General features: G+C 42.5%; 2 protein-coding genes across 2 annotated transcripts; one reads left to right on the top strand and one right to left on the bottom strand.

The window, feature by feature from the left end:
* Window positions 1-5,076: 5,076 nt before the first annotated feature.
* Window positions 5,077-19,337, top strand: LOC115469088 (anterior gradient protein 2-A-like). The gene is given in 10 exon segments (XM_030201382.1): window positions 5,077-5,178; window positions 6,432-6,545; window positions 6,547-6,571; window positions 6,924-6,987; window positions 7,198-7,250; window positions 8,739-8,812; window positions 9,987-10,050; window positions 15,372-15,415; window positions 15,417-15,456; window positions 19,045-19,337. Coding segments are annotated over 9 exon segments (516 nt in total). The 5' UTR covers window positions 5,077-5,178; window positions 6,432-6,443; the 3' UTR covers window positions 19,095-19,337.
* A 21,794-nt stretch (window positions 19,338-41,131) lies between these two features.
* TSPAN13 (tetraspanin 13) lies at window positions 41,132-111,931 on the bottom strand. Its single transcript, XM_030201372.1, has 6 exons — window positions 111,713-111,931; window positions 73,478-73,645; window positions 55,251-55,331; window positions 48,859-48,963; window positions 46,810-46,914; window positions 41,132-42,670 (listed from the first exon to the last, which is right to left on the bottom strand). Exons 1-6 carry the CDS (start codon window positions 111,773-111,775, stop codon window positions 42,596-42,598), a joined length of 597 nt encoding a protein of 198 aa, XP_030057232.1. The 5' UTR covers window positions 111,776-111,931; the 3' UTR covers window positions 41,132-42,595.
* Window positions 111,932-144,179: the final 32,248 nt, after the last annotated feature.

The following is a 144,179-nucleotide window of genomic DNA, read 5'->3' as shown; positions in this document are numbered from 1 at the left end:
ATGTCTGCATCTGCATTTATATGTTACGAGAGCTGATTTTAAGAACCTATTTTCCAAAAGCACACCGGCACCTTTGTTGCCTTTATAAATAGCACTTGTAGACTTCTCATATAGGTATCCTGTCATAAATCATACACAGATATTTTTAGAAGAGAAATTATGGACTAAATTCTATATATGGTGCCTAAAACGTTGGTGCCAAAAAAAACCGCTCATTGCTAAAGTTACACACAGTTTATAGAATAGTGCTTATGACAGGGAACTGCAACTACATTTAGACACGGCCATCTAGGTGTGGATCCCGCCTTATTCTATAATTATGCATGTAACTGAAAGGAGCGCTAGTGTAGTGAATTTGGAATAATATAAGGACTTTATTTTGCTGCAGTTGAACATAGATAATACAGGAAACATGCATAGTGGCGTAGGGATGAGGGGAACATTTTTTTCAAAGCAGCTTACTGAATAACTAAGCAGTTACATGGGTGAATTCTTCAGGCTGCAATTTGCTTCAATCCAGTGGCGTAGCCAGAAGTCAATTTTTGGGTGGGCCAACAGGTTGGATGGGTGGGCACGAGACAGTGGTGTGCTGGTAAATGTTTAACAACAGGCTCTCTCCCCGGTCCACCTCTGTGCCCCCCCCCCCCCCCCCCCGTCCACCTGTGCACCTCCCCTCAAAATTGCAGCGCTGGCTATAGCTGGGGAGAGAGCTTGGGGGGTGGGGGAGGCAATGCATTACTCTCTCCAGGAAAAAAAACATTAAATGATCCCAGGTTCCAATCTAATTCATGTTTAATGTGGGATAAAATGCCATAAATAAGCAAATAAATATAAACTTTTAATGTGGAGTACCTGATTCTCAAAGTGGACATGTTCCAATCATTATAATGAAAATAAAATGATTTTTTTCTACCTTTGCTGTCTGGTGACTTTGTTTTTCTGATCATACTGGCCCAGTATCTGATTCTGCTGCTATCTGTCCTCTTTACTCCGTTTCCAGGGCTTCCTTTCCATTTATTTCTTTACTTTCCGCCTTTCTTCTTCATTTCTTGCTCTGGGTCCTCCGCAGACTTGACTGTCCAGTGGATCCAGCTTCTGCCTATTTTCTTCATCCATGTGCAATTTTCTCCTCTCTTCCTTTTCCCTCATCTCATCTCCTTCCTCACTCTTCCCTCCCCTCCATCCATGTCCAGCATTTCTTCTCTCTCCCTTCCCTCTCCTCCATCCATATCCAGCAGCCTCCTCTCTCCTGCCCTTTCCTCCATCCATCCATGTCCAGCAACCCTCCTCTGCCCCCTGCCCTCCCCTCCATCCACCCATGTCCAGCAACCTTCCTCTCTCCTCTTTCCTCCCCTCCATCCACCCATGTCCAGCAACTCTCCTCTCCCCTCCATCCATCCATACCCAGCAATTCTCCTCTCTCCCCTGCCCCCACCTCCATCCATCCATCCATCATCCCCAGCAATTCTCCTCTCTCCCCTGACTCCCACCTCAATCCATCCATCCCCAGAAATTCTCCTCTCTCCCTTTCCCCCACCTCCATCTATCCATCCATCATCCCTAGCAATTCTCCTCTCTCCCCTGCCCCCCACCTCCATCCATCCATCCCCAGCAATTCTCCTCTCTCCCCTGACTCCCACCTCCATCCATCTATCCCGTGACTCTCCTCTCTCCCCTCCCCTCCCACTCCCATCCATGTGTCCAGCGATTCTCCTTCACCCCCATGCATCCTTCCCTCCCATTCCACCTGCCCGCCCTCTCTCTGACGGCAGCGCTTCCCAGACGCTGCCTACCGCCGCCACGATCTACCTCCGCCCTCTGTCTCACTCTCAACAGCAGCGGTAGCGTCGCGATTCAAACACGCTGCCTCCTGCTTCTAACCCGGAAGCGTCTCCTCTGCATAGGAGACGCTTCTGGGTTAGAAGCAGGAGGTAGCGTGTTTGAATCACTACCGCTGCTGTTGAGAGTGAGACAGAGGGAGGAGGTAGATCGTGGCGGCGGTAGGCAGCGTCTGGGAAGCGCTGCCGTCAGAGAGGAGGAGGCAGATGCAGGATCAGCGCTGCCTGCTCCCTCCGCTCCGCTGCTGGGTGGGCCTGAACCCAAACTGGGTGGGCCTAGGCCCATCCAGGCCCACCCGTGGCTACGCCCCTGCTTCAATCTCAGCAGCTAAAAGTATACATGCCATGAAACTCTTCATATTCTTTGAGCAATGGTGAAAAGTGGAGGGGTGCAATGGAGTGAAGTGGAATGAGGTGAGGCGAGGTGATAGTGAGGGCAGGAGTGGCAAAGTCTGTGCAAGGATTTCATTTTATTTATTTATTTTTAAAATTCTAACCCACTTACAACCTAAGCGGCTACCATAAAAGCATACATATTAAAACAATACACAAACATCAGACAACAAAACACTGCCAAATACATTTTCCCTTAAGGTGCTGCCATAAACTTCATTAATACACTCCCTAGGTGTGCTCTACCATGCATATCTTTTCTCTTGCTGTAAAGCAGGCCCCATTAGCCCTGAATTTGCTACAAAATATAGTGGGCTTGCAAGTTCTCTAAGTAAGCTCTAAATTACCTGCAATATTGGCATGATTCATACAAAAAGTGGACTGCAGATGGCCTTGAGATGGCACACTGGTTGTTTTGATAGGTGCTGATCCATCACCTCTGTTGAAGGGAAATATAGTCATGACACTTTGCCTCTGAGGAATGGCACAAATTCAGTCATCTACAGTCATAGAAATGTCATAGTGGATTGAGGATGATATGGGAAGAAAAACTAGCCAAAATGGATTGAAGGAATTATGGTAATGTTGTAATAGGTTGAGGATGACATAATGCTGTATCTACCTCTCTACCCTCATCTCCCCCTACATTTCTACCCGTAACCTCCGCTCTCAAGACAAATCCCTCCTTTCAGTACCCTTCTCCACCACCGCCAACTCCAGGCTTCACCCTTTCTGCCTCGCCTCACCCCATGCTTGGAATAAACTCCCTGAGCCCATACGCCAGGCCCCCTCCCTGCCCATCTTCAAATCATTGCTCAAAGCCCACCTCTTCAATGTCGCCTTCGGCACCTAACCACTACACCCCTATTCAGGAAATCTAGACTGTCCCAACTTGACATTTTGTCCTTTAGATTGTAAGCTCCTTTGAGCAGGGACTGTCCTTCTTTGTTAAACTGTGCAGCGCTGCGTAACCCTAGTAGCGCTCTAGAAATGTTAAGTAGTAGTAGTTGTAATAGGTTGGGGATGACATAATGCTGTATCATTTTAGTGCAATAGAGATCATGATGAGGATGATGATGATGAAACAGAGATTATATACTGTCACAGAAGACTGGAGATAGTAAAGAGATAGTGCATTGCATCTAAGAATTGGACAGGAATCATTATTCCAGCAGATTGAAACAATACATTGTCACAATGGATTGGGTTAATATGGGAATCATACAAAATATTAGAAGTGAGAGTAATATTTTATAGTACCTAATTAAGGTCTGATACAAAGTTTCATTGAGTTGGGGCTGTAGTTGCTAAGCTGTATTACTGATTAGCGTGCATTAACACTGGTAACATTCTTTATTTTACCATGTCTCATTTTATGCAATGAAGTCTAGTTACAGTTAACAGAAGCAAATTTGTTAATGCACCTTAGTAGCTACATTACAGGAATGAAGCATGATCTATCTCATTAGAAGAGAATGACACATTCCTTCCACAGATTGAAGACAGCACATTATTCCAATAGATTAGGGGATACCCATTTCACCAATGTAACTTTTTTTGTAGTAGTAGTCGGGTGGGGGGGGGGGGGGGGTTGCTCATTTTCTTTTTTGCATTCATGTTTAAAAAAATAGTAGCAGATACTATATAACTTTCTAATGAACAAAAATTGCATCTGAGTTTTCTGCATTTGCCAACCACAAATGAGCCACAAATAAAAGCCACATTCTTTAGATCAATATTTTAGTAGATTGTCAGGTGAAAAGTATGCCATAGGATATCTTATCAGGCATGACATCAGTGCAGTCAATTGAACGGCTACCAGAGATGAACCAGATCACACCATTTTACAGGTTCTGAAATAAAAAATTAGGTTTTAAAAAATCTGAATTGGATATCAATAATGGTGTGTCATAAAGGAAATCTTATTCACTGAGATTCTAGAAATCTGATATTTTCTGAATATTTAGGGTCCTGATCACTAAGCAGCGCCTAAAAGTTCACTATCATTTTTGATACATGCTAAACGCTAAGTTGCCCATAGAAACATATGGGCAACTCTAGTATTTAGCGCACGATAAAAACACTAGCACACCTTAGTAAACAGGGCCCTTAATTTAAATTCCAAGATCGACTTGAAAACTGGACAGTTTGGAACACAGTACTATTCTGCTATTTGAGACATTTGCTATTCCAATTGTGGTATCCATGTTCTCTCACCTTGTAAGCAAGATGATAATTCAATAAAAGAGTGAAAGTCCAAAATACATATATTTTATCTTACAAAACAGGTACATTCAGAAACATACTCTGGACTTGGAAACATGGTTTAACAGAATAATAAAATCATGTGATTCTAATTTGCTTTATCTTGCTCTCTCAATTCAAATACAGGTAATTTTATAATTCACAACTCACCCTAAGGTAATAAACATGTAAAATTGAATAAAATACTAAACAGACTGAGGTGTCAATAATTAATATTTGTACAACTGTAGACCCAGGTTCTGAATCATCCACTTTCTTTTCACATAGCAATACAAGAAACTTGCCTTCTGCAAATCTTTCCTCCAATCACACAAAGACAAATCAGCCTTCAGGCAAATCAGAAGTGTGCATTTAAGCTTAGCTGTACTTGGATTTTTGCCATATTCCTTAAAAGTTTACTAAAATAAAAAAATAAAAGTAAAACACCCCCATCCTTTCTTTGCAATCTTGAGCGTATGATGCTTTTTGGGGGATAAAGGAAAGATGCTTTTTATTTCATGAATTTGCCTGTCAAATGTTAAGGAAGAAAAGGGGTTTGAGAGCAGCATTCAAATTTAGGACTGAGGGGTGGGGACAAGGTGTGCCAAGGTGTATAAATAGAGGACCTTTCAACATACTGATCACCATTCAAGCCTGAAACCCTTCCCTAGCTCTGGGATAAACAGTGCATTTGGGAGAAAAGGTAAGCCTAGTACTTCTCTCAGACATGCACCTGTTAAGAGGTGAAACTTTAAACCTGTGTCACTTTGACTTTTGCATACCTTCAATCTCCTTAGTTAAACCACTGAAGTTACCATATGATAGATTAGAGAAGAATGAGGAAAATGCAAAACTAAAGGGATGGCAAGAGTCATTTCTGATTTTCTGTTAATGATTTACTAGTTAACTAAAACCAACCAAGAAGCTCTTTTCTTAAGACCTTCTGAAAGTACTTAAGCTCCCTTTGGGAAATGATGCATGTTAGTGTTTGCTATGTATAAATTAACTTCTTATGTCCATGTGACACTAAGGCCCAGTTTGGTTATTGTGAAAGTCGTAATGCTGAATTTTGATTTGATTTTGATAGTTTCCTGGGGCACATTTTCTTTTAATTTCTAGTATTTTAACATAGACAAACTAAATTAGCTTCAACAAGAAACACCTCGTCTCCAAAGTTACCCAGGTATAGTTTTAAAAAATGTGTATAACATATTCTTCAGAAATGTTCATTAGTGAGCATTTTTGCGTATGTGTGGCACTAAGAAAAGCTGTGGAATTTTTGACCAAATACCCTAAGAGGTTCATTTTCAAAGTAAATATATTGACAAAGTTACATAGGTTACTAAGGGGCTCGTTTTTAAAGCACTTAGACTTACAAAGTTCCATAGATTGCTATGAAACTTTGTAAGTATATGCACTTTGAAAATTAGCACCTAAATGAATTATTTTACGGTATACTTTGTGATTAGTGAAATTCACAAATAATGTTACATGGGTAGATGATAGGCATGATTTATACACTCAGAAAAAAAACCCAATGATTCTCCTTCAATTTTTAGCAGCAGGGATGGAGAAGTAGTCTTGTGATAAGAAAAATGAGCTGAGAAACAGGGGAACTTAAGGTTCGAAATCTGTTTCTCCCACTGAGGTACATTCTCACCTTGGACAAGTCATTTCCCTGTCTGTAGTCTCAGGTACAAGTAGATTGTAAGCCCTCTGAGGACAGGGATGTACTTACTGTACCTTAATGTAACTCACCTTGAACTGAGGATGGAAAGGTGAGAAATCAAATCTATAAAGTGTGTACAATTTATAGACCAATTTTTGCTAGTTTTTCCATTTCAATGCTATTGCGATCAATTGTTTAAAAAGTGTTTATTAAAAGTAGCTGCCGGTAGCTCAAGGAGCACATCAGGTATAACAATTGGTGAGATGTTGTTTTTATGGCACTTTCAGCACTTGCGTATCATGGAGAAAGGGTATTTGTCAGTGTTTCTGCTGCTTGTGGCTGTCTCCCATAGCCTGGCCAAAGATCCTGTAGTCAAAGAGAGTGTTAAAAAGCATGTGACAAAAAAAACCTCAGACTCTTTCCAGAGGTAAGAGTTTTCAGAAGTATTTCATCCCTTCCCTCTGCCTTGCCCTTTTCACTCCCATCTCAGTTTCACATAATTCTCTTTCCTACTTACCTGACTGGTTCTTATAACCTCTGCCTGTAACCTTAAACATGTCCCTTCTGATTCTTCTGTTGATAAGGAATGTCTCTGTGTTTCTCTAATGTATAAATCCTGAAATATAAAAACCCCAGCAATATCCAGTGTATTGCTCAGCTTCCGCCTTGCAGGCTTCTTTTAAACGTCTGCCTGCAGAGCTGAAATATTATATGAAACACTGCACCTGTGGAGCACACCTTTCTTTACAAGGTAATTTCTCTTTGTCCTTTTCTTTCAGGGTGGGGTGACAGTCTTGAATGGGTTCAGACTTATGAGGAAGCCTTGTTCAAAAGCAAAAGCAGGTATTATTTACATAGTCATCTATTTCCTTCCTTGTACAGGTAGTGCCATCTAGTGTACTATTTAATTTATTTGAGACCAAGGTTCAGGAGCTCAAAGATGAAGCTAATCGGCAATCATTGGATTCAAGATGGCAGTCCTGTAGCAGGATCTTAGCATACTTACTGCTGATGTACTATTTTAAACATCATTTCTCTTTTTCCCCCTTCAAGTAATAAACCTCTGATGGTTATCAATCATCGTGAAGACTGCCCACATTCTCAAGGTAACCATATTTTAGTTACTTTTTTTTAATAATAAACAAGAATGGGTAGCATATTTCATTGTTTAAATCTTCAATACCATTTTACAGTAATTTATGGCAATTTAACAGGCAACAGGACTATAAGCTCTTAAATCCTTCGTCAAGGTCAATGCATATATCAAATTCAAGACTAGAATAATTTCTTCTTTCTCTTCTTATTCTAATAATAATATAAAGGGGGGGGGGGGAACTGTGTACTCAAGCCTAAAGGGTCCTTTTATAAAGCTACAGTAGAAAATGGCTTTAGCGTAGCCTACCGCAGGTGTTTCCCACGTACTAAGACCATTATTACTGCAGCCAGAAAATGGCCTATTTTCCATTTTCCAAATTAATGGCCAGATATTAACATCTCCACTGTTGATGACCACAAGTATATATACTGGTTCTTCTAATAATCCACAATGAATTTTTGATACCAGATCTAGTAGTATCTTAATAAGACAAATATCACCAGAACCTTAGCAGTATTACACAAGACCCATTAGTCTTTGTCATCGAGCTTTACACACATACTTCATCATCGGTTCTTAAAAGTGAAGTTTTCGTTCACTTTTTTTTTAATTTATACATACTCATCTCAAAAATATCCTTATGCTTTGTCGGCCACTACCAAATATTAATGCATGAGTTCTTATTGCCATCTATTTTGTAGGCGGCAAGGGCTCATGCGATAATCGCATGATAGTCAGCAATATAAGTAGGCCTTTTACAAGTGCGCACTAAAAATAAGCGTGCGCTGAATGCTAGAGACCCCCATATATTCCTAAGGGCATCATTAGCATTTAGCACATACTAATCATTAACATGCACATCGATCAGAAAGACAAAGAGTAGCTTCTTGTTCTTGGTCACAAGACAGATATAGGGCCATAGTTACTAATGTGCTCTATTGATAATTTACTTCTTACCGGTGTTACTAGTCTCACTGCATAAAATGGGACTGCAGTAAAATAACATGGATTAACAATAAAATAACATACATTAACTGTCATACACATTAATAAATATCACCCTTTGATGTACCTGGTGGGGTTTGATCATAGTTTTGTTTGTTTGGTTTTTTCATTATTGTTGCTGCTTATACTCAAAAGAAAGGAATTGGGTGGACTCAAGAACTGATATGTTTCAAAGTCTTTAGATAATTTTGATTCTGGGCCAATAAACAGCATCACAGCCTGACTACTTTTTTTTTTTTCATATGGCAAAGAATTAATCTGTAACTTTTAGGTTTAAGACATGGTGAAAAAACATTCAGCTGACTGACAAAGTGAATGTTAAGAATTTAAAAAAAAAAACCAATTTTATGAATTCCAAATGAATAGTCATTATTATAATGAAAACAGAACATATTTCACATGCAATGAAGTCACAATGATTTTCCATTCAGGTTTCTGTGGTCATAAACTGTGACAAACAGGACAGTAGGATTAATTGTGCGTTTCTTTGCAGCTCTGAAGAAAGCATTTTCTGGACACAAAGGCATTCAGAAGTTAGCAGAAATGTTTGTTCTTTTGAATGTTATTGTAAGTTTCATTACATTTTATTTGAAGTTAAATTTACTTGTGTCAATATTCAAAATCACAGATAGGGCTAGCATTAGGTGTTGCCTACATAATCATATTATTTTCAAAATTTCCCACCAATGAATGTAAACGTTTTCTCCCAGATTCTATAAAGGTCACCCAAATTTGGGCACAGATCTCAGATCGGCGTTGAAAATAATTAGTTAATAGGCTCCAATGATTTAATTATTGAAGTTAGCAAGCACTTAATTAGCACTAATTATGATGAGGATGCAGATCTGGCTAAGTGCTACTCTGTAACGATGGGTGCCTGAATTGGATCGTGTAACTCAAAAGGGAGCGTGGCTATGGAAAGACATGGGTGAGTCAGGGGCATTCATAAAAAATGTGCACAGCATTACAGAAAAGTAGGGATCTATGCCCAATTTGCATACCAGGATTTACACCAGGTTTTCAGCTTGCATAAGTCCTCACACCCAAAGTTGAGCGCCAAATTCAGAACTCAAGGGTCCTTTTACCAAACTACAATAAATAGGGCCCTTTTTGCTATGTGCTGTGGTCCTTTTTACCATAGTAGGTGAAAAGGCCAAAAAATGGCATGGCTATGCAGTAAGATTTCACGTACCGCATGGCCGTGCAGGGGGAGCACTTAATGCCACCTATTGAGGTGGTGTTAAGGGCTCCCATGCTAACCTGGCGGTAACCAAGTAGCATTTGGTGTTGTCCGATTACCGCTGGGTTATTGCTGCGCTGGAAAATAGCTGTTTTCTGTAGTGCAGCAAATGACACTAGCTGGGGCTGAAAGTAGCACCGGCACCTGTGTTTGGCTGGTGGTAGTTCCAGATTAGCGTGCAGTAACCTGCGTTGGGCTTACCGCCACTCTCTAAAAGGGCCCCTCAATGCTATTTACTCTTTCAATAAGACTAATTAAGAGTAAGAAATCAAAAAATTGTAATTACTTAAGTCATTACGTTTTCTCTCATGGCAAACTCAACTTAGGTCTAGATCCAAAAATTGCTTTAACATAGCCCATAATCATTTAAATAGAGCTTACATGTGGTCAGTCACAGTAACTGAACTGATTAAAATAATCCTAGATAAAGAATCCTGCTATTTCAAAGGTATTTTAACTATTCTACATTTTTAAAAATATGGTTCAATCCTCTTATTTCAGTATGATCCAACAGACAAGAACCTTTTACTCGATGGCCAGTATGTTCCTAAGATTGTCTTTGTGGGTAAGTGTTTTATATTTTCATGATAAGGAGAATAAGATTGTCTTTGTGGATAAGAGTTTTATATTTTCGTGATAAGGAGAAACATATGAAAAGAAACTGGGCAATGCAAGTAGCAATTTCTAGTAAATTTATTTTTAAAAAGAGAAATTTAGCCTTTACTGAAAAACAACGAGAGATATATGAGCGGGCAGGGTGATCTTGGAAGAGAATTGTTGTAAAATTTTATATAGGTGGTATTGATCCCCTTATAGAGTGAAATAAATGTTCATGAAGAGTTTTGAGTGGTGTTGGAGAGGGTACAATGAGAAGGGGTCTTTTCTGCACATCTGATAGACATGCCCCAAGAAAAGAACATACTGGGAAACTAATCAGAGACAGTGGAGAAGATGCTGGGAAGGAAAGAGAAATGGCCCATTGAGATTGCTTTACTGGAATTGTTCACAGGGAGTGTGGTGCATAAGATATGCAAGCCTATTACAATGTGTTTAGCAGCTGCAAGATGTGAGATAACTACCCACTGGAGGCAAAAAGATTCACCTACAGTAGAGGGGTGAATAGATAGACTTCGACAATTGCTACTGATGGAAAAGCTCACAACAATCTTGCATTAACGACAAGAGAAATTAGAGAAAATGTGGCTATCTGTGATAAAACTATAGGAGCTTATAAGAGGATTGCATAGGGGGGCAAGGGGAGTGTGTGTGGGATGGGACGATATTCCAGGATACCCTTTAGGAAAACATCAGGTCAGATGGCACTCTAGAGTCACTCCAAAAGAAGGGTGGTAGAGGAGGGGAGCAGGGGGTTTTAAGAAAATGCATAATATTGGAATTATTATAGTAGCTCTTCATATATGCAGTTGTTGCAAGGGTATAAGATAATGTATGGGGGAGACCATGTGGATGCTGGAGATAGGGATAGGTTGGGGGGGGCATAGGAATCGTGATTTGAACTGATGCAAACATCCTTTAGTTTTGGAATTGTTAGAAGTAAAGTTTATTGGTGCATGTTAAATAGATACAAATCTTTATGTTGAACCTCTCCTCCTCCCCCATTCTCTATTTCTGTGGATAACACTCTCATCCTTCCTGTCTCATCAGCTCGTAACCTTGGGGTCATCTTCGACTCCTCCCTCTCCTTCTCTGCACATATTCAACAGACTGCTAAAACCTGTCGTTTCTTTTTCTATAATATCAGCAAAATTCGCCCTTTCCTTTCTGAGCACACTACCAGAACCCTCATCCACGCTCTTATCACCTCTTGCTTAGACTATTGCAACTTGCTTCTCACAGGTCTCCCACTTAGCCATCTCTCTCCTCTTCAATCTGTTCAAAATTCTGCTGCACGACTAATATTCCGCCAGGGTCGTTATGCTCATATTAGCCCTCTCCTCAAGTCACTTCACTGGCTTCCTATCCATTTCCGCATACAGTTCAAACTCCTCTTATTGACCTATAAGTGCATTCACTCTGCAGCTCCTCAGTACCTCTCCACTCTCATCTCTCCCTACATTCCTCCCTGGGAACTCTGTTCACTGGGTAAAATCTCTCTTATCTGCACCCTTCTCCTCCACCGCTAACTCCAGACTCTGTTCCTTTTATCTTGCTGCACCATATGCCTGGAATAGACTTCCTGAGCCGGTATGTCAAGCTCCATCTCTGGCCGTCTTCAAATCTAAGCTAAAAGCCCACTTTTTTGATGCTGCTTTTAACTCCTAACCCTTATTCACTTGTTCAGAACCCTTATTTTATCATCCTCACCTTAATATTCCCTTATCTCTTGTTTGTCCTGTTTGTCTGTCCTAATTAGATTGTAAGCTCTGTCGAGCACGGACTGTCTTCATGTTCAAGTGTACAGCGCTGCGTACGTCTAGTAGCGCTATAGAAATGATAAGTAGTAGTAGTAGTAAAAAAGGGGAATTTACATTTGATACATCATTAATCCCTACTATTACCCATCTCTATTCTTGACAAGTAGTGAAATAAACCCAAGATAACACCTACAAATAAGAAAAGATAGTGTACATAGCCAGGCTTCTCCACCTGAATCCGTATGAGAACCTTCTTTTGGTTCACCGGTAGAACTGCTGCATTGACACCTATAACTGCAGGCTTTTGGCCCAGCAGAGATGGTTAATTTTAATTTCTGGAATTGTTAAAGTTATTTGAAAGTAATTATGGGGCCCTTTTATTAAAGTACGTTAGGCAGTTTAGTGCATTTAACCATCTCTCTAACCTCATGTGCACCTTTCTTTAAATTAGTCACCTTATTTTTTAATTCCTCTTACTCTCTTACCTATTTAAATGTTCCATCTTTGCTTATACCCTACACTGTCAATTAAAATGTTCTATTACGTATTGCATTGACTTTGTAAGTAGTGTACTATGCATTACTTTATATTGTTATTTGAATATTTTTACTGCTGTAATTGTCTGTTGCTCATGTTTGATTTATTCTTACTCTACACCGCCTTGAATGAATTCCTTCAAAAAGGCAGTAAATAAATCCTAATAAATAAGTAAATAAATAAATAAATAAATGTTAACCACTACTACACATACACCATCTCCTGTTCCTGTCCCTTTTTTGTTTGTTGTTTGTTTGTTTTATGTATTTTGTGATGAATATTTAGTATATAAAACAGAAAAAAAAATATGACTGCCAATCAAGTGAAATGTGATCCTTTCCTATCTTAACTCTGTAGTTTCTTTCACTAAGGGGCTCACTTTCAAAGCTCTTAGACTTACAAATTTTCATAGGTTACTATGCAACTTTGTAAGTCTAAGTACTATGAAAGTACACCTCTATATGTCCTAGATGTACACCGCTTTGCCCTGCTAGTCAGTTAAAGAAGTATATTAAGTCTCAAACAAATAAATACATACATTTGCATTATTTGAACAGTGAGCACATGCTAATTCACCTGTTAAAGCTTGGTGGAAATGCTGACGTCTAAATTACGTGTGGACCAGGTATATTCTATAGCCATGCACATAGATATTATAAACGCCCATGACCTGCCCATTCCACACATCTTAGATTTTACGTGCATCACATAGAAAACGCTTAGTCAGTTCTGCATGTAAATTCTAATTATTAGTTATCCTTCTTGATCTTTCCGCTGCTTTTGACACTGTTGATCACAGCATACTCCTCGATATCCTGTCCTCACTTGGATTCCAGGGCTCTGTCCTTTCCTGGTTCTCTTCCTACCTCTCCCTCCGCACCTTTAGTGTTCACTCTGGTGGATCCTCTTCTACTTCTATCCCTCTGCCTGTTGGCGTACCTCAGGGTTCTGTTCTTGGTCCCCTCCTCTTTTCTATTTACACTTCTTCCCTTGGTTCATTAATCTCATCCCATGGCTTTTCCTACCATCTCTATGCTGATGACTCCCAAATCTACCTTTCTACCCCTGATATCTCACCTTGCATCCAAACCAAAGTTTCAGCGTGCTTGTCTGACATTGCTGTCTGGATGTCTCAACGCCACCTGAAATTAAACATGACCAAAACCGAGCTTCTCATTTTCCCCCCCAAACCCACCTCCCCACTCCCCCCATTTTCTATTTCTGTTGATGGCTATCTCATTCTCCCTGTCTCCTCAGCTCATAACCTTGGGGTCATCTTTGACTCTTCTCTCTCCTTCTCTGATCATGTCCAGCAGATCGCCAAGACCTGTCGTTTCTTTCTTTACAACATCCGTAAGATCCACCCCTTTCTTTCCGAGCACTCTATCAAAACCCTCATCCACACGCTTGTCACCTCTCATTTGGACTACTGCAATCCGCTTCTTGCTGGCCTCCCACTTAGTCACCTCTCCCCTCTCCAATCGGTTCAAAAATCTGCTGCCCGTCTCGTCTTCCACCAGGGTCGCTTTACTCATACTACCCCTCTCCTCAAGTCGCTTCACTGGCTCCCTATCAGTTTTCGCATCCTGTTCAAACTTCTTCTATTAACCTATAAATGTACTCACTCTGCTGCTCCCCAGTATCTCTCCACACTCATCCTTCCCTACACCCCTTCCCATGCACTCCGCTCCATGGATAAATCCTTCTTATCTGTTCCCTTCTCCACTACTGCCAACTCCAGACTTCGCGCCTTCTGTCTCGCTGCACCCTACGCCTGGAATAAACTTCCTGAGCCCCTACGTCTTGCCCCATCCTTGGCCACCTTTAAATCTAGACTGAAAGCCCACCTCTTTAACATTGCTTTTGACTCGTAACCACTTGTAACCACTCGCCTCCACCTACCCTCCTCTCCTCCTTCCTGTACACATTAATTGATTTGATTGCTTTTTTTTTTGTCTATTAGATTGTAAGCTCTTTGAGCAGGGACTGTCTTTCTTCTATGTTTGTGCAGCGCTGCGTACGCCTTGCAGCGCTATAGAAATGCTAAATAGTAGTAGTAGTAGTAGACTTGTTAACTAATTAAGTTGCATGTGCAAATCCAGAATATGACGCTATATACAATCCCAGGGTTTATGTTCAGGGGTAGCAACTAGTCAGGATACGGGCAGAGAATAGATCTGGAGAAGCAACTGCAGCTGATATGCTGCACAGATTGCACGATAACCTACACTTGTGCAGTGAGAGGCTAAGGACATTCACGCTAATTGTGACCAGAGTACCATGCTAATGGACATTTTAACATGGGAACTGCAAAGGACATGCTGGAACGCCGCCAAATAGTTGTCATGTCATGTTAAATTTGCATTTACCACACTAATTTTTTGCATTAAGGCACAGTAACTGCAAAATCTAATGCCATTTAAGAGAAATGGAAATGGGACTTGATATACTGCCTTTCTGAGGTTTTTGCAACTACATTCAAAGTGGTTTACATATATTCAGGTACTTATTTTGTACCAGGGCAATGGAGGGTTAAGTGACTTGCCCAGAGTCACAAGGAGCTGCAGTGGGAATTGAACTCAGTTCCCCGGGATCAAAGTCCACTGCACTAACCACTAGGCTACTCCTCCACTCCAATTTAGTGAAAGGGCTCCTCCTATGAGTAATTAATATGCCAATCACAGTGGGTGTCTTATAACTCCTGGTTCCCATTGCTGTGGTTTGTCATCTCCTAGAGAAGAGCCTGCAAGGGATGCTGATTCATGCTTATTGTGTAATTATTTATCTGAAGTCTACCCTCAAGGCTCTGGACTCTCCCAGTAGAAAGAGTACATTTACCACAGTCTGGTTCCTTAGATAGATCTCTTCTTTACAGAGAAAATGAGGGTGGAGTTCATGGTTACTACATTAAATAAGCAAATACTTTGAAACATAGTATATTGACCAGCTCCTGTTTTTTGTTAAATCATCACAGATCCTTCCCTGGTAGTCAGAGCAGATCTTCCAGGGAAATATTCAAAACCACCTGTACACCTACGAGCCAGAAGATATGGATCTATGTAAGTATTGCAAATCCTCAATCTAGAAATATTATCGATGACTGGCTGAAAGCAGGTACAAGTGATTTACAAATAATTAATAGCAAAGCATGTTCTTCCTTCCAGGTGCCAAGAAAAAAGTGAGATTAATAAAACTTTATTTTCATGTGTCATCTCTCATATAGGACCAAATTGTATATATGGTGCCAAAAATAATTGTCGCTGAAAATAATGAGTGCTAAGTTCTATCCTATAAATGGTGCTCTGAGTTGGGCACTGTTCATAGCAGTGTTTTTCAACCAGTGTGCCACAGCTGCTCCCTAGGTGTGCCACGATGAACTGCTGCATGGGAATGGGGTTTCCGGGAATCCCCTGCAGGTCCGTGAGGTTTCCATGGGAGTGTATGAGCCTCTGTGACAAACTGCCTACCTACAGTCCTCCAAGACATCCAAGTACCACCTCCTCCTTTCAATAATTCAGCGTAGGCACACTTGCTCTCTGCCTGGGTCGATGCAGTAATTGGAAATAATTAATTGGGAAGAATATATACTCTGTAAATGGGTGTCTGCCACAGTCTAATGTAGTTCAGTAGCATAATTAAATGAAAGAACTACTTCTGAAGGTTACAGGTATGGGGGGGTGGGATGAAGGAGATTACTTGCAGGGATGGGTGGGGATGGAGTGGATCTTAGTGGAATGGGCAGGTATGGATTAAATTCTAGTGATGTGCCTTGACAATTTTTTGCGCTTTGTAAGTGTGCTGTGAGATGAAAAGGTTGAAGATCACTGGTTTATAGAATAGATACAAGTGCCGAGATCTATGCTTAACTTTTAGATGTGAGGATTTACACCAACTGAAACCTGGTGCAAATCCCCGCACCAAAATTAGGCATGGATCTGCCATATTCTCTAACACTGCATGCAGATTCTTGGAATGCACATGACCCACCCATGCTCCTCCCATAACTATGCCCCCTTTTTGAATCAGCACACAATAATTTACACACGCAGCTTTATAGAATAGCGCCTATAGCAAGATGTGCACATAAAATCTAATTTTTGCCAATTAGTGCCGATAATGGGGCACTACTAATCATTTATTGGCACTAATTGGTTCATTGCTCAATTTGCACACACAATTTTATGCATCATATATAGAATCCAGGGGATAGTGGTTACCTTGGCCGTCTAATCATACTGATGACCTGGTAAAACAATATCTGAAATGAGTGGCCAGTGTCAGATGTCAAACATAGCACATCAAACTAAAGCAGCCAACAGCGAATGAGTTGATTAATCAAATAAAACCCAATTCAAACTAGAAAAACTGCTTTAGAAAAAGTATTATAAATAGAACTTCATGTCAATGGAGCTCACAGTATCTTGCTACAACAGTGCCTTCCCCCCATGAGTCTATTTGATTTTTCAAGACTTATTACATCTAAAATGTGTACTTCTCTTTCATTATGTGTGAATCTCTTCATAAAAGCGGTTAATAAATCTCAATAAATAAGTGCAATGTTTTAGATTGAACAGAAGTCTTGAGAAATTGAATGGACAATGCACGGTGAGCCACATTGGCGTGAAGTCCTAAAGCATGGCAAATGCCAAGGCTCTTTTCACCATGTCCAAGTACTATGTAGCAAACACTGTTTCAGTCACAGGATTCCCTTGGCCAATTTTATGTAGCTAACACTCTGCCAAGTGAGTTGGTCCCGGAGGATTAAATGGGAGCCCTTTTACACATGTTCTTTACTAAATCTAGCATCTGATTATTTATCCAAATGGAAGGTAATGAGCTGTTTAGTGACTTACAACCTTATACACTAAACTATAGCACCTGATTCAATATTTGATGCAAAAAAAAAAAATTGTACCGAAAGTAGGCTGGTGTTATGGTGGTTTTTCTATGGATGCTGCCTTTTATTTTTATTGTACATTTTGGGCCAGATCTGCATTCCGGTGAAAGAACACCAGGAGAAGAAAGGAGGAGCATTGGCACAGATGGCTAATTTTGGGTGGGCATGAAGTTCTCACTACCCCTGCCCTCCCTTTGCTCCTCCCCCAAGACAAAATATAAACACCCAAGTTGGCGGGGATCCCCAAACCCCACCAACGAAAGCCTTCCTCAACAGCAGTCAAAATGTTTCCCACCTCAGCAGCCAGTGGCAGTATCTTCAAGCTGGTACTGCTGCAAACCCTAACCCCTTGCACATATGGGGGTGTAATGCCAACAGCAGTGGCAGCTCATGGATGCTAACCACCATCTGTCAAAATGGGAAAACATTTTGTCTGCTGTTGAGGAAGGCTTCAGCTGATGGGGCTTGAGGATCCCCATCAGTCACAGAAAATGTGCTTCAGTTTTGGGTGGGCCTGAGCCCAAAGTCGGTAGGCCCCTGTCCACCTGGGTCTAACCATGGCTATGCCACTGTCTTCTTTATACCACCACAAAGCCTGTATCCTGGTCCTGAGACTTTGGGCCAGCTAGCACCTGGGAAAGAGGAAAGGAGTGCATATTCTCGACAGTAGTGGTTCTTCATCCAGTCCCCATGATGTACCCAGCTAGTCAGTTGTCGGAATATCTACAATGAATATACAGGAGATACATTTGCATATAATGGAACCAGAGCATGTAAATCTCTTTCTTGCATATTCTGTGTGGATATCCTGAAAACTGATTGGCTGTGTGTCAAAAACTGGGTTGAGAATCATTGTCTCAGAGTAACAGTTTCTGCAGTAGCAGAGAAACCTCCACAGCCAAAATTTTCAAGGCGGCATTTAATATATCCCATAGTACTCCTGTGTTTGTCACAGCTTAATACATAGGTCCTAATAGGTTGATTACAGCAAGACTGGGTAAAGGTTTGAGGGAACTTATAACCCCTTCATTTTATGATTGGATGGACAAGATTAGGACAATGAGGGGCCCTTTTACTAAGCCGCGTAGGTGTATATGCATGTCCTACGTGCGTCAATTTTGAACTACTACCTGGCTACCATGAGGCCCAGGTGGCAATTTCATTTTTTATGCGTGTCCACTAAGCGCGCTGGAAAATATTTTTTATTTTCTGGAATGCAGCGCTAACCAGGCGGTAATTGGCATTGCACTCATGCCCACGATTACCACCCAGTTAACATGAGACCTTACCAGTAAATCAATGGATGGCGGTAAGGTCTCAGGCCCAAAATGGATGAGCACCAATTTTCATTTTGCCGCACATCCATTCTTGGCCAACAAAAAAAGAAGAGGCCTTTTTTGCAGGTGCGCTGAAAAATGGACCTGCGTGCATCCAATACACGCATCTGCACCAGTGCAGGCCATTTCTTGGTGCATCTTAGAAAAAGAGCCCCTGAACTCTTTAAAAAGTTCATTGTCCTAACCACCTTCAGTATAAACATTTCATGTGGTACACAGACTAAAGAGTTCTGTATGTAACCACACAAAAAGATTACTCAAATAAAGCATGTGATTACATGTTAAACTGTCACCAGCCATGCACAAAGCCTGTCAGTTATTAATTTCTTGCAAAGCTCTTATGAAATGTAATATTTAAGCTAACACAACTACAGAGCATCAGCTAGCTTCATTTACTGATGTTTCACTTCCAGTGCATGACAACATGAAGAAAGCCCTGAAATTGCTGAAGACTGAATTATAAGCAAAAGGATAGCCAAGATTTCTGACCTCACAATTCTTCTCCTCATTCATCAACTCTTTGATGACTTGTTTTGATTTGAAATTCATGTCATTGGTGCGCATGTATATGTAATATTATGATTTATATAACTATATTAACATTTTCAAACATGGTGGTTTAGAGTATGCAAGTTTTTTAAAGATATATTCTGTATGCTTCAGTGTAAGCAATGATTTTTTAAATAAATCCATTTTGGGGTATTTATATTTGGTGTAGCAGTTTATTTTGTTTTCTTTGCATAGCTAAAAAGGGGCCCTTTTACTAAGCCACGTAAGTGTCAACGCATGCCCAACCCATGCCAAAATGGAGTTACCAACTGGCTACCACGTGGCTCTTGCGGTAATTTCATTTTTGGTGCGCATGAGACTTCACCGCTAGGTCAATGGCTGGTGGTAAGGTCTCAGACTCAAAATGGATGCGTGCCAATTTTCATTTTGCCGCATGTCCATTTTTGGCAAAACATTTTAAAACGCATTTTTACAGGTGTGCTGAAAAATGATTCTGCGCGCACCCAAAACACGCATCTACGCTACCGCAGGCCATTTTTCAGCGCGTCTTTGTAAAAGGGCCCTTAAATCTATGCTTTTAAACATATCTTTCTATTCAAATGTCCTAGAGAGTATTGCTTATTATTTCAGAAGAGCATTAAACACAGCTGAACACTATATACTAAGGAAGGGCTTCCCAAACCTGACCTGGGGACCCCAAACCCCATCAGAATAACAATAAACACTGAAGAGTAGGAGGCTGGACAAAGAGGAAAATTATGGTAGAAATTCAAGACTGTCAAACTGTACTTATTAAAGATAAAGGTTTGGAAGCTGGAGTAGAAGGTGAGTTATAATTAGTGGTTTATCTCTTGATTGTATATGTTTTTCGGGATAGATAATTGAGCCTTGTTATAGCTTATGATGTATGGTCTTAGCTTATATGTACTTTGTGTGTTTTTGTGTGGTGGGTGAGGATGGGTCACTGTGGATCCTGTTTCTGTTGGTTGGTATATTCCCTCATACTATACTTTTAGAAAATTAGATTATGTTTCTACTGTGAGGCCTTCTTATAGTAATTTGATTTATTGTACTGATGTTCTTTCTAACCTGATACAGGTGGTCAATAATAATCTTATAATACTAAACATTCTTATCATTCACAACGTTTTAAAACCAGTCCGAGAAATTTGATTAGCATTAAGCGTTCAGTTTTATGCGCCAAATCCTTTACCCCTGTACTCTGCTGTTATATTAATGCCAGATCAGTGTGTAATAAGACAGATGCAATTAGAGATGGGATAGTAGACTCAACAGGGTTTTGTATTTATTAATGAAACCTGGAGGGGCATTTTCAATATGACATCTAAATCTGACTTTGAACGTTTTGCTGAAAATGTAAATGTACAAAAATCAAGTAGTGAAAATGACCATTTTCCAAGCACAAAAACGTCTATCTTTTTTCCTTGAAAATGACCATTTCCTAGATGTTGTTGTGCTTAGTGCATCTATCTTGTTGGAACATTAAAAAAAAAAGTCCAAATGAAAAATACACAAAATCAAGCCATTGGGATGTATGAGGAGCCAGCTTTCCTAGTAGACTGGCCACACAGACATCCCAGCAGAGCAGTGGGGAACCCTAGGGAGCACTACAGTGAACTTCACATAAAAGTGCTAGGTACAAATCTCACCGTTACCCCCATATATTGTATGGTGAGCCCTTCAAACCAATAAAAAACCTACTGTACCCAACTATACACCATTACAATACCCTTATGGCTGTAGGTATTACCTATATGTGGGTACAGTAGGTTTTTGTGGGGGGTTTTGGAGGGGACTGGCACTTTCCACCACAAGTGTAATAGAGAGGATTATGGGCCTAGGTCACCTTCTCTACAGTGCATGGCACCAACTACTAAGCTATTCCAGGAACCCGCTTACTGCTTGACTAGGGCTGGCCATAACATCTGAAGCTGTCATACAGGCTGGTATGTACTGTTTCATTTTGCAGGGTGGGAGAGGTTCAGTGACCACTGAAAGAGTAAGAGTGCCATTCCTTTATTCCTGCAGTGGTCATCTGGCCATTTAGGGCAATTTTTCTGGCTTATTCATTATTAAAAAAGGTCTAGACCAAAACTTCCAACTTATAGCCCTGGATGTTTTTGTTTTGTTCCATTATGGCAGAAAAAATTCCAAGTGTTAGGAACACCCATATCCCGCCCTTAACACACCCCTGACATGCCCCCTTGTGATTCGAATGCACTTCTGATGGACTTCATTGAAAAACATCTGAAAATTCTGAGAAAAACATCTAAATGTAGATTTATGCCACTTCTTAGCCATTTGTCTGTTTTGAAAATGAGCCCCCTGGTTACATATGGCTGAAGATCCTTTAATCAGAAGACTTTGTCAACCAGGTTACAAAATCTTGCATTTAGTAAGAGACGGTAAATGAGGTGGAGGTATTGCTGTTTTATATAAGGATTTTTTAAGGTTAAATTAATTGAGTCTTTTTCTTCTTCTGATTTGGAGATCTTAAGTAATGCCACACTGGGAAAAGACCAAGAGTCCATCGAGCCCAGCATCCTGTCCACGACAGCGGCCAATCCAGGCCAAGGGCACCTGGCAAGCTTCCCAAACGTACAAACATTCTATACATGTTATTCCCGGAATTGTGGATTTTTCCCCAAGTCCATTTAGTAGCGGTTTATGGACTTGTCCGTTAGGAAACCGTCTAACCCCTTTTTAAACTCTGCCAAGCTAACCACCTTTACCACGTTCTCCAGCAACGAATTCCAGAGTTTAATTACGCATTGGGTGAAAAAAAGTTTTCTCTGATTTGTTTAAATTTACTACACTGTAGTTTCATCGCATGCCCCCTAGTCCTAGTATTTTTGGAAAGCGTGAACAGACGCTTCACATCCACCTGTTCCACTCCACTCATTATTTTATATACCTCTATCATGTCTCCCCTCATCCGTCTCTTCTCCAAGCTGAAAAGCCGTAGCCTCCTTAGTCTTTCTTCATACGGAAGTCGTCCCATCCCCGCTATCATTTTAGTCGCCCTTCGCTGCACCTTTTCCAATTCCACCATATCTTTCTTGAGATGCGGCGACCGGAATTGAACACAATACTCAAGGTGCGGTCGCACCATGGAGCGATATAACAGCATTATAACATCCTCACACCTGTTTTCCATACCTTTCTTAATAATACCCAACATTCTATTCGCTTTCCGAGCCGCAGCAGCACACTGAGCAGAAGGTTTCAGTGTATTATCGACGACGACACCCAGATCTCTTTCTTGGTCCGTAACTCCTAACGTGGAACCTTGCATGACATAGCTATAATTCGGGTTCTTTTTTCCCACATGCATCACCTTGCTCTTGCTCACATTAAACGTCATCTTGGCTTGTGACATATCAAACAGGTCATTGATGGATCATATTAGTTGTATATTGTTTCATTGTCCTCCTGGAAATGACTAGATGGAAGCAAGAATTTTATGAGTTTTTAATTAGTAATGCATTAGATTTTAACCATGTGTTTCTGGTTGGAGATATTAATCTCCATTTAGAAGACTTGGGAGATTTACGAATTAGAGATTTGGTTGATTTTTTTAAATTCTATTAATCGTAATTTACCTGAACTTAATCTCATGATAAAGGCCATCACTTGGATTTAATGGCTCTCTCTAGACATTCTTCCTTAAATTGTATGATTGAGAATATTGCATGGCAAATCCATTATTTGGTCAAATCATTATGTATTGGACTTTGTTATCCAATGGAAGGATAAAGGATCTCCATCTATAAAACCCTATAAAACTAGAAAGAAGATTCCCATAGAATTGTTTTGGAGTAAAGTTGAGTAATGGGAGATGGAAAATGAATTGTTGATTTTGATGGAAAAGTAGAACAAAGTTAACAAATATATTAGATGATTCAGCTCTTCTGAAAACAAAGAGTAGTACAAAAAGGAAGGCTAATCCATGGTTTGATGAAACTTTTTTTTACAGCAGAAACACCTTTGCACATGACTGGAAAAAATCTAGATCAGTGGAGGCTAGAATATGCTGGAGAACTAAAATTATAAAATATAAATTACTTTTAAAAGAAAAAAGAAAAGTTATTTCTCTCAGGAAATAGGAACTGAAGTGATTGATTCATGGAAGTTGTTTAATGTAGTAAATATTTTTTTAAGATCCAACCTACAATTTCTACTATAGCAACTGCAAATGAGTTAGCTATATACTTTCAGTGAAAAGTTCAATAAAGTCTTCAGGAATTGATTAGGAAGTCTGTTTTTAAGGATTTGGATATTAATAATAACAAGGGAGTAATTACAGAGTCTAGGACACTTTTTATTTACCATCTATGCAAGACATTGATAGATTTTTTAATAAATTTCAGCATTTTATGCTCTGGATAGCTGTCCAATTTGATGAAAATGGCATCTCCTTCTTTTATGCCACTTTTAACAAATTGGATTTCATCTATGTTTATTCAAGGTTTTTTTTCCCTTCAAAGGGTGGGAATGTACTACTTACTCCAATTCCTAAAATAGGATTACATGATGCTGGTGGCATCTATACCATTATTCACCAAAATTATAGAAAGTATTGTCACTGATCAATTACAATCATACTTGGAAAAATTGAATATTTGCATTATACTTAGATTTTTCGTAGGAAATTTAGTACTGAAACGGTTGTGGGTACCTTATGGAAGGAAGATCGCTTCTGAGTAGAAGGTATAGGGCAGTCATATTGCAATTTGATTTGTCATATGCCTTTGGGATCATGATATTTTGGGGGACTTTTACTAAGGCATGCTCACATTTTAGCACGCGCTAAAAATAGGTGCGCGTTAAATGTTACAGATACCAATGCAGTCCTATGGGCATCTCTAACACACGCCTAATTTTAGCATGCGCTAAAAACATGAGCACGCCTTAGTAAAAGACCCCCTTTGTTCTCAATCCTCAGTTCATTTGAGGTCGTAGGCAATGTTTTGAACTAGTTTAAGGGCTTTTTGGTAAGTTGCTCATATAAAGTGAGGGGTGGAACTCAATTGGATTCTTGGAAGGTTGACTGTGGAGTCCCCCAGGGTCTCCCCTGTCCCCCTCTTTGTATAATATGTTACTAAGTTCATTGGGGTACAGTTTCAGTCAGGCTGGATATGTCTTTTTTTAATTAAAAAATGTATTATAAATTGACAAACAAAATAAAGAATAATAAATAGTAATACAACCTCACAACAATAACAAAATTATTTGGAGGGGCATAATCGAACGGAAACGCCTATCTCCATGGGCGTTTATCTTCGAGAACGGGTCCTTGAAGGGGAGGGCTGAACCGAATTTTTGAAAAAATTGACGTTTTTGAGCTGGGCGTTTGTTTTTTTTAGCAATAATGGAAACTAAAAACGCCCAGCTCAAAAACGTACTAATCCGAGCCATTTGGTCGTGGGAGGGGCCAGGATTGGTAGTACACTGGCCCCCCTGATATGCCAGGACACCAACTGGGCACCCTAGGTCAGTGCGGTGGACTTCGGAAAAAGCTCCCACGTGCATAGCTCCCTTACCAAACTCCCTCCCCCAAAACCCACTACCCACAAATGTACAACACTACGGGTGAAGGGGGCACCTACATGTGGGTACAGTGGGTTTTGGAGGCCTCCCATTTACCAGCACAAGTGTTACAGGTGGGGGGGGGGATGGGCCTGGGGCCACCTGGCTGAAGTGCACTGCGGTACCCACTAAAAGTGCTCCAGGGACCTGCGTACACACAGGCCTCTAGGACTGGTTGCTGCTATATAACATTGGCACACCAGTTGACACCTGAAGACTAATCTCTCCGAAAACGTCCTTTATTGGAATAACCGCCTTTACTCACAGTTAACTGCAGATCAGAGGTTGTGCCCCACTGGCAACGAGTCTCCCTGGTACTGAGATGAGCAGTAGGTCAGAGCTGGCAGAATGCTGTACAATGCCCTCTTTCAGCCACATTCAAGGGAAGAACTAAGTTGTCTAATGTGGCTAACACAGGAAAGGGAACTAAAACTGGCTTACAAAAATGGCCACTACCGCATGGACTACAACAGGAAACACAACAGGGCACACTCTGACCCAGTAGGCAGGGGGAAAAGCACCATGGGAGAAGAGCCTACCAACTACCAACATCGTGAGACTGTAACACAAGCTAATGAAATCATGGAGCCCAATACCCTACACCCACCACAATGCAATGCTGATGTGACCCTGTACTGCACTCGAGAGCCACATCTGACCCAGGGAAAGGCTGTGAGAGGATCGAACACATTCTGCTGTCATGAAGGTACGGCATTTGAGGCTGGCATACAGGCTAGAAAAAAAGTTTTTAAAGTGGGGTTTGTTTGGTGGGAGGGGGTTAGTGACCACTGGGGGAGTCCAGGGAGGTCATTCTCGATTCCCTCCAGTGGTCACCTGGGCAGTTGGAGCACTTTTTTGGGACATGTTCGTGAAAAAAAGGGTACAAAAAAGTGACCCAAAATCACGGTAAAAACACCTTTTTTTTTGATTATCAGCTAAAGACGCCCACCTCTCCTTGGCTGATAACCACTCCCCAGTTCCGCCTCCACCACACCTCCGACACCCCCCCCCCCCCGTCAACTTTATTCGTTTCCGCAACGGAGTGCAGTTGGAAATGCCCAAAATCAGCTTTCGATTATACCGATTTGGGCGCCTTTGCAAGACAAACGTCTATCTCCCGATTTAGGTCGCACTATAGGCGTTTTGCTCTTTCGAAAATAAGCTGGATAGTCTGCACCATGCAGACCACACTACAAATTAGTAGGAGTAACAACCAAACTAATACAAGTAATGTGCTATTACCAAGCATTAATACATTCTAGAACTGATGTTAATTAAATCAATATACCCACCAGCTGCAAAGAAAATTAAGAAGTAGACTCCACATTTTCTACCTTATCTTTAACAGGCATATTTGCTAAGAAAGATTCTAATTGTATGGGATCAAAAGAGCCATAATGATTATCGGATATGTCTTTAATGTATGCTGATATTACAGTTCTACTACCAATATTATTTCCAGTGGAGGTGGTATCTAGGGAGATTGCAGACTCTATTAATTTGCTTGAAGTATGGATTAGTTCATATTAAAGTTAAACAAAGATAAGACCAAGTTTTTGTTAATTGTGCAAACAACAGCTATCTGGAATGATAACATCTTAAAATTCAAATCCAGGCTAAAGGCCCACCTGTTTGATGTTGCTTTTGACTCCTAACTTTTCACTTGTTCGTAACCTTTATCTTGTCTTCCTCTCTTCAATAGTCCCTTATCCCGATCCAGCTTATAATCGAAAGACAAAAACGCCTATATTGCGACCTAAATCGGGAGATAGGCGTTTATCTCCCAAAAACGAATAATGCGGTATAATCGAAAGCCGAACTTGGACGTTTTCAACTGCACTCCATCGCGGAAGCATACAAAGTTGACGGGGGCGTGTCAAAGGCGTGGTGAAGGCGGGACTGGGGCGTGGTTATCACCCGAACAGAGATGGGCGCCTTTCGCCGATAATTGAAAAAAAGTATGCGTTTGTAGCTAGAATTTAGGGCACTTTTCCTGGACCCTGTTTTTTCACGAATAAGGCCCCAGAGGGAATCAGGGATGACCTCCCCTGACTCCCCCAGTGGTCACTAACCCCGTCCCACCACAAAAAATGATGTTTCACAACTTTTTATTTTCACCCTCAAATGTCATACCCACCTCCCTGGCAACAGTATGCAGGTCCCTGGAGCAGTTGTTAGGGGGTGCAGTGGACTTCAGGCAGGTGGACCCAGGCCCATCCCCCCTACCTGTTACAATTGTGCTGCTTAATGCTTAGTCGTCCAACCCCCCCAAACCCACTGTACCCACATGTAGGTGCCCCCCTTCACCCCTTAGGGCTATAGTAATGGTGTAGACTTGTGGGCAGTGGGTTTTGAGGGGGATTTGGGGGGCTCAACACACATGGGAAGGGTGCTATGCACCTGGGAGCTCTTTTACCTTTTTTTTTGTTTTTGTAAAAGTGCCCCCTAGGGTGCCCGGTTGGTGTCCTGGCATGTGAGGGGGACCAGTGCACTACGACTCCTGGCCCCTCCCACGAACAAATGCCTTGGATTTATTCGTTTTGAGCTGGGCGCTTTCATTTTCCATTATCACTGAAAAACAAAAACGCCCAGCTCACAAATTGTCGAATAAAACATGGACGTCTATTTTTTTCGAAAATACGGTTCGGTCCGCCCCTTCACGGACCCGTTCTCGGAGATAAACGCCCATGGAGATAGATATTTTCGTTCAATTATGCCCCTCTATGTGTCCTGTCTGTCTTACCCTTATCCCTTATTTGTCCTGTCTGTCTGTCCTGAATTAGTTTGTAAGCTCTCTTGAGAAGGGACTGTCTTCTTCACGTTCAATTGTGAAGCGCTGCGTATGACTGGTAGCACTATAGAAATGATTTGTAGTAGTAGTAGTAGTAGTAAAATTGAGTAACCCAAATTTTACCTTTGAAACCAGTCTGAAGATCTTAGGAGTTACTTTTTTTTCTAATACCTTATCCTCAGAGCTACAGATAACACTTTGGTGTAGAAAACCTTTTTAATTTTAAAGAAACCAAGAATTAGAGGGGTAGTAGAACATTCAGCTTTTAGATTTGCAGTTCAAAGTTTGATACTGGGGCAGTTGGGTTATTGCAATAGAATTTATTTGGGTTGTATAAAATTTCTGTTAAAGAAACTACTGTTAGTACAAAATACAGTTGCGAGAATGATATTTTCTGTACATAAAGGAGAGGGGGGTCACTCTGCTGTTAGTGAAATTGCATTGGTTGTCAGTGGAGGTCTGTACAGAGTTGAAGTTGTGCATAATGATTTTTAATATCTTATATGGGAACGCACCTTTTTACATGCTGGATTTCATTGTTTTTTTCTAACTTGCAGAGAGAAGAGGTATCAAGTGATTTTTTGTTTTTGCAATATCCAAGCCCAAAGGGTATTAGTTTCAAAATGATATTTTCACCTAACTTTCCATTCTCAGCAGCACATATATGGAATGCCTTACTAGTGGTGGTTAGAGCTACTACCAATGATCATTTATACAGAATACTTTTAACAACTTTTTTAATTTAGGAAATTGTTCTGTTAGTTCATTTTAGGGTCCTTTTATTAAAGTGTGTTGAAAATGGCCTGCGGTATTGTAGTCACTGTTTTGAGCGCACACAGATCCATTTTTCAGCGTGCCTGCAAAAAATGCCTTTTTTAAAATTTTTGCCGAAGATGGACGTGCGGCAAAAACAAAATTGGTGCCCATCCATTTTGGGTCTGAGACCTTACCGCCAGCCCTCAACCTAGCGGTAAAGTCTCACACGGGCCCTGCTGCAGATAACTTGAGCTAAGCTTTAGTAAAGGACCCCCTGTATTGCTACCTTAACCATCTGTCTATGTCTGCTGCATCTCTCTTCCATTTTTTTTTTGGTTTGCCTTGATTTATTTCCTCATTTTGACTGCCATTTTGTGGGCTAAAGTGTTAATTAGTTTGTATTCCAATTGCAGAGAAGTGTTTCCTTTATTTATTTATTTTTTATTTCCTGCTATTTTCTCATTCATTTAGGGGTCCTTTTCTAAGCTGCAGTAAAAAAGGGCAATTGAGGTAGCAGCAGGGCTTTTTTTTTGAGGGGGTACTGAGTACCGGCACCTTTTCCATTGTCTGCTACAATTGACCCACGGACCCCAAGTTTTAATGAAGGAGCACTGGCTCTACATCCCAATTCTGCCTTGTCATAGATTCTGTGACTGGTTGGAGGGGTCTGGTTATTGTGGGGTGGGTCCTTCAGTGGATTACCCCACCCCTGAAGGGTGGCCTGGCATTTGAGTACCAGCACCTTTTTTGCTAGACAAAATGCAGTGGGTGGCAGTAAGAGCTCCCGCAGTAACCAGTGATAACCAGGCAGTGCACGATGATGCCCGATTACTGCTGAGTTAGCGCTGCGCTATAAAAAAAATTTCTGGTGTGCCACAAATGGCGCACACTGGAGCCATAACTACAACCAGCGGCTGCATTGGACAGTGATAGTATGCAGTAAGCACATATTGGGTTTACTGCCGCTTTGTAAAAGACCCCCTTGGTGACTATATTGAAAGAGATAAATGTTGTACTGCGGGCTACCACTTTTTGATTAATTGGCCCCAAAGACAGATTATGGCGCTAATTTTCAAAAGAGAAAAACTTCTTAAATGCGGCAGATGGACATTTTTCTAGCAAAAACATCTAAGTTGCGATTTTTGGAACTCAGAATTGGGACGTGTTACTCCACAGTTTGTCTAAATAGCAAAAGGGGGAGGGGGGGTCTTAGGAGGCATATTTTGGGCAGGTTAAAAATCTGGGCTTTTTCAGCAGTAATGGAACAGGAAAAAAGATCCAGGACAGAAAAGAAGTACGTTTTTATTTAGACCTGTTTCAGTCATGACTAAGTCAGAAAAAGGTGCCCTGACTACTGAAGAGATTAAGGAATGACCCCCCTCCCACCCTCCAAAGATGCGACAGTGACATTAAATACCAGGCTCTATGACAGCTTCAGATATTATGGCCATTCCCAAGAAAGCAGCAAGCAAGTGGATGGAGTTGCCTAGTGGTCAGTGAGGTGGACCGTGAACAGCAAGACCCAGGTTCAATTCCCTCTGTAACTTTTTAATTTTAGTACAAATATGTGAGCACTCCTGGAAAATAGAAATACCTCCTGTATCTAAATAAATGGGTGGCCTATAAGCCTGAGGGTTATTATAGTGGGGGGACCTTTAGGTACAGTAGTTTTTCTCTGCTCCAGGAGGGCTCATCAAGTCACTTAACCCTCCATTGCCCCAGGTACAAATAAGTACCTAAGCCGCATTGAGCCTGCCATGAGTGGGAAAGCGCGGGGTACAAATAAAAATAAATAAATAAATAAATACCATATGAAGGGGTTTAGGTGGGATTGATACTTGGGTCCCTTTATGTAAAGTCCACTGCACTGACCACTAGGCTGCCCCTCTGCATTGCTATGATGTCTGGGTGGCCAGTTTATTAGGAATGCTGCCGGAAAGACCTCCAAAGGCTTCTTTTTTCTGTTTTTCCCTTGGACTTTTTTTTTTTTCAAAAATGGTACCTACAGAGTGTTGAGTATGAAAACATCTAGCTCAAAGCCATAATTGAACCAAAAATTTAATGTTTTTCTTATTTGATTATTGCTGTGAGTTAGATGGATTTTGAGATTTTTCTTAGCAAACTGTCTCAATTCGAACTTAGACATCACATCCAAAATGCCCCTCCACATATACAGAAAGTGTTATTTTTTTCCTCTCTCAATCAATAAGTTGTTGCTATGATTTTAGTATAATATGTTCCTTTTGTTAAAATGATGAGAAAGATAACTAGAAAGAAGAAAACATTTTACAATTTCTAATTTGAAAAGAGATCTCAACCTTTTCTGACTTCACATGTATCAATTCAACCTATATGCAATCACTGAAAAGATGGTTATCTTACCGTTTACTTAGAATGTCAATTTATTGCTTTTTTCGACAATACCGAAGCTGATGCTATTTAAAAAAAAAAACTGACACAAAACAGAATAAATGCAAAACACACAATTTGGTACCCTAGGTGATAGAAGCAAAGCTGGCAAGGTTGATACAAATTTATTATTTCAAACTGTCAGGCCATCAGAATGACTTGCTACCACTGGCCCCAGCTACTGCTTCACATTCACTGCAGTCTCCCATAGCTTCAGCAAGGAAAGACACATTGAGGAGCAGTAAAATATAAGAATGCCAACACAGAAATAAATGCAGCTTGTTGAAAGTCTCCAAATCCTCAATTAATGAAGGATTTGAACGCAAATGGCCTGAAAAGGACCAAAGCACCAACAATACAAGTCACTGATTGCACAATTAGTACGGCTCAGATCGCTGCTCAAATACTGTGGAAGTGATGTGGTATTTCAGCATTTTATATCTATTACACAAAGACTCCAGTATTTTTTTCATATCACAAAAACGTTTTATTGTATTGCAATGCCCACTAACGTCACCAGCACTGCTACCTAATGTTAAAACCTCACACATTCATTCCTCCACTCACCTTGCACCACCTGTATTTGAATACAAAACAACTGGTTTTACATTTTAAACTGCATACTTATGCTGTTTCTTATTTTACATATGTTTTACCATACTTATACATTATATCATGCACAAATGATCAGAACTCAGTCCTGCCAGCTAGATAGTCCCTGTGATTTCCTGTGCGGCGTCTGTGGCTCAGCCCTGAGGGAGTTTCAATCCGGCATGCAGCCATTTGATGTGTAGAAGAAATTTGATGGTGGTTCCTCCTGAGGAAGATTTGTGAAATGCGGTCCTGCATTGGGGAACCGGCACAATATGAAACAGATATGGTGGACTGTTGAGTTAGTCATCGAGCACATAGCACTTGATGCATACTGATGATTGGAGGTGGCGTATTTAATCAGCCAACGGAGGGTCAATAGACATACAGTGCTTTTCCATGAAGAGCAGTCATCCAGCGTTTACGTGAAAACACTTTTACAGCGTCCAAGCGGAAGGCGTGGCGTCTGTAGGAAAAGGACTATCTAGCTGGCAGGACTGAGTTCTGATCATTTGTGCATGATATAATGTTTTGTATTCAAATACAGGTGGTGCAAGGTGAGTGGAGGAATGAATTTGTGAGGTTTTAACATTAGGTAGCAGTGCTGGTGACGTTAGTGGGCATTGCAATACAATAAAACGTTTTTGTGATATGAAAAAAATACTGGAGTCTTTGTGTATTAGATATTAAAAGTGACTCTGGAATTAAAAGAATTATCCCCTAATTAGTAATTTTGATTTCAGCATTTTAGCCACATATGCAAGATGAGCCCAGGGTTACACCAGAGCATCTCCTAGCAGCTGAGGGAAGACTAAGCAGTTCACTGTTCATTGGCAAACAGTGAAGATGGGGAGATGATTAAAAATAACATCAGAGAAAGCATAGAAACAGCCTCTCTAGTTACCTCTTATTATTGACTCCTCATTCTGCCCTCTCCTACTTTCCAGCCCCTTAATACACCCTCAGCTATTCTCCATTTCAACTCCTTTTTTTGGAAGCTCGTTGTCCTATCCTTCCAACAAGGCCTGCCCGGCACAGATCCCAGTCCTCCATCTACAGTCTCTCTCACTAACCTAGAAACATATGAGAGATAATAATCGCAAATCACATGTCATCTATCCATTCCTGGTGCCTACCCAAACTCAAGTTGTACCTTTAAATTCCAAAAACAATGATTGTTCTGTGTTTATCCCAAATTTTCTTGAATTCGGTTACTGTTTTGCCTCCACCATCCTTATTCAGTTCTCTTAAGACTTGAAAACTAACAAAATCTTTGAAGCATAAACCTTGGCACACCAGCACACCCTGAAGCCTTTCTTTTTCTGATATTTTCTTTATTGCATAAACACATCAATGTACCCACAGTCAGAAGGGGTGCTTCATTGCACAGAGACTTCGTTATTCTGGGCTGAAACAATGCTTGGAGGTAGAAGTCTGAGGAAAAACAATTCTACTCCTGAGGTGGAAAACAGATGAACAGGCAGAGAGAGCTCAGAAATGGATGCCTGAAACATGCTATATCTTATTGACAAGATATATTTTACAAGGTAAAAAAACAAGTTCTCTTCAGGGAGCTTATGAGGCCAAGTGCTAACAGAAAACAAGATGGAGAAAGTTTTAAAGCTTGAACAAGGGAAAAAGCACAAAGAACAAGAGCAAAAAGACCAATGAGACAGAGCCATCAGGTAGCAAGGCAGTCAAGCTAGGCTGAGAAGGAGAAGAGGTTCAGGCAACATTATATCAGTGATAACAGTTTTTAAACAAAGACAAGTGTGTCTGCACTAGCTGTGAACTATATTACACATAATGCATTGCTCCTCTAACTTACAGACAAATCTGCAGTAACGCATTAAACACATTTCAGGAACCTACTATAACTAAAGCAAGGCTGTCAAAGGACAGAACAATCCTCACTACCTGTAAAACTTTTTCTAGCATATTTATGGCCTCTTGTTCTACAGTATTCTGCTTTGCTTTTTGTGCATTGTTATATATTTAAGGTATTTAAATTTCGTTCATATCACTCTCCACAATTCTACTTCTCCTTCAGGGCAGTGGTTCTCAACCAAGTCCTTAGGACACATCCAGCCAATTGGGTTCTCAGGATATACATAATAAATTTTCATGAGATAAATTTTAGCATAGAAGAGTGAAACTGGATGCAACTGTGTACTTGATATTTCAAATTGAACCTGTAAAAGAGAGGCTGACTAGCAACTGGAGTTTGCTACATGCTATGTTTGTTGCTCATGCACTAGGCTATAATATGTCCAGGGACCGCCACTGTGGTGTGGTGTGCTATATATATATATATATATATATATATATATATATATATAAGATTGTATACATTTTGATATGTTTCAAATTATGTTTAAACTTGGAAGCCTAGTATTTAAGATCTTATATGGTTTGATTCTCTTATATATGTTGTCTTTGATCTGTAGGTCTGTATCTACAAGAAATCATCGTGTACATTATTTTAAATTATCGTTCCCAAGTCCTATTGGGAATTATTTCAAACATTTCCTCATTAAGCAGCCAGATTCTGGTCAGCCTTACCAGACAATATCAAATCTTTATCTAGCTTTGTCTTTATAAAAAGGCTATTAAAACACAGCTGTTTCAGAAACATGTTTTACGATAAACTTGTATCTATTAGCTATTACATTACCTCCTAGATATCTGGATCTAGTGTTATGTTATCCGCTTAGAAATTTGGTATAAGCAAAATATAACTTGACTACTGTCAACAGCATTCAATCCACTGCCAGCATGAAGCAAGCAACTGGAAAATAAGTCAAATTTGAATACTACTGTTTGGGCACAAGCAGGTGGCTGCATTCAGAAAGGTTATGGCTGCTTGATGCATACTTATATGATCTACACATATAAATGTTGCTATTCACACTTGTACATACTTCTAAAATAAGGGCCTATGTCTAAGCACAGGCAGGCACACATCCCTTCTGGGCAACCTTTACCAAATATAAAGCTTCAGCAAGAAGTGTGCTGATGTACACGCATCAACATCAACACAGGTTAGATGGCTCTTCCAGCGCAATTACAGTTGCATCATTGCAGACCAGCAGAGGTCACTTGGAGTCTATTGCAGTGGTACAGCTTCTGATCAGTGCTCTGGCACAGAGGCAGTGCAGATATTATCTTTTTGCCTATCACGGTGTAGGCCTCTGAAATATCTTCTCACGTGTCACAACCTTTGCTCTTTCAAACTCAAGCGGTAAAGCCAACAACAACATTTGTAGTATTATTCCTCATAACAGGTGAGTCTTCCTCATAGTGTTGCTGCTTCTATTGGTGCAGCTACATTTAAATATATAAATTACAAAATATAAGTAACTTTTTTAAATATAATTTTATAAAAAAAAATAGTGAATCACATGTGCTGCGCATAAAAAAAATGTATTCAGATTTTTAAAGTACTGTGGTTGCCACAGTTGTTCATTTTTATTTCAATGCATTCAACTGAACATACACATAAGATAATTCTCTTATTGGACTAACTTAATACATTTCTTGACTAGCTTTCAGGTCCCAAACCCCAATTTTTTAAAAATAAACTCCATAATTAGTCACTTTACTAACACAAACGTGAAGATCAGTATTACATTGAACTTCTGAAACTTGGCATTTCCCTTGGGGAAATTCTTTCATAGGGCACTCATTGCTCAGCATCCCTTTGATCCTTAGAGCCTGAAGGTTAGCTATAGTTCTATGTAGTGTAAGCAATTAGCTGTTATTGAAAGACAAGTTCTCCACTGCCTGCTCCCTCCGTCATCCTGAATGTAAAGTGTTAGGCATCAGCATGCATTCCCTTTGCTCTCTCAAGCTTAAATGTCTCATGAAATGTAAGGAGGGTGGTACTGATGTCAACATTAGGCCAGAGCTTAATGACCACGTATTAATTCTTCCAATTGACCAGAAATCTTTCCACTCCCTTAAAAGGTGCCAAATTACTCCTAGCCTACCTGGTGGAAAACTGCTTAGTTTTATATTCTTTAAAGTTGATTATTATGCTCCTCCTAGAACTATGATGGATAAGCAGAATATAAATTTCTAATTAAGATATTGTTTTTCCATATGTGATTTCTTTGTGCTTTCTCTAAAATTCAAGGTGGGAATATGTAGTGCTAAAGTTTGATGCTCTTACACTTTGACATCACACTACTGATTCCTATGGAGCCAGGCTGAATAACGTGTTAAAAGAGATTATGGCAGTAGAATTGTGGGGAAGCAGTTTTAGTTCATTGCCCTTAAAATACGCTACTACAGTTCAAGCACAATCAGTGGGATTGTCTTACCTTTATTTCTACTTTTATTGAATTATGAAATCTACATTTCAGAATATATTCAAAAAGAAAATAGAAACCTCATGAAGGATTAATGAAAACCCAATGAGATCTAGAAGTCCACATCTAGTAGATGAAAACTATAAACAAAATGAAAATTAGTTGGAAGGCAAATTACTTCTCAATCTCTTACCATTTAAAAAAATATATGGTGTCCCAGCACTTTCTTCCAGCTCAATTAGAACTGCGGGTGATATGTGGTATCGCAATATTGAGCTCAGCTATACCGAAACTGACTCCCTGTTTTGTATCTCCTCTCAGTTTATTTGGTCTAGGGCTAGGCTTTGCAGCCATAATCCTCAGTAGCTGGGAAACAGCAGCTCCAACACATGAGAGAGCATGGGCCTGAGTGCAAACGTACATGTACTTTTTAACAAGGGTGACAAATTTGTGCGTGCAAGTTACAGAATAGTGCCAGGTTCTTAAGCTCTTAGGTGCAAACTGGCCTTAAGAATGAATAGCCCCTTAAGTAGCATTAAATCAGTACCAATTGACTCTAATTTGTAGTTAGATGTGTAAATGCCTTGGGTAGTATTCTATAAAAAATGTAGCACCTATATGAGGCTTTACATAAAAAGATACAAAAATGCACAAAAATAGAGCGAATGCTACATACCTGTAGAAGGTATTCTCCGAGGACAGCAGGCTGATTGTTCTCACTGATGGGTGACGTCCACGGCAGCCCCTCCAATCGGAAACTTCACTAGCAAAGTCCTTTGCTAGTCCTCGCGCGCACCGCGCATGCGCGGCCGTCTTCCCGCCCGAAACCGGCTCGAGCCGGCCAGTCCAGTATGTAGCAAGACAATACACTTCAAGGGAAGACAATTCCAACGGGGAGGCGGGCGGGTTTGTGAGAACAATCAGCCTGCTGTCCTCGGAGAATACCTTCTACAGGTATGTAGCATTCGCTTTCTCCGAGGACAAGCAGGCTGCTTGTTCTCACTGATGGGGGCGTCGAGAGGTAGACTCCCTGGCCCGCATCGGCGAAGCTCCCTCCGCCGACGTAGTCGGGGAGCCCTCCTGGGAGGTGGCCGCAGTCGGTACCGCACGCGGTACCGACGTCGGGGACCTCACCCCGGGCGATGGGCCAGCCGGCGCCTCGCTCGACGGTACCGGAGGCGCAAGCACCGCCGGTACCGGAGGGGTAGGGCGCAACAGCTCTCCCAGAATCTCTGGGAGAACGGCCCGGAGGCTCTCGTTCAGAGCGGCTGCAGAGAAAGGCAAAGAGGTCGATGCAGGCGTCGACGTCAGAACCTGTTCCGGGCGAGGAGGCTGTTCCGGGCTGTCCAGAGTGGAGCGCATCGACACCTCTTGAACAGAGGGTGAGCGGTCCTCTCGGTGCCGATGCCTGCTGGGTGCCGACTCCCTCGGCGACCCAGAGCTCTCGGTGCCGACGCGGGGAGGCGACCGGTGTCGATGCTTCTTCAATTTCTTCCGAAGCATGTCACCGGAGCTCCCCGGCACCGACGAGGAGGACGTAGAATCCAGCCGTCGCTTCCTCGGGGCCAAGGCCGAAGGAGGTCGGTCTCGGGGGGGCTGTACCGCAGGAGCCCTCAGGGTAGGAGGAGACCCACCCGAAGGCTCACCGCCACCAGCAGGGGAATGGACAGCCCTCACCTGCACTCCTGACGATGCACCACCGTCCGACGACATCAGCAGACGAGGTCCCGGTACCACCGACGTCGATGCAGCTATCCGATGTCTCGGCGCCGATGCAGAGGCCCGATGCCTCGATGCACTCGATGCAGGGGCGGCCGAGGAAGATGGTCTGGACGCTGACGACGTCGATGCACTCGAAGATCCCGGTGCCGATGCCGACGAAGAGCCCGAGAACAACACGTTCCACTGGGCTAGTCTCGCTACCTGAGTCCGCCTTTGAAGCAGGGAACACAGACTGCAGTTCTGAGGGCGGTGCTCGGCCCCCAGACACTGAAGACACGACGAGTGTCGATCAGTGAGCGAGATAACCCGGGCGCACTGGGTGCACTTCTTGAAGCCGCTGGAAGGCTTCGATGTCATGAGCGGAAAAATCGCGCCGGCGAAATCAAAGTCCGAAATGACAGAAAAAGAGCACCAAAAAATTTGTAAGGGAGAAAATCTCGACCGAGGCCGAAAAGAGGCCTACCCCGACGACGAAAGAAAACTTATCGGGGCAAAAGCTGGAAGTACGGGGAGGATTAACACGAAACCCGGGGGGGGGGGGGGTTTCCGGAGCACTTCCCGACACTTGAAAGACTTTTCCGAAGAAAAAACACGTCAAAATAAATTTGGACGCGCGAGGTCGACTTTCCGGGGCTCGACACGGCGAAAACACGACCGTACCGAGTGCGGACAAAAGAAGACTGGCCGGCTCGAGCCGGTTTCGGGCGGGAAGATGGCCGCGCATGCGCGGTGCGCGCGAGGACTAGCAAAGGACTTTGCTAGTGAAGTTTCCGATTGGAGGGGCTGCCGTGGACGTCACCCATCAGTGAGAACAAGCAGCCTGCTTGTCCTCGGAGAACAGTCTTTTCACAATTTTACACCTTAGCGTGCAACTACAAAGGGGATGTGCACATGAGCAGATCAGGGGCGTGTCTTGCAGTTGTGCATGTAATTTATAGCACACCATCACTTATGCGCCCAACTTCCAACTTCAAACACAACCATTTACACCAGCCTTTGACACAGGGTAAGGGTTCACGCTTAAAGTTAAGCACATACATGCCAACTTACACTCTATTCTATAATGGCAATTTCACGATATAGAATTGGCGCTTAACACTCATATTTTTGGCACACTTTCTAGAATATACCCAATATGTACTGTTATTTGAATATTTTTTTCTGTTGAAATTGTTTTTGCTGTATACCACCTTGGATGAATCTCTTCAAAAAGGCGGTAAATAAATCCTAATAAATAAATAAAATCCTAATAAATAAATAAAATAGCCAATGTCCTTCCTTGAGTTCCATTTTTTCCTGCATGTGGGCACACGCTAGCCATGCACTTGGGGCACTACTACCACATATTTACATGTGGCAATTTCACTCCCTGCACAGTAGTCGGTGCTAGAGTAGGATGCAGCTATACGAGGCCACACTTGATTTGGACCTACAAGGTATACCAGGGCCACGATAGATGTAGATAACTTTCTACTAGACAGATTAGTTTTATTTATTAATTATAAAAAAATAAAAACCATGTGGGCTGCAGTCAGAGGTCCAGGTAACTTCCCACCCAAGTGTTAGTAAGCTCAGCAGGGTCCAGGTCTCTTTAATGCATCAAACCAGGGAAGAAGACAGCTACAGCCCCAAAACTGCCACAAACAAAAGCAGTAGGAATAAATTTAAAATGACTGATTTTTGCAGCACATGAGTTACCGCCTGCTGCTGAGGTGGATACTTCTGCTAAGCCTGGAGGACAGATAAAGAAGCCTAGGCCATTGCTCTCTCCTTTTTGCCTTACCTCTCAGTCAACAGAAAGGGTTATGAGGCTAAATAGGTGCCCCGTCAATCCTGGCATTTAATGTATCTTGCTGTCTTCTCTCCACCTCGGGCTGGCATGGCCCTGATATCACCAATAGTCATGATAAGGGATGGGAGGTCACTATGTTGATATTGGGTGAGTTTGGGCCAAAAGGACTCCTAGCTCATGAGGCATCTGCTGCCCGTCTCGTCTTCCACCAGGGTCGCTTTACTTATACTACCTCCTCTCCTCACGTCGCTTCACTGGCTCCCTATCCGTTTTTGCATCCTGTTCAAACTTCTTCTACTAATCTATAAATGTACTCACTCTGCTGCTCCCCAGTATCTCTCCACACTCGTCCTTCCCTACACCCCTTCCCGTGCACTCCGCTCCATGTATAAATCCTTCTTATCTGTTCCCTTCTCCACTACTGCCAACTCCAGACTTCGCTCCTTGTGTCTCGCTGCACCCTACACCTGGAATAGACTTCCTGAGCCCCTACGTCTCTTGCCCCATCCTTAACCATCTTTAAATCTAGATTGAAAGCCCACCTCTTTAACATTGCTTTTGACTTGTAACCACTCGCCCCACCTACCCTCCTTGCCTCTTTCCTCTACACATTAATTGATTTGCTTGCTTTATTTTTGTCTATTAGATTATAAGCTCTTTGACCAGGGACTGTCTTTCTTCTATGTTTGTGCAGCGCTGCGTACGCTTTGTAGCACTATAGAAATGCTAAATAGTAGTAGTAGTAATCTGAGTAGGCAAACATTGAAATTTACAAATTTTTTCACAAGTGGGGCTTTGCTTTGCACATGGGGGCTTCATGTAGGAAAAGATGCAAAAAATGGCAAATTTTCCAGATGCTGCACAATTCCACACCTTAGAACATGTTTCTAGCTATCCATGATGGACAGTAAATCCAATATTAACATCTTCAATTATTAACCAAACGTTTATAGCCTTATCAGGCTATCTATACATCAAAAGCTAGTTAAAATAGAACTCTCTTGGGCCTAAAGTTCTCAAACCCCCATACCCACAAAAACAGTACACGTTTCCAAACTATCCACACCCTCTCCCCTGAAGAATTAATGACTTCCAGAGCTTTTCCTCTACCCCGGACCCAACTTCATCCCTGGAAAACTGCTCAATCATTTTAAGCAAAAAGGGAGCTAGTTCTTATGCCAGCGGTGCTGCACCAAATCAAAAAAGTGTTACTAACCATCTGACCTGAACACTGTTGCACATGAAAACCTGATGCAATGAAAGGATTAATACCAGAAGTGCTACCATGCCAGTTTTAAGCACATACAGCTCATACGCTGTGTTTCAGCTACTTGTTTTAATAAACATACCAGTCAAATAGTTACATTTCAAGAGTTTTAATAGTTTGCAATAAACTAATACCACAACAATTTTCCAGTGTTAATGATCAGGTTCTATCACATCCAAACATACTTTCATTCAAGATTATTAGATCTACAATACTGAAAAATTGCTGTATAAGAGCGGTCACGAGTCAAGATAAATAAGTCAGTAGCACACTTGCAACAGATCAGCTAGAAAGTAATACTACTTTCTTGTTTTTAAAATAAGAGTTCTTTGGGCAATAAATCCGATTACACAAAGATCTCTCACCAATTAGGTATTGCTGAGACAAGAAAATAATTTCTGCAATTTTTAGTGTGATGGATTATGCAGTCTGTAAATGCAAAATGGTTTTCACATTGGGCAATGTCAGGAGCTAGGTCATATAATGCAGTTACATTATCGTAACAGTTGTGTTTACTTGCCTGTCTCAGTTGTGGCTATTGAGTAAATCCTGCCACACCAGGGGCGTAGCTAGGTGGGGCCACGGGGGCTTGGGCCCCCACAGATTTAGCCGTGGCCCTCGCCGACTCTCCCCTGCCACTTTCGATCTCCCCAACCCCCGCCAGCTGGTCTTCTTCGCACCGGTCTCCGGCGCCTTCGCTGATCTGTTTCTGCGAGTCCTGACTCCTGACGTCCTGCGTGCATGGACCTCACAGAAACAGATCAGCGAAGGTGCAGGAGACCAGCGCTGAAGAAAACTTCGGCTGACGGGGGTTGGGGGCAGCAGGAAGGGGAATCGAAAGTGGCAGGGAAGGGGCAGCAGCGGGGGAGGTGAGCTAAACTGTGCCCCCCCCACCGAGGTTTGGCTACGCCCCTGTAGCCACACAATAAGCAGCCCAAAATTTTAAAAAAACAAAAACAAAAAAATCTGAACATCCCGTTAGCACATGTTTACCTTTGCTACTTAAATACAAAGCAAATCATTTTAACATAAGATAAAACAGTGCTTTCACAAGCAGTTCACTGTCTCCTCACAGGGATACAAGATTTATTCCACATTAGGGTTATACAGCAGCAGCACCATGTACTTGACATTTTGGGTAACGGACAGCAGGAAGGTTTGCTCAACTGTCAGGGCAACTTGTGGCCCTCTTCTCCATCCTCTTCTATATAAAGCTTTAAAAAAAAAAAAATTACCCTCAAAATGTTCTACCCCAAGAATACAAGCCACATGTTTCTCAAAATTTCATCCACTGTAGCTTTATCATCTCCACTGGTCAAAAGGTACCTGAAATGGGTTTTGGAAAATTTTAGCTACTGTAAGTAGCTAAAATTTTAAAAAGGTCCATATCAGTTTTAAGGCCAAATTGCACCAAGTTCCAACCCAGTACTGGATCACCCGTCTTGCAAATCTAGATCCAGTTGGCAACCTTAGCTTAGCACTAATTCTATAATGGCAGCACCAAGATTCCATTATAGAATACAAGTGTAATGTCAGCATTGGCGCAACCATGGATAGGCACACTTTCTAATGCCATATTAATGGCAGGCATAAGTTAGCCCACCAAGTGACACACAATTTATAGTATTCTATAAACTAGATGCCTAACTGGAGATGTGTCCATAGCATACACCCCCCCCCCCCCTTTGCAGTTAGGAACCATGGCACTTAGGCACTACCTTATAGAACAGCACCTAGTTCACATAGGTGTCTGTTAATTTGATGGCGTCTTTGATGCGTGTAAGTGGTGCCTACCTTGCCCACTTAATCATTTGTCACAGCATACATATGCACCTGACTTCTGACTATTTGAGCAGCAACCAGTGTGCTGACAATGTTTTACAAAGAACTCCTACTCAGAAACATTCTGCAAATACAGAGAAAGGCAAACAAGCAGATACAGCACAGTGCTGTAAAATTAATTGGAAACAGTACATCATGATGATTGATATGATTTAAAAAAAAGGTTGCTCAGTTTTCAGATTATTCAGTTCTGGAGTAGACAAGTCAGTCATTCACAAAAGGATAAACACCAGCTCCCTGGAAAAACCTCCTCCATTTTCTTTCATTCACATATTCATCCTTTACGGACAAGGACAAGTGCAGTTTAGTTTGTAATTAGTATGTCAGCTGAAAGAACATCTAGTCCTTGAGTACTTGTCCTCAATCAAAGAAAAGCACTAGGGTTAGCACGGGGATCCTTCTGGTTCCTGTATCTGTAGGTCAACCACACCCCTAGAATCTGAAATACAAATAAAAAATGAAAAAGTGAATTATGTTAAACCTGGAAATCAGGGGAAAATCATGTGATCGGCGAGATACAATTCAGTGGTCTTTATTGCTTTCAGTACTCCATCATCTATAAAAGTCTTTTCTATATTTAGTCCTGGGGAGTTCTGTGCAAAATGTTTTGAAAATTCTGCAAAGTTTATTTGTAGTGTTTTGCCTAGAAGTCCCTCGCCTTCTAAATACCAACAGGATCCATAATACTGTCTGCCCCCAGTCTTCTCCCACACGTAATACCAAAACCTCTCATTCTTTCTTCCATCCCCAGCTATCATTGTATCTCCCCTCCCCCCCTTACCCCATAGCACACTCTGGCCTTGTCTCCCATTTTCCTCCCCCATCCTCCTGAGCTCACGTGGCAAGAGGAGGAGGAAGCGAACTGCTGCACATCGGGTCACTTCCTCTTCCTGTGCTGGTTTAGACCCGACTGTTTACGTTAAGCGCAGGACTGATGTATGAGGCTGGCTCTGGTCTTCAATCATAACCTTTTCGCACTGAAAGTCATTTCTTACCGTCTCCTTTGAATATCAGGCCCTACATTTCTACATACAAACTAATTATGTGCTTTTTCACTTATAAAATCAATTCTTAATTTTGATTTGTTCTAGGGTGCACAATACAGAATGCAATAAAGAACCAGCTAATTAGATATGATGACTAATGTTTAGCATCATGTTCTGTAGAAGTCACACACGCTATGTTTTCATTGCATCTTTACAGATATTATGGCGGAGATTCTATATATGGCATCTAAAGAAATCAGTGTGGAAATCAATGCCAACTAAGCGTATTCTATAAGCAGCACCTAGATTTAGGCGCAGTATACAGAATATGCTCAGTTGATGATATCTCAGCACCTAAAATTACGTGCCTCCATTTATACCAACAAAAACATGGCGTAAATCCCAGCACGTAGATTTAGGTGCACTGGGCCATATTCTATAACTGCATATGTAAATTTCTGAATGTCCATGAAACGCCCATTTCCACGCCCCTTTTTACCTGTGCACATTTGAAGTTAGGTGCACTGCATTACAGAATGAACTTAGCGAGCTGTGCGTGTAAATTCTAATTACTGCCAACTGATGCTCATTATTGCTTAAGAGCTGTTATCAAAGCTGATTAGCTTGTTAAGCCAATTAAGTTATGTGCGTTGTTATACTTGGATTTCGGTGCAGATCTCTAGGCGCGCTATATAGAATCTGGAGATAAATGTGTGTGTGTATGACAGCTGCCAAAAAAGCAAACAGAATGTTAGAAATTACTAGGAAAGGGACAGACAATAAGACAAAGAACATAATGCCTCTATCGCTCTATGGTATAACTTCACCTTGAGTATTGTGTGCAATTCTGCTCAACGTATCTTAAACATATAGCAGAATTAAACAAGGTTCAAAGAAGGGTGACCAAAATGATTAAGGGGGTGGAACTCCTATCATATGAGGAAAGAAGCTTGGAAAACTGTCAGCTGGAAGGGGGGGGGGGGGGGAGGATACGATAAAGATCTACAAAATACTGAGTGGTTTAGAACAGGTAAACGTAAATCATTTTTTTCTCTTTCAAAAAGTACAAAGACTAGGGGACTCTCAAGGAAGTTACATAGTACTACTTTTAAAACAAACAGGAAGTTATATTTTTTCATTTGATGAATAGTTCATCAAATAGTTAAGCTCTGGAACTTGTAGCCAGAGGATGTGGTATCAGTGGTTAGTTTATCTGGGTTAAAAAAAAAAAGGGTTTGCACAAGTTCCTGGAGGAAAAGTCAATAGCCTGCTATTGAGATAGACATGGGGAAAGCCACAGCTTGTCCTTAGGATCAGAAGAGTGAATCTTGCTACTACTTGGGATTCTGTCAGGTACTTGACCTGAACTGGCCAATGTTCGAAGCAGGATACTGGATTAGACTGACCACTGGTCTGACCCAGTATGGCTATTCTTACATTCTTAACAGCATTTCAAATCTTTTGCATTCATCAGAAACTGACCCAAGCAAAGCTGCCATACTTTGAGGCCTCTCACAATAATTTGCAAGATATGAGAATTCAGTACAACCTTATACATGACAGTGTGGTGAAAATGTCCCAATCTTCCTCACCTCTCAGAGCAACATATAAACCAACTTAATCAACCTCTCTCTCTTGATTGTCTCTGTAATCAAAAAGCTACCTTTAACCAAAGCACCAGGTCCAGATGGTCTACCAGCAGAGTTTTACAAGTCCTTCTAAACTTCTATATCAATCCATTTAATGGCCTATTATTAAACTTTACTTGAATCATCCTCTTTAGGTCATTTTCTGGATGCTAACATTGTAGTATTACCAAAGCCTAATAGAGACTGTACCCTTGTACAAAACTAAAGGCCAATCTCACTTTTAAATACAGACTATAACATTTATGCAAAACTTCTGTGTTGTGGAATAGCGAACATTATTCATTCAGTCATACACAGAGATCAGGCTGGTTTCATTAAATCTAGGTATGGTGCTGATAACACTAGACTATTTGTGTCATCTCATTCACTTTGCCCAGTCAAAGGATTACCCTATATTATCTGTTTCTCTAGATACTGAAAAAGCTTTGACCGGGTAGAGTGGACATACCTGTTTAGTGTTCTTGGGCAGTTTGGTTTTCCTGAACTCTTTCTTCATATGCTGCACTTATTATATTTATCACCTTCTGCACAAAATGCAGCTAATGGAGAACTATCTAATTCATTTGTATTGCACAGAGGCACCAGCAAGGTTGCCCTATCTCTCCATTATTATTCAATCTGGCTCTTGAACCCCCTTTAGTGGCTATAACTGGATATAACTAGAGTTTCCTTGGGTAAAGAGGAGTTCAAACTTTCAGCATATGCAGATGATATATTGTTATACTTCATTAACCCACAATCATCTATGAAAATCCTCATTCACTTAATTTCTCACTTTTCAAAATACAGCTGATGCCTTTGAATGATGTTTGTGTTCCTTCACTACTCAAGGTTTTCCTCTTAAATGGGTAGTCTCCTCTATTAAATATCTTGGTGTCTTCTTTGATAGAGATCTCTTAACTACTATCAAAATTAACTCTGACAAAATTTTTGCAAAAATCGAGACCTCGTTAACATCATAGTCCCCACTAAATTTAACATGGTGGGGAAGGTTGGATACTATCAAAATGATGATAGTACCCAAGATCATATATACTCTGAGTATGTTACATTTATCTATTTGCCATATTTCGTGTAACTTATGGCTTATGCATGAATCATATTTTGTTATATATCCTTTTTTTTCTCTCTCCTTCTTGGATTCTTAATCAAAATTGCTCAATGTTTCTTGTTTCATGACTGTTAATTCTTGTTTTACTCTCTTAACAAAAATTAATAAAAATACTAAGACTAAAAAAAAAAAAAGAATTTCAAAACCAGCATTTAACAAGGGTGAAAACGTTTCAAGACGACCTATGTGAAGATCTTCTGTCCAGAGAGGAGTCAGGTCGTGGTTTGGTGGGAGGGGGGGGGGGGGGGGGGGGGGTTGGGTCCACTGAACCTTCAGCTCCTTGCATCTATATTTGACAGGTCTGGGCTTTTTTTTTTTTTTTTTTTTTTTTAGTTCAGACACAATCCTCCTGCAGAAGCAGCACGATGATCAAAACTAATAGCACGCATAAATTGCATACTATTAATTTTGATCATCGGGGTGTTGTTTCCCCATGCTGTTCCAACACTAATTTTACAGCGCTGTTCAGAACAGCGCAGGAAAACTGGTCATCGGGACCTGTGTAGGAGGAATTCTAACATCCATCGAGGTCTCCTAAGTTCTATTCAGACATACACTCTTCATTTCTCCACCACTCACCCAGTCATTCATCCCCTTTATTCCACCTCTAATACGCTTTGTTCCCTTCCCCACCCTCATGGCTTCAAATTTAGAATGATTTTACAATCTGCAAGCTCACCTACTTGGATTACCCAACTGTCAAGTTATGCATCACACATCTTAACCTAATTCATATAAAAAGCTCAATCCAAGTAGGAACTGAACAGGCCTCAAAGTGAATTCTGCATCTACCTATTGCACAAAAGGACATATACATCATTATCTCACTTACCTCAGTGAAGCTAAAGAAGAAGCCTATACCGCCTACAAATCTCAGTACCTCGCCTGCATGTTCCTCTATTAGTGGTGCACAGGGCTTGCAGCTCTGAGCACATGCCTGAAAAAAAAAAATGTTTTCTCACAGAAGCGTCACATCGTATATAGAAAATGAACATATCAAGATAAAATGCATGTTTGAAACAAAGGCTTCTTTAGTTAAATATTTATTTTGAATATTTTTTATAGCAGATAAACTGCATATAAAAATGTGTGCAGCGCCATGTTAGAAAGCCATGGATGTTGCTATTATAGATATTTTAGGTCTGTGATGTATTTTACAAATACTGGACTAAACTTAGAAGCCCAACGTAAAATATAAATAAAAAATCTCTGCTCCTCGTCATAAGGGTATTCAAACACATATAGTATTTCTCAATCTGGAAATGGTGATCACTATTACGGCATAATGTAAGCACAATGAGCCTGCAAATAGGTGGGAAAATGTGAGATACAAATGCAACAAATAAAAATAATAAAAAAATATAGCACATCAATGGCAATGTCTCAAAACGTTAGGGGGGGGGGGGGGGGAATAACATGAGCTCACACCATCATACCCTACCCCCATATGGCAAGTACATAGCAGCCAAGAGGTCTCCACCACATTCTTGGGTCCATTAAGTGCCTGCAGCGGAAAACATCTACCACCATCTGTGGTGGTGATACCTAATGTATAAAGCATACAAAATGTTTAGCACCGACCTGGGGTGCAAAACATTTATTCTGAATTTCCTCATACCTTTTTTTTTAGCAGTAACGCAACCCCTGTTGAGTTCACAATCTAATTTTGTACCTGCAACGAGGTCACAAAGAGCAGCAGTGGGATTTGAACCAGGCACCCCTGGTATCAAGCCCAGTGCTCTAACCACCAGGCTACTACTTCACTCAATCTGCATTGCAGAACATCTTGCCCTGCTCTGGGGTACAACATTTTTATTTATACTTTGCTCATACCTTTTTTTGAGTAGTAGATCAAGGCGTTACATTCATATACACTAGGTATTTTCCTGTCCCTGGAGGGCTCACAATCTAATTTTATACCTAAGAAAATGGAGGGTTAATAAAGTGATATGCCCAAGATCACAAGGAGCGGCAGCAAGATGTGAACCAGGCACCCCTGGATGTCAAGCCCAGTGTCCTAACCAAAGTGAAATTACTTGAAATTTTGAAAAATATAAAAACAAACAAAAAAACAAACAATTAAAAACACTTTTTGGGCAATCCAAAATGTAATATTGTTATTTGGAAGATATCAAGATATTTTATACTTTTACAATTGTATTGATTTGGGTTTTGTAATTTTTTATATGTATTTCTCCCACTGTTGCACACCGTGTTGAACCCTATTTTGGGGGGAAACTGCAGTTTAAAAGCACTACATTGACAACGTCCCTAAGGGAAAAATTGCCGCACCTTTTCAGGCAATAGCTTGTGAAGCCACATCCTGTGCTGTTCATTTTGCATAATAATGGACTGCTTTAAATGCATCTGGATTTTATCTCACGCCTTTTATTCAGTAGTAGCTCAAGATGAGCTATGTTCATGTATGCTAGATAATTCCCTATACCCAGAGGGTTTACCCTTATAAATGTACTCAAGGCAATGGAAGGTGAAGTGACTTGAAAATCACAAGCAGCAGCAGTGGGATTTGAACCCTGGATTCCCAGGTTGTCAGTCTGCTGCTCTAAACAGCTGGCTTCACAATCACTTAATGTGTGTTAAGAGTCAAAAGTTTGGCATTAAGTTGCATTCTTGTCATAACACAGCTTAGAAAACACTCCATACACTAAGCCCTCTGATGTGGAAACTACTTAGTATACCCTGAATGATAACTTGCCTTGAGAACTTGTTTACAAAAGTGAAAACTCAAAGTCCAAACTCAAGATAAAATAAGCTATTTTAAACATCCATCTGGCATCTAAAGGTGAGATATTATACCCTTCATAGATCTTTAATACAATTCCTGGTTCCATGTGTAGCACCGAGACCACTATGTACTTACATCCTCACAGGACTGATTTTGAGAGGTATGGAATCCACAACAGTTAAAAGTTCGTTCAATATCAGCTGAAGAAGTATGATTCCATCCAACTTCCAAAAGATGATGCTACAGAGAGTGTATAAATCCATATGTACAAGTTAAAATAGTTAACTAAAAACAGTTTACTACATAAAATTAAATTTCTTGAAGAATCATGAATTACTGGATTTTGGGGAGGGAAGGGAAATAACAGCACTATATACAATTGTATGCAATAGTTTAGGCACTCCTGGTCAACCCTTATATTATGTGAAGCTGAGAAGTTAAAATACAGGGGAAAAAAACAACAAGGAGGAGTCAAAGTACACAGAAACAGGGCTAACCCATCAGCACTTGGAGCTACTGCAGCCGTTAGAAAGATACTAGTGTTTAACCGCAATGTAAAGAAAAGTGCATATTGGGGACATTTGTTATGTATGGCCTCAACATCGTAGTTACAAAACTATTTTCCCCGTTTTTTCTTTTGTTTTTAAAGCTCCTTTGTGAGCGGTTATACTTTTTGAACCAGAATGAGTCAAAGACCTATGGCAGTGGTTCCCAAAAATTTTCAGTTCACGTCACCCTTCGTGTCCGAGCAATATTTCAAGGCACCCCCCCCCCCCAGGTCTCTATCTTTTTCTCTACACAAATATAAGAGTGCTAGGGTGTCCCCATAACCAGTCCCTTCAAATGACACACTGATTATGATTTATAATAAATTACTACTCTACCTATGAAAAGTTATACCATTATCATACTTCCATTATCATACTTCCTCTTTGTACATCTGTATGCTAAACAAGCCAGCATGTTTAAAAATATAAGTGAGATTAAATAAAAAATGTTACCAACAATAAAGAATGACAACTCGGATGCGGCAGCTCAAATGTTTGCTTGCTTTTTTTTTGAATGGGAAGGGAAACAGAGACTGACCAATTGGCTTCAACTTTTTGACTTCATCCCGTCTCCTGTTTTCATTCAACTTCCTTAGCAGTCGACTCCGAGTCCCGAACGCCGTCTGCTCCCTGTTCCCAGTGGCTGTGACCAAAAACAAAAACCACAAGCGCAGGGCCGCAGCAGCCTTCAGGCATACGCCATTGCCTCTGCTGGTCCTCTACCTTTGCAGACATCAACTTCCGGGGGCACAGAAGGACCGGCAGAAGAGACAGCACATGCTTGAAGGCTACTGCAGCCCTGTGCTTGCTTTTTTTTATTGTTTTTCTGTCGCGCTGCTGTCTGCAGTAGTGGTTCAGGTGTGAGGGAGGTTGGGATTTTTGCCGTGGCACCACAGATAGTTCACTGCAGCGCACCAGGGTAGTTTGGGAAACCCTGACCTATGGGAATTCTTTTTTTTTTTTGCATGAGATGTCAGAACTTATGCAACAGAGTTTTTCTTTTAGTTTATTTACAGAAGACATTGAGCATTTTGTGTTTTGGTGAATTTTGTACATAAGTTGAACACTAATGAAGATATGCATGTTTAAACTTACTCATTTTGGTCTTATCCTTTCACTGTTTGATATTTTGATCTTTTACTCCTGAAGTAGGCATGTAGGAGGAAATTCAATAAACGGCACCCAAAACATTCAGTACTAACCCCCGAATTCTATATAGCACATCCAGTGTTCCACACCAGAATTCAAGCATATTCTGTAAGAATGTGTATAACTTAATTGGCTTAACAAGCCAATCAGCATTGACAACAGTGCATAACAAGCAATTATGAGAACCTGCAATAATTAGAATTTACGCACATAACTCACTAAGTGTATTCTGTAATTCACTGTGCCTAAATTCTAATGCGCACATCCCTAAAAGGGGCGGAGCTATGGGCGTGCCATGGGCATTCCAAAAAACTACGTGCATGGTTATAGAATATAACGGCTCCACGTGTAACTTAGGCACTGATATTTACACCAGGTTCTACTTGGCACAAATGGCCACAACTAAATTTGGTTGCATGGAGGGGCGGTCGGCGTATTCTATATACTGCACAGAAATTCAAGCCAATTCCATAAAACTTAGGCATATTTTAGAGAATACACCTATGCGTAATTTTATTCTGCGCGGATTTTTCAGGCGCCATATATAAAATCTCTCCCTAAGGACCTTATTCTATAAAGGTTATGCTCCTAAATTTACACTTTTAAATTTATGAGCATCCTTAATGTCCTAAATGTATGATAAATCTATGAGAGTAATAATCCCTAAATTAGAAGCATAAATTTTTGGAGAATAGATTACACTCATAATTTAGGAGTGCAAATTTAGGAACGTAACCTTTATAGAATAAGGCCCTAAGTGCTAATCTATAAAGGGTGTGTGCCGTATACAGAGTAGCATTTAGTGTGGATCCCACTCCTAACGTTTGGGCGCAGGACTTAACACTTCCTAAAACCTGGTGCAAATGCTAGCAAGTTAGGTGCGGTTCGGCAGTATTCTGTAATTCCACGTGCAACGTTTTGGAATACCCTTAACATGCCCATAGCCACACCCTCTTTTGATGTACGCACTGTAGGAGTTAGCAGCTGTGCCTCACAGAATACCACACATTCAGATGTGCGTGCAAATTTTAACGAGTTAGCATCCAATTATTGATGGTTCAGAGCTCATTATCCAAATTGCACATGCATCTTGGAAGCATGCACATAGTTGGGCACTGTGCCAAAAGAAAACTGTCTGGTTCCACTAGTCACCTTGGAAAGTATAGTGCTATGTTTAAAGAGCAAGCATACTGCATATAAATTTCATTAAATATGATCATCCATTTAAAAATGTTGTTCTTGGGCTTCATTTTTGTGTGTGTGTTTGTTAGACTTTTGTAGTATCTTTGGTTGGTTTTATTTATACTTTGTCCACATAGAGGTTCTGTCAGCCTCTGTTCACCTAGGGATCTAATGAGCACACTCTGACCAGGGGTGCCAAACTACACACAACTGTATACTTAGCTTCCATGATTTGTGGAGCAGGAAAACACTCAACTTTTAAGTGAATACATATTTTTTCAACTATGCCAGTATATCAATATATCCATCAGTCTAACTGCTATATTTTTGCCCTTCATGTATTGAGACTGTTAGCAGGAAATGGATGTGCTGTCCAAGGTAACACAAGGGCTGTATAACAAGAACACTAAAGGAACATCCGACATTGCAGGACATTCAAATAGCAAGGGGGACCTTTTTGATGGGAATAGGGAGGGCCCAAAATCAGGACACCCAACAGCGATTACTGAAAGGGAAGAAATGTCCCAAGTCTAACAAGGAGAACGTCCTAAAGTTGATTTATATCTGAGCAGTTGACCACTAGAGAGATTAAGGCATGACACCCAGTTGTTGCTACCCCCCCCTCCCTTTCCCCTGAAAGTGAAACTAAAAGGGTATACCAGGATCTATGATGGCTTCATGTATTATGGGCTTTCTTAAAGCAGTAAGCAAGTCTGAATAACCGACTAGTGGTTACTGCAGTGCACTGTAAACCAAGGGACATAGGTTCAGATCCTATCATTTTTTTTTTTTTTTTGGTTGTTGTGAGCCCTTCAGAAACAGAAAAATACCTTCTGTACCTAAATATAGAAGACACCTGCAAGCCTGAAGGCTATTAAAGTTGGGGTAGAGTATATATTTTTCTGTTCCTGAAGGGCTCAAAATGACAAAAAAAGAGATTTAATTTGAACCTGGCGCCCTTGGTTTCCACTGCAAGGACACCGATGTGGCCATTGTTCTAGGAAAGCTGCCAGATGGCCTTGTCCCTGCTTTGCTGCCGTTCATATGTTAGACATTCCAGTTTGTAAAATGGTTGTTCATGCTTGACATCCTCAGCACATGGATGTCCATCTCATGTATTTTCAAATAGGTAATCCTAACATACTCACTGTTGGAAAATACATGTGAGATGGACTAATGAGCTGACGTCTCTATTCTGACTTGGTTGTCCTTTCAAAAACACTCCTCTAAGTGTCACAAGAAAGATAAATATACTGTATCTAATTTTGAGAATATAAAAACCTAACATTCTTCATTCCAAAGCTATATAATCACAGGCCTTATGCTTAGGTTGAAAAGTCCCAAGCCGAGCTAAGTTTTGAAGTTACTATATATAAATAGCAGCAGCCTATAAGATTGTGACATATAGAGGCTCATTTTCAAAGCTCTTGGGGGGGGGGGGGGGGGGTCTTTTACTAAAGCTTCTTGAGTTATATGTCGCAGTGCCCATAGGAATAAAATGGGCCCTGCTACGGATAACTCGAGCTAAGCTTCAGTAAAAGACCCCCTTAGACTTACAAAGTTCCATAGGTTACTATAGAACTTTGTAAGTCTAAGTGCTTTGAAAATAAGCCTCTTAGTATATTATTCAGAGTTGAAACATACCCCATAAAAAAAATTGTGGACATTTTCTGTAATTGGGGTAACATGGTTTTGCCATTTCACCACAGCTAACAAAACATTATTCAGAATATTTGTTCTGACTTGCTATCTCAACTATCTCAAATTTGGATTAAAAAGGTTAAAAAATTATACCAAAACATAAGTAATCTATGCAGAGCCTGAATATAATCTAATTGGATGCCCATATTTATCAGCTGTTTACAGTAAGGATCAGGCTCCAGTAACACACTCGTATAAACACCAATTATTTAGTTCCTTAGTTTCACTCCTAGTCCTCAAGGGATGCCCAATCCTTGAGGGATGCCCAATAGGTCAGGTTTTCAGGATACCCCCTAATGAATACAACATGAGATATTTGTAAACAAGGGAGATAATCATTATGTAAATCTCTCTCATGCATATTCATTAGGGGTATCCTGAAAATACTAAATCTGATGATTATCTAGTTATCAAATTATAGGGTACACAGTGCCTTGTGAAAACCTTCATTTTGTACATTTTTCACAATTACAAAAGCACAGAAGTTTTTTTTCAATGATCTTCAAAACACTCTAAACTTTCAACAAGAAAGAACAATTTATAGAAATATTCAATAAAGTAGTTAAACCAAAATGATCGATTACATACGTCTTCATGGGTTTGTTTGGTTTTTTTTTTGGGAGGGGGGGATTTAAACAGCACTCATATTTGCTCTATTTTCAAAGTCTGTCCAGACAAGACACATTAGATAAATTGAGCCCGCTTATGTCCAATTTCAATGTGAGTAGCCCTTGGGACACAAGTCCATAATTTTATTTATGCATTCTTGTATCTCACTATTATCCAAAACCAAATTTTGGTTCAGAGTGGCTTACAATTTACACTTTGGTGACGTTATAGTGTTGTGTAATGTGGAGAGTGCATCTATAGTTCATGTGGTTATTCATAGAGTTTTTGAAGAGATAGATCTGAAGAGGAAAAGGTAGTGGTAGCTTTTGTGTTCAGTTGTAGAGTTTCGATGTTTACTCATATAGTTTTTGAAGAGGTAGATTTGAAATTATAAAGTGGAAACTGCACCCAAAGGACATCGTTAGGTCATTCCTCAGAAGTCAGCAGTCGCTGGTTAAGGAAACTGCTTAGGAAAGTCACAGTGAGGCCAAAGAGTACATAAGTATCTGACAGATTGTGGAACAGTTTCAAAATTACTTAAAAAAAAGAAAAAAAAAAAAAGGCCTATTATGCAGGGATGGAAAAAAAAAATAAAGAGTTTTAGCTATCCCATGAAAAGAATGGGCCAAACAAAAAGACACCATCCTGCAATACAAATCTGGAAGATGCTTAGCCTAAACAGCATAGCTGTTATTACTGCCGAGAGACTTCGGTCAAGTACCGAATCAAGGCATATGAAGACTTATGCTGTCATAACATCCATTTCTTCTTAATTGCTTTTTGAATATTTTATTAATTGTTCTTACATACTGAAAGCATAGGTGATAAAAACTAATTTCAATGCATTTTGAATTATATTTTTCAGATAACAGAATGTGAGAAAAGCAGTGAAGACTTTGAAGGCACTGTATATATAGTATTAACAACAAACATGGGAATCTGGAAGTGGTCCTTCAGATTCTGGAACATAAAATACAAGATGAATACCAGAAAGCTTGGAGATACTGAGAATACATCCGATAACTCGGAATTAACAAAAAAGGCTCATATAGCTTCCTATAGAATGAAACTTGACCGTCTATGCCCCAGTAGCAAAACCAAAACATGGCCAATGTGGCACAGTAATGCAGTATCCAACAATGCAACTAAATACATGGTTACTACTTTCCATCAGTATCTGTGTACATGACCACCAAGTCAAAGGCAACATAGGAGAAATCTAGTGGCCAATGCAAAATGATTTGATCATTTTTTCATACACATATCTATAACTGAAAACCAATTAACCTTCAAAAATCTTATTTTATTTCACAAGTGAAAAAGAAATGTGAACCTTACCTGTTGATCCTTGTTCAATGCCAGGCAGGCACAAGAAACTGAAAACTGAACGATAAACACCAGGAAGAGAATGATCATGTACTGAGGGGGAGATTAGATAAGGATGTGTAACACATGAGGCTTCCAAGCTTCTCAAATTTGAATTTTTATTTTAATTTCAAAATATAAAAAAGGAATTAAGCTCGAGCATTAAAAAAAAAAAAGGAAAGGCAAAATTCTTTAGAATGACTGAATTTATTCACAGAAGTGTCAACTGAAGAAGTTAATCAACTGTTTGGGGAATGTAGAAAGCAGCCCAACTAGTGAAGCTTAAAATATCATCAGGTTACGGAATTAAATGGTTGTGTATTCAAGATAAGTGACATCGTTAATGTTGTACAGTTCATCTCATTTCAGTACAGAGCCTGCTAAAATGGCAGCATCGTCCTTACATAGAGACAGAAAATAAGCCTTATAAAGCTCAAATTGTCTCCCAAGTTTTCAATGTACTGCAACACCATAGACCCCCACTTGATGTCCAGCAGCATTTCCCACATCCCCTAAAAACAAAATGGTTAAGGTGTTGGCCTGCTCAATCCACAAGACAACTGTACTAGTCCACAATGGCCAGAAGGTGGCAGTAGCTGTACTTAATGCCAGTTAGCGTGGGAAAGTTTATAGCAGTAGGTGGGTTAAAGACTGCAATGCAGTGGCTGATTCAGACTCTTTAGGGCTCCCAGACAAAAAGATTTTGAGGACCTTTCCTTATAGTTTATAAATGGCATATTGAAATTGTTTTAAATATTAAAACTGATTAAAACTGAATATATATATATATATATATATATATATATATATATATATATATATATTCAATTATATACTCTCTCCCCCAAACACAGTAATGGACTAAATTGACCCATCGCGTTTAATTTTCAGGCTAAGAAAATCTATTTTCTTAAACACATTTTTAAAAAGACAAGTTGCCATCGGTATGCAAGCAATGATGTTTTATGTAAATGGGGATTGTGGGGGGGGGGGGGGGGGATTTGTGTCAAATGGGGTGCCAGCTACATCACTGCAGAAAATTTCAGCAGATTATGACCCTAGCATGTTGACAAGTTTTGTTGTGGGCTTGACCCTTGCACAGGTTTCCAAGATAGCAGGAAGCCTCTGCTAGGGGAAGAGGCAGAGCTTATTTCAATAATGTCTATTTAAAGTCAATCAAGGAGGCAGAGGACCCCTAAACTATTGCCTATTGGGTAATCCACTATTGCTGGTGGTGACCAGCCTTGGGAGGGGGAAGGAGTAAGTGTACTGTAGGTTTGAGAGAGAAAAAAAGTGCCCCTTCCTCAATAATCCTTGCTAATCTGAGTGGGAGGCCAGAAAGAAAACTTATAATTCTCACCGTAAACCTGATCTGTGTACCCTCTTCCCAAATTATGCATTAAAACTTCTTCCTAAATTATGCATTAAAACTATTACTATAGTCAATCTCCCCCTCCCTTCCCCTTTAAAAAAAAAAAAAGCTCATATTTATGTCACAAGTCATTTCACTGGGCTTTTGGTACAAACTTAGCACCATGTTCACTGCCCTTTTTACTGCTGGTACATTGACCACAACTGGGACAAAAACACCAAAGGCTTGTTCAGAGTAATTGTTGCTACTGGAATACCTATTTCTGTTCACTCTAAGGGAGTACAAAAGCATTTTATTTTCATTTATTTTGCTTGTGTGTGAAATTTTTTTTTTTTTTAAAGCAAACACAAAAGCAAAATTAAAAAATAAAAACAGCAAACACACAAATCCAAAATACACTTCTGGACCCTCCCACTCTAGTGCTTCTGCCCTGTGAAGATAAAGCAACCAATGATCCTGATCCATGCCAGTAAGTCACCCCTTAAAATTATCTTGAAAATATGACAAACACCATTCAAATCCAGAAGCTGAAATTTCAGCGACTTACAGAGACCCTGGAAAGAGGTCCGTGGGACAGAAACGCCAATGTGTTTCAGTAGGCATCAGGTGTCTGAAGATCCATACAGTGTTGTGTCTGCTGGGACAGCTAAATAGTTGCTCTTTGTATTCCTAAGGATGTTTATTAAGATTTTTTCAAGAATGTGTGTTTGATATATATTTTACTACTGGTACACAATCAAACATATAAACGGCGAGTGACCGTACTCACTCGCAAATGCGCAGTAGAGACTTCCTCTCTGTCCCGCCCCATCATCATGTATTGACGCGGGGGCGGGACAGAGAGGAAAACTGCGCAAAGCCGCCGAGGTCGCTACCACTCCCCCCCCAGGTCGCCGCTACCGCTCCCCCCACCCAGAGTCGCCGCCGCCATCCCTCCACCTGGCCCCGGCCCTCTCTTCGCTACTGAACTTACATCCATTCGCCGGAACGCAGCACGCACATCAGCTGAGCTGCCGTCGGCCTTCCTTCCCTGCCTGTGTCCTGCCCTCGCTGACATTACGTCACATGGGGGCGGGACACAGGCAGAGAAGGAAGGCCGACGGCAGCTCAGCTGATGTGCGTGCTGTGTTCCAGCGAATGGATGTAAGTTCAGTAGCGAAGAGAGGGCCCGGGCCGGGTGGAGGGGAACGGTAGCAGCAACCTCACGGGGGGGGGGGGGGGGGGGGGGGGAGCCAGCGTCGACCTTCGAAAACCCCAAAACCAGCCCGTTTTTATGGCCTCAACGGCTAGTACATTATAATAAAGTGTAACATAGAATGTTGAATGCAAGTGAACTCCAAGCAGGCTCGGGATTTGGAATAGCTTAGAGAGAGATCCAATAGCCTGGTTCATGAAGTTTATCTGATGCGTTCACATTTCTCTTTGACTGTTATTATGCCACTCTAGCTGGGCTCTCTTTAGTCTCATTAAACATATATTTTGGATATGCATTTGTATTTTGCTCACATTCCCACTTTTTCAGTAGAAGCTCAAAGGAGAGTTACATTTAGGTGCACTGGGTATTTCCCTGTCCCTGGAGGGCTCACAATCTAAAGTTTATACCTGAGGCAATGAACAGTTAAGTGACTTGCCCAAGATCACAAGCAGCAGCAGTGGGATTTGAACCAGCCACATCTTGATGTAAACACCGGTGCTGTAACCACCAGGCCACTCCTCTAGATATACCATGCAAAGAAAGTGATCTTTGACCATTTCCAAAAAAAGAGCAGTTTCCCTCTGGCATGCATGTTTTTTTTTTTTTACAAGTTTATAATATAATATCCAACTATCTACTTGTACAGGAACTCTAGGACAATATAAAAAGGAAAAACAAACAAGATTAACATCAAAAAAGATTCTCTTTAGTCTGTTATATGTAGTATACAATTATGGAAGATCCTACTAGAAAAGCATAAGAAAACATCCAAAAAGGAAAGCAAATAAGTAAATTGGTGTATATAGCTACCTCTCAGCTACTATATACAGACTGAAGGTGTCAATATTAGGCAGTGCCTTCTACTTTAGGCACAGGCAGCTCCTTGTGACTCTGGGCAAGTCACTTAACCCTCCATTGCCCCATGGAAGCCGCATTGAGCCTGCCATGAGTGGGAAAGCGCGGGGTACAAATGTAACAAAAATAAAATAGATACTATTGGAGATTCTACATGGAATGTTGCTATTCCACTAGCAACATTCCATGTAGAAGGCTGCGCAGGCTTCTGTTTCTGTGAGTCTGACGTCCTGCACGTACGTGCAGGACGTCAGACTCACAGAAGCAGAAGCCTGCGCGGCCACATTGATGATCTGCAAGGGCCGACTTCTACTTCAGGCACAGGCAGCTCCTTGTGACTCTGGGCAAGTCACTTAACCCTCCATTGCCCCATGTAAGCCGCATTGAGCCTGCCATGAGTGGGAAAGCGCGGGGTACAAATGTAACAAAAATAAATAAAAATAAATAAGTGTGCCACAAATACCTTATTTGTAGCTACAAATGCAAACAAGTGAGATGGATCAAAACACACAATTTTCAGTCTTTATACTTCATTCATTTACAAGGAAATTTCAGATTAAACAAAAAAAAAAAAAAAAACTTCCCAGTTGTATTACAGTGGATTGACCACAAAATCCATCTCCTCCATTTTAGTTTTTGGAGACATCTAGGAACATTCTAATTATGAAATACAAAAAAGGCACCAGATGGTGTCTAAAATACAATCAAAGTAGCCAGTCCTGGTCTACCACCAAAGCCAACTTGAACTTATAAAGTCCCAGCAACTAAATCCTCAGTATCTCATTTTTCTAAAACAGCAGAGACATTCAAAGTATCCATTGTTTGACCATCAAGAACTTATCAGACTGATCCTGGCCACTGGAAAATAATACATTTTTGTGGTAAGTGGTAATGATTGTTGAGAAACATTTAGAACTTCCACAAGCTATCTGTTAAACATATCCTTTGAAATCATGATTAAAGATTTAGTAAAGTTTTTTTTTAAGTTAACATTATGAATAGAATTCTCCAGTGCTTCAAATTTCAATCTTAAATGCTGATGAATCTTTTGTCATTACAGATTGATAATTTTGTACAACTAACTTTTTCCTTTAATTGTCCCAGTTCCTCTGTATTTATCACATTTCTGCTCCAAAACCAGAATCCTCTGGTCATTCTTTTGAACATTTAATTCACTTACTTGTGTGCATACAGTAGAACCCTCCCCTCCCCCCCTAAAAAAGAAATTAATATTGATTCGAGGGGAAAAGTAGGCAGGACAACATATGCAAGTGTACATACAACTTGGGCAGAGACAACACATACAACCCTTCCATTAAACATTTAAAATTGCTTTTGCTATTAGGGCTCTTTGTTTAAAATGTCTGTTGTGTTATTAGTAACCTCAAAAGGAAAAAAATGATATCAGGGATGAAAAGTGACATTATTACTATAATGGGCTGGTATTAAAGGTCAAACTCTCCTGCTAGCTTTACATAAAAAAAATTACTACCAAAAGTAGAAAATAAAATGGGTAAGTTTCTGCTCCAGAGGGTTGAAAGTTCCGAGGTCAATTGTGAAACCTGGGCAGGGAGCATTCTTGGATTGCTGAAAGGATGGGAGGTGACAGGGCAAGGCCCAGTTCTTTTATGTTTAACATTTTTATTGAATTTTGTATTATACAACTCTTTAAAGTGACAATACGGAAAATTAGAAAATTCATACAAGAATAAAAATAAGGAAAAAAAAAATATATATATATATAAAGTACTCATGTACATAAATTTCTATCTTTACAATCGTCCATTATTATTACAGGTAAATTAGATCCAAGAGAAATAAAATCATAGTACGGCTGGAGCGCAATCCCACCTCAGGCGGTAATCTGGAAAATTAAATAATATATTAATGCCTCCCAGACAGCTTACTCCAAGCTATCATGAAGTTACATCTGTGACTGGACTATTACATTAACCTCTTCTAGAACCAAAACAACTTCTAAATGCTTGGAGGTCAAAGAATTGAAATTGTTTAGACAAATAATACCCTACATATACAAGGACATTTAAGTACATAAGTAATGCCACACTGGGAAAAAACCAAGGGTCCATTGAGCCCAGCATCCTGTCCACGATAGCGGCCAATCCAGGCCAAGGGCACCTGGCGAGCTTCCCAAACGTACAAACATTCTATACATGTTATTCCTGGAATTGTGGATTTGCACCTAATGCCAAAGTCCTTGGGTGTATGGCCAAAAGGCTTTACGCCGTTTCTGTGTCTCTCTAGACAAATCTGGGCAAATTCTTATTTTACATCCCAAAAATAAAGAATCTAAATGATGAAAGGAAAGTTTTAGTATTGCATCTCGGTCCCTCTCCAGTGCAAGACAGACCACCACAGTGTTTCTCTGGGTGATCACCTCTAATGAGGACTCCAAAAAGATGTTAGATTCATAGCTTCTTTTTCTTGGGGTTGAGAAATACCAGTCAAAATTTTAACATTACTCTGTATATATTGCGCCTGTGTTATAGGAGGCAATGAATCCCCTGACAAACCTAAAACTTCAACCAAGTATGTTTTAACCATCTGTATCGGTGTAATTAAAGGAGACCTAGGAAAATCTGTCATCCTCAAATTAAGTCTCCTAGATTGTTTTTCTAGGAATTCCAGACGCCGAAAAGTAAAATTTTTCTCTTTAATTGAAGTTTGTCCCACAAGTTCCAATTCTTGAATTTTTCCTTTTAAATGTTCCACTTTAGAGGATTGTTTTGCGGTGGCCTGTGCCTGGATAAGGACTGCCTCAGATAATAGCTTAATCTTTTTAGTATTTTTATTTATCAACACTTGTAAAGAAGACTGTATATTGAACGTCAAGTCCCAGAGTGACTCCATTGTCACTACTGCAGGTTTTATCATAGACCCCACAGAAAAAACAAGAAGAGGAGCATTAATAGACTGTTCCAGGGTACTCACAATCTGCGATGGTAAAACATGTGTTGCAAGCCGTTCCTCCAGCCTGTTATTGCTAGTTGTCTCTCCCGGCCTGGGCAAGTTCCCTCCCTTCGGAGTCTGAATTGCTGGACTTGTTTCCACGCTGTTACTTCCTGGTTGAGGGGGAGCCACACGTTCAACGGGGCTCAGAGAAACCCCGTCTACACTGCCGGCTAACGCCGATGCGCCAGCACCGATAGCAGGGGTAGAAGCCTGTCTGGGACCAGACAATACCCCAAATTGATCCAGTCACCTGATGTTGAAGGTTGGTCCCGGTAGGGGTTGAGGGGAATCTCCCCAACCTTTCCTCTCCTTTTCCCCATTTTCACGGTGATCTGGAGCCTTCCTTAGCAGGACTCGGGTCATAAATCTTGGCGCGTCTGGAGCAGTTAACATGCACCGCCATCTTGGATCTCAAGGCCCAGTTCTTTTAAAGCACAGCAGGAGGAAGAAGGGGGAGGTGCGAGGGCAGATCTAATGAAGAGCAGGAGGCTATTTACTATAAGTATACTCCTGGGGAATTCAAATGTTGAGTACAAGCATGTATTTATTTTACTTAATACTTAGGTTAAAAAATGTATAGGAAACGTGTTTATATAAAAATTTACAAACTCAAAAAAACTGCCTAATAAACCTGAGTACAAGTACTGAGATTACACAGTTAACGTTTTTATCCCAACAGCATTATTGCTCTATAATCCAATCCTTTTGTTCACTTTTAATAAAACCAGATTCTGAAAGTGAGACTCAATTAAAGTAGCTGCATTTGGAACTCACTATTAAAACAGCACAGCTAAAAAGCAGGAAGTGGACTGTTCAGTGTGATAATGAGTTCCTTCAAATTAGACCAAGCTGTAACTGATGTCTGACTGGGTCTGTAGGTATATTGATCAAATGAAACTGTGTGAAACACTTGTCTTCCTTACAGCAAAGGATGCTTTATCATCCACCCTGTGCAAAACTTGCGATGCAGAATTGTTGCTGCAATTGCTTCAGAGTCAAATAGATCTGAGAAAGCCCATCTTAATTTTTCCACCTGGGGCCCATTCATTCCTAGCTATGCCACTAGCAGCTACCACTCACTCTACAGAAGGGAAGCAAAAAAAAAAAAAAAAAAACCAAACAAAAAAAACTTGATCCAAACTTGTAATTGAAAGAGGATAAATAAAAGGCCCGAGTTTAAATGCATATTGTTCCAGCCTCAGAACTGTAAAGTTAGGTATTATATTGCTTATCAGGTCTACATTTCTTTAGCCTTAGTCTTATCCTACCTTCCTCAGGCATCTAATTAAGAGGACAAGAGGGTTCACCTGCTCCATGGTGTCACTGTACCTTGAGTACTGTGAGCAATTCTAGTCTTGGCAGCTCATTAAAAGATATAGCAGAATTAGAAAAATGTATAGAGATGGGTAATCAAAACAATTAGGGGGATGAAAAGACTCGTATGAGGAAACACTAAAGAGGTTAAGGCTCCAGCATTAAGAAGAGATGACTGAGGTGAAATATGATAAGAGATCTACAAACTCCTGAATGGAATGGAACAGGCATTCACAAACCAATTGTTTATGAAGATTAAGAGACACTCCATGAAGTTACAGTGGCACATTTAAAACAAAAATAAATTATTTTTTCACTCAATGTAACATAGTAGATGACAGCAGAAAAAGACCTGCACAGTCCATCCAGTCTGCCCAACAAGACAACTCATATGTGCTACTTTTTGTGTATACCTTACCTTGATTTGTACCTGTCTTTTTCAGGGCACAGACCATATAAGTCTGTCCAGCACTATCCCCTCCTCCCAACCACCAGCCCTGCCTCCCACCACCGGTTCTGGCACAGACCGTACAAGTCTGCCCAGCACTATTCCCCGCCTCCCAACCACCAGTCCCACCTCCCACTACCGGCTCTGGCACAGACCATATAAGTCTGCCCACCACTCTCCTCGCCTCCCAACCACCAACCCCTCTTCCCCCCACCTGCTCCGCCACACAATTTCGGCTAAGCTCCTGAGGATCCATTCCTTCTGCAAAGGATTCATTTATGTATATCCCACGCATGTTTGAATTCCGTTACTGTTTTCATCTCCACCACCTCCCGTGGGAGGGCATTCCAAGCATCCACCACTCTCTCTGTGAAAAAATACTTCCTGACATCTTTTTTGAATCTGCCCCCCTTCAATCTCATTTCATGTCCTCTCGTTCTACCGCCTTCCCATCTCTGGAAAAGATTTGTTTGCGGATTAATACCTTTCAAATATTTGAACGTCTGTATCATATCACCCCCGTTCCTCCTTTCCTCCAGGGTATACATGTTCGGGTCAGCAAGTCTCTCCTCATACACAAATCTCTCCTTGGAACACAAATCCCATACCATTCTCGTAGCTTTTCTTTGCACCGCTTCCATTTTTTTTACATCCTTCGCAAGGTACGGCCTCCAAAACTGAACACAATACTCCAGGTGGGGCCTCACCAATGACTTGTACAAGGGCATCAACACGTCCTTTCTTCCGCTTGTCACACCTCTCTCTATACAGCCTAGCAACCTTCTCGCCACGGCCACCGCCTTGTCACACTGTTTCGTCGCCTTCAGATCCTCGGATACTATCACCCCAAGATCCTTCTCCCCCTCAGTACATATCAGACTCTCACCGCCTAACACATAAATATATATAGTATATATGTATATAGTTAAGCTCTGGAACTCATTGCCAGAGCAAGTGGTAAAAGCCAACTGCCTGCCTCAGAGCCAAACGAAACACAAATATTTTCTCTTCCAAGCACTGGCCCACATATGAGAATTAATGACCAGAATGTTTTCCTGTTCCCCTCCTCCCTCCCCCAGCACTCATTCACTTTCGGGCTCATTTTCGAAAGAGAAGGGCACCTATCTTTCTAGACAAATCGGGAGATGGGTGTCCTTCTCCCAGAGTCGCCCAAATCGGCATAATCGAAAGCCGATTTTGGGCGCCCTCAACTGCTTTCCGTCGCGGGGACGAACAAAGTTCCCGGGCGCATGTCAGAAGCATAGCGAAGGCGGGACTGGGGCGTGCTTAACACATGGGCGTCCTCGGCCGATAATGGAAAAAAGAAAGGCGTCCCTGACGAACACTTGGCCGACTTTACTTGGTCCTTTTTTTTTTTTTTTTTACGACCAAGCCACAAAAATGTGCCCTAAATGACCAGATGGCCACTGGAGGGAATCGGGGATGACCTCCCCTTACTCCCCCAGTGGTCACTAACCCCCTCCCACCCTAAAAAAAAGTTAAAATATTTTTTCCAGCCTCTATTTCAGCCTCAAATATCATACCCAGCTCCATGACAGCAGTATGCAGGTCCCTGGAGCAGTTTTTGTGGGTGCAGTGAACTTCAGGCAGGTGGACACAGGCCCATCCCCCCCTACCTGTTAAAACTTGTGGCGGTAAGTGTGAGCCCTCCAAAACCCACTGTACCCACATCTAGGTGCCCCCCTTCATCCCTAAGGGCTATGGTAGTGGTGTACAGTTGTGGGGAGTGGGTTTTGGGAGGTGGAGTTTGGGGGGGGGGGCTCAGCACACAAGGTAAGGGAGCTATGCACCTGGGAGCTTTTTCTGAAGTGCACTGCAGTGCCCCCTAGGGTGCCCGGTTGGTGTCCTGGCATGTCAGGGGGACCAGTGCACTACGAATGCTGGCTCCTCCCATGACCAAAGGGCTTGGATTTGGACGTTTCTGAGATGGGCGTCCTCGGTTTCCATTATCGCCGAAAATCGGGGACGACCATCTCTAGGGACGACGTATATGTGGAGATTTGAGCGTCCCCGACCGTATTAATCGAAAGAAAAGATGGCCACCCATCTTGTTTTGATAATACGGATTTCCCTGCCCCTTCGAAGGGACGTCCTGCGAGGACGCCCTCAGGAAAACTTGGGCGCCCCGTTCAATTATGCCCCTCTTTCAGTGCTTCAAGACCATTTACAAGCTTAACCAGTCGATTTATATTTAGAGCCAATGAACAATTAAAAAAAAGGTTTACCCATACAGCCTATGTTGTAAATATAAAATGTAATATGGTGAAACTGACTGTATGGAAGAGGCAGCACCCACTAAGCAAGCATTCAGTTTCTTTAAAGAATGACTTAGTTATCCTGATAGATTAATAAGCTCAGACAAAATGAAGCCAGACTCTATTAAAGCTGCGGTACAAGCTGAAATCTTCAGTCATCCCCTTTTCTTAACACTATTAAGAACACAGATGAGGCCAGTACCAGACATTTATCTCTGGTCTCCTCTCCCCCCACCCACCCACCCACCAACACCACCCCCTTCCCTTGCACTACCACCAAGATCCCTGGTACTTCTGTGTATCCCATGCACACTTGGCTTTCTGCTGCATATTTGTTTCAGGTGTCCACTACCCTCTCAGTAAGAAAAAATACTTTAACACATTACTTCAGAATCTCTTCCTTACAGCTTCATATTTATTATTAAAAAAAATCTTTGTCCTGATGCATCATATTCCATAGAGGATTCTACTGTCTGGTACCTTACAGGCTGCTAAAGTCTGAAGGTTGTTATCAGTCTTCAGTCTTTACTTTACCTCCCAAACTCCTTAAGTAATCACCATGGAAGGTTTACAGTGCATGCAATTTGCCTATTATTTTGGAAAAAGTCAATTTAACAGACAGGAAAATCCCTTGGAAGCAGAGATGAGCACTGGGCAACATCTCATTTTAGAAAATTCTTTAGATCAAAGTTCTCCCTCTGTCCCGCCTCTCTCATTAATACACATAGAAAAATGAAAGCAGATAAACATTCATTATTCCTTCTCCCTTAGAGATCCTATGTACTTGTCCTAATCTTTCTTCAGTTCAGATCTTCATCTCTAACCCCTCCACTGGGTGGTTTTTCCACGTATTCAACACCCTTTCTATGAAGAAGTATTTCCTTAGGTTACTCTTGAGTCTATCCCCTTTCACCATCAAGAGACTCATATCATGTACATTTTAAGCCATAGAGATAAAGTGTCTATCATATCTCCTCTCCCACTTTCTTGCAAAGTATACATATTGAGATCTTTAAGTCTGTCCCCATACACTTGATGAAGAACATGTTAGAAGGCATCCATTGATCTGACTCCATCATATTTAAATATATTTTTGTGAAAGTATGATTTCCAGAATTGTACACAGCACTCTGAAGTAAGGTCTCAGACTTATCCAGAGGCAATATTACCTCCATTCCCTGATGGGTTTTCCTCTCCTTATACACGCAAGCATCCTTCTGGATTTTGCAGTCAGCTTTTCTACCTGTTTGGACACCTTAGTATCATCATATTTGATCACACTCAAGTCCCACTCCTCTTTTGTGCACAAAAGTACTTCGCTCACTGAGCTCTACTGTTCTCTGGTGTTTTTAAAAATTATTATTTATACTTTTCAAACAAAATATTCAAGAATGCCTTGAAAGGGAAAAATATTGTTACACAAGTTCAACAATATATTTATTTGTGGCATTTATATCCCACATTATCCCAAACAAGTTTGAGTTCAATGTGGCTTACAATAAACAGAATAGGATACATAACGAAGAATAATGTACAAGTAATTTGTTATAAGAATCCAACTTTACAATACAGTATCATAAAAGTACTGGGATAGCTATGGATGTTTAACATTTAGAAAATCTATTATGAATGAGAAATTGTACATGAAGCAAACAGAATGTTAATGGTAAATAGAGTAATAACCAATTCAAGTAATAATTAGTTTGAAATACGGTTATTCTTTGTGATGGTTTATTTGAACAGAACAATTTGAGGATTTTGTGGAATCTAGTATATTCCTGTATATTTCTTATTTGGGGTGGAAAGGAGTTCCACCATCTGGTTCCTAGGTAAGTGAAGTCCGCAGAGTGGACAGTTTTGTATATCACTTTTTTGCAATTTGGGAGGTGTAGTCTGAGATAGTTTCTTGCCTAATATTTGGCGTTTCTTTGAGGTAAGTTTATTAATGGTACCATATAGCCTGGAGCTCAGCCATTTAGGATTTGAAAGATAAAAGGTACATACTTTGAAGGTGATTCTCGCTTTGATGGGAAGCCAGTGTAATGTGATTAATAAAGGGGAGGCACTTTCAAAACGAGAGATTTTGTATATGAACCTGGCTATAGTGTTTTGAGCTGTTTGGAGATTTTTCAACAGGTACTCCTTACAGCCAGAATATATGGTATTATAATAATCAAATTGGGATAATGTTAATGATTGTACCAATAGTCTGAATGTTTCTGATGAGAAATAGGGTCTGATCCTTTTTAGTTTCCAAAGAGACCTGAAAGATTTTGTGATTACTGAGGAAATCTGAGTATCAAATATTAAATGTTTGTCTATAATTATACCTAGAATTTTCAGATTATTGTTAATGGAGAACGGAGTGTTGCCAATTGTGAAACTGTTGTAGTTATTTTGGTAAAATAGGTTGGTAATGGCCACAAATTTTGCTTTTTCTTTATTTAGCTTTAGTTTGGATTCTGAGGCCCAGGTTTGCATCGAATTTAAGCCAAGTTTTGCCTTTTGTAAGATATCTTGAATATTCTTTTTGAAGGTTATGTATATGGTAACATCAGCATATATGAATGTTTTGAACTCTGCTGTGTCTAGTCTGTTACCTAGTGGTGACATTACATTACACAGTATGGGCAATAGTGGAGAGCCCGGAGGGATGCCACAATCTGGTGACCGAGGAAAGGATAAGGTTCCTTTCATTTTCACCTTGCAAGATCTTGATTTCAGGAATCCTTGAAACCATTTGTGCACTGTGCCACATATACCAAAAGTTCTAGTATGTTTATTATGATCTACTACATTGAATGCACCAGACACATCAAACTGCATTATTAAGATCTTAGACCCTATGCTAATTTCTTTTCTGAGATTTGATACCAGGGAAGGACAGTCTCAGTGCTACAGCATGGTCTGAAACCCAACTGTGATTTGTGTAGTAGGGAGAAACATGAAAGGTAGTCTATAGTTTTTGGTACTACTATTCCTTCCATCAAAGGAATGGAGGCTACTGGTCTGTAGCTATGTTAAAGACATTTTCACATAGGTCATCCCATTTAATCATGAAGTTGTTAATGTCTGCTGAAGGAACAGCAGGATTGTTCAAGACGTTAGACCAGAAGGTTGTGGTGTTTATTTTTTTTCCTCTAGTTTTGTAAGGAGTCGTACTATTTTTATTTTTCATTGATTTTGTATTTTCCCTCCAATAGAGGGAGAACTCAAGTTTACTGCGATCTGACCAGGAAGTTTGAGTCGACTGCCACCTCCCTGGTGGGACGTAAAAAAGGATGATGCTGATATCTTTATTGATTTGGCAAGCAATTGTTTGGAGAGTAGGGGAGTTAATATAACAGTTCTACTTTGAAAAAGGATTTATATATTATGGCAATGCCACCTCCTTTTTTCCCCTTTTCTAGCTTGGTGAAGAATTTAATATTAGATCATCTTGTGCATGTAACCAGATTTCAGTAAACAATAGGAGGTCAATTATTCTTCTTCTAGCCATTCTCCGATTATCTGTGTTTTGTTTATTGTAGATCTGGCATTAACATATCCAGTTGGGACTAGTGTAAATGAGAGTGAATTAAGAATGTTGCATTTAATATTTATGAGATGTTTTCTTGAAGAGAGGGTTTTGTATTTGAGTAGGGTGGCTTTTTTGATTGATTTTGTGTATGATTTAGTTGATTACAATAATTTGTCATACTGTGTTGTGTGGTTTCCTGCTTTAACTTTAAAGCAGTTAATAATAATGACTGGGATATTACAGTAGGTTTCTAAAGCGACAGAGGGCAAACCAGTTAAAATGTGACATGGAATAGTAATACATAACCAATTAACTGTGAATAACTGGAAGAACATTTTGAGACTAGTGTGAGATAATGTCTGGAAGTAGACTTACTGCATATGATGAATTTAAGGCAGATATTTGATAAAGATGTATGTCTCCGATGCTGAGTGTCCTGGTGCCCCTTTGGCACGCAACGTCTGCGCAACGCCTCAGAGCTTGATTTCCCTTGAGCCCACTGGGTGCCAACGTCAGCACCCGACAACATGCCTCAGGCTGCAATTGTTTTTAGATAACAGCTTGGAGAGAGGGAGCAGGACTTGCTGATAGAAGCAGTCCTTTGAAGTGAGAAGTTGTTTAAACTGCCCTCTCGGAGCTCAATTTCCCTTTAGCCCGCTGGGAGCTGATGTCAGCTGGTAGATGACAGCTTGGAGAGAGGCAGCAGGACTCACTGATGGAAGCAGTCCTTTGAAGTGAGAAGTTGTTTAACCTGCTGCCTCATAGCTTGATTTCCCTTGAGCCTGCTGGGCACTCACATCAGTACCCAACAGCGTGCCTCAGGCTGCCATTGTTGGTAGATGACAGCTGTGTGCAATTTAGAGAGGCAGCTTTCCATCTATTCTGTCTGTGCGCTGGAAACTGCTCTCCCGATGTACAAAGGAGCTGGCAGACAGAAGAAAGAACTCAGGAGGCAGCACACATTTAAATAATACAGTTAATGTCACTCATCAGTCTGGTTTAGAGAGGCTATTTTCTCCCTGTTCTGCCTGTACACTGGAAATTGCTCTCCTTATGTACAAAGGAGCCGACAGAGGACTTGGAACAAGGTATATACACAACAGGAAAAGAATAAGGAAAAAAGAAAATAGAGGAAGAGGAAGAAACATCCTTCCCCCAGCCCCCCCCCCCCCTTGCCAGTGGACGGAGTGGGGTAACAGGCCATACTGAGGTGGGGACTAGGAAGAAGAGAAGGGAAAGAAAGGGCATGGGAGAGAAACTGAGGAAGGAGGGATGAAGAGTAAAAAGGACAAGAACAGGCCTCACCAGTCACATACACCTTCTACCAATTTCACCACCACCTGCTCACACATCCTACACCCACTTACACTACCAACCCCCATCCCCCTCACCTTCTCACATGTACCCCCACAATGCAACACACCAACCTCAAAGCTCTATGTGCTCAAAGCACTTTGATACAGTTGACCATTGTATTTACTAAGTTTGATGAATCCTTTTGGCATCTGTGGTGTAGTCCTGCAATGGTTCTCTGAAATCTAGACAATATCAAGTAAAGCAGACTAGTCTTATGTCTCCACCTTGGTCCTCTGTTTGTGGTGCTCCCCGGGGCTCCCTTCTTTCCCCCATTCTGACAACTTAGTGATGGCTCCACTAGGTAGTTTACTAGAATACAGAGGTTTTAATACCTTTATGAAGGCTGATGATGTTACCATTTACATCCCATTTATAGACAATACAGTTGAAATCTTGCCTATTATCAAATCTGGTTTGGATCTGATTGAAATCAACAGCCCAGGATTCTAATTAAAACTAAATAAAGACAGGCAAAACCAAATTCCAAAACCTGACTAATCCCCATCATCCTATGGCTGTTAGGAACTTCACTATAGATAATACTAGCTCTACCCGGCCACACGTTGCTGTGGCTCAGTCTGGTTAAATGGAAAAGAAAGAAGAGAGGAAGCGCACGTTTCTAATATGTTTAATTTCACAATGCTTGTGGGTATACAATATTTTTTGTTGTTCCATTGTGTGTGCAGAGATAGAGATTGTCTGGTTTGCCAGCTGTAGAACATGCAACATATAATTGTCCATGTGAGAAGCAATCCGTGTGTAGATGTAAACGGGTGAATTGTAAAGATTGGCCCTGAGCTTTGTTGATGGCGATTGCAAACGCCAATTGAATTGGGAATTGCAATCTGTTAAATTGAAATGGCATATCTGTTGGAATCATAGGAGTGCGAGGAATGAGGACATGTTCACCTTTGAAAGGTCCTGTCAAGATTGTTGCTTGTACGACATTGCTCTAATATTTTTACTGCAAGCCGCGTGCGGTTGCAAAGCTTTGGCTGGTTGATATTTCGCAACATGATAATTGGCATGCCGATTTTCAATTGCAGTACGTGCGGTGGCATCCCTGGCAGATCGAGTGAATTGAAAAAGTCTGTTGGATAATTAAGCGCTTCATCTGCTTCCAGAACAGTGTCGAAGGACTTGTATGTGAGTGGCTCGCTTTGAATGTTAGACTGAATAATATTGTTCAGTTCGTAGAAGTCTTTGTTCTTGGCCGCAAGAATAGCTCGTTCAGTCAGCGAATCGTAATTCTTATAATTGGTTTGAATATTGGGAAATACTTTTTCAACCAATTGTTCTTTTGAGGTCACTAAATTGCAGAAGTTATGAGGCAATGAAATTTGTCCTGAGGTCAGATCAACCGGCAACTTTCCGTTCCCAATTTTCAGCAATTCATGTGAGAATATCTGAGCTGATTGATCGTTTTGCAGCTGGACACGCATATTTGTAGTTAAGTTTAACGTCTTTACGTGTTGCCACAAAGTAGAGTATTTTAGGCAAGCATTTATTTCGTCCGCTGGTGTCGATCGAGGAACTACAGGTAATGTTTGCCTGAAATCTCCTGCAAGCAATATTAATGTGTTCCCAAATGGTCTGATGTTTCCACGCAAATCTTGCAATGATCGATCAAGAGTCTTGAGCAATGTTTTTCGCTGTGCTGTTTCCTCAGCACATATTTGAGCAATTCTTTGTCTGTTTCGCTCGTTCGCTGATGGCCATTCTTCCTCAGTTTGATTTGCAATTACTCGTCGCACTGCTTCCGCTCCGCGAGTACGACAGCTGTGACATCTATATAATAGTAGGTATATAAAAACATGCGCGTAATTTCAAAGCAATTGGTGAAGAACTTTTGCAGATTTAAGGCACTCTCAGCCTGTCGCGTTGATTCTGTTGAGAACGAAGCAGATCTGAAGCTGCAGAACGCAATCGCCGTGCTCGCAATCATGCATCATCAAGTGTGGCTGCACGTCGCTCTGCTGCTTCCTCAGCACATATTTGAGCTATTCTTTGTCTGTTTCGCTCGTTCGGTGATGGCCGTTCTTCCTCAGTTTGATTTGCAATTACTCGTCACACTGCTTCCAGTCCGTGAGTACGACAGCTGTGACATCTATATAATAGTAGGTATATAAAAACATGCGCGTATTCGAATGCAACGTTGTGTCCAAATTTGAAAGCAATCGGTGAAGAACTTTCGGAGATTTAAGATTTTGAACAAACGAACATTTACATTTTTATTTATATAGATGACTTACCCATTAGTTACCACTATGAAAATCTTAAGTGTAACTATTGACTAGTATCTGTCATTTGAACCTCAGGTGTCTAAGGTAATATCCAGTGTCTTTAGTACATTGTGGAGGCTGAAACAATTGAGATCTTTCTTTCCAAATTCAATGTTCCATTCTTTGGTCCATACACTAGTACTCTCTAAATGTGACTACTGCAATGCCGTTTACTCAGGTTTAAAAAGTACTCTTTAGTCAAGAAATTTCATTTGGTGCAAAACATTGCTGCCCTTCTTGTTTACAGAGTTCTTCATTATACCAAGGCAACTCCTCTCCTGGCCAATTTATTGGTTTTCAATAAATTCTCGGATTAGCTTTAAACTTTGTGTACTTGTTTAACAAATTTTGTATAGTTTATTACATAGCTACATACAAAACCTTATAGTCCCTAGATATAGGAAAAGCATACAGCAAAAAAAACCTTGTTACAAACAGTATTTTTTTAGGGGGGGGGGGGGGGGAAGACAATTTGCGGTTTTGAAAATGGCCATATTTCCTATTCAGATTTGGGACGTTTAGTGCAAAAAGTCCAAAACCCGACTTAGATATCATATTGAAAATGCCCCTCTATATTGCACAATATGCCAATTTTCAATTAAAGGATACAAAGAAAAGTAACACCTGATGGTGTTTAATTGCTCCAATCAACCCAACCAAGGCAATCAGGAACAAGAAGATTCCCACTGCAACTGCCACACCAACGACCCGGAAACTGGAGATGAGGCCAAAACCTATGCCCCATGCTGCAATCCCAATCAGCAACAGGCTCACCATCTGTGGGGAAAAAAAATATTTACAAACAAGTCGTTATTAGCAAGGAAGGGAACCAGGTGAAAATCAGTCAAAATATTATTAAATAAAATAGCACTGCTCTTCAATACTGAGAGGTAATAAATAGAAATAAAATATTTCTGATCTAGGCTTACCTTTGAAAGCTAATCAAACAATGTATTATGTTAGTCCAATAAAAAAGGTACCAACTTATTTTCTTTTCTGTTTTATTTCTATTTATTACCTTTTAAAGGTGGATTGACAGCTACCACACATGACCACCTACAGTGGTGGAAATAAGTATTTGATCCCTTGCTGATTTTGTAAGTTTGCCCACTGACAAAGACATGAGCAGCCCATAATTGAAGGGTAGGTTATTGGTAACAGTGAGAGATAGCACATCACAAATTAAATCCGGAAAATCACATTGTGGAAAGTATATGAATTTATTTGCATTCTGCAGAGGGAAATAAGTATTTAATCCCTCTGGCAAACAAGACCTAATACTTGGTGGCAAAACCCTTGTTGGCAAGCACAGCGGTCAGACGTCTTCTGTAGTTGATGATGAGGTTTGCACACATGTCAGGAGGAATTTTGGTCCACTCCTCTTTGCAGATCATCTCTAAATCATTAAGAGTTCTGGGCTGTCGCTTGGCAACTCGCAGCTTCAGCTCCCTCCATAAGTTTTCAATGGGATTAAGGTCTGGTGACTGGCTAGGCCACTCCATGACCCTAATGTGCTTCTTCCTGAGCCACTCCTTTGTTGCCTTGGCTGTATGTTTTGGGTCATTGTCGTGCTGGAAGACCCAGCCACGACCCATTTTTAAGGCCCTGGCGGAGGGAAGGAGGTTGTCACTCAGAATTGTACGGTACATGGCCCCATCCATTCTCCCATTGATGCGGTGAAGTAGTCCTGTGCCCTTAGCAGAGAAACACCCCCAAAACATAACATTTCCACCTCCATGCTTGACAGTGGGGACGGTGTTCTTTGGGTCATAGGCAGCATTTCTCTTCCTCCAAACACGGCGAGTTGAGTTCATGCCAAAGAGCTCAATTTTTGTCTCATCTGACCACAGCACCTTCTCCCAATCACTCTCGGCATCATCCAGGTGTTCACTGGCAAACTTCAGACGGGCCGTAACATGTGCCTTCCGGAGCAGGGGGACCTTGCGGGCACTGCAGGATTGCAATCCGTTATGTCGTAATGTGTTACCAATGGTTTTCGTGGTGACAGTGGTCCCAGCTGCCTTGAGATCATTGACAAGTTCCCCCCTTGTAGTTGTAGGCTGATTTCTAACCTTCCTCATGATCAAGGATACCCCACGAGGTGAGATTTTGCGTGGAGCCCCAGATCTTTGTCGATTGACAGTCATTTTGTACTTCTTCCATTTTCTTACTATGGCACCAACAGTTGTCTCCTTCTCGCCCAGCGTCTTACTGATGGTTTTGTAGCCCATTCCAGCCTTGTGCAGGTGTATGATCTTGTCCCTGACATCCTTAGACAGCTCCTTGCTCTTGGCCATTTTGTAGAGGTTAGAGTCTGACTGATTCACTGAGTCTGTGGACAGGTGTCTTTCATACAGGTGACCATTGCCGACAGCTGTCTGTCATGCAGGTAACGAGTTGATTTGGAGCATCTACCTGGTCTGTAGGGGCCAGATCTCTTACTGGTTGGTGGGGGATCAAATACTTATTTCCCTCTGCAGAATGCAAATAAATTCATATACTTTCCACAATGTGATTTTACGGATTTAATTTGTGATGTGCTATCTCTCACTGTTACCAATAACCTACCCTTCAATTATGGGCTGCTCATGTCTTTGTCAGTGGGCAAACTTACAAAATCAGCAAGGGATCAAATACTTATTTCCACCACTGTATATTCAAGACCATTAAGTAATGCAGGAACCTTTATAGACAATCAGGACCCCAGAATTTGCTAGAATTCCATAACCAAGCCAGTTGCCCTCACCGCCCTTATCTAGAAAGCTATTCATAGCTGCCTGTTTCTTCATCTCACCTAGTAGAAACCTCTGCTGCTTCTCCCGTTTGACCTCACTCGCCCAAGTCACAGGCCACCTAACTATTCCTCTTCTCTTGCCACCACCACACACACCAAGGCAGGACTCACTTTTGGATAGTATAAATGCAACTGAAGTGTTAGCAGAACACAGGTATAACCCAAATGGGTTGCCACAAATTTATAGGTGTCGCCTTCAAAATAAATATGGTAATCTCCATACAACATTGTACACTGGTCAAATCAAAAAGTTTGCACCAGCTTCAATTCATTCAGAATGCTGCAGGAAGATTGATAGAAGGTTGCAAGTGGCATAAACACATCACACCCTTCCTGCAAAAACTACACTAGCTACCAGTAGCTTACAGAGCCAAATTTAAAATCTGATTTTCAAGATCCTAAAATAAAATGGGTCAGAAGAATAATTTAATCTTCTACATACCTTTGAGGCCTTTTAAGTTGCATCACTATTTGTACTTTCATCAAACAACATTGCATGATTTGATACTCGAAAGCAAGCCTTCGCAAGAGCAGCCCCACATTCTTAAACTCACTCCCGGAAGGGCTAGGCCAAGCTCAAGACTACCTATACTTCAGGAAGCTTCTTCCCCCAAGCCTTTCATAGATGTGGCAACCAATTATCAACTCCTCACTCTGCACCTGGACTAGCTTGTTGCAGACGTAACTACAGAGCATTTCCTCATATCTTACTCACCTGTACATATATAGTTTGCCTTCCTTTTAAGCTCCCCATGTTTTTATCCCAGACACCTATCTTATCCCATCTATAGAGTTCAACTGCACTTGCCCCTTCAGCTACCTACTAAAATGTTTCATTGTACTGTACGAACAGCATTAGCATTTTTTAATGTTCTAATCCGTGCCTATTAAAGGTGTTTCATTGGACAAAGCTGCGGGAGTTTCTGGTGGGAGATACGTTGGGACAGGTCTCAGTATCTTGGTTCTTCAGGGAATTAGAGAAAGGGCAACCGGAAAGGCAGGTATTAGAGGTAGCAGTAAAATGGGGCGCCGAAATACACCGGTCAATTTCTGAGCGACAACTACAACAATCATTGATGGACATACCGAGGGTGGTACATAATGCAGAATTGCAAGAATGTCAATACAGAGTATTACACAGGGCTTACTTCTCTCCCAGAAGGGCATTCCATGCACAAGTGACACTGACTGATACTTGTCCAAAATGTAGACAGGGGGGTGCAACACTTACGCATTGTATATGGCAGTGTAGGCCCATCAAGGCTTATTGGTGGAGAATAGGCAAATTTATGAGAGAGGTACTTGGGTATTCGGTAATTATCACCTTTGATAGAATGCTGTTGGATAACCCCAGACAGTGGGGAGTAGGGACACAGGGGGGAACAGCTGTTCTTGAGTAAATCTTGCATAGTGGGGAAAAAATGTATTATGAACCATTGGGTAACGGACATGCCTCCCTCCTACTAGTACTGGCGGAATAAGATGCATCAACTTATGCTATGGGAAGCGAGAGGGGCAAGAATGACACTGAAAAGGCAAAGGAGGTTTCTGAGTGTTTGGGGAAAATACATAAACAAGATATCGCCATGGGCAAGAAGTAAAGTGCTTAATGGGCTGCCATGGGGGAATGAAGGAAATAGGGTGGACTAAGGCCTGAATCATGCTAAAAGGTTGGGGGAGTGGAGGAGGGGAATAGGGCGGGGATATAGGGAATATCATTGGAAGTTTGAGTGTGCGATGGCTCTTCTCGATGGCAGGGATAGTTGTTATACAGATGAAGAGCTATTTGTACCTAGCAAACACTGGAGAGAGAGCATCGCACTAACTGTCATAATCTAAGTTGGTTGTTAGAGGGGAAATAAAATGATATATTGTTCAAAATTGCTGAAAACTGGCTAGAAGGAGAGGGTGGGGGGGATAGAAAATGATAAAACATTTTGATGACTAAGAAGCATAATAATTTCACTGCTTTTTTTTCTGGTTTCTGGACTGATTGAAGATTGTTCTATTGGGTTAACTGTTCATTGTGTGAAAATGTCGTCAATAAAAAAACGTTGAAACATAAAGGTGTTTCATTTGAATTGTGCTGACATTGCGAGTATCACATAAATGTTCTTCCATGCTGCCTATTATGCTATCATTTGTATTCTGCTGACATATCAGTGTCTGAAGTTACGGATGTCATGCACACCTTGAAACAGTCCACAGTAGCGAAACTCTGCACAGGTTTGACCCGTTCTGCACATTGTGTATTTTTTCACTTCTTTTTTTGGATCCATGAGTTGTCATTCCTGTGAAGTTTCTAGCAATAAAGTACAAGAGATAAGGGTTTTCTTATGCCGATGAAGAAATTGGACCCATGTTATTTCCTCCATACCCTATTGGATACAGAGGCTTTTTTCCTCTCTCAATTACTTTTTTTGCACTTCACAGGAATGTAGTATTATACTAAGTATCTTGCAATCTACTTAAGAGAAGTTTTTTGTACCCATATAAGTTACACAATTATTTTTAGTGTCCCAGTTTATAATAGCCTTTTTCAGATATGTTCTCTCCAATCCAAGATGGAGGACATGTGCTAAGTCTATGTAGCGGCATTTTTCTTCCCACATATTCTAGGATGAGGAAACAAAGGAATGACAGCTGCATAGACCCTCCTTGACTGCCGAGTCCCCTGTTGTTGGCCCAATTGATGTGTTCAACATCCATAATGATGAGTGCTAAGGAGATTCGGAGATGAGCCTGCTGAAGCTGGTAGCCCTTGGAAAAGCATCTGAGCACGTCGGTCTAGAAGCTTCCGAGCCCAGTTTGGAGATCCCTACTCTTTCAGCCATGTGCAGCTAGTTCCTCCTCCTCTGCTGTGCTCTTCTTTGATGCCAAGGGGGCTGTAGTTATAAGTCAGGAAGAAAGGCTGTCGAAATAAAGTGCTTCGGCAGCTGTTGGAGCTGCAGGACAGCATTCAGCTGCGGAGGAGAAAAGAACAGCCCCAATAGGGAGGAACTGCACTCCTCCTTCTGGTGTCAAAGGTGCCATAGAGGTAGGTTGTTTGGATAATTTTGCTACTACTCCACGGCTACTACTCCAGATACACTTATAAAGCAGTCACCAGTAATCCCTTACATGCAATCAGGTTAGCTATTATCTCACCTAGCTAAAGACAATGCTCCTTCTAGTTATTTTACTGTCAACTCATAGGGAAAATTTGAACACACTGAATTCCTAGTACGGCTCTCCACATTCTTCAACTTAGATCTAATTAAGCAGTCTTTAACCAAGCTGGATTGAACTTGAAAACTGCTGCATCACTATTGTCAACCTTTCCAGCCATAGATTCCAATTTAGAAAATTATCATGCAGTGTAACCTTGCACCACCTAGATCTACTGAAGAGATATCTTTTGAAGGTTGTGTTAGTACCTGAAGCCTCTCTTGTTTATTAATAACCTTTATTTGCCATCAAAAAAGGAGGTGAGGGAGGCTACTGAGAACACTGATGACATTACTTTGGATTCACTGGAATCAACTTTGGAATAGACAGGATCTTATAGTTTGTCCTGGAGGACATTATTGGTGGCTTTGGATAGCATTACACCGGTTTCTTTGTTTTGTGTGTGTGTGGGGGGGGGGGGGGGGGGGGGGGGGGGGGTTAAGCGTCGAAAGCAACTGTATTTGGTGTCTGAAGGGAAAATTAGGTTCTTACCATGATAATTTTCTTTCCTTTAGTCATAGCAGATGAAGCCATTATGTATGGGTTATGTCCATCAACCAGCAGGGGAGATAGAGAGCACTCAAACTTTCTCAGTGCCCTCTTGGCCAGCTAGCTCTGCTGCCTCTTCAGTATTTGAAGCTTCCAAAGCAGTATGGCAAACCGCAATGGGAATCACAAGAGCTTTCCTCACAGCGAACGATGGCCCATCACAAGGGCATGAACTCATAAAGGAGGGAATGCACATCCTCCTGGAGGGAATAAACTCATCCTCCTTATTGTAGAAGTGGAGGGGAACACACGCACCTCCTGGAGGGAATCACACATCCTCCCAACACACTGGAGGGAATGAACTCATCCTCCTATTTATAGAACTGGAGGGGAACACACGCGCCTCCTGGAGGGAATCAACACATCCTCCAAAAAACATACTGGAGGGAATGAACTCATCCTAAAGTTAAACTGAACATGAATCCTGAAGATTGTTTTCCAACTTTCTCCCAAGGAAGGAACTTCAGGAAATTAGAACAGAACCTGAAAAAACCCAATTTACAGCATACTGACAATCCAACAGGGAGGGCTCATGGCTTCATCTGCTATGACTAAAGGAAAGAAAATTATCATGGTAAGAACCTAATTTTCCCTTCCTTGTCATCAAGCAGATGAAGCCATTACGTATGGGATGTAACAAAGCAATTCCTAGATAGGGTGGGAACAAGCCACACCACATGCTAGCACTTGTGCTCCAAAACGCGCATCCCTCCTGGCAGCCACATCCAGCCTGTAATGTCTGGCAAAGGAGAGCTTAGAAGCCCATGTTGCTGCACTGCATATCTCTTGAAGAGAGAGTGCTCCAGTTTCAGCCCAAGAGGAAGAAATCGCTCTAGTAGAATGCGCCTTAAAGGCTACAGGCGGCACCCGGCCGGCCAGCAGATAAGCTGAAAAGATAGTCTCTTTGAGCCAGCGGGCAATAGTGGCCTTAGACGCTGGAGACCCTCTGCGAGAACCTGATAGTAAAACAAACAGATGATCAGAAGTCCTGAAAGAGTTAGTAACTCGCAGATACTGCAGCAGAGTCCTGCGCACATCCAAAAGGTGCAGCTGCCCAAAAGATTCTGGAAACTCTTCCTCTGAAAAAGAGGGCAAGAAAATAGGCTGGTTTAGGTGAAACGCTGAAACCACCTTAGGCATAAAGGAAGGCACGGTCCGAACCGTGACTCCGGACTCTGAAAATTGCAGAAATGGGTCTCTACAGGACAGCGCCTGGAGCTCTGACACCCGTCTCGCCGAGGTAATGGCCACCAGAAAAACGGCCTTCAGTGTCAAATCCTTCTCCGATACTCGCCGAAGTGGCTCAAAAGGAGATGCCTGCAGGGCTTTCAAAACTAGCCCCAGGTTCCAAGCTGGACAGGATGCTCGCACGGGAGGTCGGAGCCAAAGCACCCCTCTAAGAAACCGTGCCACATCTGGGTGAGCAGCCAAAGACACGCCTCCCACCTTACCACGAAGGGAGGCCAACGCTGCCACTTGCACCCGCAGGGAATTATAGGCCAAGCCTTTTTGTACACCTTCCTGCAAAAAGTCCACAATCGGCGAGACAGGAGCCCGCATTGGTGCAATGGCTCTGGAAGCACACCAAGACTCAAACAGGCACCAAATCCTAGCATAAGCTACGGAAGTGGACCGCTTGCGGGCTTGCAGGAGAGTGGTAATCACTTTATTGGAATAACCTTTATCCCTCAATTGCGCCCTCTCAATAGCCATGCCGTAAGACCAAAGCGGCAGGCGTCCTCCATGGCTACCGGACCCTGAGTCAACAGGTTCGGTACCAGAGGTAACGGCAGAGGAGCCTCCAGGAGCATCTGTCGGAGGTCTGCATACCAAGGTCTCCTTGGCCAATCCGGGGCGATGAGGACCACTTCTCCTGGGTGCAGCCGAATCCGCAAGAGCAGGCGCCCTATCAAGGGCCATGGGGGGAACACATAAAGAAGACCCGGAGGCCAGAATTGAGCCAAGGCATCCAACCCCGCCGAGCGAGGATCTCTCCGTCTGCTGAAGAAGCACGGGACTTTGGCATTGGAACTTGTCGCCATGAGATCCATCACGGGCTTGCCCCATTTGGCACAGATCTGCAGGAATACTTCGTCTGCCAGATTCCATTCTGCTGGATCGATCTGATGCCTGCTCAGATAATCGGCCTGCACATTGCTCTGACCTGCAATATGAACTGCCGACAGACACTGAAGATGCAGCTCGGCCCAGTGGCAAATCAGTTCGGCCTGCGCGGCTAGTGCTCTGCACCTTGTTCCGCCTTGTCGATTTATATAGGCCACTGTTGTCGTGTTGTCCGACATCACTCTGACAGCCAATCCTTCCAGGGTCACTTGAAAAGCCAGAAGCGCCTGAAACACCGCTTTCAACTCTAGGCGGTTGATGGACCTCTCCGACTCCTCGGGTGTCCATAGACCCTGGGCATGCTTCCCCTTGCAATGTGCGCCCCAGCCCTTCAGGCTGGCATCCGTTACCACCAGGCACCAAATGGGAAGCGTCAGCGGCATTCCTCGCCGCAGCATGCTGTCCGAGAGCCACCACTCCATGCTGAGTCGGGCCGCAGAGAGCCAAGTGAGTCTGCATTGGTAATCCTGAGAAATTGGAGACCACCTCTGGAGTAGGGAATACTGTAGCGGTCTCAGGTGCGCTCTCGCCCAGGGTACCACTTCCATCGTGGCTGTCATCGATCTCAGCAGCTGGACAATGTCCCAAGCTCGCGGGCGGGGCATCCTCAACTACGATCCTGCTGAAAATCAGGTCAAAAACCTCTGTTCCAGCGTCTCTGCGTTTAAAAACGCAACGCGACTTTTTTTTTTTTTTTTTTACGCTGTGAGGAAAGCAGAGGTATTGAAGACTCCGGAGGCTCAGATGAGTGGGAAAGGCAGGGAAAGGGCGAACCTATATGCCTGCATCCACTGTTGGTGGGTAAGGACAGGGAAAGCAATGCAATATGTCCACATCCACGGAGGTATGGGTAAGGCAGGGAAAGGGCTAACCTATGTGCCTTTAAAGTGAAGCTGCTATAGCCTCCAACACCCCGGTTAACAACTGGCAAGCCAGGAACCACCTCCCGGCAGATTTTTCTGGAGCTCGAGAAGCTGCAGCCACCCTGCTAGGGGAGATAGAGAATACTGAAGAGGCAGTGGAGCTAGCTGGCCAAGAGGGCACTGAGAAAGTTTGAGTGCTCTCTATCTCCCCTGCTGGTTGATGGACATAACCCATACGTAATGGCTTCATCTGCTTGATGACAAGGAACTACTGATTTTTCCACGTTTCATGTGAAACACAGAAAAGGCAGAGGTAGTTTTAGTTACTCTGCCCTGGGGTCTTAAAAAAGAGCTTCTATTGTAAGTTTCCTTGCAAATATATTACCTATCAGTCTTCTAAATGTGTTTTTTTTTAACCTTCACATTTGTCTAAATTTGTTGATTACAAGAGTCCTAGGGGTAATTTGTCCATCTGTGTTATTTTATGGGGTTCATGGGTGTGTGAGGTGCTCCTCCAATCAGCATGTGTCAGTACATTACTTCTGTATTTTCCTTGTTACTGGATCCATGAACGTACTGAACGTGTTGAATTTATTCCTGTTTAATAGTTTTTGGGTTATATTACTCCTCTTTCTAAAATTTGTATTTTTCAGCTTTACTATATATATGCTTTTTGCTTGGTTTGCAATTCTGGTAAAGCTTAATTAAAAAAAGAAAAGAAAATGTTCTTCCCAATCAAAGCACTGACAATCAGAAGAAAGAAATTTCTTATATAAAAAAATATTTCCTTCTTAATATAGGATAAGCAGCATAAAATCTGTTTTACTGTTTTGGGATCTTGCCAGGTATTTGTGAGCTGGATTGGCCACTGCTGGAAACAGGATACTGGGATTGATGGACCTTTGGTCTGTCCCAGTATAGCAACACTTATATTCTTATAAGCAGATCTGAAACCATCTGAGGGCCTATTTCAGGTTCTCCAGCCTGATTATTGGTTTTCAGGACAGTTTTGTATGAATATGTTTTGGTCAGTTGCATTGTCCTTTGGCTTATACATGAAAAATAGCAAAATGTCATTTTCCTTTGTTAGGTGTCTACAATACAAAAAAATAATGCTTAATGCCTGGCTCATATATACTGTGCATGTTTCCTTCCTTTTTCTAGCTACATGGGAAAAGGAATTGGTCTGGCCAGCATAAAAATTGTGAATACAAGACCCTCCATCCTTCAGACTTTCCTGTTCCAAGTTTAAACAAAAGGAAAATATTCCGTGTTCAATCATTTCCACGAAGACTGGGCCAAGGCAAACGGACTAATCTATGCAAACCAAAACAAGTCCAAAATGAGCTTGTCTTTCCCAGTCAAAGCACTCAGATCATCTGTTTTTCAAGATGTTCTCATTGTACAATGCTCAGAACAGACTAAACACGAGAATTATGCTTCAGATGCAAAATTTATATACGAGATAATTTGGTATTCTAATAGTATAACAAAAACTAACTAAGCAGTACTGGTACCTTATGTTGAACACTAAATGTTTCCTTTTTTTCTTGAAATCAAATTCCAATGGCTGTCTAGACCGGGGGTGGACAACTCTTATACATAGAGCTGCATGAGTGCCAGTACTAACCCTAGAGGGACGCAACATTATATAATGTTGGAATCTGAAATGCATAGAACTCTACAGACCTCCTGTGATAAGTAAAGATTTAACTACAAATGTTAAACTACTAGAGTGGCTATTCTGAAAATATATGTAAAATAAATACAGTATATAAAAACCACCAAAAAACTTTGGTTAATGACATTTTCTGTGTATACTTCCCATGGTCTCAAGGACCGCAAAAAATTCTATGACGGGCTGCATTCAGCTCATGGGCCACAAGTTGTCCACCCCCTGGTCTAGACAAAACTTTAGCTCATATAGGTCTCCTTATGTATAATGCCGAAATCATTTATGTACATGCAAAACAACCAAAACAATTACACATTTTTGCGTGATCAAGGTTTGAATAAATTTTCCAGTACTACTCTTAAAAAGCCTTTACTGAATATAGTACATAATATATGTGCAAACAATACATAGGCTCAAAGGCATCTATACTGCAAGATTCAGATGTGCAAAGTATTATTCCTACAAGAAAGCTACACTAGATCTGATTCTCAGCGGAACACAGGTCCTGAAGCATGAGATAAAGATGATATGATCACTACTGCCAAGTGGTTTTAATGCAATCAAAAAACTCTCTTTACCGATTATCTAAATAAAACTACTGCAATAGCATTTAACTAGAAAAAAAGAGAAGCTCAGGAAAAAAAAAACCTAAGGGCCTTGTTTACTAAGGAGCACTAGTATTTTTAGAACGCGATAAAAATGAGCATGCGCTCACGCTAGAGAAGGCCATAGGAGTATATGGGCATGTCTAGAGTTTAGTGCATGCTAAAAATGCCAACACACCTTAGTAAATAGGCCCCTAAGAGTGCCTGTGAGGATTAAAAGTTGTTTAAAAAGACAATCTCTGTGCCTTGTGCAATCTTGGAAGCCCAGATACAATGTATTCTATGCATTACAAAAGGCTGAAGACCCAACATCTGCCAACATTGTAAAATGGTGATGAACAAAAAGATAAAGACAAAAGGCAAAACTTGAAAAAGTAGAAAGCAGATCCCAGATAAGAAAAACAGGAAATAATATATGTTTCAAATTTCAAGTTTACAGTATTTAGATCTTGATGTACCACGAATGCGCTTTGAGCAGTTTATAATTCAATAAAAATGTAAGCATAATAGGATGGAAAAGAAATAAAAATTCTAAAAGCAAAGAGAAAGTGAAAAGACTAAGCTATTAAACGAAAAAAATATAATTCCAGTGCCAATTATATTTCCAGTGCCAGGAGTGGCAGAGGCAAGGGAGTTTGGAGGAAGGAGAAATATATATCAATTCATATATACCAGCGGTTTTCAACCACTGAGCACCTCAGAGTTGCATTATGGAAGACACACAGTGGCTTTATTTTTCTCTCTAGCACATTCTCTCCTCTCCTCCACCACCTCCAGCAACTCTCCCCTTCCACCCCCTCCCCCCCACATGAGTCCAAGTATTGGACTCATGTGGTGGGGGGGAGGGAAGAGTTGCTGTACCAGCTGCTCCATAAAGCAGTCCTTGATTTCGTCAAGGACGCAGTCAATATTGAGGTAATTGAAATCACCGATTATTATTGTGTTCCTAATTTCTGATTTCTACACCTGTCTGTTCATCCTGGCCAGGTGGACAGTAGAACATTCAAATCACTATCCTTTCCCCCTTTACACATGGAATTTCAATCCATAGGAATTCCAAAATGTGTTTTCTGTCCTGCAGAAGTTTTAGTCTATGCAAGACCCTCCTTAACATACAGTGCTACCCCTCCACCAATTCAATCCACCTTAATCAAGATGATATAATTTGTACCCTGGTATGACAGCGTCCCACTGGTTATCCTCCTGTAATTCTCAGAGGAATGTTCTGATCTCTATATCCCCTAGGATACATGTTAACCGCTTAGAACTGAAAAGGTGGTAGCAGGATATAAGCACAAATTTAATGTAATGTATACGGAAGGCTTTTCTTCACTTTTCAGTATCCAACAAAAGGTATGATCTGTCAACAAGGTGCTGCATATACTTATAACACAGTGGAGAAGCTGAGAGTGAAAAAAAAAAAAAAAAAAGCTGATTTGACTACAGCACCTTGAAACAGTCACAAGCAAAACTTTGACCACAGTCACAGCATAATACATGAAGCACTTTTTTGAAAAAGCTGAGGGCCCTGTTTACTAAGGTGCGCTAGCGTTTTTAGCGCGTGCTAAAATTAGCGTGCACTAAATGCTAGAGTCACCCATATGTTTCTATAGGTGACTTTTAGCATTTGATGCACGCTAATCATTAGAGCGTGCTGAAAATGCTAGCACGTCATTAGCACTACTTAGTAAACAGGGCCCTAAGTTATTTATTTTTTAATTTGTCACGAAGAGATGGGTTGACCAGCAAATCAAAGTAGCACAGAAGTTTAATGATTCAAAGTGAAGGGGGTTTTAATGCGATGACTTAACTACCATGAAAATCCTATCACTATACACAGAGATTATTAGTGAAGGCTGGATTCTGAGGGTCTCTCTTCCCCCCCACCACCACAAGGATCATATACCATACTCTAATGCTACATATTACTTCAATAATCCAGATTTTGAGATTGACAGGAAAATTATATTGGCTTGTGATACCATTTGTCATGATATTTTGCTAGATTGCCTTCATAGCCTTGGCTTGGTCAAGAAACTTTGGTCTTGTTTCAGTCTTTTCTAAGTGACTTTGGTCAGACTTGCATGCTCCAGTTTCGAATTATCTGGATTATTGTAATGGGTTGTATTTACATTACATCCCGCAGAGTGGCTTTTCACAGGAGTCGGTAGATTTGCATAAAAGCTTACATCAACCATTCCCAACCCAGTCCTCAGGGCACCAGTACCATTGGGTTTTCAGGATATCCACAACAAATACACTTGAGATTAAGGCACTGTATGCAAATCTCCCTCATACATAATCATTGTAGATATCCTGAAAACCCAGTGGGACTAGGTGTGCCGCAATGATTGGGTTTGGAATGGCTGGCTGGCTTACATTTACCACTGGTGTGATAATGAATTCATTTTAAACTGTAAACTCTCATGAATGCCAATTTATGTACAGTGGGGGAAATAAGTATTTGATCCCTTGCTGATTTTGTAAGTTTGCCCACTGACAAAGACATGAGCAGCCCATAATTGAAGGGTAGGTTATTGGTAACAGTGAGAGATAGCACATCACAAATTAAATCCGGAAAATCACATTGTGGAAAGTATATGAATTTATTTGCATTCTGCAGAGGGAAATAAGTATTTGATCCCCCACCAACCAGTAAGAGATCTGGCCCCTACAGACCAGGTAGATGCTCCAAATCAACTCGTTACCTGCATGACAGACAGCTGTCGGCAATGGTCACCTGTATGAAAGACACCTGTCCACAGACTCAGTGAATCAGTCAGACTCTAACCTCTACAAAATGGCCAAGAGCAAGGAGCTGTCTAAGGATGTCAGGGACAAGATCATACACCTGCACAAGGCTGGAATGGGCTACAAAACCATCAGTAAGACGCTGGGCGAGAAGGAGACAACTGTTGGTGCCATAGTAAGAAAATGGAAGAAGTACAAAATGACTGTCAATCGACAAAGATCTGGGGCTCCACGCAAAATCTCACCTCGTGGGGTATCCTTGATCATGAGGAAGGTTAGAAATCAGCCTACAACTACAAGGGGGGAACTTGTCAATGATCTCAAGGCAGCTGGGACCACTGTCACCACGAAAACCATTGGTAACACATTACGACATAACGGATTGCAATCCTGCAGTGCCTGCAAGGTCCCCCTGCTCCGGAAGGCACATGTGACGGCCCGTCTGAAGTTTGCCAGTGAACACCTGGATGATGCCGAGAGTGATTGGGAGAAGGTGCTGTGGTCAGATGAGACAAAAATTGAGCTCTTTGGCATGAACTCAACTCGCCGTGTTTGGAGGAAGAGAAATGCTGCCTATGACCCAAAGAACACCGTCCCCACTGTCAACCATGGAGGTGGAAATGTTATGTTTTGGGGGTGTTTCTCTGCTAAGGGCACAGGACTACTTCACCGCATCAATGGGAGAATGGATGGGGCCATGTACCGTACAATTCTGAGTGACAACCTCCTTCCCTCCGCCAGGGCCTTAAAAATGGGTCGTGGCTGGGTCTTCCAGCACGACAATGACCCAAAACATACAGCCAAGGCAACAAAGGAGTGGCTCAGGAAGAAGCACATTAGGGTCATGGAGTGGCCTAGCCAGTCACCAGACCTTAATCCCATTGAAAACTTATGGAGGGAGCTGAAGCTGCGAGTTGCCAAGCGACAGCCCAGAACTCTTAATGATTTAGAGATGATCTGCAAAGAGGAGTGGACCAAAATTCCTCCTGACATGTGTGCAAACCTCATCATCAACTACAGAAGACGTCTGACCGCTGTGCTTGCCAACAAGGGTTTTGCCACCAAGTATTAGGTCTTGTTTGCCAGAGGGATTAAATACTTATTTCCCTCTGCAGAATGCAAATAAATTCATATACTTTCCACAATGTGATTTTCCGGATTTAATTTGTGATGTGCTATCTCTCACTGTTACCAATAACCTACCCTTCAATTATGGGCTGCTCATGTCTTTGTCAGTGGGCAAACTTACAAAATCAGCAAGGGATCAAATACTTATTTCCCCCACTGTATGTGTCAGCTTTCCCGTGATGGAGACTAAGTAGGAAGCTGAGTTGATGTTATCTGTTGTGCTGTGGTGGAATTTTAAAAGGAGGTTTTACCTTGATATTTTAATATGTCAATAACGTTTAATATTATGGGCCCTTACTAAGCAGCATCTTTAGTGCACGCTAAACATTAGCACGTGCTAAACGCTAAAGACACCCATAGGAATATATGGGTGTCTAGCATTTAGCACGAACTAAAAATGCTAGCAAGTCTTAGTAAACAGGGCCCTATGTTTGTTTTATGCTGTGATAGTGATTTTGTTTTTTTTAAATGTTGAAATGGAAACCACTTCGAATTTGTATGTGGCAAAGTGAATTACAAAGTGATGGAAGATAGAAGTCAAAATTTTGTTACAATAAAAACAGGCAGATATTCCTTTTCCAGGTTCATTTTTATCCTGACTAGCAATTTAAATTGATTTACCGAAATGAAATCCACCCTGCTATTAAGTGTAAATTAAGTAATTATTAGTGCTTGAGTGTCAAAAGATGCTAGTCTCCTAGTATGCAAACCCTGAATAGTCCCCCTGTGTAAAATTTCATGCATTTCTTCAAATCAGTTAAGAGCTTCTAAAGGTTCTCCTCTAGCCCTAAAATGCTGATGAAAAAAAAGACAGGTACAGATCAGAGTTATTTCAAAGCATTTTCTCACTGCTAGCAAGAAGCTGCCTTTCAGTCAGCCAACAACATCCCTGAAAGAGGCCAGGGATATGTTACTGCTGGGATCTCACCCAGGCAGCCAGACATACACAATACCTATTGAAGAAAAAGCCAGCTTGTCAAATGTGGCCTTCTAGTGTAAGAGAGTCAGCCACAGAAGATTAAGGCAGCAATCGAAAGAGGAAGCAGTGGGAGCTCATTTCCATATTACCAAGAGTTGTGTGTTCAAGGTAGCATCACAGACCACCCTCTCTACAAAACACACTCACAAAATAAAATGATGTTGATCTCCACTTTCAACCAACAGGTTTATTCAAATACTTTTTAAACCTCTTCACCTCTCCCTCTCCCCCCCAAAAAATTGAAGTGTCACATGGGGATAGTGCTAGGCAGACTATACGGTCTGTGCCAGAGCCGGTGGTGGGAGGCGGGGCAGACATACGGTCTGTGCCCAGAAAAGGACAGGTACAAATCAAGGTAAGGTATACACAAAAGGTAGCACATATGAGTTTATCTTGTTGGGCAGACTGGATGGACCGTGCAGGTCTTTTTCTGCCGTCATCTACTATGTTACTATTTTACTATGTTACTATTTTGTTGGGCAGACAGGATGGACCCGTACATGTCTATCTGCCGGTGTCTACTATGTTAAGTTCTATCATATATGGTTACATTTGATATACTGCCTCTTAAAACAAAGAAGTTCATGGTAAAATCTGAAAGGGACGCCATCCCCCAGTTCTACAAATGGCATCCAAATTTGAGCAGGATCAAGAGATCCATGCCTAAATTAGAAAACAATTCATTACTTAATGATTGGCTGTTAACAAGCAATTGAAGTTAATTGGCACCAATTTGGATTTGTGCACAAATCTGGCTGCACATAATTCTTTAGAGATCCACGCCCAAATGCTCTCATGCACAACCCAAAAGGGAGCATGGCCAAGGGAGGGGCATAGCCAGGTCAGGGGCGTTCACAGAAGATGTGTGCATCGTTACAGAATTCCGGAAATCTGAGCCCAAATCACACACCAGATCTACACTGGGTTTCAGTTGGTAGTAGTGGTGTAGCTACATGGGGTCGGGGGGGGGGGGGGGGTCTAGGCCCCTGTAGATTTGGCCCTGGAACCCCCTGCCAACGACCCTCTCGACCCCCCCCTCCCGCCGTCGCCTCCCTTTGCTGACAGGGGACCCCAACCCCCGCCAGCCGAGGTCCTCTTCTTCTCGCAAAAGGCTTCCTACTGTTTCTGACATCCTGCACGTACACGTGCAGGACGTCAGAAACAGAAGGAAGCCTCTTGCGAGAAGAAGAGGACCTTGGCTGGCGGGAGTTGGGGTCCCCCGCCAGCAAAGGGAGGAGACGGTGGGAGGGGGGGCAAAGTTGGTGGTGGTGGTGGCGGCGGCGGGGGGCAATGGCGGAGGGGGGCTAAAATGTGCCCCCTCACCTCGGGCTCTGGACCCCCCCTCCCGCCGAAGTCTGGCTACGCCCCTGGTAGGTACACATCCTCATGCCCAAAGTTGGGAGTGCAAATCCCTGCTATGTGCTATTCATCCCCGAGTGCCCTTTATAGAATAGCGCCGAATGCCAATTTTTCCAAATGCCTATTTTTCTGTGCCGTTTACTGAATCCAGCCCCATGTGTCTAATAGGAGCTACGAATGGCTAAGCCTCTGAAAAAGAGGGCTTCAAGGCTTTTTTTAAAGCCTTGGCACTAACTGAAGGGCTGGACAAAGACAGTTACACAAAATACTAGGCAAGTGATTTTACATATATCTTGGAAGATAAGCAAGTGGATGGTTAAGTGACTTGCCCAGTGTCACAAGAAGCTGCAGTGGGAATTGAACCCAGTTCCCCTGGTTCTCAGGCCGTTGCCCTAAACATTGGGATGCTACTCTTACTGCACCAGTTGCATCATCTGCTGGAGACTGAAGGAGAAATTAGGACTTACCTCATAATTTTCTTTCCATTAGTTCTTCACACTATTCCAGGACAAGTAGGTAGTTATGTCCATTGACCAGCAGGTGGAGATGCTCAGCTCCTCAGTATCAGTCCTCAAGCAAGGAAGAAAGAATGCCCAATCAGGAGCATGGTCAGCAACCAACACATCCAGCCCCAAGAACCTTCCGAAGACAAGGTCCCTGGAAAACAGGATACAAAGACCGTGCATAGAGCCACCAATCAGGGCGTCGAACCATGGGAGGGCTCCTGGAATAGTGTGATGAACTAATGGAAAGAAAATGATCAGGTAAGTCCCAATTTCTCCTTCCATTACGTTCATTCCCACTATTCCATGATGAGTGGGATGTTCAAAAGCTATCCCTATGAGGGTGGGAAGCCGAACCTGCCACAAGCAGAACTGACACCCCAAATGCAGCCGCTGCCTGCGTGGCCCCCCGCAATACCGCCATGCTACTGAAGGAAAGCAGAGAAGCCTTTGCCCGAGATGTAGTCATACGCCCAGGAGAGTGTGCCTTCCAACTCGAGGAGAAGAGCCGCCCAGAATACGAGTAGAGACCACGGCCACCTTCGCCCACCGGGCAAAGTAAGCCTTGGACGCCATGAGACCCAACTGCTGTTTACCAAACTGCACAAAAGGTCCATACAAAAGGCAGAAGACATCGGGAACCTCGAAAAAACACAGGAGAGCCCTGTGAAAGTCCAGAAGCCTGCAAGAGGCATATAGATGACTAACTAAAAAGAAACCAACAGGCACTCGGGCAAGAAGGATGGTACTGCCCGAAACGAGACCCCCGCCACCAAAACAAAGACGGAGAAAGGGCCTAAGAAGGAGTCTGAAGTTGCAAGAAGCAACAGGCCAATGGAAGCGCCCCAATAACACCGAGTTCTACGTGAGAACTATCAGGATCACCTAGCGATGGGGCACAAATGGAGAGTGCTGCAGCACCCGAAGGACCAGCATAAAATCCCATTCGGAAAAGGCATGCAAAGGGCAGCATAGGTGACCCACACCTCTCTGAAAACGAATCGCAACCGGAAGCGCCACTAAAGAAGAGGTCTGCCAACGACCCTGAAAGCAAGCCAGGGCTGCCATTGGAAAGCACAAGGAACCCAGAGCTAGCCCTTGATACTCCCTCCCGCAAAAATGCCAGGAAATGGCCCAGGGAGGAATCAAAGTACTGGCAGGCGCTAAGTAAGAAGAGTGCTTCCTAGCCTGCAGCAGGAAAGCCAGGACTGAATCCAATAATCTTTCTTCCTCGGCCGAGCCCTCTCAAGGGCCAGGCCGTAAGACCAAAGGAAGAAGAATCCTCCATGACCACCAGGCCCTAACAGAAGAACCTCGAACCTGAGGAAATCGCAGTAGCTCCCTCACTAGGAGCTTCATGAGATCTGCAAAGCACTGGAGCCGTGTCCAGGCTGGAGAACAGGAACACTGTATCTCGAAGGTCTGCCACTCTCCCCCACTCCCGGCCTAACTTCAGCACGGGGCAAGGCCTACAGGAGTTCCTCGCTCATTCACAAATGCAGAAGGTTGTGGAGACCCAGAGAGTCCTCTTCCCTGCGACAGCTGAAGAACTGAGGAACCGTGACATAGGAATAGGCCAAGAGAACTAAGCCTCATCGACACATAAGCAGCTGTAACAGCTCGACCAACAAGATTGAGTGGAGAGCACTTGGTCTGTGATCCTGACGCAGAAGGAATTCAAAATGCTGGCCGCTGTAAATCAGAGCCAATGTTTACAGAAAGGCATTGAGACCATGATTACTAAAGCTAAGCTTGAAAGCTTTTTGTTACTTAATCATTGATATTAAACACCTGGAGGTTTTTTTTAGCCAATGATGAGGAAGTCCAACTCCGACTAAACTATTTGTTACAGTACAATAGGAGTTTGCTCGAGGCTTTTCCCTCCTTATACCCACATGTGCCATACTTAATTAGAACCCTACTTTCATTTGATTTTTCAATTTAACCTGTGCAGTGGTTCATTCCCTAATGCGATTTTTGAATCTTGTTTGTAGCACCGACACGCAGTGCTCCGATCGATGTCCCATGGCCTGAAGCACAGCAGAAAGGACCCACCACCCTGGGTCCACACTACCCGGGGACACAGTCACACCCCCCCTTTCAGAGCAGGGTACGGCAGCAGCACCGGCCTGCCAGACTGACTGTGTTGACTGCAACTCCTCATCTTCTGAGCAGTCTGGTTGCTGAGCAGGCTCTCACACAGAGGACAAACAGGGAAAAGGTGCAGAACACCCCAGGAGGAAGGCACGACAGGGACCCAGCACCACCAGTTATGTCTGCTCAACTGGGAACCAGCTGACCAACTGGACCAGGAGCAAGGCCTCAGAACGTCTGTCCATCCACCTGCTGGAGACAGAAGATACTGAGGAGATGAGCTGCTAGCAGGGAGCTACGTAGTGGTGTTCTGTATTTTCTATCTCCATAACTACCCACTCGTCCTGGAATAGTGGGAATGAACGTAATGGAAATACAGATCAGTTCCAGGCTGCACCTATCCCTATACCGGTGATCTCTCAGAAAGAGTTCAGTTTCTGTCTCCTATCTACTGATAGAGCAACATAACCCGTTGGTCTGGATTAGTCTAGTACATTTTTGCGTGTTGTTTATGCACGTTTTAAGATGCATACTACCTAGTACAATCAAATAGAGATCTAGAAATGTTTTAAATAAAAGATGAAAAGGAAACCGACTGGAAAAAGGAACAATAGCATACAAGCAGTTCAGCTTCCATAGCTGGCAGCTGGGATATAGTACATCCTTAGCAATATGAGCCAGAATAACTGGACAGACTGGCTAGGCCACCTGTTCTGTACTATTTTTTTTTTTAAAGCAGCTTTTACGATAAGCTAGAGCCAGTTGATTTAAACAAAAGTAGACCTTGTTCATCTGTAATGATGTCAAGTACAAAACAGTGACAAACACAGCTTAGTTTACCAGTTTTGCCATAAGAAAGAAAATAAACTAAGTGAACAAAATATATATATATATTCCCAGTGACTATAAATGGGAGACTGTACGGTTGTCTAAGAGACCTTAGAGAAATTTCTGCTCTGGACAAAAGTAAACATTTAGTTTCAGTTTCAGGCCTGCAAATGACAAAAAAAAGAAGGAGCAGAGATATTAACAGTTCATGATGGTGTCCTGTTCCCTCCTAACTGCCCTAAATTTCTTTCAAGCTATGACAGACAAATGTCTTCCATTAGTGCTTATTTTGACACGTTTCGCATACCAATCATCCAGGAAACATTCTTTTTGATTCACCACACATCTGAGAACACTACTTTCAAGATTTCCCAGTCCCAAAAACACATTCAGTTTTTCAACTAGCCTTTGAATGTGTCAGTTGGAAAGAGGCTGGAAATTACAGGCCTGTTAGTCTGACTTTGGTATTGGGAAATTAACAGGGACTCTTGCGAAAGAGAGAAAAGTGGAGCATTTCTAATCTTGAGGGTTTCAAGATCCAAGGCAGGATGGGCTTAGCAGGGGAATATAGTGTCAGATAAATCTGAATGGTTTCTTGAACTGAGAAATGAACCAGGTGTGGCCACTGCCTATGGTGCATTTTGTGTGATTTGAGGAATATGACCATGGTCCTAAAGGGCATTCACACTGAAGAAAGGTGATGAGCAGAATCTCTCAGATTGGTTCCGTGGCCAAGCTAAAATCTGTGACTCAGTAACACACATCTTGAATAGATATGTGATAATTTAAAGGAATCTTGTGGAGTGGTCAATTGTTTGGAAGCAAAGTTACAACACACAAAAAAATGTAGCATTATAAATTTTGGGCACAGAAATTCTGAAGTGATGCCTTATCAGTGTTTTACCCCAAGAAATAGTAAAGACCTTGGGGTGATCATTTTAATTTAAAGAGCTTGAAAACCACTTGTCTGTTTTTTTATGCAATTTGCATCCTGCATAAGAAATAATTCAATACCCCCAAATTGCATATGGCAAAATGCAAAGTAACCAAAAGAAAAAATTACATAAACAGCATATAAAATAAATGTAATAAAGTATAGGCAAAGTTAATTTAAATACAAATTTTGCGAAGCAAGAGAAGCCTGGGGGAAAAAAACAGGTAAGCCTAAACATTCTATATCCAATTCAAGGAAAGTTCCACATTATCTGTTCTCTAGACTCCATTCCCTCTTTAACAGAGTGCCCCCGACCCAATTTAATTCACTATTATCATTGCAATATAATTTGTACCCTGGTAAGTGTCCCCTTGGTTATCATCCTTTCACTATTTATACGTATGCTTTCACAAAGCAAGGTGCAAGTATTTATACCAGCCATAGAACCAGTGCAAATACTTGTGCCTTGATTGTAAAGTACACACATTATAAAATACTATTTATCTAAGCCTGTAAATGTGCGCTTCACCCATGTTCCTTGGTTCACATCAATCCTACAGACAAAAACACTGCAACAATAAACAAGCTGTCATCCTGTTGGTTTGGGGGGGAAAAAAAAAAAAGTTACCATATTCTCAAGTTTTGACTGGCTCATGCTCACCCTAACCTGAATTAAAAAGTAAGATTATCGAACAGAGGGATCCAAGATGGCGATCTGGAAAGACGCATGAACAGCAGCTCCTGACCCCTTACATCACAATCGCGAGTTGGAATCTTCCCTGGTTGATTATGGGGAAGAGAAAGGGTAAATCCAACTTACCGAGCTCCACAGGACGGGTGAACCCCTTTCCCTCTCGGCAGACGACGTTGGAGGAGGCGGGACTGCTGTTGCAGAGGACTCAAGCCGGCGCTTCGAGGGGCCCGATGGAATCGTCGGACCTCAGCATAGAGGGAGTGACGTTGAGTCCCCCTCCGATAACAACGCCCCAGAGACCCGGAGGGGAACAGATGGCTATGGAGAGGCAATTGGCGGGAGCGTCCGGAAGTGTAGTCCCTGCTGATAGCAGTGGAGACCCCATAGCTACCTCATCTCCGTTGGAAACACCCTCGCAAACAGGCTTGAGGCTGTTAGCGGCTTTGCCTGAGCGACAACTGAGTGAGCCCTCCGTTAGTGTCCGGGAATTAGTTAGACCATCTGTTGTTACAATGGACTCCATTTGGGAGGCAATCCAAGGACTAAACAACACACTACTACAAGTAGCAGAAACTTTGCGTGCAGATATGGGGAAGTTATCTCAGGCTCATTCAGAACTTTCCACTAAGGTAACTGAACAGATGAATAGAATCGACCATCTTGAACCTGAGGTAAATTCTATAAAGGAATCTATTTCTGCAGTTATCAAAGATAATACTATTCAAGGGAAAAAAATTGACTATATGGAAAACCAACTACGAAGGAATAATTTACGCTTTTTGAACTTTCCTAAATCTCCTTTGACTCCAGCTAAGGAAATGTTAAAAAAATACTTTACTGAAGTTCTGGGGCTTCCCTCAGAAGCTTTTCCTCCTCTTACTAGGGTGTTATACATTTCTGGAGCTCGAGTTAATAATGTACAACCTTCTTTACCTGATTTGAACCTAACTCAGATTTTGGAAAGTTCAATGGATGTTATTACAGAAAGGACAACATTGCTGGTTTCGTTTGCATTAGAATTGGACCGTAATAATATATTTAGGTTATTTTTTCGCCATATCTCCACACCTTTCCTAGGTTCAAAAATTCAAGTGTTCCCTGATCTCTCTCGAGAGACACAAAGAAAAAGAAAAGATTTTTTATTATTAAAAGCAAGGGTCCTACAATTAGGTGGAACCTTTATACTTAAATTTCCTTGTAAATGTTATATTACTTTTCAATCCACTAATTACATTTTCTTTGAGCCGGGAAAACTTTTAGAATTTATAGTGAGTAAAGAGTAGTCTGTTGTTTGTCAGGATTGAATGCTATAATTGGCTGCTCCGACTTGATTTCTTGTCTTTCCTGTTGTTAAAAATTGACCGGGGTGGGAAACCGCCTCAGCTATTTTTGTTTTAAATTTGAGTTCCTAGTTCTTGGATCATTAATGTGGACAAACATATATTTTTTCTTTACCTGATTGTCTTTTTTTCATTATTGTATATTTCTTTAAATTCCAATTTATGTATATGCATAAATGAAATGTTAAACTGAATAAACAGAATAATAAAAAAAAAAAAAAAAAAGTAAGATTATCCAGATTCACTATTGAAAACAACTTACCAAAAAGCCAAATATAATGGCGCAGTATTTCCCATGTCCAGTCCTGTAGTACCCCTTGCCAGACAGGTTTTCAGGATATCCACAATGAATATGCAACAGAGATTTGAATATATTGGAGGCAGTGTATGCAAATCAAGTTCATGCATATTCATTGTGGATATCCTGAAATCCTGACTGACAAGGGGTACTTCAGGACTGGACATGGGAAACACTATAATAGAGATCTGTTTAAAGAGAAATGCAGATTTCAAAATGATGAATACATACAGATGTGTGAAGATGTTTACATCAGGAAGCAAAGTGGCAGATATTTTAAGAACCAGTGGAAAGTGATGCAGTTATATCCTGTGTTTTCTAATATGCAACTTAGGATTGCTTATTCTAAAAAAACTTATTTTAAATTTTTGTTTAAGTCCTGCTTTGTTACTAGAGACAGCTAAGTCATGGACATTATAAATGTGGTTTCTGCAAAACATGTGACATCACTCTACAACTAAGGAATTTGTAAATCTGGCAGACCAGAGGATTTATAAGTTGCAACATTTCACTAATTGCAGAACTGACTGTGTAATTTATGCTATTAAATACCCTTTTAATAAGTTGGTATATTGGTAAAAAATATCAGAGCATTTAGGGCCCTGCTTACTAAGCCGCGCTGTTGGCGTGCTAGCGTTTTTAGATTGCGCTAAAAATTAACGCACACTAATGCTAGAGACACCCATATATTCATGTGTGTGTCTCTAACATTAGCGTGCGCTAAAAATGCTAGCACACCTTAGTAAACAGGGCCCTTAATATCAGAATGAATGAACACAGATCATGCAGCCAAAGCAGGCCAAATTTACCATTAGTGATGCATTGTAAAGAAATGAAACAGTTTGGATCAAATGTATTGGTTTTGCAGTCAACCATGTAGCAGTACATCCATGAGGAGGGGCTAAACCAAAAGGTCTCGTTATAAAATAAACCATTTTTAAAATTAAAAATTGTGCATTTAAATGGCCTGAACAAGAGTATTGAATGGGTTGTTTTTCTGTAAAAAAGATCACATTAATGCTTATGTTTACTAAGGTGCGCTGTAGACGTGTTGGGGTTTTTAACGCGTGTAAATGGTTTATGTGCATTAGCGTTTACCACGCCCATAGAAGTTTATAGGCACGTTATTGTTTAACACGCCTTAACTTTTAAAACGCTTTAGAAACGCTAACAAACCTTAGTAAACATAATCCCAAGGTTGTACATTATTTTTGTTATACAGGTATACATAGTTGATATCGAGAATCATTGATATTTACTTTTTATCTAAAAAATACAAACAAAAAAAAACACAATACTAAGAGCAAGAAGAAGAAAAAAAAATAAGCCTTCAAGTGAAACGTGTTAGTGTCCAATGAAAAGTGCACGCTTCATTTTTTGAGCGACCGGTATGGGTAGTTCTCTGCAAGCTGGCAGACAAGATATGATTAAGAAGAAAGATCAGATGTATAGACACTCATAAAACTCAATTATCAAGATAAGTGGTTTCTGCTTTTTGCATTTTGAAGTGCCTGCTAAGCTGGCTAATTACTTTTGGACAATTTTTATTGTGGAAACATACAGAAAGTTGATTAAAAATGTATTAAAGTTAAATGGGTTTTTTTTTGAAGGGTTTTTCACCTATGAAAAAGAGCACACTATCCCTAACTTAGCAACCAGTTTGGGATGTCCGAGGTCTTTTCATCCATTTTAAAATATTTCTAGATGATTAAGATTGATTTGTTGGAGTTTCTGCACTTTGTAGCAAGTATAGTTTGTGTTACCACCCATGCTCCACCTTTGTGACTGAATGTGCTATCTACAGGTGCATCCTTATAAAACAAACACACCTGCAGAAGATGGAATTCTAGTCATGTGTGTGTACTCGACACTTAACTTTAGACAGCTCCTTACAGAATTAACCCCTAAAACTTTCAAAAAAGTACATAAGTAATGTCATACTGGGAAAAGACCAAAGGTCAAATTCATAAACCACACCAAACCTGAAAAGAGCCCAATCCCAAAGAACGCTCAATACACTAGTGCTCCCAAAAGTGTCAGGCAACTGACGTTCTAAAGGATAAAAATCTTCTTACAAAGTGAGCAAAGACAGAGGTTTTTGAAAACTATTTGACTTATGCTGATCAATCCCCACCCCCACCCCCCACCCCCAGGTCATGTATGTGTATTTGTAAAATAACTGCAGGTGCAAACAAATACATGTGCACTCCTGCAAGTCTTTGTATTCATTTCACAATATTCTCCATATTCAGCAGAGCCTTTGTAAATTACCACCGGAATCGAGTACACCCCGACCTGGATATCTAAGTTCTGATCAACATTCTACGCAAAAATAGGCCTTCACATGTGTTAACTTTTGAGGAGGAAATAAAAAAGGATAATACTTAAATATTTATTATACTACGGTCCATAGGCTGTTACTATTTCACTATCTTCATCAGAAACCTGAGATGCTGACAATACTGTGGCATGAAGACATTCAGAAACAGATGCGTGTTCTAGTGCCAGCCACTTCACATGTCCATTAAGCAGTGCCCATGACTTCCAGGATTTCTAACAGCTGCCAAAAACCCACAAGAACTACACAAGAACACAGGATTACCAGTAGAATGCTCCAAATCAGACTGTTCAGAGCCGGTTCTAATCCCACTACATGTAGTATTTATTATTATTTCATTTGTTATACCGCTGTTACTAACCTAAGGACCTGCTTGGGGAATTAGAGAACTGCAGAAATCCTGTGAAACCTGTGGGGAAACTGCAGGTATGTCTTCTGTGTCCATAGGTATCCCACGGGGATTACAGAAGTTGCTGCAAGGTTCCTGAGGAAGGGTACTACAAATCTCTAGAATGTCAAAAACAAGGCTTGGAACGTACCAAGAGAAGCTATTGGAGCCCAAAATGAGGCTTGGAATACATTAAGAGGCTACTGGAGAACCGGCTCCACTGCTCCTTAAAAAAAACAACCCACACCTACACCATAAAGACTATTTTTGTTCTGCAGATACAATGCACGTGTTGCTCTAAGCTATGCCATCAAAAATGTCAATGCAAAAAGATTCATCTGAAATGGTTTGAGCCTTTAATAATAATTGAACCTGATCTAGAAATTCCCCATCTCTTTGTTTGCATTCTTAGTGCTGGAAGTACTGGCAGGTACGAGTGGGGATGAAATGGATCTGAGCAGGTATGGAATAGATTCCAGTGGGGATGCGTGAAATTTCTGTTCCCAAGTAACTCTGGTGCAGGGGTTTTCACCCCAATCCTTAGGGACTATCAGGCTACTCAGGTTTTTCAGGATATCCACGGGCTTACAATCTAATCAAGACAAACAGGGGACTAGGGAATAAGTACGGTGGGAATGATTAAAACAGACATGGGTACTGAACAAGTGAATAGGAGATAGGAGTGAAAAGCAGCTTCAAAAAGGTGGGCTTTTAGCCTAGATTTCAATACGGCTAGAGATGGAGCTTGATGTAGTGACTCAGAAGTCTATTCCAGCCATATGATGCAGCAAGATAAAAGGAACAAAGTCTAGATTTGGAAGTGGAGAAGGTACAGATAAGATTTACCTGACGAACAGAATTGTAGGGGAGGAGTGTAGGGAGAGAAGAATGAAGCGTTACTGAGAAGCTGCAGTGTGAATGCACTTGTAAGTCAATAAGAGGAGTCTGAACTGTATGTGAAAAGATGGGGAGCCAATGAAGCGACTTGAAGAGGGCTAACGTGAGCGTAGAGACACTGGCAGAACACAAATCATGCAGCAGAATTTTTAACAGATTGAAGGGGAGAGAGATGGCTTAGTGGGAGACCAGTGAGAAGCAAGCTGCCGTAATGAGTGTTGATAACAGTTTTGGTAGTTTACTCAGAAAGGAAGGGATGAATTTTGGTGATATTCTAGAGAAAGAAATTTTAGCAGTCTGTTGGATCTGTGCAGAGAAAGAGAGGAGTCAAAGATGACTAAGGTTATGAGCTGATGAGACGGGGAAAATGCATTATCCACAGAAACAGAGAATCGGGGGGGGGGGGGGAAGGGGGGAAGAGGAGAGATGGGTTTAGGGGAAATTTTCATATTGCGGTGAGACATCCAAGCAGCAATGTCAGACATGCAGGCTGGCCGAGACTTAGGTCTAGATTCCTGCTGTAATCTCTGATGTGGAGAGGTATCAGCATAAAGATGATACTGAAAACCATGGGAGGAGATCACAGCACCAAGGGAATAAGTATAGACAGAGAAAAGAGGTTCCAAGATAGATCCCTGAGGTATTGATAGTGGGATAATAGTGGAGTAGGATCCAGACCATACACTAAAAGTGCAACTGGAGAGAAGTTGAAAACCAAGACAGAACAGAGCCTTGAAATCCAAGTGAGGACAGCATTTCAAAGAGTATGGTGATCAGTGTCAAAAGCAGCAGATAGATCAAAAAGAATGGCGGATAGAACAGGGGGCCTTTGGATCTCACTAGGAGCATGTCACTGGCGATAGAAGGGATGACAGTAAGAGAGAGAGTGCCGAGTAGATGGGTGGGAATAGAATCCGAGAGACAGGTAGCGAGTTTGGAAGAGTAAAGAAAATGAGCAGTTCCCTCTTCGGTGATTTCAGAAAAGGAAGAAAAGGAAGAAAAGGTTGCAGGAGTTGAAGGAAAACTGAGAGAATGGAGTGGGGAAGGAGGGGTGGAGGTGATTTGGTTGAAAACCAATTATTCAGATTAATCGGTAGAATGATACAGCTGATATTGTCCCTGAAGCAGCAGTGTGTTTACTGCAAAACGCTGGCCTTTACTGAACCTCTGCACTTTTGTGTGGACGCTATCTCTCGCTCCTGTGAACACTTCAATAGTGGGTTTTTTTTACCTCCGTGCTTCTTTGCGCAAACTAGATTTCAAATAAATTGGGGGGGGGGGGGCTCTGCACAGTATACATAAGTACATAAGTACATAAGTAATGCCATACTGGGAAAAGACCAAGGGTCCATCGAGCCCAGCATCCTGTCCACGACAGCGGCCAATCCAGGCCAAGGGCACCTGGCAAGCTTCCCAAACGTACAAACATTCTATACATGTTATTCCTGGAATTTTGGATTTTTCCAAGTCCGTTTAGTAGCGGTTTATGGACTTGTCCTTTAGGAAACCGTCCAACCCCTTTTTAAACTCTGCTAAGCTAACCGCCTTCACCACTTTCTCCGGCAACGAATTCCAGAGTTTAATTACACGTTGGGTGAAGAAATATTTTCTCCAATTTGTTTTAAATTTACTACACTGTAGTTTCATCGCATGCCCCCTAGTCCTAGTATTTTTGGAAAGCGTGAACAGACGCTTCATATCCACCTGTTCCACTCCACTCATTATTTTATATACCTCTATCATGTCTCCCCTCAGCCGTCTCTTCTCCAAGCTGTATAGCCCTAGCCTCCTTAGTCTTTCTTCATAGGGAAGTCGTCCCATCCCCGCTATCATTTTAGTCGCCCTTCGCTGCACCTTTTCCAATTCTACTATATCTTTCTTGAGATGCGGCGACCAGAATTGAACATAATACTCAAGGTGCGGTCGCACCATGGAGCGATACAACGGCATTATAACATCCTCACACCTGTTTTCCATACCTTTCCTAATAATACCCAACATTCTATTTGCTTTCTTAGCCGCAGCAGCACACTGAGCAGAAGGTTTCAGTGTGTTATCGACGACGACACCCAGATCCCTTTCTTGGTCCGTAACTCCTAACGTGGAACCTTGCATGACGTAGCTATAATTCGGGTTCTTTTTTCCCACATGCATCACCTTGCACTTGCTCACATTAAACGTCATCTGCCATTTAGCCGCCCAGTCTCCCAGTCTCGTAAGGTCCTCTTGTAATTTTTCACAATCCTGTCGCGATTTAACGACTTTGAATAACTTTGTATCATCAGCAAATTTAATTACCTCGCTAGTTACTCCCATCTCTAAATCATTTATAAATATATTAAAAAGCAGCGGTCCTAGCACAGACCCCTGAGGAACCCCACTAACTACCCTTCTCCATTGTGAATACTGCCCATTAACCCCACTCTCTGTTTCCTATCCTTCAACCAGTTTTTAATCCACAATAGGACATTTCCTCCTATCCCATGACCCTCCAATTTCCTCTGTAGCCTTTCATGAGGTACCTTGTCAAACGCCTTTTGAAAATCCAGATACACAATATCAACCGACTCCCCTTTGTCCACATGTTTGTTCACTCCTTCAAAGAATTGAAGTAAATTGGTCAGGCAAGATTTCCCCACACAAAGCCATGCTGACTTGGTCTCAGTAATCCATGTCCTCGGATGTGCTCTGTAATTTTGTTTTTAATAATAGCCTCTACCATTTTCCCAGGCACCGACGTCAGACTCACCGGTCTATAATTTCCCGGATCTCCCCTGGAGCCTTTTTTAAAAATGGGCGTTACATTGGCCACCCTCCAATCTTCCGGTACCACGCTCGATTTTAAGGATAAGTTGTATATCACTAGCAGTAGCTCCGCAAGCTCGTTTTTCAGTTCTATCAGTACTCTAGGATGAATACCATCTGGTCCAGGAGATTTGCTACTCTTCAGTTTGCCGAACTGCCCCACTAGCAGCAATGCATGCCAACATATATCTTGCCAGTGAAAAGAGTCACAATTTCTTTGAAACAATTGCATTGCTTTTGACATTTTATAATTGCAGACTAGTGGCTTTTAAGATGCTACCTATATCACTAAACTGGAACAAGGATGTGAATAGACAAATACAGATTTAATCAACTCAGCAACCAAGTCTAATCCTAGTATAATCAAATTATAAACCCAGACTCAAGTGGCAATCTTTACCAGATTAGGTTCACAATAAAATTCCCCAATTAACTTGTTCCATAACTCACCCTGGTCATCAAAATTTTCTATGTACCCACTGCCTAGAAAGAGTTGCCAACAAATGATCCTGACTGGACTATAAATAAATTTATTTATGCTCCACAAACCTCAAGTAGATCCTCAGCAGATTACAACAACAAGGGGGGGGGGGGGGGGGGAATAAAACAAATACACACCTAGTCAAGCTATACTATGAGGTAGTATCATAGAAAGGGAGCAGGCTGCCAGGCAAAACAAAGTAACTTAAATGCTATAACCAACTATTTGGATTTTATAACAACACTGGGAGCCACCTTGTACTGCCTGTCACCACACATACCACAGTAGCTGATTTACCAGATGCATCCAGCAAGCAAGGTGACTCTGGGCAAGTCACTTAACACTCCATTGTCCAGGTACAAAATAAGTACCTGTATTTACACAGTAGCATAGTAGATGACGGCGGATAAAGACCTGTTTGTTCCATCCAGTCTGCCCAACAAGATAAATTCAATACATATTGTATGTGATACTTCATATGTATATCTGGTCTTGATTTGTCCTTGCCATTTTCAGGGCATAGACTGTAAAGTCTGTACAGCATGGTCCTTGTTCTAAAATTTCTGAAGTTAATGTGGAAGGCACTGAAAAGCTCCACTCCAGCCCATCCAAATCTATTCAGCCACGATCGGGGTACAGATTGTAGAAGTCTATGTAATATGTAAACCAGTTTGACTGTAAGCGCAGAATATCAAGTCCCATCCCCTTTCCTTTTCAGAAAGCCAAATCGACTATCTAGTTTACCGAGACAGTGGCCATAAACTGAGGAACAATGAAGGTCAAAAGGGAGGAGGATCTGAAAATAATTTGCATATAAGTAAAATGAGGTATCCAGGGCTAGAGGTGTGAGAAAAAGACTGAAAAGAATTGGACCTAGGACCAAGCCTTGAGGAACACCAGAGACAAGTGATTTCGGAGAAGATCAAGTATTCTGACTAATCCGGTCTTTTATCGTTCCATGGCATAATAGAATAGAGGGGTACAATCTTTTTTGTTGTTAAACTGTTTTGCATTCCTGTTTTATGGCAATGGTACAACTAACAAGCCCTTTTACTAAAGTGCAGTAAAGTATTGCACTTGGCACTTACAATATGGTAAATGTATCGACTGTGTGGTGTTGGGGGCATTCCCAGCCATAATCCAATATAGATACCACACAGGAAAAAAAAAAAAAAGAACCACCTTACTATGCGGTAAACAGCACAGATACACTTACTGCCTCCTTGGCTGGAAGTGGTAAGCGCATCCACACAATCTGCACCAGTAACAATAAGGGTCAGCTGAAGTTTAGGTGCTAGGACTATGGGCATTAAGGGCTAGATCCTGTATATGTCACGTGAAAAATCAGCGTGGAAAAAAATGACTCCTAGGCGTATTTTCTTAAGTATGACAATTTTATAGAATAGACAAATTTCCAGGTGGTATATAAAATACGCCGAGCGGATCACCAAGCGACCTAAATTTGGCCGTGTTCATTTAGGTCACATTTTACTTGGTGTAAACGTCTAAATTAGGAGCAGATAATACATACAGATTTTAGAAACATCCACACTCCCTTTTTAACTATGCGACTTAGAATTTAGGAGCGCCATGTTATAGAATACACTTAGCGAGTTGTGCGCATAAATCTCAATGCCAATTAATTCGATGTTAACAAGCAATTAGCACTAACTACACTGATTAGATAGTTAACCAATAAGTTCTGCATATTGTTATAGAATAAGCTTCAATTTCTGTGCAGATTTTCAGGCACTGGATATAGAATCCAGGGGTAAGCGTGAATTCTATATTGGAAATTTCTCACATAAGTCGACATTTACACGCCAAGATTCAGGCACAGCTGCTTACATCATGTCAATGGCTAGTGTAAATGTCTGTGACACATGTAACCAACATGATTCTAGAAGCTGAAAAATCGGCGCCAAAAATATTTCTGCTTAGGTGTATTCTATCAAGGAGGTTAGACTGAAAACAGAAGACGGTATGAGGCTATCAAGTCCATTATATGGGTTGAAGCAGTAGGCGGAGTTTGCTACCACACTGGTTCACCCAAAACAATAGCAAACACTTTTGAAAACAATAGTAAAAGATTATTAGGAATAAGGGACTGCCAATGCTTGGTCCATCTGTAAAAAGTCAAAAGCTATTCCAGTTGAATAGGCAGTGCCTTAAAAGATGGAGGACAAAAGATTTTTTTTTTTAGACTTATTTGACAGCATTTTAATTTATTTGGAAGTTTCCCATACGTAAATATAAATATCATGAAATCAAAACTGAATACCACTAAAACAGCTTCAAAAATCATTGTAGCAGGTGGAAAAACCACTAATACATGCTGTATTTTGTGCTCATTTTTCTACACTGTTCTATAAAATACAGTAATATATGGCAAAATTTCAGTGAGGATATCCTGTTTACTGATGGGTTCATCTTAACTACTGCTGTGATCTGCCTTAGGAAGCCTGGTATTATAAAGATTGGAAGTAAAATTAAACAATTCTTTCATTGGGGTACATGGAATCACATCTTCATCTCATCTCTTTTGTATAAATGGATTATTCCATTTTGAGCATGTTTCAGGGACAAGTGGTTTTCATAAGTCAAAATAATAAAAAATAAACATTTCCTTTCATGCAGATCTCTCATTTGTTTAAACATAACTAAGTCCACTGATTTTCTTATATTTTGTCCTTGGGATAACTTATACTCTGCCAAAACTGGAAATACGGTGAGAAAGAATAATAGAATTCAGTAACATCCAAAACTTATTAACGTTATAATTGTGTTCACATTTGGGTAATAACTGAGAACATGCTGTTGAAAAATGACTTGAAGAAATACATATCACAGAACTGGAAAATGTTAGCTCATTTAGACCAACTCTGGACTTCTGCATGAAGGTAGCTCTGTCCTCATTATTGAATCTCTCTCTTTTAAATAGTAGTAGTAATTAAGTGCATTTTCATAATACCACTGCATTCCACAAAACAAAAAGAGCAAGTTCCCACAAACCATCTTTCTCTTTTGATCCAGGTGCAGGAAAAAAAAGATTTTAAATGCTCCCAAGTTTCAACCTAATTCATGTTTAACATGGGATATAAATGTCTTAAATAAGTAAATAAATAAATAGAAACTCTGATTGTTGAACGCCTGATTCTCATAATATGATTTCTATTTTAGTGGCCTTTTACCAGGAGAAAAAAAATCTCTGCATGAATATAACACATGCTAGGGTGTCCCTATAACCAGTCCCTCCGAATGACACACTGATTACGATTTATAACAAATTACTACTCTACCTATGAAAAGTTATTTCATTATTATACTTCCTCTGTGTACATCCATATGCTGAACAAGCTGGCATGTTTGAAAATATATGTGAGATTAAATAAAAATGCTACCAACAATAAAAAACAACATGGATGCAGCAGCTCATAAGTTTGCTTGCTATGTTTTGAGTGTATGCAGAATGACGGCAGTGCGGGGAAGGGGAAATTTGGAATAACTAAGTAGCTTCAACTTTCTGAAGTCATGCCATCTCCTGTTCTCAATCAAATCTCCTTGTATTCTACAAACCATGCCTACATTTAGGCATAGTTTATAAAATATGCCTAGCGGCCGTGTCTGCACTGAACTCTAAGTGCATCCATTTATGCCAGTAAAACTTGGTGAAACTACCGATACATAAGTGCAGGTATATTCTATAATCCTGCGCACCATTTTACAGAATACACTTAGAAAGCTGTATGCGTAGATTCTAATTAATGGGAAAGAGGAAGGGAAATGGGACTTGATATACTGCCTTTCTGAGGTTTTTGCAACTACATTCAAAGCGGTTTACATATATTTAGGTACTTATTTTGTACCAGGGGCAATGGAGGGTTAAGTGATTTGCCCAGAGTCACAAGCAGCTGCAGTGGGAATTGAACTCAGTTCCCCAGGATCAAAGTCCACTGCACTAACCATTAGGCTACTCCTCCACTCCTGCCAATAAGTATCAATAATTGCTTGTTAGGTGACAATTATCACGCCAATTGGCTTGATAAGTAATTAAATAGCGCACGCAAATCCAGAATATGATCGGATTTGTGCGCACAATTTCAGTCGAGCTATGTAGAATTCGGGGGTTAGTGTGCAAATAGCATGCCCTGACCAAGCCCCTCCTGTGTACACACTCTCCTTGCAGTTGCACGATATAGATTTTGAGCATTATGTTTATAGAATAGCAACTAACTGCAGTTACGCATGTAACTGCCAAATTAGTGCTAATTAGCACCTAATTTATTATTAGCATTTGTACAGCGCTACCAGACGCATGCAGCGCTGAACACCTGATACAAAGAGACAGTCCCTGCTCAAAAGAGCTTACAATCTAAATAATACAGACAGACAAGACAGTTACTGGTGAGGGAAGTAATGGGTGAGAAGGGAGGAAGGGACAAGGGGAGGACAATTGTGGCTAGGAGCCAAAAGCAGCAGTGAAAAGGTGGGTTTTCAGCATAGATTTGAAAACAGGTAGAGATAGAGCTAGACGTATAGGTCCAGGAAGTCTATTCCAGGCATAAGGTGCCGCGAGAGAAAAGGAGCGAACCCTGGAGTTAGCAGTGGAGGAGAAGGAGGATGACAAGAGAGACTTGTCCAGTGAGCGGAGTTCACGGGGAGTGATGTAGGGAGAGACGAGAGCGGAGAGGTAGTGGGGGGCTGCAGAGTGGATGCATTTAAAGGTCAGTACGAGAAGTTTAAACTGAATGCGGAAGCGGACAGGGAGCCAGTGAAGTGACTTGAGGAGCGGGCAAGTGTGGGTATAACGATTCTGGCGGAAAACAAGTCGTGCCGCAGAATTTTGGAGAGATTGGAGAGGAGAGAGATGGCTGAGCGGAAGACCACTGAGAAGTAAATTGCAATAGTCCAAGCGAGAGGCGACAAGGGTGTGGATAAGGATTCTGGCAGCGTATTCAGAAAGGAAGGGGCGAATTTTGCTAATATTGTAGATAAAGAAGCGACAGGTTTTGGCGATCTGTTGAATATGGGCAGAGAAAGAGAGAGAGGAATCAAAGATGACTCCAAAGTTAAGAGCCGAGGAGACAGGGAGGATGTGAGAGCCATTAACAGAGATAGAGAAAGGGGGAAGAGGGAAAAATTATAAGTTCCGTTTTAGTCATGTTGAGCTTTAGATGGCGTTGAGACATCCAAGCAGCAATGTCAGTCAAGCAGGCTGAGATTTTGTCCTGGATCGAGATTGAGATTTCAGGGGTGGAGATGTAGCTCTGAGAGTCATCAGCGTAAAGATGGTACTGGAAGCCATGGGATGAAATCAGGGTACCAAGGGAAGACGTATAGATGGAGAAGAGGAGGGGTCTAAGGACAGAACCCTGAGGCACACCAACAGAAAGCAGGATGGAAGTTGAAGAGGATCCACCAGAGTAAACACTGAAAGAACAAAGCGAGAGGTAAGAGGAGAACCAGGAAAGAACAGGGCCCTGGAATCCAAGCAAGGACAGCATGTCCAGAAGTATAGTGTGGTCAATTAAGCAAGCAGCTGTCACTATCCCATAATCTATGAATGCAATTTTGCAAGCTAAATGTACACAACCATTTCCTGTCCATTTCCCACCCCAGAACAGGCTTGTCCAGTCAGCACAAAGTAGCGCTTGCTGTCATGCCAACTAACTTACATGTTAACTGATACTGATTAACACATTTCAGTAAAGGGCCCCTAAGTTTATCAAAGGCTACTCACTAAAGCCAGGAAAATGTAGCCTTCTACCTTTTTAAGGGGGTCATTTTATTAAGGCACTGTAATGAATTCAGCATGCGCTAAATACCATGCAGACATTAGGACTCTAATCGGCTGTGTGGCTTTGTACACCTTAGTAAAGGGACCTCTAAAACTCTAAGATAAAGCCGCATTCCTTTACTTAGGAATTTTTTTTAATTAATTTTTGTTACAGAGAATAACAAACAGCAATTGTAATACATTACAATGTAATGAAATGTAAAGTTTAGATTCAATATTGGGAGCATAGAGAAGACGAAGAAAAAGAGGGGGACGAGAGAATTTTACTTAAATACAAAATTGTATGTATTCTAATAGAGTCAACCTCCACACAATAAAATCATAAGATAGCATGTAACCTGTAAATTTCAAATTTCTGTAGAGCCAGTCAGTATTATGGCAATTCATTTGATAATTGCTGACTAGACATAGTAGAAAATCTTATCACTAAAGAATACCACTGCATAAGCAGTAAACAATTTGAAAGATTAAGCTACTAACATCACCACTCTACCTGTAAGAAAAGGCTCTATTATGCCAGTTAGCAAATGCCTGTCTTGGACAAAGTGCTAACGCTATAATATCCAATAAAACTAAAGTCCTATTGGTATGCCACTTAACAGCAATAACTGTCAATGCTTACTACTTTACTGGTTCTAGAAAACTAAAAATCATTTTTTTAAATTTTAATAATTACAGGCGCACCATACAAAAAATAATTTTTCAAAGGTGTGTCTGGCTCTGGCCCATTAAATCTGCAGCAAAAATATATCAAGAGAAAAAAATATGATAATTCTCAAAGGTTTAGAGCAGTGGTCTTCATTAATTTTTAAGTCGGAACCAGTTTGATTTCAAATGACCTCCCTCTTGAATTACTATGGGTTAGGAAACTACCGGGGAAAAAAATGTACTCATATGACGATATGGCGTGTAACTTGTGAACATGACATTTGAGAGCTTCAGGATCAGTAAAGGTTCAGGAAAACAAGCACAGGCAGGCCTCATCCATATTAATCCCTTTGGAACAAAAAACAAATTACAGAAACCAGCAAGATTAAATCATTACTGGCGAGCTGAGATCATAAATGACAATAAACCAAAAAAGAAAAAAATCCAGAGGGTAAGCACGTGAAAATCAGGTCAACAAGTGCACAGGCAGGCAGGCTGGATAATCGAAGACGTGATTTGTCTTCCAACAGGGCTCCGAAGTCGGTGCCAGATGCTGCACCTACCAGGAATAATTGCGATCATCGGTAGACAAAGAAAAGAAAGAAATGAGTGGCGAGAAAGGGAAATGCCACTGTTTGACCCTTGAACACTAATCCATACCCAGAACCGAATTTCATCCACTATCCCAGCACCCAGTAAAAAACACCCCCTTCCCCCGACTAAACCGAGCACTGGTGGCAGAAGCGACTCCCCCCGACTACTTACAATATACAGGAGGTTGAGCGCGCAGAGCGAGTTCTTGGAGCAGGTGAAGCCACCGCACACCATGGTGCTGGCTGGCGGTCCGTGGCGTGGACTAAAGATAAAAGGCGCAGGCTGGAGAGAGCCGCGGAGTACGGAAGCAAAACGTACAGGACAGCGCAGTCGCCTTCCCACTGCTTGGAACTGTCTGCAACAGCCGCAGCACCGGATCGCATCCTGCACCCCTCCTCCCCCGCCCGCTCATTGGCCTCCGCCCGCCCCAGGAAGGTAATATGCAAATCGATGCGCAGGGCTCGCCGGGAGAAGCGAAGTGGCGTTTGTCGGGTGACATCACTGTCCCTTCCCACTTCCCGAACTAGAGTTATTACAGGTGAGGCAAATTCGCCTGTGCAATTTACTGTGCTCCCCTCCCCCTTCTGCTTATTGGCTTCCGCCCTTACACAAAGATAAATATGCAAATCTACGTTCAGGACTCGCTGGGAGGAGCGAAGCGGTGTCTGTAGGGCAATGTACACCCCCCCCCCCCCCCCCCGCGAAACCTCCCGAACTAGTTACAGGTGAGGCAAAGGCCTGAGGGTAGCAATCACTGCTTAGGTCAAGGATTCTCGATCCTGTCCCGGGGGGGGGGGGGTCAGTCAGTCAGGTTTTCAGAATTCGGCAATGACTGTGCATGATATAGATTTGCATACTAAGGGCCACTGTATCCAGTTGGTTTTTTTCAAGATTTCCACAATGAATATGCATGAGATTGATTTACAGTAATCTGCAGCTCATTGAAAAATGTCACCCATGGTTTTAGTGCCCAAGCACTGATTGGCTCAGGCACTGACAGGAAGGCTGGCATTTAAAAAAAAAAAAAATCACTAGCAATCTGCATCTGCAAATCTCAATCTGGCCGACCTAACCTGTCAACCTTTCCCCACCCCCACTTACTTAAAATAAGCATGTCCCTGGTTTCTAGTTAACACACACATCCACACCGCACTCCTGACCCCCCCCCCCCTTCCCCCAACTTAAAATAAACATGTTCCTGATGTAAGGTTACCAGAATTTTGGTTTGCAAATCTGGTACACCCAAACAGGGTCAGGTGGTGCAGAATCGGGTAGGGTTAGGTGGGGAGGGGTGGAGCCTTTACATTCCAATTTTCCACTATAAAAATTATAGTCTAGTAAAACAAATATTTTATTCCTTTTATATCTTAAAAGAACTTTCTTTAAGTTGCTTAACACAAAATATTTAGGGTCCAGTATCAAAGTCATCCTGAGTGACATGTCCCACATAAAAGAGAATTAAATATTTGATGAAAAATCCAAACCAGCTGACAAAATCCACCTGTTCAACATGTAACTTTATGTGAGACATTATATGCAGGTTCTGAATTTTTGAACTGGGTCAGTTATGGGCATCTTGGCATTTACTACCAGCTGATTTCTACTGTGAGCTAGAAGAGTGTGGTAGCCGTGTTAGTCCACTCTTAAGGTTAGCAATAGAAATCAAACAAAATAAAACATGGAAAAGAAAATAAGATGATACCTTTTTTATTGGACATAACTTAATACATTTCTTGATTAGCTTTCGAAGGTTGCCCTTCTTCATCAGATCGGAAATAAGCAAATGTGCTAGCTGACAGTGTATATAAGTGAAAACATTCAAGCATTACTATGACAGTCTGACAGTCAAGCAACTACCACCTAACACCCTTCTGGTCACGATGGATGTAGAATCACTATACAGCAACATTCCACATGCGGATGGCATAGCTGCATGTGGAAGACTCCTAAAAAAATCCACACTGGACCATCAATACTCACCAGAAACTATTACAAAATTAATCAAATTCATTTTAACTCACAACTACTTCCGCTTTAACAATGATATCTATCCACAAATAATGGGCACTGCGATGGGCACCAGGACAGCACCCCAATATGCCAACCTTTTTATGGCTGAGCTGGAAGAGACATTTCTGAATACACACCAGACCAAACCTCTAAAATACTACCGGTACATCGATGACATTTTTATGATTTGGACAGAGGGTGAAGAAACTCTGAAACAATTTTATTCTTCCTTCAATACATACCATCCTACAATCAGATTCAAAATTGACTACTCCCCAGAAAAAGTCAATTTTTTGGACACAACGGTCTCAATCAGTGATGGCTGTATACAAACATCTATATACAAGAAACCCACAGACAGATGCAGCTACCTCCACAACTCCAGCTTTCATCCTTCACATACAAAAAGATCCATCATTTACAGCCAAGCCACAAGATACCACCGTATCTGCTCTGACCCAGGGGACAGAGACAGACACCTTAAAAGCCTGACTGCATCCTTCAAACAGAAAGGCTACAACCCCCAAATAATCTCCAAGGATATTGCCTCCTCCCTCAAAACACCCAGGGAGAATCTGCTACAGTACAAGGAGAAAAAAGCCACAAACAGAATCCCCCTTGTAGTGACATACAATCCAGAGCTGGAAAAACTGAGGAAAATCATAAGAGATCTACAACCTATACTCCAGGAGGATGAATTACTGAAAGAGATATTCCCATCCCCACCAGTACTGGCCTTCCGACAGCCACCCAACTTAAAACACAAGCTAATCAGAAGTAAACTTCCTTCACAGACTGAAAAGGAACAGAAGGGCACACTTCCCTGTAATTTATCCAGTTGCAAACTATGCCAAAACATTTCACAGGACCCCACAGTCATCCACAAAGGAAAGATATTCAACATAAAGGAATCTTTCACTTGCTCTTCCAATGTGGTATATATCATTCAGTGTAAAAAATGTAACAAAGGATGCTATATTGGAGAAACAGGCCAGATGCTTAAGACAAGATTCAATTTACATAGACATCACATGAACAATACTGGTGCCAGTTGGGCTCCCACCCCTGTTGGTCAGCATTTTACAGGACCAGGACACTGTACCAGTGACTTCACAGTGAGAATCCTGAAAGGTAACTTTAAAACCATACAAGAACGTAAGACCTTTGAAGTCAGAATGATGGAATATTTTAACACCCAACAGAAAGGACTTAACAAGGATCTGGGGTTCCTAGCCCATTATAAACCATAAAGCTGTATATCTCTGTTGATCACCCCACCCCTCACCTATCCACACCCATCCTGTTAAAATATCAATGATATGCTTTGATGTCCCCATGCATACCTCCTACCCACCCCCATCCTCCCACCCTGTCAGACTGTCATGGTAATGCTTGAATGTTTTCACTTATATACACTGTCAGCTAGCACATTTGCTTATTTCCGATCTGACGAAGGACAACCTTCGAAAGCTAATCAAGAAATGTATTAAGTTATGTCTAATAAAAAAGGTATCATCTTATTTTCTTTTCCATGTTTTATTTTGTTTGATTTCTATTGATAACCTACTGCGAGCTAAAAACGCTACCAGGGCTTAGTAAAAGACCCCCTAAGTTTCATAGGGTTCTAAACATCTTAGTAGTAATTGCCACTGTTTGTTGTTCCAAAGATAAATATTTGTCAGTTATCTTTTGGACAATAAAAATATCCAGCCTTTGCTATCTCTGGCTTGGTTTTCTTATTCAGCATCTCTCTCCTCACTCTGGGCTAATCTGTTCCTTTGGTTTTTCTCTCTGGTGTGTTCCTCTGTTATCTAATCTAATCAGAATTTGCTATACTGCTAAATTTCCATAAGGGCTTGAAACAGTTTACAATAAAATATAATCTACATTAAAATCACAGTTTAGTTAAAGGTAATTACAAACAATAAACAAATAATGTCTAACCAGTATATAGTAATAGTCAATCAAATTTAGAAGATAGATATTTAGGACCCTGTTTACTAAGGTGAACTAGCGTTTTTAGCACACGTTAAATTAGCGCACGCTAAACGCTAGAGTTGCCCATATGTTTCTATGGACGACTTTAGCATTTAGTGTGTGCTAATCATTAGCATGAGCTAAAAACGCTAGCACGCCCTTAGCACTGCTTAGTAAAGAGGGCCCTTAGTAAACAAAAAGGTCTTAAGACTTTTCCGAAAAGACATATATAAATGATTGGTTCTTATTTCAACTGGAAGAGATCTCCAATAATTTGCTGCCTGATATGAATAGGATCTTTCATGGTGTTTCTTAGAAACAAGATGATAAACTGAAGGAAAAATACGAGTATTGCTATTTTTTTAATTTTAAAGTTAAATGGGTAGAAGAACGCTAAAGTAAGTCATACAGTATGACAAAGGTCAGGCCATGTAATGATTTAAAGACTAGACAGGATACTTTGAAAGTAATCTGTCATGTTCCCTACCTCAACGCAAGAGGTGTCCTCGGGCTGCGCAGGGTCCCGTTGACACGCACACTTGACTGGCACAGCCCTGAGTCATGTGTGTGTAGTTCTTCTCTGGCTGCAGGCTCGTTGATTGCTTTGCTTCCATGCACCTGGCTCTGCTCTCTCTCTGCCTGGCTTCCAGGCTCCTTGATTGCTTTGCATCCACCCACCAGGGTCTGCTCTTCCTCTGCCTGGCTTCCCTTGCTTCTCTCCTATTGGTCTTCCGGTTCCTCCTTCCCCTGCTCTTGTCCTATGGCTGTGCCCCTTCTCCCTGCTGATGTCAGACGCCAGCACTTTATCAGCTGAGCTCTCCCTAGACTCCTTGCTTTGGCTTCTACTTTGGTAGGTGTTACTTTCTCAGTAGTGTGCTTCTCCTCTACTTTCTTCCTCGTTGCTGACTTAGCCTGTACCTGGATTACTCTTGTATCTGCTGCCTGCCTACTGACTCTGCCTCTACCTGGATTACTCTCGTGTCTGCTGCCTGCCTACTGACTCTTCCTGTACCTGGAGCATAGGCGTAGACTGGGGGGGGCGAGGGGGGGCAATGCCCCCCCAAACGACGATGAGGCGCCGCCGCGCCATTAGTTTAAAAAAAAAAAAAAACACATGCACGCACGCGCTCCTCTCCATCTGCTTGGCTTTCCTGCTCTCTCGGTCTGCGTCCCGCCTTCCTCTGACGTCAGAGGAAGGCGGGACGCAGACAGAGAGGGCAGGGAAGCCAAGCGGAGTAGCGGACTGAGAGGAGCGTGTCCGTCTACCCCTCTCTCTTCCTCCCTCCCTCCGCCGCAGGCAGCAGTCTTTTCCAGCGTTCCTGGCAGCGGTAGCGATGTACACGCTGCCTTTGGCTCTGCCCCGAAGCCTTCTCTTCAAGTTCCTGTTCCCGCATAGGTGGGAACAGGAACTTGAAGAGAAGGCTTCCGGGGCAGACGGAAGGCAGCGTGTACATCGCTACTGGCGCTGCCAGGAACGCTGGAAAAGACTGCTGCCTGCGGCGGAGGGAGGGAGGAAGAGAGAGGGGTAGACGGAGTCACCATCTTGGACCTCGCGGGGGGGGGGGGGGAGCAGAGGGAAGATGAATGGGACTGGGAGGGGTGGGAAGCAGAGGGAAGGAGCAAGAGATGGATGGGACTGGGAGGGGTGGGGTGGGAAGCAGAGGGAAGGAGCAGGAGATGGATGGGACTGGGAGGGGTGGGAAGCAGAGGGAAGGAGCAGGAGATGGATGGGACTAGGAGGGGTGGGAAGCAGAGGGAAGGAGCAGGAGATGAATGGGACTGGGAGGGGTGGGAAGCAGAGGGAAGGAGCAGGAGATGGATGGGACTGGGAGGGGTGGGAAGCAGAGCGAAGGAGCAGGAGATGGATGGGACTGGGTGGGGTGGGAAGCAGAGGGAAGGAGCAAGAGATGGATGGGACTGGGAGGGGTGGGGTGGGAAGCAGAGGGAAGGAGCAGGAGATGGATGGGACTGGGAGGGGTGGGAAGCAGAGGGAAGGAGCAGGAGATGAATGGGACTGGGAGGGGTGGGAAGCAGAGGGAAGGAGCAGGAGATGAATGGGACTGGGAGGGGTGGGAAGCAGAGGGAAGGAGCAAGAGATGGATGGGACTGGGAGGGGTGGGAAGCAGAGGGAAGGAGCAGGAGATGGATGGGACTGGGTGGGGTGGGAAGCAGAGGGAAGGAGCAAGAGATGGATGGGACTGCGAGGGGTGGGGAGCAGAGGGAAGGAGCAGGAGATGGATGGGACTGGGAGGGGTGGGAAGCAGAGGGAAGGAGCAGGAGATGAATGGGACTGGGAGGGGTGGGAAGCAGAGGGAAGGAGCAAGAGATGGATGGACTGGGAGGGGTGGGAAGCAGAGGGAAGGAGCAGGAGATGGATGGGACTGGGTGGGGTGGGAAGCAGAGGGAAGGAGCAAGAGATGGATGGGACTGCGAGGGGTGGGGAGCAGAAGGAAGGAGCAAGAGATGGATGGGACTGCGAGGGGTGGGGAGCAGAGGGAAGGAGCAACAGATGGATGGGACTGGGAGGGGTGGGGAGCAGAAGGAAGGAGCAAGAGATGGATGGGACTGGGAGGGGTGGGAAGGAGCAGGAGATGGATGGGACTGGGTGGGGTGGGAAGCAGAGGGAAGGAGCAGGAGATGGATGGGACTGGGAGGGGTGGGAAGCAGAGGGAAGGAGCAGGAGATGGATGGGACTGGGTGGGGTGGGAAGCAGAGGGAAGGAGCAAGAGATGGATGGGACTGCGAGGGGTGGGGAGCAGAAGGAAGGAGCAAGAGATGGATGGGACTGCGAGGGGTGGGGAGCAGAGGGAAGGAGAAACAGATGGATGGGACTGGGAGGGGTGGGGAGCAGAAGGAAGGAGCAAGAGATGGATGGGACTGGGAGGGGTGGGAAGGAGCAGGAGATGGATGGGACTGGGTGGGGTGGGAAGCAGAGGGAAGGAGCAGGAGATGGATGGGACTGGGAGGGGTGGGAAGTAGAGGGAAGGAGCAGGAGATGGATGGGACTGGGTGGGGTGGGAAGCAGAGGGAAGGAGCAAGAGATGGATGGGACTGCGAGGGGTGGGGAGCAGAGGGAAGCCTACTGGAAAGAAGACACTGAATAAACAGAAGACACTGGGACCAAAGCGAATAGAAAAACTAAATGATCAGACAACAAAGGTAGATAAAAGTATTTTATTCATAATTTATTAATTGAAATGTGTCAGCTTTTTGAAATGTGCATCTGTGATATTTTGCCTGTAAATTCAATTCCTTCCTCCACATTAGCATATTCATTTGTATATGTATATATGCAAATGATATGCTAATATGCTCCGCCCATTCTTTGCCCCCCCAAATGAAACAGTCAAACTACGCCTATGACCTGGAGTACTCTCGTGTCTGCTGCCTACCTACTGACTCTGCCTGTACCAGGGGTGTATCTGGACTCCGGCGGTAGGGGGGGCCAGAGCCAGAGGGAGGGGGCACATTTTAGCCCCCCCCCCCCCCCGCCGCCGCCACCGAGCCCCCACCGCCGAGCCCCCACCGCCACCAATGACTCTCTCCACCCCCCTCCCGCCGCCAACCCTCCCCCGCTGCCGTTCTTACTTTTGCTGGCGGGGGACCCCAACCCCCGCCAGCCGAGGTCTGCTTCCACCTGCCGCTGCCGTAAAAACGTCTTCTTCAGCCGGCGGGGGACCCCAAACCCCCGCCAGCCGCCCCGCGGTGTTTAAACTTCATCTTCGGCCTCCGTGGCCGTGCTGCTGTGATAGGCGCTGTTGAAATCCACTTCGGAGTCTGACGTCGTTGTACGTTGTACGTGCTGCGACGTCAGACTCCGAAGTGGATTTCAACAGCGCCTATCACAGCAGCACGGCCACGGAGGCCGAAGATGAAGTTTAAACACCGCGGGGCGGCTGGCGGGGGTTTGGGGTCCCCCGCCGGCTGAAGAAGACGTTTTTACGGCAGCGGCAGGTGGAAGCAGACCTCGGCTGGCGGGGGTTGGGGTCCCCCGCCAGCAAAAGTAAGAACGGCAGCGGGGGAGGGTTGATGGCGGTAGGGGGGTCCAGGGCAAAATCTGCGGGGGCCCAGGCCCCTGAGGCCCCACGCAGATACGCCCCTGGCCTGTACCTGGATTAATCTCATGTCTGCTGCCTGCCTACTGACTCTGCCTGTGCCTGGATTACTCATCCGTCTGCTGCCTGCCTACTGACTTTGCCTGTATTTGGAGTACTCTCTTGACCTGCTGCCTGCCTACTGACTCTGCCTGTACCTGGATCACTCTCTTGCCTGCTGCCTGTCTGGCCGTCACATTCATAACTCCGCTTCCTGCTCCATCTCGTAAGCCCTGCAGGCCGCCCGCACCTAGGGGCTCAACCTCTGGGGAACAGCGGTCAGTGCAGGTGAAACCCGGGGTTGTCCGGCCGCCAAGCAGAACCTGGTCCAAGTACCGGGCTCGGCAGCGCTCTACTTGGTACAAGAACTCAGAGGTCTGACATAATCCTGGCATTCACTGGCAGCCAACATAGATCTAACAGCAATGGAGTAGCCCTGTCAAATTTACTATGATGAAAAATCATATTATTTATTTATTTGTGTCATTTATATCCCACATTATCCCAAACAAGTTTGAATAAACAGTATAGGATACATAACGAAGAATAATACATAAGAAAGTAATTTGTTGTAAGAATCCAATTTTACAATACCGTATCATACACACACTGGTATAGCTATGGATGTTTAACATTTAGAAAATCTATTATGAATGAGAAATTGTACATGCAGCAAATAGAAAGTTAATGGTAAATAGAGTAATACCCTATTCAGGTAATAGTTAATTGTTTGAGATATGGTTGTACTTTGTGAGGGTTTGTTTGAATAGCAACGATTTGAGGACTTTGTGGAATCTAGTATATTCCTGTATATTTCTTATTTTGGGTGGTAAGGAGTTCCACCATTTGGTCCCTAGGTAAGTGAAATCTGCAGAGTGGACAGTTTTGTAGATCACTTTTTTGCAATTTAGGAGGTGTAGTCTGGGATAGTTTCTTACCTCCTATTTAGTGTTTCTTTGAGGTAAGTTTATTAATGGTACCATATAGTCTGGAGCTGTGCCATTTAGGATTTGAAAGATGTGGAGGGGCATAATCGAACGGGGCACCCAAGTTTTCATGAGGGCGTCCTCGCAGGACAGCCCCACGAAGGGGTGGGGAAACCCATATTATCGAAACAAGATGGGCATCCATCTTTCGTTTCGATAATACGCCCAATTCTCAACATTTAGGTCGACCTTAGAGATGGTCCACCTAAATGTTGAGATGGTCAACCTTAGAGATAGTCATCCCTGGTTTTCGGCCATAATGGAAATCGAAGACGCCCATCTCAAAAACAACCAAATCCAAGCCCTTTGGTTGTGGGAGGAGCCAGAATTCGTAGTGCACTGGTCCCCCTGACATGCCAGGACACCAACCGGGCACCCTAGGGGGCACTGCAATGGACTTCACAAATTGCTCCCAGGTGCATAGCTCCCTTACCTTTGGTGCTGAGCCCCTCAAACCCCCCCTAAAACCCACTCCCCACAACTGTACACCACTACTATAGCCCTTATGGGTGAAGGGGGACACCTTAATGTGGGTACAGTGGGTTTCGGGTGGGTTTTGGAGGGCTCACATTTACCAGCACAAGTGTAACAGGTAGGGGGGGGATGGGCCTGGGTCTGCCTGACTGAAGTGCATTGCACCCACTAAAACTGCTCCAGGGAACTGCATACTGCTGTCATGATATTCGAGGCTGGAAAAAAAATTAAGTATTTTTGTAGGGTGGGAGGGGGTTGGTGACCACTGGGGGAGTAAGGAGAGGTCATCCCCAATTCCCTCCGGTGGTCATCTGGTCAGTTCGGGCACCTTTTCACGGCTTGGTCGTAGAAAAAATGGACCAAGTAAAGTCGGCCAAGTGCTCGTCAGGGATGCCCTTTTTTCCATTATCGGCCAAGGGCGCCCATCTCTTAATCACGCCCCATTCCCCTTCGGTACGGTGCCGACACGCCCCCGTGAACTTTGGTCATCCCCGCAATGGAAAGCAGTTGAGGATGCCCAAAATCGGCTTTCGATAATGCCGATTTGGGCGACCCTGAGAGAAGGACGCCCATCTCCCGATTTGTGTCAGAAGGTGGGTGCCCTTCTCTTTCGAAAATAAGCCTGAAAGGTACATAATTTGAAGGTGATTCTCGCTTTGATGGGAAGCCAGTGTAATTTGGTTAATAATGAGGAGGCACTTTCAAAATGAGAGATTTTGTATATGAACCTGGCTACAGCGTTTGAGCTGTTTGGAGTTTTTTCAACAGGTACTCCTTACAGCCAGCATATATGGCATTACAATAATCAAATTGGAATAATGTTAATAATTATTCCAATAGTCTGAATGTTTCTGATGAGAAATAGAGTCTGATCCTTTTTAGTTTCCAAAGAGACTTGAAAGATTTTATTACTGAGGAAACTTGAGTATCAGATGTTAAACGTTTGTCTATAATTATACCTAGAATTTTCAGATTATTGTCAATGGGGAATGAAGTGGTGTCAATTGTGAAACTGTTGTAGTCGTTTGGTACAAAAAGGTTGGTAATGACCACGAATTTAGTTTTTCCTTTATTTAGCTTTAGTTGTGATTCTGAGGCCCAGGTTTCCATCAAATTTAAGCCAGGTTTTGCCTTTGTAAGACGCTTTGAATGTTCTTTTTGAAGGTTATGTATATGGTAACATCATCAGCATATATGAATGTTTTGAACTCTGCTGTTTCTAGTCTGTTACCTAGTGGTGACATCATTACATTAAACAGTATGGGTGATAGTGGAGAGCCCTGAGGGACGCCACAGTCTGGTGACCAAGGAGAGGATAAGGTTCCTTTCATTTTCACTTTGTAAGATCTTGATTTCAGGAATCCTTGAAACCATTGGTGGACTGTGCCACATATATCAAAGTTGTCTAGTATATTTAGTGGGATATTATGATCTACTACATCGAATGCGCTAGATAGATCAAACTGCATTATTAAGATCTTAGACCCTATGCTAATTTATTTTCTGAGATTTGATACTAGGGTAGTAATGACAGACTTGGTGCTATAGCTTGGTCTGAAACCTGATTGCAATTTATGTAGTAGGGAGAAATGTGAAAGGTGGTCCATAGTTTGTGCTGTCATCTTAGCGGCAGTGTTCTGTATGAGCTGCAGTCTATTTAATTGTTTTTTTGGAGAAACCAACACATAATGAATTGCAGTAATCTAGTTATGGTAATATGTATGATTGTACCAAAAGAGCAAATTATTTAGCATCAAAAAGACTCGAATCGCTCTCAGTTGTCTTAATTTAAAGAACACCTTTTAGTTCTTTTCAGTTCAGCTCTGTCTCTTCCTTCTTTGTCTCTTTTCTTCACCATTGAATATTTGAATACTTTTTAAATCAATGTTTGTTCTACCCCTGTTTGCTGTCCGTCACCAGTGTTAAACCTGGCTATTCAATGCCCGGCCATTTCCAGCAACTGGCATTGAATATCTGGGTTCATTTTGGCTGCTAAAAAGTTAACTGGCTATGCCAATATCAGCGGTAACTGGATAACATTTTAGTGATCAAAGATAGGCCTGCTATTTAAGCGGCTTATTTTGACCACTCAATATAGCCGGTTTGGTACTGAATATTTGTGCCTAGCTAGCTATGTTGAGTGATATAGCTGGTTAGTGGCTAGCTGCTAACCAGGATATTCAGCGGAGATAACCGGTTATCAACTGCTGAATATCCGCAGATATACACTTAAATGCTATTTAACCAGCCTGGAGCTGTTCCTGGACAGTTAGATAGTTTTGAATATCGAGGGGTATATGCTTGACTTGTCCGTCCACTTTGTTCCTGGTTTTATTGTGGTCAAAGCAAATGTATAGACAATATGCATGGTGATTGAAAATCAGTGCATATTCATAACAGGCCTGTTATTCAGCTGGCAGCGATTAGTGTTTTGCTGACCTCCACTGGTGTTATGCCCAGAAATTCAATGCCAGGCCATGTTCAGGCACCAGCATTGAATTTCTGGGTTTCCAGAGCCGGCTAACACATAGCTGGTTAAGGGGTTCTTTCACCAAGCTGTGCTAAAAGGACCCCTACACTGGTAGCGTGTGGATTTGCCACATGCCGAGTCCCCCTTATACTGCAGCAGATAAAAGGAGGTTTTTGTAAAAGAATGAAATGGCCATGTGGTAAGTTAGGCACTTTCCACATGACTATTTCCTGGGGGAGCCCTTACTGTCTCCTATTTAGGAGGCGGTAAGGGTTTCCATACTAACCTGGTAGTAGCCTTACCACTGGGTAAGTCCCCAGTGATAAATTTTTTTTGTTACATTTGTACCCCGTGCTTTCCCACTCATGGCAGGCTCAATGCGGCTTACATGGGGCAATGGAGGGTTAAGTGACTTGCCCAGAGTCACAAGGAGCTGCCTGTGCCTGAAGTGGGACTTGAACTCAGTTCCTCAGGTCCAAAGTCCACCACCCTAACCACTAGGCCACTCCTCCACTCGGAAATGGTGCGCAGAACACACCAGAACTACCGCCATGTTCCTGCGGTAGCCTGGCTGTAGGGCCGATTTGTCACAAGCTATTGCCGTGGTATCCCTACCACAGGTTTGTAAAAGGCCCCCGAAGTGCGACATTCAGCACTCAACCATCTATGGCTTACAGCATAAATATAGGACTGACTTTTATGCGGTCATCTTGACCAGTTAGGTGCTGATTATTGTCACTTAACCAGCTAAGTGCCGAATCCACCCCTGGAAAGCCAGTTTGCTATTAGGCATTAATCGGTTATTTTCAGTGGAACTAACCGGTTAACTGCTGCTGAAAATTAGTGGTTAGCTTCAAACAGGTGATTTAACAAGTCAGGAGCCATTTCTGGCAGGTTAAATCACTATGCTTGTCGACCCCATAATTTTATGGGGTGTGCATGCCAAAAATGGTGCCTTGTTCAATTTTTCATTTATTTATTTATAGAATTTATAACATAACTTACAAGTACAACACTTGCTTAAGAAACACAGAGATAGTCCCAAAAAATGAAAAGGCAATCGATCCGCAAGCTCCAAGATGAAATGATAAAAGCAGATCAATAAAGGGTAAATAAACTTTTATTCATGTAAACAACAATCTCCTCGTATCGCCCGACACTGGCTGTGTTTCGCCCAAAAAGGGCTACCTCAGGGGCTACAAAACAAAAAATTATATTAAAACAATAAAACAATTAAAAAATGGAACAATTAAAAGCAGACATGATACAAAATCAATAGAAACAAGCTTAATATATATATATATATATATATATATATATATATATATATATATATATATATATATATATATATATATATATAAATGTATACATGCAAAAAAACTAACAAATTAAGGGTGTCTCAACAATTGGAAACATATTGCACACTAATTAAGTATAGGGCCTCCAAAACTAAACACAAAACTAAACACAATAGTCCAGGTGAGGCCTCACCAACAACAGCATCTTGTACAGGGGCATCAACACCTCCTTTCTTCTGCTGGTTACTCCTCTATCGATGCAGCCTAGCATCCTTCTGGCTACGGCCACCGCTTTGTCACACTGTATTTTTGCTTTAAGATCCTTAGACACCATCACTGTAAGGTCCCTCTCTCCCTCCGTGCATATTAGCTTCTCACCTCATAGGACATAAAGCTCCCTTGGATTCTACTCCCCAAATGCATCACTTTGCACTTTTTTGCATTAAATTGTAATTGCCAAACATTAGACAATTCTAACCATTGCAGATCCCTTTTCATGTTTTCCATTCTTGTTACAAATCTTGGTATCATCCACAAAAAGGCATACCTTACCTTTTAATCCTTCGACAATGTCACTCACAAATATATTGAAAAGAATCGGACCCAGCACGGATCCCTGAAGCACTCCACTACTCACCTTTCCTTCCTCTGAGTGAATTCCATTGACCATCACCCTCTGGCATCTGTCCGTCAACCAGTTGTGTGTAAAGTAAGTGCAGAAGGAATAGATGCCAGAGTGTTACCATATTAACACAATTTTGTCTTGTTCTTCCCTCATTGCATGGGAGTGGTTTTACTATTTGTGTATAACAGATTACATTGTCTATATGTATAAATGAGAATTAAGCTTGTAGTCCTTATGTGATTGGTCTTTCTGAGTACCTGAGCTCTATTCCCCGTGCCTTATGGCATAGGAGCCAACTTTTCAAAATGATTGGGGTTGCTGAAATTTTGTTTTTTTTACAGGTGGTGCATTCCCCCTCCCTCTCCTCCCCCGTCCCCCTCCCTCTCCTCACCCCTCCCCTTCCTCCTCCCTGCGAGTTCCAGTCCCTCCCTCCCTCCCACCCAGTTCCAGTCCCTCCCAGTTCCAGGCCCCCCCTCCCTTCCCTCCCTGTTCCAGGCCTCCCCTCCCTCCAAGTTCCAGGCCCATCCCTCCGAGTTCCAGGCCCGCCTGTCCTCCCTTCGAGTTCCAGGGCTCCCCTCCCTCCCAGTTCCAGGGCGCCCCTCCCTCCCAGTTCCAGGGTCCCTCTGAGTTCCAGGCTCGACGCTTCAGCCCTTCCCTTCTCTCAGCTCTGGTCCCGCCTTCATTTCCTGTTTCTGCAAGGGCAGGACCAGAGCTGAGAGAAGGGAAGGGCTGAAGCGCCAAGCCTGCACGCTTTTCACTGCTGCTGCCGCCATAACCCCATCCCCGACGAGGTAAGATGACTTTTAAAATTCAGAGGGAGGGGGCCTGGAACTCGAAGGGAGGGAGGGACTTCTAAAATTCTGGTCTGGTGAAGGGAACTTCCGGTGGGTGAAATATTGGGGGTGCTCAAGTACCCACAGCACCCATGGAGTCAGCGCCTATGTCTTATGGGACTCTTCTGGTTTGCTTGGCTGCCGTATGTATGCTGGGAGAAGCAGATTCTCCCCTCCCACTGAATGCCTGCCTGCCTGCCTGCCTGGCTGTGTAGCTCTCATAAAGAGAAAGCAGGCAGCTTGTTAGAGTGCCAGCCAGCATGTTGAGAGACTTGAAGCTCTCCATGCTGAGGCAGTAATTCTATTGCTTGATTTCCCAGGCCTTAGAAATTCAAGGTGATTATTTACCTTAAAGTATTTACACATTACCAGCAGCGTGTAGTTGTCCTCCGCCCAGCCCTTTCTTGTGTGTGTCAGAAAGGCTGGTCACAGAAACAGACTCAAATTTGTAGTGATAGAACTCTTATTCCAGCACATCTCAAAGTTAAGTGTGTGTTTTTCCTTATCGAAAGCACAAGACTGCATTAAAGAGAATAATTTGGTTTAAGAGTCAGGTCTTCTCTCTGGCAATGAAATACAAGGTTTAAGCTGAATGAGTACATGGTAAAAGCAGACTAACTATAGAGTTCATTTATTGAGCTTCAAAAGGTGACCCTGAGCCCGTTTTACATTCTTTTACATTATCCAGTGATTATTTATTTAAAATATTTCTAAACCACACTATCCAATTGTCTTAGGAATCAACAGAAAAATATCATCTGTATAAGAAAAAAATGTGTGTCTCTATACCTGAAAGATAAGAACCCAGGGAACTCACTTGAATAGTAAAGGTGAAAGTGGAGATTTGTGAGGGGCACCACATGTTGAGAACATTATGGGTTTTACATAGTAATGCGCTGCTTTCCATGCATTTGCATGTTTTGCATCTCATTACTGTGCAACTCACGGTGACCTAAATATTGCTGTGCTAGGCAAGGCAACCTGCATTAGAACCCTTTAAGTCACATTGAGGGGCTAATAATGTAGGTTATTGCTCTAATGCAGCTTGATAACTTCCACCCTTACATAGTTACAAGAAACTTTTAAAAGTTGTTGTTTCTGACACTACTTCAAAAAAGATTGGCCCGGATTATAATGATGCCAAGAAACTCTTCTTTGTAAACAAACTAATGGATACCTCAGTACTTACTTACCACTACCGGAGAAGACACCCAGCCCGCTGCAGATCTAGCTAAATTTTTTCAAGACAAACTCAAGAAACTTCAGAGCACCCTTCCGCAGAGCAATTCTAGCATCAGTGATTTTATTAATGGATTGGACCCGGGGCCTGACGAACAACCAGCAGACCGTCTACTCTCAAGCTTTTCAACTCTCTCTGTTGATTCTGTCAAGCTGGAGCTCAGTAGGTTTGTTAGGAAGTACTGCAGGCTGGATGCATGTCCCAACTATTTGCTCCAATGTGCCCCTGCCTGCTTCCTGGATGACTTGACGTTACATCTCAACTACATGCTTGGTACAGGCAAGTTTCCTACAAGTCATGGTAACATCTTGCTTACCCCGGTACTGTTTTTATTTACCCCTCAGAAGGCTGCGTGTTCGAATCACGTCGGGGTCACCACTGTTTTTATTTACCCCTCTCTCTAGACCCCCGCAGGACCCTTCCCCACGGAGGTGTACAGAGGGTTTGCTCTTCTAAGATCTTGTTAATCACCCCCTCCCTGAATTCCAGTGACACCCCATTCCATGGTGTTATGTCACAGGGTTCTAAGGAGTGCCTCCGGTCATGGAGGCGCAGGGGGGTGACAGAAGGCACAGTTCAAATCTAATTCCCATGACCACAGCTTTCTGTCTATCTGGATCTAAGTGAATCTTTGGCCATTTATGTTCCCACATGAAATCTATGTGAGTGAGAAATCTTACTTGTGTGTGTAGTATTCTGTGAAACAGGTGGAGGAGAGAGAATAGATTGAAACAAAGACAGAAACAGTTTAGTGAAAGAAATAGTCTTTTATTCTCACCCAAATCAGGACTTCAGTTTGGTACATTCATCGGACAGATTCTGGATTCAACCGGCCAGAGCTTCGCCCTTTGGAGATTTGTTGGGGAAAAATGTTCCAACGATAGCTCTGATGCCCACTTCTTATATAGCATTTTCAGTACATACAAGTCAATTGGAGAGGGACTTTTTTCTCTAATCTTGCTTCATCTCTGAATCACACTTAACCGCAGATCAGGTGCCCACCTGCCCCTCCTCTCAAAGATTTCTTCATAGTGCCAATTTCAACACTTTTAAAACCTCTTTCCTAATACTGAGAGAGATCTGTGTCTTTATATCTTGTGATACTGGAAGCCATTTTATAAAGACAAACTCCATTTTAAGAACCAAGCTTTTTACCATTTTTGTCATTAATTTCTACATCTTAAGTGTTACACTCAATTTGAAAGTTGTACCAGGTTTCAATAAGACTCACCAAGCAGTCCTGCTCTTGCAGGCTCTCTGCTATAAGGCCATCAGCTGGTTATCAGGCCTAGTTAGTGCTTTTCAGCTGTTTTAAGCCATGTAGCTTGGCCCACCACTATTCCAGTGGATAGGTCTCAAGCTAGAACACATATTAACAGTACCTAAAGACGCTAAGAAAAACAGTAGTGATCTGTCCAATTACCGGCCAATAGCATCCATTCCCCTTTTCGTAAAACTCATGGAGAGTCTGGTGAATAAACAACTTAGTGAATACCTGAACAAATTTAATATTCTACATACCTCGCAATCGGGATTTGGTTCGCTCCATAGTACTGAGACCATGCTTGTCACTCTCCTATCCAGCTTCAAGAGGGAAATAGTTGAAGGGAAGAGCATTTTACTCCTACAGTTTGACATGTCCAGTGCCTTTGATATGGTGCACCACAGTATACTTTTGTGGCTCCTTGACTATTTTAGTGCAAGTGGTAACGTACTAGCCTGGCTGAGAGGTTTTCTTACATCCAGATCCTACCAAGTCCACGCCAACTCTAATCTATCATCTCATTGGAAAACAGTCTGCGGTGTGCCACAGGGCTCCCCTCTATCACCTACCCTCTTCAATGTGATGTTGATCCCTCTGGCAACGGCTCTCTCTAAACTGGGACTAAACCCGTTTATCTATGCAGATGATATCACTATCTTCATCCCTTTGAGAAAGACCTAACTGAAATCACCTGTAGGATCCGGCGAGGCTTTAACACCATGCTCGATTGGGCTAATTCTTTTTGATTTAAACTCAACGCTGAGAAAACGCACTGTTTGATCCTCTCCTCTCCCTATAACAAACTCAGGCCTCCTACATTAATTACTCCTGAGCTCGTCCTGCCTATCTCAGCATCCCTAAAAATCTTGGGAGTTCTGCTTGACAGATCTTTGACTTTGGAGCAGCATGTGAACTCTACAGTCAAGCAAATGTTCTACTCTCTTTGGAGGCTTAAGCGTGTCAAGCCTTTCTGCCCTCGAGACATATTCCGCAATCTAGTCCAGTCCCTGGTAATTAGCTGTCTTGATTACTGCAACAGTATCTACGGGGGGATGCACAAACCTGCTCCTAAAAAAACTGCAAACTGCCCAGAATACAGCAGCTCGACTCATCTTCGGCAAATTGCGATTTGAAAGTTCGAGACCACTACGTGAGCAGCTGCATTAGCTTCCTGTGAAGGACCGCATCGCATTCAAGATCTGTGCATTGCTACACAAAATCATCTATGGAGAAGCCCCTTCCTATATGGACACTCTCATTAACCTGCCGCCCAGGAATTCCCGAAGGTCGGCCCGCTCGTACCTCAATCTCCACTACCCGGCTCCTTGTGGCTTCAAATATAAGACAATCTATGGTTCCTCCTTCCCTTATCTCAGCACTCAACTGTGGAATGGGCTGCCGCGAGAGGTCAAATTCACTCCTGATCACCCAGCCTTTAAGAAGCTATTCAAGACCTTCCTTTTTGGCAGAGCGTATGCTGTGAGCCCTTCTGGAGCCACACCATTTTAACCCGTGGCTCTCTCTCTCTATGATAACTTACCACCTCTCCTCACTTCCTTTTCCTCCTCAGTTCTTTCTTTCTCCCTCTTGTGACCTTGTATTTTGTACTATTGTTTGCTTTTTAACTATTGTACGCCACATTGAGCCTACCCTTGGGTGGGGATACTGTGGGATATAAATGTCATAAATAAAGGAAGGGTTAGAATACTGACTAAAAGTGTGCACAAAATTATTGGGCTCATTTTTGAAAGAGAAGGGCGCCCATCTTTCAACAAAAATCAGGAGATGGGCGTCCTTCTCCCAGAGTCGCTCAAATCGGCATAATCGAAAGCCGATTTTGGGCACCCTCAACTGCTTTCCGTCGTGGGGATGGCCAAAGTTCCCAGGGGCATGTCGGAAGCATAGCGAAGGCGGGACTGGGGCATGCTTCACACATGGGCTTCCTCGGCCGATAATGGGAAAAAAGGGTGTCCCTGACGAACACTTGGCCGACTTTACTTGGTCCCTTTTTTTACGACCAAGCCACAAAAATGTGCTCTAAATGACCAGATGACCACCAGAGGGAATCGGGGATGACCTCCCCCTACTCCCCCAGTAGTCACTAACCCCCTCTCACCCTAAAAAAAATGTTACAATATTTTTTCATCTTCAATGCCAGCCTCAAATATCATACCCAGCTCCATGACAGCAGTATGCAGGTCCCTGGAGCAGTTTTAGTGGGTAATGCAGTGCACTTCAGGCAGGCGGACCCAGGCCCATCTCCCCCACCTGTTAAACTTGTGGTGGTAAATGTGAGCCCTCCAAAACCCACCACAAACCCACTGTACCCACATGTAAGTGCCCCCTTCATCCCTAAGGGCTATGGTAGTGGTGTAAAGTTGTGGGGAGTGGGTTTTGGGGGCTGGAGGTCTCAGCACACAAAGTAAGGGAGCTATGCACCTGGGAGCTTTTTCTGAAGTCCACTGCAGTGCCCCCTAAGGTGCCAGATTGGTGTCCTGGCATGTCAGGGGGACCAGTGCACTACGAATGCTGACTCCTCCCATGACCAAAGGGCTTGGATTTGGTCATTTCTGAGATGGGCATCCTTGGGTTCCATTATCACCAAAAATCGGGGACGACCATCTCTATTGACGACCATCTCTAAAGTCGACCTAAATGTGGAGATTTGGGCGTCCCTGACCGTATTATCAAAACGAAAGATGGCCGCCCATCTTGTTTTGATAAAACGGGTTTCCCCACCCCTTCGCGGGGACGTTCTGCGAGGACGCCCTCAGGAAAACCTGGGCGGGGCGTTCGATTATGCCCCTCCACGTGCCCTGCCATATTCACTGTCTTCATAGTCTTAATCTGTAATAGTGAATATCCATTACAGTTTTCAGAAAGATGTTGGGGCCGATTTATGACCAGAGGGAGGCAGACCGCATTAATGCTGCAGTCGGTGCTGACCCTGGATATTCAGTGCCAGGCCATTTCCAGTGACCAGCACTGAACATCCGGAAGGAGGGGGTTTGGCCAGTGCTGTCTTACCAGTTAAGCAAATATTCAGTGCTGGCTAGTTAATAGTGGGTTAAGATAAAACTGCTATTTATGCAATCTGATTTGCCCGCCAAACTTAGTCAGTCAGCGATGAATATTGCCGATTATCATGAAAAATAGTCGGTTAACTTTTCAGCACTAAGAATATTCAGTGGATAACCGGTTATCTCACACTGAATATTCATGGTTAGGCGTTGAAACACTATTTAACTGTTCAGCGGCCATTTCTTGCCAGTTAAATAACTTTCAATATCGGGTGGGGGTTGTGTTTAACTTTGAACTATGATTTTTTCAGCTTCTGTTGATTTAGGAAGTCATTGAGACATACAATTGGGCTCATTTTCGAAAGAGAAAAAAACGTCTAAAAAGTGGTATATAGCAGCATTTGGATGTTTTTCTCAGAAAAATGTCCAAATTGGTATTTTCAAAACCAATTTTTAGATGTTTTTCTATGAAGTCCATCAGAAATGTGTTCAACTCACAAGGGGGCAGTTCAGGGGTTTGTTAAGGGTGGGATATGGGCATTCCTAGCACTTTTTCTGCCATAATGGAACAAAAGAAAACTGTCCAGGACTAAAACTAAGATGTTTTCAGCTAGACCTGTTTTTATAACGAATAATGCACAAAAGGGTGCCCTAAATGACCAGATAACCACTGGAGGGAATAAGGGATGACCTCCCCTTACTCCCCCAGTAGTCACTAACCCCCCCACCCCCCCCCCCAAACAATGTGATTAAAAACATTACTTACCAGCCTCTACGCCAGCCTCAGATGTTATACACAGGTCCATAGAGAAGCACTGCAAGCACTGAGTTTTGGAGGGCTCACAGTTTCCACCAGAAGTGTAATGGGTAGGGGGTGGTATGACCTGGGTCCACCTGTCTGCAGTGCAGTGCACTGCACTCACTACTAGACTAGATTAGTCTAATGATGGGTGTGGACCCAGGCCCATACCGCCCCCTACCTGTTACACTTGTGGTGGAAACTGCGAGCCCTCCAGACCTCACCAGAAACCCACTGTAGCCATATATAGGTGCCCCCCTTCACCCATAAGGGCTATTATAGTGGTGTACAGTTGGGGGTAGTGGGTTTGGGGGGCTCAGCAGACAAGATAAGGGAGCAATGGTGAGATGTGTACCTGGGAGCATTTATTTGAAGTCCACATCAGTGCCCCCCTATTGCTTTCCAGGCATGCCTGGGGGACCAGTCTAAAAAAATGCTTGCTCCTCCTACATCCCAATGGCTTGAGTTTGTGCATTTTTCACTTGAACTTTCTTTTTTCAAAAATGGACCAAAAAACAAAATGTCCAAAGCACAAACCCTTGTTCAAAACAGTATTAAAAAAAAAAAGATAAGATGTTTTTCTTTTTCAAAAATTACCTTCTTTCCTATTCAGATTTTGGATGTTTTGTGCAAAATGTCCAAAGTCGGATTTAGATATCATATCGAAAATGCCCCTCAATTTGAACCATACAATTTGATCAGTGCTGCTTAAACTTTTGCAGACCACTCTGTATTATTTATCTAAGTCATTTATAGCCGGGTTACAAAATAAACAAGCACTGTAGTTTTAACAAATCATGTACAGTACAAACAAAGAATCAGCATATATATAATTATTTCATTTTCATAAAATAAATAGATACTGAATTAAATCTCAAAATATGCCTGTGCAAATGAAAATGTCTTTAACTGTTTCTTAAAATGTCAAGCCTCTGCAACAAACAAAGCCTCAAAGGTAGTTCATTCCATTCAAAAGGACAGTATAAGATAGTGCTGCCTTCGCTGAAACAGAAAAGTGCAAGCACTTCAAAGACGGAACAATCAAACACTGTCTATTTTCAGAAGATAATGCTAGAGTGCAGGGCCGCTGAAAGACAAAGCCAGGCCCAGGCAGGGCCCCCCCACACACACACACCTGGCTGCTGTCACCACTGTTCCCCCCCACCCCCAGTCACTTACTGCATCTGCTCTCTCTTTCAGTCTCTCTCTCTCCTGCTCCTGTGTCCAAGGACCCAGGTTATCACATTAACACAGCTCTGCCACCACAGGTCCTTCTTCCTGTCATGTCCCCTCCCTCCTATGCGGAAACAGGAAGTACTTCACATATGAGGTGGCTGGTGGCGGGACAAGGCAGGAAGAAGAACCTGTGGTGGCAGAGCATAGTTAATACATTAACTCAATAACCCGGTCCTGGCACAAATAAGCAGACTTCTGCCTGTGTGTGTGCCTGCCTGCCTGCCTGCCACCGGAAGACTTGCCGGCTCTGGGGACCCCTTGGAGGCCGGGTCTGGGGGGGGGGATCTTGTCCCCCCCCTGTCCAGAGGCATAGCCAGGTTTTGATCTCAGGGGGAGCAGACTTTTATAAAATAGGCGCCTGTTGGTGTCAGCTAGACAGCAGTGTGTGTTGTTGCTCAGGGGCTGTGGCGGGCAATGATTAATACAGGCTGTCTCTGTTGCGTCTTGCCTACAAGGAAACAGTAAGTTACATCAGTAGGCAGGATGCAGAAGAGGTCCCTGGACTGGCCAGAGCAGGCAACCTGTCTTCTTAACTTCAAATAAAAATATTCAAATCGTGACCATCACCTCAGGAATAGCACACCCAGTCCTTCCACTGCTAGACACCTTATTTAAATCAGATGGGCTTTTGTTTGTGTGGCGACTCTACAGGATGTGAAGAACACTAGTCTTGAGCATTTTTATTTTGGGTGACTTTTGGTGGCCCTTGCCCCAGAGCCTACTTTCAAATAGGGCTAGATACTTTGTGAAATAACACAAACCCCTGCAAAAAGACACCCACAACCTATACTGAAAACTTACAGTACCACACCAAAACAGCCCTAACCCACCTATGAAAAGACAATGCTATAAATATTACAGTGGGACCTAGAGAAGTGTTTCCCTAGGTGGTCCTGGAGTACCCCCTTGCCATTCAGGTTTTCAGGCTGTCCACAATGAATCTGCATGAAAAAGATTTGCATGTAATGGAGGCAGTATATGCAAATCAATGTCATGCATATTTACTGTGGATATCCTGAAAACTTGACTGGCAAAGGGGTACTCCAAGACTGCCCTAGAACACAAAACTTACCACACCATAACAGCCCTAAACCACCTATCAGAAGACAGTGCTATATATATTGCACGGGGCTCTAAAACACCAATATACCTACTATTGGGAAACTGGAACAAGCTGCACTGTTACACATTCCTACACAGATACTACATGCTGGCAGAATCCTTCACCTCAGTCACACATGGTCCATCTAGCCCAGTATCCTGTTTCCAATGTGGCCAACCCAGGTCACAAGCACCTGGCAGAAACCCAAATTGTGACAACATTCCATGCTACCAATCTAATGCAGAATAGGGAGCCACAACCCCCCCCCCCCCCCAAAAAAAAAAAAAAATTGAAAGAGAGACCCCCCTGCCCAAGGAAGCCAGACTCTAAACAGTGCAATATTGTTAAAAAAAAAAGAAGAGAGAGAGACAGAAATGCATTTTCTCCCATCTCACTGCTTACAAAGTATTAAATAAAAATATTTTTCTACCTTTCTTGTCTGGGAATAGTCTTTTTTTTCCATGTTCCATGAGTCAGCCTTCTTTTCCAGGTTGACCTTTCTATTTCTTCTCTCGCCTGTCTTCTTCCTTTCGTTCTCTACATCTGTTTGGCACTGATCTTTCATTTTATGTCCCCACTATCAAATAGCTGTGTTTAGAGCTGCCAAGTGATCCAGTTCCAGAAGGGAGATTTTTCAACCAGTCCTAGTGTGAACTCACATCCCAAATTCATATGGGATTTGCAGTCCCTGATTCTACCCATCAAAATCTGTGCTGTAGTACATCCAGAAAATGCACTCGGACCCCTCTACTGTTTTCTCATTTGCTTTGGTCCCACTGTCTCTTTTCTGTTTTTCTCTGTTTCTTCTGCCTTTACAGGGTCTCTTGCCCATCTGACATTTCTTCTGTCTCCAAGTGCACCATCCTTTTTTCCTCTGCACCACTATTTATCCTGTCCAGCATCTCCCTTCTGTGTTCCTTGTCCCTATCCTACCCCCAGGTTCAGCATCTGCCCTGTGTCCCCATCTTCCCCCTTTTTCAGCACAAGCCTACCTGGTCTCCTCATCTCCCACTTTCTAGCATCTGCCGTCCTGGTGTCCCCCATCTCTCCCTTTTTCTAACATTGTCCTGTGTCCCCATCTTCCTGCTTTTTCCAGCATTACCCCTGTTACCATCTTCCCCCTTTTCCAGCATTACCTCTTTGTCCCCATCTCACCCATTTTTCACCATTGTCCCCATATCCCCTTTCCCCCTTCCAGTGGTGCCCCTCTCTGTCCCTATCTCCTCCTCCCCTTTCCAGTAGTGCCCTCTTTGTGTCCCTATCTCCTTCCCCTCCCATGTGATAATCTTTGAATAACTGTCTATACTTATGGCTATGATTTCTGAACATGTGATATCAATAAAGGACAAACTTTTAAATGCCCAGTTGGGTATATATGCCAATCTCAGCTTTGTTAAATGTTTCAGACACATCCATCTATTTATTCCCATGATATAACTAAATTCTATTATTCTGTCTCACTGTATTTTAAAATGTAAGCCACACTGAATCCAACTTTGCTTGGGATAATGTGTGATATAAACATATCTCTCTATATAAAAAGCAACACCAACGTTCTATGAAGCCTCCAGCCGGAAGTGTGAAGGGGGCGAGATATCCGGTTTCCCTATGAGTGTCTGCCCCACCCTCTCTGTAACACAGTCAGTGAAGGAAAACAGCAGAGCACGAAATCAAATCGCTGGCTCTGTAACAGTGAAGGACTCAGAGGGGGGAGGGGAGAGAGGGCAGGGACACACACACTCCCACATGCACACAGAAGAAAACATTGCTAGCCCCCGTTTCATTTGCATCAGAAACGGGGCTTTTTTACTAGTATATATATATATATATATATAAATCCTTTATCCTCCACCTTTCAAGACATTGCCTATCCTGCTGGATAGTGATGGCACAAGGAAAGTAAGTTTGGCTCCCTTGTTAAAGTGGACTAGATTGACCAGAGTGGAAGTGAGCCTATTAAACCTTCCCCGCCTGCTTTCTCCCTTCTCCAGCACCCCCCCCCCCCCCCAGGCAGCTTTCTCCCTTCTCCAACCACCCACCCCCCCCCCCCCCGCCCGCCCGCTTTCTCCCTTCTCCAGCACACACTCCCACCCCCGGCAGCTTTCTCCCTTCTCCAAGCCACCACCCCCCACTTGCTTTCTGCCTTCTCCAGCCCACCCGCTTTCTCCCTTCTTCTTTCTCCAGCACACCCCCCCCCCCCCGCCCGCTTTATCCCTTCTCCAGCCACCTCCCCGCCTGCTTTCTTCTACTACTACTACTACTACTTATCATTTATAAAGCGCTACTAGATGTATGCAGCGCTGTACACTTGAACATGAAGAGACAGTCCCTGCTCGACAGAGCTTACAATCTAATTAGGACAGACAAACAGGACAAACACGAGATGAGGGAATATTAAAGTGAGGATGATAAAATAAGGGTTCTGAATGTGATAATGTAGCACACACACAGTCCATTCCCTCTCAATAATGGAATACACAATAGTTCAAAGGTACTAGTTACACTGTGTGTCTATCTTTACGGTGCTCAATCCTCTTTCCCCTCCCCTACCTTTCCCTCAGTACCCCATCACAAGGGCTCATCCCCCCCCCCCAGTACACCCCCAGCAACCTCACTCTGCATCTCTCCCTCTGCAACTTATTCCTTTCTTTCTGTAAAACTGACAGTCTTCCCCCAAAGTCACTTCCTTCCCTCAGCCTCAACTGACCCCCAACCATCATCTCCCTTAGTCTTAAAAGCCTCCCTTGCTCACTTCTTATAGGGATTTATGGGAATCTCCTTTCAGGTAACAGATTGAGCAGCAGACTGGCGATGTGGTTGCTTGCCTGCTTGACAACTGGTTCAAAAGCTGATTGATGACATTATGAAGTCAGACTCATGGGAGTGCGACAAAGACAACTTTGTCCTTATCTAATATAATAAAACGCACCCTCAACGTTCTGAGGACAACGTTCTGTGAAGCCGTGAAGCCGTGAAGCCCTGAAGCCCTGAAGCCATGAAGCCATGAAGTACTGAAGCCATGAAGCCATCTGACGTCACTCCCAGGCTGAAGGGTTCGTGGATTCGTGGTGTGAAGCCTCCAAGCCAGCCAGCCGTCTCTGCCCCTCCCTCGCCTCAAACCAAACAAATCCGGAAGCGAAGCGTCAGGGAAGGAGGCGGCGCTCCCGACGTCTAGCCTTCCCTTCGCTGTGTTCCGCCGGAACACAGCGAAGGGAAAGCTAGACGTCGGGAGCGCCGCCTCCTTCCCTGACGCTTCGCTGCACGAACCGCCACGGAGGTAAAGTTAAAAAGAAGAAGAAGAAAAAAAAAAAGAATGCATGGATGCGAAGAGGGGGGATGCATGGATGCGAAGGGGGGGGCATGGATGCGAAGGGGGGGGGGGAGAAGAGGGCGGGCCAGGCTGGGACATGGGAGAGAGAGGAGCATGGATGCGAGGGGGGTCATGGAAGGGAGAGAGGGGACTTGCTGGAAAAGGATGAATGGAGGCGGCAGGGGACAGAGAAGCATGGATGGGCATGGATTGGGAGGACAGGGCTCAGGGAGAGAGGGGAATTACTGGAAATGGATGAATGGAGGGGGCAGGGGACAGAGGAGCATGGATGGGCATGGATTGGGAGGGCAGGACTAAGGGAGAGAGGGAAATTGCTGGATAGGGATGAATAGAGGGGACAGATGGGCATGGATGGATATGGATTGCAGGGCAGGCCTCAGGGAGAGAGGGCAATTGCTGGATAGGGAAAAATGGAGGGGCCAGGTGACAGATGAGCATGGATTGGAAGGGCAGGACTCAGGGAGAGGGAAATTGCTGGATAGGGATGAATGGAGGGGACAGATGGGCATGGATGGATATGGATTGCAGGGCAGGCCTCAGGCAGAGAGGGGAAATGCTGGATAGGGAAAAATGGAGGGGCCAGGTGACAGAGGAGCATGGATGGGCATGGATTGGAAGGGCAGGACTCGGGGAGAGGGGAATTGCTGGATAGGGATGAATGGAGGGGACAGATGGGCATGGATGGATATGGATTGCAGGGCAGGCCTCAGGCAGAGAGGGGAAATGCTGGATAGGGAAAAATGGAGGGGCCAGGTGACAGAGGAGCATGGATGGGCATGGATTGGAAGGGCAGGACTCAGGGAGAGGGGAATTGCTGGATAGGGATGAATGGAGGGGACAGATGGGCATGGATGGATATGGATTGCAGGGCAGGCCTCAGGCAGAGAGGGGAAATGCTGGATAGGGATGAATGGAGGGGGCAGGTGACAGAGAAACATGGATGGCCATGGATTGGAAGGGCAGGGCTCAGGGAGAGAGGGGAATTGCTCACACTCTCTCTCTCATATACAATGTCTTTCTGACTCTCACTCTCACACACTCTGTCTCACACTGTATCACATTCACTCTCTATGTGCCACACAGTCACTCACACACTCGCTTGGTCTCATACACTCACTCTCACAGAGAATCTGTGTCACACACACTCTCTCTCTCTCGCCCACACACACACACTCTCTCTCACACTGTGTCTCACATACACACTTGCACACACTCTCATTCTCACACACACACTCTCTCACAAACACACTCACACCCAGACTCACTCTCTCTCTCACACACTCACACTTTCACTCTGACTCTCAAACAGTCACTCTCACATACACTCTCCCAAACATACACACTCCAAGGAAAACCTTGCTAGCGCCCGTTTCATTTGTGTCAGAAACGGGCCTTTTTTTACTAGTTACATATAATACTTTAGGGTGTAAGCATGAATGCAAAGGGTTTAAAAGACTTGTGATAAAACACCATTGAATATATAAACAATTTTCCTTTTAAACACATTTTTAGACTTAACTATAAATATCTGATAACTTAACTTCTCCCTTCTCAAGCACCCCCCCCCCCCCCCCCCGAGCGTTGCATCTTTCAATTTCACCTTCTCCTCTGCCCGTCTTCTCCCTCCTGCGCAGCACCAGCAATTCAGAGTGAGCCTTGCTTCTGCCGGCATCGGGGCCTTTTCTCAGGCGCGTCCCACCTCTGCGGAAACAGGAAGTTGCAATAGAGTAGGCGGGACGTGCCTGAGAAAAGGCCCCAATGCCAGCAGAAGCAAGGCTCACTCTGAATTGCCGGTGCTGCGCAGGAGGGAGAAGACGGGCAGAAGAGATAGGACTCAGGAGGGAGCAGAACAAAAAAAATTATCGGCACGGGCGCATAGGTGCCTTTTTTTCGGAACAGCTGTTTGGGGGAGCGACCGCTCTCCCTGCGCCCCACCTGGCTACGCTTCTGCCCCTGCCCCCCTCTCCGTTGCCCTGCTTGTGTGGGCCTGTAACACTGCAACACCTTCCTATGATAGACAGGAAATAAATCATGCAAAGTCTTAAAACCCAGAAACAATCTCTAAAAGCAATTGTCAACCAGTGAGCACCTATAACAGACTCAAAACATCCTAAACCAAAAATCATGGGTACTGCAGCATACTGTACTACCTGCAGCAGATGAATTCTGGCTCCCATAACTCCCAGTAAAAAACAATTACAATAATCTATTTTTGTAAGCACTACGCTTTGAACTACTATCTGAAAATCATACTTCGGCAACAGACTCAATAAGTTAGATATCCTGTTTATTTCCATAATATGATAATGTAATGTCAGTTTACTCAAATTTTTATACAGGATAACTCACACCCGAGGCATGTTAGATGCAGCCTAATATCACACACATAAAATACAGATCATCTATCAATATAAATTTCTTTTATTTACACTCTCAATAAAAGGAATAAGCTAAAAATAAATATATCTTCTCTTTTAGCATCAGGCTCTTAATTATTAAAGTCTAGGGTAGTGTGCAAGGTGTCAGGTGTTTCAGTGACTCAGCTTACTTGAGCTAGATACAGTTCCTGTTGTGCCCTTTACAAATAAACCTATGCTTCCTCTGATAATAAAATCCACCAACATATACCAGTGCAACAAACTACTAGACCATGCTTGCCCTGTAAATTTGATATATTCAACAGAATGTTTAACTTGTGATAATGTTCATGGATGGTGAGGTTAAGATGAGATCCCCATCCATTTTATTTACCTGGCATCTAGACAACTGCAAGAGTTAGGAGATCTGTTTCTCTGAGGACAAGCAGAGTATAGTTATCCTCACCAGCAACTGACCTCATCTAATGCGGCCCAGGATGGAAAAATGTAAATAAAGCTATAAAACTTTCTAAAGCAGAACACTGAGTATGTGTGAGACTTTCCATATCAGCATAATCACCCACTTAGTTCTACTTCTACTGCAGTCCCACTGGATGTGAGTTCTCGTCTCCACAGTTACTTTTTCAAGAATGCATAACTTCCAAATTGAAGGATCCTTTTACTAAGGTGTGCCAACAAATGGCCTGCGCTGGTGTATTGGACACGTGCAGGTTCATTTTTCAGTGCACTTGCAAAAAAAGGCCTTTTTTTGGCTGAAAATGGACTTGCAGCAAAATGAAAATTGGTGTGCATTCATTTTGGGCCTGAGACCTTAATACTGCCCATTGACTTAGCGGTAAGGTCTCGCGCATTAACCAGACGGTAATCGTCAACACGTGTACAATGCCGATTACCGCTCGGTTAGCACCGCTTGTCAGAAATTTTCTGGCGTGCATAGTGGGTGCACCTACAAAATGAAATTAGGGCACGGGCCAGGCAGTAGTTCTGAATTAGTGCGCATTGGGCGCATGTAGGCGCCTATGCGGCGTAGTAAAAGGGCCCCTGATTGTATGTGTTGGGTCACCTTCATTTTCCAATTCCTTCTCAAATAATCCTTTTCTTAAGGTTTTTGCCCAACTGTGGCCTACAGCAGCATCGGATGAAATCATTTACCATGGCACCATTTGATTTTCCATCAGCTATGTTTCCCTTGACTTCCCAGAAACAGAAGGCCCACAGTGTGTGTGTGTGTGTGTGTGTGTGTGTGTGTGTGTGTGTGTGTGTTGGGGGGGGGGGGGGTTAAGAAGTGTGGTTGGTGTGGCAGGCCTAGGAACCTGTTGGAAAAGTCAGGTCAAGTACTGAGTGGAATAAAAAAAATATGTTTTTATCAGAAAAAGAATTACATTTCCAAACTGTCAGATCAAGAAAAGAAACTGACCAAGAATAGAATGAAGAAAACAACACCTGCAGGTGTGGGGCAGGGAAGTGACAGTAGGAACATTTGGCCAAGCTTCACCTGGGAAGCGACCACCGTTCACCGGGAGTTGAGCTCCCAGCTGCAGGTAGCCACCAGGACTTCTGGAACCGGCGGGGTTGCACGGCCACTGACCAGAATAGCAAGAAACAGACACAGTCCAGAACCAGAACTCCAACAGGCAAAGAATAGTCAATTCAGTCCAGGGTCAAGGCAGGCAGCAAACAAGCGTAATCCGAGAAGACTAGCCAAGGTCCGGTACACAGGCAATCAGGAACAGAAGAAAGCCAGTGAACAGCACTCCGACAGCAAATCCTCAGAACAAATGAGGCCGAAGCAACGAAGGACTGAAGGCAGGGCTTTAAGTAGTGGAGGAATTAGGCTCAAGAATGTGCAGCTGATTCAAGATGGCTGCTCCCATCAGCAGAGGTGCCTTCGTCCAAATATGGGCTTCCTTCCTGACCTCGTTACTCCAAGATGGCTGCCCCCTCCTGAGCTAGCCAAGATGGCTGCTGTCCTTGATCCAACCCGGATGACGGCTGCCAGACATAGGAAACTGAAACCGACCCTCCTAAGACTGAACCTTGTCCCTCTTGAACGAAGCTGAGGAATGACTTAGCCGGGAGGAGCGTCGAACAGGTGAGGGATGTAACATTGGGTTAGACAGCAACTAGAATGTTATTTGGATAGATTTGGGATTTTACATGCATCGCAATCAGACGTCCGTAAAGGGTACAGTACCAAAACAGCTGTGAGTTCTCTGATTACTCATGGGACATTTTTGTTGTGTCAGGGTTAATGCTCGATTATTATACAATTCAATCAGTCCTCTGCTTTCAATCTTGATTATTGAGTTATGATGTCTGTGAAAGAAATCAGTTGTCCACGAGAAATAGCTTGATCTAAAGACCAAATATACATTTTTGCCTGATTTCCAAAAGATGTATCTTTTCTTGATCATGATTTTCAGGTCCCTCTATAAGAACATCTTATCTTCTGACCACTAAGAAACATCAGCAAGCTTATCCAGTTGGTGCAGGAGTATTTGAGTAGAGGACAGAATATCATATTTTTTAAGGGACCCAGGCAATCTCATAGTGCCAAGCATAGAAACAGGTATAGGTGACTCTACTTCAAACCATGTGAGAGTGTCATTATTAGTATGAGTGTATTGCAACCAGAAAGCTCAATACTTAGCAAAGGATGCTTGATTAAAAAGATCAGGAGTGAGAAGCTTTGAGTTTACCAAGAGCAATACAAGGTTTTTTGCTTTTCCAGATAAATTCAGAAACTTTCCGATCAATCAATTTATAAAAAGATTTAGGACACATATAGTAGCATAGAAAGTATATAGACAATTCTGGGAGTCATTTTAATTGTGGAGATTTTCTCCCACCAAGTTAAATTTAAAGGGAACCACTTATTAAGGTCTCTGGTGACTATGGGGCTTATTTTCAAAGCATTTAGACTTGCAAAGTTTCATAGTTTACTTTAACTTTGAAAGTCTAAATGCTTTAAAAATACACCTCCAAGTCTTTTATTTTAGAAATATTCAGGTTAAGGATCTGCTCAGGATCTTTATGAATAAGAAAACCAATATATTTAAAAGCCTGATGTGCCCATATAAATTTCATATGCTGAAAATCAGAGGGAGAGGAAAGATCTTTCAAGGGAATAATCCCCGATTTATTCCAATTAACCTTATAACCAGAGAATCGAGAGTATGAGGAGACTAAGTTAATGAATGCAGACAGGGAAGTTTGTGGTATAATGACAAATAAGATGACATCATCCGCATATGTGGCTAATTTGAGTTGGCAGAGGTTGGTTTGAATGCTATGGATGAGTGGAGATTGTCTCATAGCAGAAAGGAGAAGTTCCAAGGCCAGATTAAACAAGAGGGGTGACAATGGATACCCTTGGTGTGCACCACGTTGTAGGAGAATTTAGGGTGCCTTTTACTAAGGCGCGCTCACATTTTTAGTGCGTGCTAAAATTGTGGTCGCGCTAAACGTTAGAGATGCCAATGCATTCCTATGGGTGTC

Source organism: Microcaecilia unicolor, chromosome 1 (assembly GCF_901765095.1).
Source record: "Microcaecilia unicolor chromosome 1, aMicUni1.1, whole genome shotgun sequence".
Lineage (NCBI taxonomy): Eukaryota > Metazoa > Chordata > Amphibia > Gymnophiona > Siphonopidae > Microcaecilia > Microcaecilia unicolor.
The sequence above is the reverse complement of the archived record's forward strand: the minus strand, read 5'-3'. Positions and strand labels throughout refer to the sequence as shown.

Bases quoted from the DNA above. Each gene is read 5' to 3' on its own strand.
- TSPAN13 (XM_030201372.1), bottom strand. From the start codon at position 111,775: ATGGTGTGCGGTGGCTTCACCTGCTCCAAGAACTCGCTCTGCGCGCTC. The intron at 48,964-55,250 runs GTAAGGTTCACA...CACTCTCTGTAG, and splicing joins CATTGAACAAGGATCAACAG to CATCATCTTTTGGAAGTTGG. The intron at 46,915-48,858 runs GTAAGTACATAG...TTTTTTTTTCAG, and splicing joins AAAATCAGTCCTGTGAGGAT to GCATGTGCTCAGAGCTGCAA.